The sequence below is a fragment of the Engystomops pustulosus genome, chromosome 8, assembly GCF_040894005.1.
Source record: "Engystomops pustulosus chromosome 8, aEngPut4.maternal, whole genome shotgun sequence".
NCBI lineage: Eukaryota > Metazoa > Chordata > Amphibia > Anura > Leptodactylidae > Engystomops > Engystomops pustulosus.
This window is the reverse complement of record NC_092418.1, coordinates 62,391,979-62,535,317: the sequence shown is the minus strand read 5'-3', so window position 1 is coordinate 62,535,317 and position 143,339 is coordinate 62,391,979. Positions and strand designations below refer to the sequence as shown.

At 42.7% G+C, this 143,339-nt stretch overlaps 1 protein-coding gene across 2 annotated transcripts; it reads left to right on the top strand.

Moving 5' to 3' along the window:
- Window positions 1-22,028: 22,028 nt before the first annotated feature.
- CFAP410 (cilia and flagella associated protein 410) lies at window positions 22,029-108,318 on the top strand. Of its 2 annotated transcripts, XM_072120989.1 has the most exons (7): window positions 22,029-22,243; window positions 28,996-29,014; window positions 46,415-46,461; window positions 64,236-64,465; window positions 80,959-81,136; window positions 99,700-99,796; window positions 107,802-108,318. In XM_072120989.1, exons 1-7 carry the CDS (start codon window positions 22,167-22,169, stop codon window positions 107,928-107,930), a joined length of 777 nt encoding a protein of 258 aa, XP_071977090.1. In that variant the 5' UTR covers window positions 22,029-22,166; the 3' UTR covers window positions 107,931-108,318. The 2 variants fall into 2 exon arrangements, with proteins under 2 accessions (XP_071977090.1, XP_071977091.1); XM_072120990.1 differs by lacking the exon at window positions 28,996-29,014 and having other exon boundaries at window positions 22,099-22,243.
- The last annotated feature ends 35,021 nt before the right edge of the window (window positions 108,319-143,339 follow it).

Genomic DNA, 143,339 nt, shown 5'->3' with positions numbered 1-143,339 from the left:
GGGTCACTGTCGGACCTCTTAAAGAAGACCTGCACCCGAATATATACATATACACGGTGCCGCTCAAAACACACTATTTTTGGACTAGAATGAATATATGGGTATATGCACATCTGATGCATTTTTAAATGTTTTTAACCTCTATTGTGTTTTATAAAGTATTGATTCATTCCATATACATCCCGTTTTGCTGTTATATCTGATTTTCCTCCCCATTCATTACAATGACCAAATCGTGCATTGTAATCAATGGGTTAAAACGAGCCAGCCTCGGGTCTCCAGAAGACCCGAACCTGTCATGGCAATCGATATACACCAAGATGGCGGTGCCCATGTGGTGCGCTTTATAAAGCTGCCGGCAAGGATGCATGGGATGCATTCGGACGCCCGCCCACTGTCCCAAAGGTTCCAACAGCCACCACTGTCCATCTCATTGGCCGTCTGCATGTGGTATCCGCGACCTCCCCGCTCATATGTTGTATCCAAGGCTGCCCACCCATCTCATCTGTCTCAGCATACCCGATAATGTGTGTACCTATTTTATCTTTAGATGGTAGTGTGTGTGTGTGTATATATATGCTGTATGGCGAGTGTGTGTGTATATGCAGGTTGTATGAATCTATATGCTGTATATATGCTGTGTATATGCTGTATATAGGCTCTGTATATGCTGTATGAGTGTGTGTATTGGCCCAGTAGAGTCCGTGTTAGCGGAGATTCGTGATACATTTCAAGACAGTGACACCAAGATTCAGTCCAAAACAGGTCTCGTCTGCGTTTATTTCTTCACATACAGGCATAAAACATAAACAAAATCCTACCCATCTGGGTGCTAACTAAACAGAGTTCTCCTAACTCACCACTAAAACCCAAAAGACATCACTGCTCCCAGCACAGGGGTCAGGGCTGCGCTCTCCAGCATCCTTTCAGAGCCACGCTCTCAGCTCTGCTCAGCAGCTTTATTCGCCTGATTAGGCTGCTCCCACCCCCTTGCATAGCAGGAAAACCCAGGGAAAACATATCGCCCATTCACAGTTAACCCCTTCAGTGTCTCACAGTATGATGTATATATATATACTGTACTGTATGTGTGTATATGATATATGGTGTAAGCATATTGTGTATGTACTGTACGTGTGCATGATGTCTATATGCTATAGGTATGTATATGCAGTTTGGGGTACATTCATCATTATCTATTATACACCTGCACAAACTGTGATTTATTACTGTCTATAACCTTTATGGCGCAATTATACGCCAGTTCAGAGCTGGCACAGGCAAACCCAGGTGGCACAGTGCATCACTTAGCTGCCGCCTGTCTGGATTTATCAGGAGTTATCAGGATTTATTTAGATTCATCTGGCAAGTGTATAAATATAAAAAACAAAAAATAGTGGTGGCATACTTGCAACTGTTGAAGAGAAAGGTCGGGTGCACATCCCAGAACTCGGAAAAAGGTCCCTCCCAAATACAAAATTCGAAGAAATGGCAGTTCTCCGAAAACTATGTGAAAAAAGGTACTATTTTATTCCAACATGTGCCAAACAGCTACGTTTCGTACGTTTATACAAAGCTTTTTAAACTTTTGTGAGTATATTCTCAAAAATTAAATACCTGTAAGAATTTAAAATTTATTGCACCATTGCGATCTCTTCCTTTATCCTGAGTTGTAAAGCGGCACGGACAGGGAGGAAGCGGAACTAGCCGTTCCCAGCCAGAGGATCTAAAAACAACACAGAGGCTTTCCGTGATTCCATCAAGACCTCTAGAAGAAGTGCCATCTCAGGACGGTGAGGTAACTTTTGGACAGTATTCCTACTTGTGAGCTGTGACTGTAAGCCGAAATGGTATTGTGTTTCCTGTCCGATTCCCTTTGCCACACAGTGCATTTGGAGGACGTAGAAGCAGAGGAACTTATTTGTTATTTTTCCTTAAAGCTACATACAGCCTGGTTCCTGCTGATCTGCCTGGGAGGGAGATCTCACCTTGCCAGGCAGTATAACCCCTCTGTCCTCTCCCAGGTCCCCACAACACGATCACAAGTGCTGAGGGGTTGCCATGGCAGCTGGAGGTCTGACGAAGACCAGCATGTTTTCCATGTACGGTGGCCAATTAGGCCTAGTCCAGACTGGGTCGAATAGGCAAACCTGTAACTAAATTACTGACAGATACAATACATTGCAGTAAAGAAGTACTAAAATGTATTGTATGAGGGATCAACATGAAAAAGTCAATGAAGCAGCACTCCATAGTGAAAAAAGTGTAAATTTTTATTCCACCATTAATATGCAACATTTCGCCTTCTCCATAAAGGCATTATCAAGCATTGTGTGTGAACAATCAACAGACTTATATAGCGGTAAAACAATCACCAGCACATGTGGTTAGTGTGTGGCGTCATATACAAATATAAAACCTTTAACGTAATACATCAAGTGTATCCTGACTTAAGTGCACAATTAATAAAGTGATACATATTATCATATTGTGTGAACATGTTTACATTGTATTAAAACAATTACAGAAACAATTACATTGTATAAAAACATTGAAAGTGAAACACCATGAAACATCACAAGGGTTGCCGCCAGTTAACCCTATATGTATATATGGTATTTTGTCAAATCTCTACAGTGTGCACATATGCCAGTGTCAGTGCATTAAAAATAGTACAGAAATGCACTCACTACTTTAAAGAAAAAGTCCATGTGGATAACTCATATGTCACTCGCGCTCTGGAGCGCAAACTCAATTGTCAGCATCCACTAGGCATTTGGACTTATGGGTACGGGCATGTCCTGGCTGTGGCCATGTCACAGATCGCAAGCACACCGCCCCCTGGTCTGCACTCATCTGTCCACACTCCTGCTCCAGTCCTGCCTAGGCCAGCACTCGGAGATTTAAAGGGCCAGAGCACCACTTACGGGTTTTCTATTCAATCCAGAAGCTCCCATTACTCCCTGCCGAATCCTTGAGTGTAAGCCATAGAGAAAGCTGCCCTGAGTTGGTCCTGTGTGCCGTTCCCTTGCCCGTTGCTGTTTCTGTTCCTGCTGACAATATGCAGCGAAGTTTTCTGCTCCTGGAGCACAAACTCTCTGGGGAAGATGGGTGTGGGGAGGGAAGTATGGAGGTACAGAGTGAGCGGGCAGCTAGTTGGGTAACATGTAGAAGGCGGGGTTGAGGGAAGAGTTGTAGGGAGTCTAGTCCTGATCTGATGCACCGCAATAAGTTTGCCAGGCTGGCGGATGAGGGGGATATCAGCTCTGGGGTAGCAATGCTGCAGCAAGACATGGCCTGTAGCAACCAGGGGACTGTATGCTCCAGTAAGAAGGTTAATGGGAGCACAGGCATGGTCAGACAGGTGCTGGTAGTGGGAGATTCGATTATTAGGGGAACACACAGGGCAATCTGTCGCAAAGACGGTACATACCGAACAGTGTGTTGTTTGCCGGGTGCTCGGGTTCGGCATGTTGCGGATCGGGTTAACAGATTACCGGGAGTGGCTGGTGAGGAACCAGCGGTCATGGTCCACATTGGCACTAATGACAAGGTAAGAGGTAGGTGGAAGGTCCTTAAAAATGATTCCAGGGATTTAGGCCATAAGCTCAGGGCAAGGACCTCAAAGGTAGTTTTCTCTGAAATACTACCTGTACCACGTGCCACACCAGAAAGGCAGCGGGAGATCAGGGGTTTACGGTGGGATTGTGTCACACGCGATCGAATTGTGGCGCAGCTGAGCTGACAAATTGTGTCGCAAGACATGCACTTTCATGCAACAGGAAGAAGAAGGTAAACTCCGGTGAACCTGGGCGGACACATGCAGGATATCAGCGCACAATATTAGTGAATCATGGCAGAGTGCATGATCGTCGGACAATGCATTTCGTGAAATCCGTGGGACCGGGTTAGTAAATGTGCCCCAGTGCATGTACTAGCTAACAAGCAAAGCAGCCAAGCATATTTAGCACTACCGAAGTTATAAACAGAAAAAGTTACTAAAGAAACCCCAATCACAACTGTAATAACTCCACACAAAATACTGGGATTTTTAACAGAAAAAAGATATGGTTCAGCTCACCTCCCTAGTTAGTGCAGTCTTGGTGGCAGCCGATGCACGGAAAGCCGCGTGAAAATATGAAAATATAAATATATCCGGTACTTTATTGAAAAAGACTTCTTGTCTACAGCTATTAGCAATCTGCATCATCATTGTTCCTCTGTATCACGTCTGATGTATTTAAAACAAGGAATAGAAGACAAGTGGGAGACCACAATATTAGGGGTTTTAAGAGGGGGCCCACAATCATGTCCATCAAGTCCAACCTTGATGTTTTTTTACCCATAACCAGTCATATTTTTGCTCTCCTGAAAGGTATCCAAGCCTCTTTTAAACGTATACAAAGAGTCCGCCATAACAACCTCCTGCTGCAGAGTTCCATAGTCGCACTGCTGTTACAGTAAAGACCACAAAAATAGAGAAAAAAATGTTTCCACTATGACCGGAGCTCCAAAGATTCTTCTTCTCCCTCTTATTTTATCTTAAAACTTATCTTAAAACCAATCTTCAGTTTCTCCTGCTGAAAGTATGTCACCATTCAGACTAGCACCATCGCACTCTCATTCTCCTCTTTTAATTGTATTGTAACTGGAAGAAAATATGCAGGCAGATGGTGTGGTACGTTCCAATAAGGTTAAAATTTATTCCAATTCATCATGCTCACAAAAATCCATTAAAAATGCGCATATCACAAGGCTGCTTCAAACGCTTTTTTTGTGAGACAAAAAAGGCTTTTTTGGCTTCAAGGCTTTTTTGTGAGACAAGATGCACTGTAAAAAAAATCATTTTAGTGGGTTTTTAGCTTATTGAAGACATTTTATTAACTCTTTACTTGTGGAGGAAAATAGAATCATTAATTCTCGTTTTGGATTTTTAGCATTTTTTTGGGGGGTGTTCACTGTAGCATAACAATAATATATTATCTGTATTCTATGGTGGGTCACTTCGATTACGGTGATACCTCATTTATATAGTTTTATTTATATTTGTCCAATTTTATTGAAGGAAAACTAGAATAGAAAAAATTGCATTTGTTTTAGTATTGCCATTTTTACAGCGGCATAACTATTGTATTTTTTGGTTGACCGAACTCGTTGTGAGCTTATTTTTTACATGACAAGTTGTTCTTTTCAGTGGTATCATTTTGGTGCTTGTAACTTTTTTTGGATCACTTTTTAGGACATTTTTGTAAAGCAATTTGATGAAAAATGTAAATTTTTGCCAAGTTTTTGGGTTTTTTTTTTACCACGTTCACCGAGCGGGTCCAATTATGATTAGCATTTATTGTACAGATTGTTACGGACGCAGCGATACCAAATAAGTGGGTTTTATTGTGATTTAGTGTTTTTTGTACTTTATTTCTTGTGTATAAGAAATCTCCGATCGCGGGTGTTAGAGGCAGGTGTTGGCTATAATATATAGCCGACACCTGCAGCTTCTGGCACCGGCTCTGTTAAGCTTGATGTAATAATACTGCAAATTGCGTGAACGCACCTCCCGCGATGCAGTACTATTACGTCAAATGTTGGGAAGGGGTTAAACGCCTTATCTTTCTCACTTATTGCTCTCTTTACAGTACTAGTTAATCACATTTCTTTTTCTAGTTTCTCTTGTGCTTTTTCCTATGTGGCATGTGTTTCTCAGAGGACTTATTTAGAATATTTGTGAAAATGTCCCATTTTTTTTAGCGCTTTTGTCTCTGAGAAAATTGTCCAAGTTTATGCCTATGTTACAGGGGATATTATTCATAACTGGACCCTCTGCTCTATTATTATATATATTACACATAGTGTAAATGGATACAGTATATACTGACCACAGTCACTGATACTCTGTGGTGAGATGTCAGTGTGTACTGAAGCCATTGGGTCATTAACATATCAGAAGGCTTTGAACAGTAAGAAGCCACCATGAACCAGGTGTGAGATTCCCTGCACACACTGGGGTCTATCCTAAGAGGGTCTTAGGGTGGAGTTATAGGTAGTGGGAAGGGACTACACACAAGGATATTTAAGCATGGTAAAAACAGAAATCAGTCTCTTTTGTCTCTTGCTCCTGACCCCCCCCCCCCCCCCCCCGGACGTACAGCACTTAACAAAGGTACAGGTCATATATTGTGTGTGCTTTCTGTGTATGTATATAACTTTATAAGAGTAATTATAACATAGTACTTATTATAATATAGTAGACTTTATACGTGTACCTATAGATATTCCAGGTGTTATGTGTTTTACCATATATATACATAGCTAAGTGTTTACAGTGAGTGTGTATATATTAGTGTAACTACATGTATAACCTATAGCCGTATCCCATTCACACGTGGATCTCTGCCCTGCACGTGTATTGGAGTTGATATATAGATGCTATTGTGCATGAGTCTCTATATGTACATGTATATGGTCAGGTACTGGATGTGACTCCTGCGTCAGGATATATCCAGGAGCTTCTGTAGTGTTAACTATATATTGTATATACATACACATTACTGTGTCCGGGAGGGGTCAGGAGAAGAAGGTTTGTCTCTATGTATTTTGTATTGTATTTTATGTAGTTACTTTGTCACATATATGTTGTTAGTAAAGTCTTTTTGTATATAAGTATCTGCGAGGGTTGTATGTTATTCCTGTGATATATGAAGGACTGGAGTGGGTGCTTATGGTAAAGAGCACAGACTAAGGGGCTGGACAGAACCACTGTAGCCTAGAGGAACGGAACAGAAACCCAACTCCCTTACCCCCCTTTATCAGCCTATAAGGTGCTTAGCTTATATGGTCCTTAGCTGCTGAAAATTTGCGTTTCTGTAGTTTAGAATGTTCATTGCACCTCTACTGACCATCTTAGTAAAGCATAATATAAAATCAATGATATTGTGGTCACTATTACCCAGGTTCCCCCAACCTGTAATTTTGATTACCTTGATTAACCTGTAACCTTTGAAGGACCTGCAGGATTCTAACCCCCTCCCCCCCCCCCATCAATATTGGGGTAATTGAAGTCCCCTATGATGATTACTTCACCATACTTTGAAACTCAACATTTTCATTTTTGTCATCTCGCAGCACTCACATATACCTTACAAATTTCACATATAAACAGACCCCTTCCCCTAAAACCCCTATAATCCCCTATAAGACTATTACCATCTTTAATAACAGTCCAGTCATAGCTATTGCCCAACCATGTTTCACTGATATCCACTATATCATATTTGCCCTCCCACATTAAGAGTTCCAGTTCCTCCATTATGTTTTGGTTTTCCCTATCTTTATTCCTTTGGTTCTTATTCCCTGATCTTACCCCGACCCTCCTTCCTCCCCCATGCACTATGACTCTTCCCAATGTACACTGTCTACAATATGGTAGATATGAGAGAGGGTCACAATATGAGGGGGAAATGAGAGGCCATACTAGGTGCTGCCAGAGGCACTGACTGCTTTTATTAGGTCCAACTTAATGCTGGACCTTACATCCATGTTCACAAGATTGAATTACATTTTAGGTGCATCCGGAGAATCTCCTCCCTGAATGCAGACGTGTATAGACCTAAATGCTTTCGTCACGTAAGTAGCAACAAGTGTGTCTTGTTAACACTGGAAAACACGTTACTATTTACTGAACACAAACATTTAGTTCTGAACACATCTGCATTCAGGGAGGAGATTCTCCAGATATGCCTGAAAGACATTTTAAAACGCTATTCAATCGCATCTTTTATATTACGTGTTTGGTTTGTGTTTCTAAATACATTCCAAACACAGTGCAAACTACAGTAAAGAACAGTAAATGCAGCCGTTTAGGCTTTTTTGTACACGATCCTCCAGCTGGAGACAAAACCGATTTGTTTGATATCTATCATTGAAGGGACCACTAAGGTCGAGTCAGTGACCCCATTTAAGGGGAGTAATTCCTCCACCTTCACTCCTTTCGTACAACCGGGTAGTCCTTAGATGTTTTCCAACAGAGGGTGTCACAAGAAATTAAAGCCCTCATTTATGAGAAAGATTCAGATAATTTGTCACCAGGGGAAAGAAGGGCACCGAAGTGGTTAAAAGAAAACAGAAATCTAGTTTTGAAAAAAGCCGCCAAAGGGGGCTGCACTGTGGTTCTGTCTCTTGAGAGCTACATGGCAGAAGCAGAAAGACAGCTTAGTAACACCAATGTCTATATAAAACTTACAAATGATCCCACCGAGAAAATTAAAAAACAACTCGATTACTTCCTGAGGTGCAATGTCGAGCGAGGTGTCATCTCTAAAAACACAGCCTAAAAACTACTCCTGGCTTTTCCACATTAGCCTGAATGGTATTTCCTACCAAAAATACATAAGTACCTAATAAATCCACTGGGATGCCCCATGGTGGCCAGCGTAGGATCTGTAACAGAACCCCTCTCCAAATATTTATAATGGCTTCTTAAGCCCTTACTTCCCCACATCCCATCGTATTTAAAAGATACTAATGAATTCCTTAATTGTATCAGAGAGTTTGCTTGGCAGGATGGTTTAAAATTGGCTACTGTTGATGTAGAGTCTATATACTATGATTCTACAATGCAAAGGTGTGGAGGCAGGTGCATCATGCAGCCAGGGCCGGATTATAGCTGGTCGGGTCCCGGTAGTTTGATATGCGGCGCCAATGCTACCTGTCAGCCTACTGTCCCTGCGCAGGAGCGATGCACTGCAGACCCGCCACTGTCACTCTCTAAGAGCGATGCACAGCGGCAGGTCTACAGCACATTGCTCCCAAGCAGGGACAGTAAGTTGACAATGTACGCTACAGGGGCAGTGACGTGCCGCTGGCCAGCACTTATGGCCACCCGTTCACATCCTAAACCACAGTCAGCTGTTACTGTGAACCCTAACTGCAGAGCATCGCGTCCTCCTAACAGGGTAAGATTTGGCAATTCCCCCAGTGGGCTGCTGCTTCTGTGCCTGTATGTCCTGCAGCTACATAGGTTGCGCAATCGACGTCATTGCGCGACCTGTGTAGCGTGGAGGATTGTCAGCACATAGTATGTGCTGCGCTCAGGACCGATGGAAATAAACAGCATGGAGGCGGACAGAGGCGGGAGCAACTTTCAGAGCAGCAGCGCAATGTATGAAACATCAAACAACTGTGATCTATATCTGTAAAACTTTAAGTGCATGTGGGGGAGGGGGCACTGCTGGCTGACACTGACTGGGAACCACCCCACCCCCCGCGATTGCGCCCACCTCCCCCCCCCCCACGTGATCGCGACCCCGACCACCCAGACCAGTGGGAAACTGTGATGTCACAAGAAGGGGCGGAGCCTCCCATGAAGCCTCCTCTCAGTGCAGGAACTAGAGGAGCTGTGCTGTGTCAACAATCTACACATGGAGAAGGGTAAGTGGCTGTATACATGTTTACATGGGACTGCATGGCTGGTGTGGCTGTGGTGTATGTTACATGGGACTGCATGGCTGGTGTGGCTGAGGTGTATGTTACATGGGACTGCATGGCTGGTGTGGCTGAGGCATATGTTACATGGGACTGCATGGCTGGTGTGGCTGAGGTGTATGCTACATAGCACTGCGTGTCTGGTGCAGGCTGAGGTGTTTGTTACATGGGACTGTGTGTCTGGTGCAGGCTGATATGTATGTTACATGGGATTGTGTGGCGGAGGTGGATGGTACATGGGACTGCATGGCTGGTGCGGGCTGAGGTGTATGTTACATGGGACTGTGTGTCTGGTGCAGACTAAGGTGTATGCTACATGGGACTGTATGTAGCTGTGTTACTGGGGATGAGGTGGCTGCATGTAGCTGTGTTACTGGGGATGAGGTGGCTGTATGTAGCTGTGTTACTAGGGATGAGGCAGCTGTATGTAGTTGTGTTACTGGGGGTGAGGTGGCTGTATGTAGCTGTGTTACCGGGGATGAGGTGGCTGTATGTAGCTGTGTTACTGGGGGCGAGGCGGCTCTATGTAGCTGTGTTACTGGGGGTTAGATGGGGGCCCTTCCAACAATGATAAGGAAGTATATAGCCTGCCAGCCCCTGTAGTATATAGCCTGCAGCCCCCTTTAGAATACAGCCAGCAGCCCCCTGTAGTATACAGCCACCAACCCCCTGTAGAATACAGCCAGCAGCCCCCTGTATAATACAGCCAGCAGCCCCCTGTAGAATACAGCCAGCAGCCCCCTGTAGTATCCAGCCACCATCCCCCTGTAGAATTAGCCGTCTGTGCCCTGTAGAAAAATAATAAACTTCATACTTACCTCACCTTCCCTTCCAGTGATCCCACAATGCTGCAGGCTCTTCCTCGCTCTTCAGACAGCCGCCGGCCACTGAAGACACAGCTGCTATCACTGGGGGAGATCACCGATGACCTGTTTTGGCAGCAGCATGTAGTGATAGGACACCGACAGCATGACGTCCTCACTCACCGCCGGCGTCCCATCACAAACTGCTGCCGCCAGTGCATCGGCGATCTCCCCCAGCGATGGAAGCTGTGTCAGTGATATCCTAGATCCCTATGTGTGAGGCGGGCAGCAACGGGCCGCTGCACATCGCACTCAGAGACAGTCAGCGACTCAGAAACTGACTGACTGTCAGAAACTGGCCCCTTAAAAAGTGAAAGTGGTGGGGGCCCTGGGCTCGAGCCACTGGACCCCCTCCTTTAATCAAGCCCTGTGTAGCTGTGTTACTGGGGATGAGGCGGCTGTATGTAGCTGTGTTACTGGGGATGATTTGGCGGTATGTAGCTGTGTTACCGGGGATGAGGCGGCTGTATGTAGCTGTGTTACCAGGGATGAGGCAAATGTATGTAGCTGTGTTACTGGGGATGATTTGGCTGTATGAAGCTGTGTTACTGGGGATGATTTGGCTGTATGAAGCTGTGTTACTGGGTATGATTTGGCTGTATGTAGCTGTGTTACTGGGGATGATTTGGCTGTATATAGCTGTGTTACTGGTGATGATTTGGCTGTATGTAGCTGTGTTACAAGGGATGAGGCGGCTGTATATAGTTTTGTTACTGGGGAGGATTTGTCTATATGTAGCTGTGTTACTGGGGATGATTTGGCTGTATGTAGCTGTGTTACTAGGGATGATTTGGCTGTATGTAGCTGTGTTACTGGGGATGATTTGGCTGTATGTAGCTGTGTTACTGGGGATGATTTGGCTGTATGTAGCTGTGTTACTGGGGATGATTTGGCTGTATGTAGCTGTGTTACTGGGGATGATTTGGCTGTATGTAGCTGTGTTACTGGGGATGAGGCGGCTGTATGTAGCTGTGTTACCGGGGATGAGACGGCTGAATGTAGCTGTGTTACTGGGGATGATTTGGCTGTATGTAGCTGTGTTACTGGGGATGATTTGGCTGTATGTAGCTGTGTTACTGGGAATGATTTGGCTGTATGTAGCTGTGTTACTGGGGATGATTTGGCTGTATGTAGCTGTGTTACCGGGGATGAGACGGCTGTATGTAGCTGTGTTACTGGGGATGATTTGGCTGTATGTAGCTGTGTTACTGGGGATGATTTGGCTGTATGTAGCTGTGTTACTAGAGATGAGGCGGCTGTATGTAGCTGTGTTACTGGGGAGGATTTGTCTGTATGTAGCTGTGTTACCGGGGATGAGACGGCTGTATGTAGCTGTGTTACTGGGGATGAGACGGCTGTATGTAGCTGTGTTACTGGGGATGATTTGGCTGTATGTAGCTGTGTTACTGGGGATGATTTGGCTGTATGTAGCTGTGTTACTGAGGATGATTTGGCTGTATGTAGCTGTGTTACTGGGGATGATTTGTCTGTATGTAGCTGTGTTACTGGGGATGAGGCGGCTGTATGTAGCTGTGTTACCGGGGATGAGACGGCTGAATGTAGCTGTGTTACTGGGGATGATTTGGCTGTATGTAGCTGTGTTACTGGGGATGATTTGGCTGTATGTAGCTGTGTTACTGGGAATGATTTGGCTGTATGTAGCTGTGTTACTGGGGATGATTTGGCTGTATGTAGCTGTGTTACCGGGGATGAGACGGCTGTATGTAGCTGTGTTACTGGGGGTGATTTGGCTGTATGTAGCTGTGTTACTGGGGATGATTTGGCTGTATGTAGCTGTGTTACTAGAGATTAGGCGGCTGTATGTAGCTGTGTTACTGGGGAGGATTTGTCTGTATGTAGCTGTGTTACCGGGGATGAGACGGCTGTATGTAGCTGTGTTACTGGGGATGATTTGGCTGTATGTAGCTGTGTTACTGGGGATGATTTGGCTGTATGTAGCTGTGTTACTGGGGATGATTTGGCTGTATGTAGCTGTGTTACTGGGGATGATTTGGCTGTATGTAGCTGTGTTACTGAGGATGATTTGGCTGTATGTAGCTGTGTTACCGGGGATGAGCCGGCTGTATGTAGCTGTGTTACTGGGGATGATTTGGCTATAAGTAGCTGTGTTACTGGGGATGATTTGGCTGTATGTAGCTGTGTTACTGGGGATGATTTGGCTGTATGTAGCTGTGTTACTGGGGATGATTTGGCTGTATGTAGCTGTGTTACTGGGGCTGATTTGGATGTATGTAGCTGTGTTACTGGGGATGATTTGGCTGTATGTAGCTATGTTACTGGGGATGATTTGGCTGAATGTAGCTGTGTTACTGGGGGTGATTTGGCTGTATGTAGCTGTGTTACTAGGGATGATTTGGCTGTATGTAGCTATGTTACTGGGGGTGATTTGGCTGTATGTAGCTGTGTTACTGGGGATGGGGCAGCTGTATGTAGCTGTGTTACTGGGGATGAGGCAGCTGTATGTAGCTGTGTTACTGGGGATGATTTGGCTGTATGTAGCTGTGTTACTGGGGATGATTTGGCTGTATGTAGCTGTGTTACAGGGGATGAGGCGGCTGTAAGTAGGTGTGTTACTGGGGATGATTTGGCTGTATGTAACTGTGTTACTGGGGATGATTTGGCTGTATGTAGCTGTGTTACTGGGGATGATTTAGCTGTATGAAGCTGTGTTACTGGGGATGATTTGGCTGTATGTAGCTGTGTTACTCGGGATGATTTGGCTGTATGTAGCTGTGTTACTGGGGATGATTTGGCTGTATGTAGCTGTGTAACCGGGGATGATTTGGCTGAATGTAGCTGTGTTACTGGGGGTGATTTGGCTGTATGTAGCTGTGTTACTAGGGATGATTTGGCTGTATGTAGCTATGTTACTGGGGATGATTTGGCTGTATGTAGCTATGTTACTGGGGATGATTTGGCTGAATGTAGCTGTGTTACTGTGGGTGATTTGGCTGTATGTTGCTGTGTTACTGGGGATGATTTGGCTGTATGTTGCTTTGTTACTGGGGATGATTTGGCTGTATGTAGCTGTGTTACTGGGGATGATTTGGCTGTATGTAGCTGTGTTACTGGGGGTGATTTGGCTAAATGTAGCTGTGTTACTGGGGGTGATTTGGCTGTATGTAGCTGTGTTACTGGGGATGATTTGGCTGTATGTAGCTATGTTACTGGGGATGATTTGGCTGTATGTAGCTGTGTTACTGGGGATGATTTGGCTGTATGTAGCTATGTTACTGGGGATGATTTGGCTGAATGTAGCTGTGTTACTGGGGGTGATTTGGCTGTATGTAGCTGTGTTACTAGGGATGATTTGGCTGTATGTAGCTATGTTACTGGGGATGATTTGGCTGTATGTAGCTATGTTACTGGGGATGATTTGGCTGACTGTAGCTGTGTTACTGTGGGTGATTTGGCTGTATGTAGCTGTGTTACTGGGGATGAGGCGGCTGTATGTAGCTGTGTTACTGGGGATGATTTGGCTGTATGTAGCTATGTTACTGGGGATGATTTGGCTGTATGTAGTTATGTTACTGGGGATGATTTGGCTGAATGTAGCTGTGTTACTGGGGATGGGGCAGCTGTATGTAGCTGTGTTACTGGGGATGAGGCAGCTGTATGTAGCTGTGTTACTGGGGATGATTTGGCTGTATGTAGCTGTGTTACTGGGGATGATTTGGCTGTATGTAGCTGTGTTACAGGGGATGAGGCGGCTGTAAGTAGGTGTGTTACTGGGGATGATTTGGCTGTATGTAACTGTGTTACTGGGGATGATTTGGCTGTATGTAGCTGTGTTACTGGGGATTATTTAGCTGTATGTAGCTGTGTTACTGGGGATGATTTGGCTGTATGTAGCTGTGTTACTGGGGGTGATTTGGCTAAATGTAGCTGTGTTACTGGGGGTGATTTGGCTGTATGTAGCTGTGTTACTGGGGATGATTTGGCTGTATGTAGCTATGTTACTGGGGATGATTTGGCTGTATGTAGCTGTGTTACTGGGGATGATTTGGCTGTATGTAGCTATGTTACTGGGGATGATTTGGCTGAATGTAGCTGTGTTACTGGGGGTGATTTGGCTGTATGTAGCTGTGTTACTAGGGATGATTTGGCTGTATGTAGCTATGTTACTGGGGATGATTTGGCTGTATGTAGCTATGTTACTGGGGATGATTTGGCTGACTGTAGCTGTGTTACTGTGGGTGATTTGGCTGTATGTAGCTGTGTTACTGGGGATGAGGCGGCTGTATGTAGCTGTGTTACTGGGGATGATTTGGCTGTATGTAGCTATGTTACTGGGGATGATTTGGCTGTATGTAGTTATGTTACTGGGGATGATTTGGCTGAATGTAGCTGTGTTACTGGGGATGGGGCAGCTGTATGTAGCTGTGTTACTGGGGATGAGGCAGCTGTATGTAGCTGTGTTACTGGGGATGATTTGGCTGTATGTAGCTGTGTTACTGGGGATGATTTGGCTGTATGTAGCTGTGTTACAGGGGATGAGGCGGCTGTAAGTAGGTGTGTTACTGGGGATGATTTGGCTGTATGTAACTGTGTTACTGGGGATGATTTGGCTGTATGTAGCTGTGTTACTGGGGATGATTTAGCTGTATGAAGCTGTGTTACTGGGGATGATTTGGCTGTATGTAGCTGTGTTACTCGGGATGAGACGGCTGTATGTAGCTGTGTTACTGGGGATGATTTGGCTTTATGTAACTGTGTTACTGGGGATGATTTGGCTGTATGTAGCTGTGTTACTGGGGATGATTTAGCTGTATGAAGCTGTGTTACTGGGGATGATTCGGCTGTATGTAGCTGTGTTACTGGGGATGATTTGGCTGTATGTAGCTGTGTTACTGGGGATGATTTGGCTGTATGTAGCTGTGTAACCGGGGATGAGACGGCTGTATGTAGTTGTGTTACTGGGGATGATTTGGCTGTATGTAGCTGTGTTACTGGGGATGATTTGGCTGTATGTAGCTGTGTTACTGGGGATGATTTGGCTGTATGTTGCTGTGTTACTGGGGATGATTTGGCTGTATGTTGCTGTGTTACTGGGGATGATTTGGCTGTATGTAGCTGTGTTACTGGGGATGATTTGGTTGTATGTAGCTGTGTTACTGGGGATGATTTGGTTGTATGTAGCTGTGTTACTGGGGATGATTTGGCTGTATGTAGCTGTGTTACTGGGGATGATTTGGCTGTATGTAGCTGTGTTACTGGGGATGATTTGGCTGTATGTAGCTGTGTTACTGGGGATGATTTGGCTGTATGTAGCTGTGTTACTGGGGATGATTTGGCTGTATGTAGCTGTGTTACTGGGGATGAGGCGGCTGTATGTAGCTGTGTTACTGGGGATGAGGCAGCTGTATGTAGCTGTGCTACTGCTGAGATAGTGGATAGTGAGTAGCAGGATGTTTATGCACGCTACACTCAGTAGGGGCCTCTACCAGATTTTGTGCCTAGAGGCCCCCACCAACCTTAATCCAGCCTTGCATGCAGCAGACAGAAAAAGATGAACTTACTGTCAATTTTATCTGTGAAGCTTTGATTTTTGTTCTCTCCCACAACACCTTTAGGTTTGGAGATACTTGGTATAAACAAATAGACGGAACTGCCATGGGCACCCCTGTATCCTGTACTTAAGCTAATATGTTCTGGGCCTTCTTCAAGGACAGATACATCTATATGATAGATAACCCGTTCATTGATAAAATTTGTTTCTATCACAGATATGTGGACGACGTGTTCATAATTTGGTCTGGTTCAAATGACGACTTTGCTTCTTTTATGGCATATCTTAATGCCAATACTATGAACATGTTCTTCACATATAAGATTGATGATGCCCATATGTCCGCATTCGTTTACCCAAAAAAGAGAAAATTTGTTAGAAAAATCTACACCACTTGGAAATTACCAGTGTGGAAGTTGTAATTTTTGCCCTCATTTTTTGAGAGGAAAATACCTCAATATTGGAGGTCATACACACTTCCTTAAACAGTTTATCTCATGTAAAACATCATTTGTGGTCTATGCCTTGTTCTGCCCTTGCGGCAGGTTTTATATAGGAAAAACCATTAGAAAGCTATTTATTAGATATTTATTAGAACATCGTAATTCTATTAGGACAGGAGAGGGAGCACCACGTCTTATTGAACATATTAGAGAAATGCATGCCAATGACCCGAATACCATTTTTTTTGCAAGACTAGAAGCTGTCCCTATACCTCCTAATGGAGGTGACAGGCATAAGAATTTGCTTCGATGCGAGGCTTCCTGGATAATTAGAACTAATGCACTGTGTCCATTAGGCCTGAACGATAAAAATGAAATGGGAGCATTTTTGTAATTGTTGTAATTTAGTGAATTAATTGTATCTGTATAATGCTTTTTTTACCCGCTCCCTCAATCCTATCCTTCTATGTTTTCTGCTTTGTGTTTCCATTTTTGCTCATGCTTAACTCCTGTATAATATGCATATTGTCACTGTAATCCTTGGTTTATTCGTGACATCGTGCATATATATGTCACGTTTATTTGTGACATTGCGCATATATAAGCCACGCAGAATTCACCAAACTAGCTTTATTAAGCAGTGGTTATATAATCTTGCCTATTGTTATATACTTACCTCGTATATCCAAGAATGATATTTGGCCTGTGCGGTACTCCATCGACGAAATCCCTGACTCCCGTCAGCGAACCACTCACAGCATTTGTTTTTTTTTGGTTGCTATGATACCATGTCCGGCGCCCGTAATTTAAACTACAGGTGAGGACGCCGCAATGTGAGGCAGGATTAAGCGCTTCTGAAGCTCGAAATGGACCGTCGCCCTCTGTGGGCTCCTGCAGCTTTTTACTTCCCTCCCGCAAATATGTCGTTTTTAATGTGTTGGAATAAAGTTTGGGACTTTTAATTTGGTGAGTGCCAGCTTTGCTTTCTTTCTCATTTGAACGTTTATCTATATTTCTATGGATTTTTTAAGCTAGAGCACCGCCCCAGCATTTAACCAGTCGGTACCTATGATATCTTGTGCAATGTGCAGTATTGCCACCAGTGACTAAAGGTCGCCTAAGTGCAGTGCCCCCCATGTGTTTTTTTCTTCATTGCAAAGTAAATGCAGTTTGCCTGTATAGTGTGCAGGTTGCACCAGATTCAGGATTTCTACCGCACGTTCTTCACGAATCTGCACCCCCCTGCACAGCTCAGACAGATTGCATTTTTTGGTGCACCTTTGACATGGGGCGTGCAACACACTCTGTCAAACTTTGCATTTTAAATCGGGTGCATGGTCCAACTGAGCACCGAATGCCCCTAATTTGTGTTGCATGATACCTAGTGCAGCTGTGCCACAAAACAGTTGTGCAGGAGGTCACTATATAAGGGAGGAGGGCAAGAAGCCACAGTATGAAGGATGTTAGAGGACAGGAGGCCACAATATGAGGGCAGATGGAGGAGCACAGGAGGCCACAATATGAGGGGGCCATAATTTGAGGGAGAATCAAGAAGGACAGGAGGCTACTATATAAGGGAGGAGGACAGGAAGCCACTACATCAGGGGGACGGAGGATAGGAGGCCACAGTATGATTGAGGATGGAGGACAGAGGCCTCAATATGAGGGAGGAGGGCAGGAGGCCACTACATATTGTAGATGGAGGCCACAATTTGGTGGAGGTTCTATGACAGAAGGCCACAATAAGAGGGAGGAGAGAGGTAACAATAAGGGACGGTGAAGGAGGACAGAAGACCACTATATGATGTGGAGAGAGAAAACAGGGCACAATATGAGGGAGGATGACAGGAAACCACTATATGAGGGGGATAGAGGACAGGAAGCTAGAATATGAACAAAATGAGGGTGGGGTTCCACAATCGAAAGGGGAGTAAGAGAGGCAGAATATGAGCAGTAGAGAAGGGTAGGAGTACAGCAACAGTATATATAAGTGAAGGGGAGATAATTTAAAGTGGGGACAAGTGGTGGGACAGTGGGCATGGTTTAGAAAAAAGGAATGGGCTTTTTGTCCCTCTTTCTATAGCCCAAAAGTAAATATTCAGAGGATCGAGGCCACAATATGAGGAAGGAGGGAGGCCACAATATGAGGGAGAAGGTAGGCCACAAAATGAAGAGGATGGAGGACAGAAGCCTCAATATGACGGAGGATGTAGGAGGACATTTGGCCACAATATGAGAGAGGATGGAGGAGGACAGGAGACCACAATATGAGGGAAAAGGGAGGCCACAATGTGAAGAGGATGGTGGGCAGAGGCCTCAGTATGAGGGAGGATGGAGGAGAAAAAAAGTCCACAATATGAGGAAGGATGGAGGAGGGTAGGCTGCCACTATATGAGGGGCAAGGAGAATGGAGGATAGTAGGCCATAATGTAATGGAGGACAGGAGGCAACAATATTGAGGAGGAGGAGGCCACAATACAAGGACAGGATGCCACTATAAGGCCCCTTCCACACTTGCGTTGCAGTTCACGTCAGAGTTTGCTCAGGGTGCGATGAGGGTTTGGTCAGTGAAAAATGCGCATTTTGCATCAGAGTGCAATCACTTTTCAGTCAGGGTTTGTTCAGTGTCTCAGTTCTTCATGCGCGTTTTCAATGCAATTTCAATGCGTTTTTCACGCGCAAAAATGCGCGTGAAATGGACTCAGGACTGAGCTCTATCTTTTCTATGGCAATTGATGCTTAAAAAACGCATTGCACTTGCAAGTGTCTCAGAGTGCAATGCGTTTTTGATGCATCTCCATAGACTTGTGTGGTGCGTTTTTCAAAAAAACCCCGCGTGTATGCGTGAAAAAAAATGCAAGTCTGAAAAGACCCATTGGTTACAATAGGTCAGAGTGAAATGCAAGTTCTGCGCGTCAAAAGCATGCGCAGAAAACGCGCGTGAAAAACGCAAGTGTGAAAGGGGCCTCAGAGGTTGATGAAGGACTGGAGGCCACAGTATAATGGAAGATGAAAGACAGGAGGCCACAATATGAGGTAGGATGGAGGAGGACAGGAGGCCACAATATGAGGGAGAAGGGAGGCGAGGAGGTGAAGGTGCTTAACAGGAATCTACATGGGACTGTATGTCTGGGGGGGGTTGTATGTCTGGCAGTAAGGTAAATGTTACATGTGACTGCATGTCTGGTAAAGTTTAAAATGGCATGAGGTGTATGTTACATGAAACAGCATGTCTGACGGGGTCTTTGGTGGCATGAGGAATATGTTACATGGGACTGCATGTATGGCGGGTGCTGAGGTGGCATGAGGTATATGCTACATAGGATTGCATGTTTGGCAGGGGTTGTAGTAGCGTGACCTGTATGTTACCTGGGACTGCGTGTCTGGTAGAGGTTAAAGTGGCATGACGAGAATACTACATGGGACTGCGTGTATGATGGGGCTGAGGTGGCATGAGGAGTATGTTACATGGGACTACATGTCTGGTGCGGGCTGAGGTTGTAATGAGGAGTATGTTACATGGGGCTGTATATCTGGTGTGAGGTTAATGTTACATGGGTCTACTTGTCTGGTAAAGGTTAAAGTGGCATGAGGTGAATCTTACATGGGACTGCATGACTGGTGTGGGCTGAGGTTTTTTGAGGTGTGTGTTAAATGGGGCTGTATTTCTGGTAGGGGTTGAGGTGACATGAGGTGTATGTGTCATGGATCTGCTTGTCTGGTAGGTGTTGAGGTGGTAGGAGATGACATCACTTCTACCAGAGATTGTGTTAATGCCTAAACAAGCGTCATAGACACTATAGGCAGTTTACTCTTAAAAAAAAATACTCAGGTTTATACATCCACTTGAGAGTTCTCCTATCTTCCCTAATCCTGGCTGTGGAGCTGCAGCTGCTTCCTGCACCAGTGGGTCCAGCTAGCAGGTCATGTGCCCGAAACAGTGCTGTTCATTATTGGCTGCTGATGCTCTTGTCACATGACTTTGCACAGCGCTGCTTTGTCCGGTACCCTATGGTACTGTGCCCACAGAGCCATCGGCAGGAACTTAGGTGTCACACTGACAACCCACTGTCACAGCAGCCCCTGAACACAGCATGTCACTGAGATTTAATCAGTGGGGTTAGATGCATGCAGAGAAGAGGTAATGTGCATCTTTTCTGCGTGTCTGTATACAGATCACTGATAACAGCGATCCTATGGGATGTCACCATAATATCACTGTTATATGTGATTAGCATAAATAGTATCTAAAAACATGTAAGAAAAAATTACAAACACGCAAATTCATTAAAAAAGAAGCATCTGCGCTGTTAGCCGTTAGTTACATTTTGGTGGTGGTGGGTGTCGGCGGTTGCAGCCACAGTGTGGTCGGTGGGGGGTGGCAGTGTCAGTGGCTTCAGCTGCAGTCTGGTCACAGAGGGTCAGTGGCGTTAGCCGCAGTCTGGTTACAGGGGGTGTCGGCAGAGTTAGCTGCAGTCTGGTCACTGAGGAAAAATATGGTGTTTGCTTAAGCCGCAGTCTGGATGTTTGGTGTAGGCGGTGTAAGCCAAAGCCTGGTGGTGGTAAGTGTCAGCGGCTGCAGCCGTAGTGTGGTTGGGGGGTTGACGGCATCAGCTACAGTCTGCTCTGTTTAATGCATGATGTAAGATTACTATAGCTGCCTAAATTTGCTATTTAAACACAGAAGATACGGAGATGATTGTATTGTATAAATAGAGTATATCAACATTATATACAGCTATCAGTTATATATTTGTATTACGGAAAATTTTTAATTCCTCCTTGGCTAAAAATACTCCTCAAAAATAGCAAGAGGAACATTATTACCATTCTGTAAAAAAGTGCGACCTCTGCTCTCTAATTTTTAGGTAAGTCAGCATAAATAAATAAAAAATCCTTTAATATTTGTTCATTTTTAAATAGCCCTATGTGTTGTTAAATAAACACCATTATAGTCACTTTAGTAGTGATCCCACTATAATGGAGTTACTCCAGGGAGGACCTCTGTATCATTCCGGTGCGCCATGTGATGAATTATGAATTTTCGGGCGCCTCTACCGCAACGGATACATTTGGATATATCCTGTGAACACTCAGCGTTGAATGCTTGCAGGTTATAGTGAGTGCACTCCCCTTCACTCCCTCTTGACTTGGAGTTGCCATGTAGGGGAAAATAAGCTCAATTCCTGTTGTTCCCTGGTAATTGCAATTATTTTTTTTAATGCTTTATATATTTGTTTTAATACACAGCCTCACCAATTATTTATCAAGTATGGTGTAACAGAATAAAATAATGACTACTTAAATTACACTAAAAATTTTAATATTTCTAAATTTTCTTGCTTTCAGGCACATCAGCGTTAAAAAAACAAACATATAAGCTATACTTATCATTCCATTTTATTAAATGAAAAAAAAAGAATGGAGATGAAGAATTTGTAATTTTAACAATTCGTATATATAAGCATCAATAAAAAAAGTGTATACATTTAGAGTTGCCCCTGGCGGGTCCTATAGACAGTCGGCAACTCCATTCTAGCCTCCGCACTAGTGACTGGCCAAGAATGCAGTTGCTGGAGGGAGAACCTACCATCCAGGAGCAACTCCATTCTAGATGCAACTAACAGTCCATACTGGCGCACTTTCCTTCTTCCGGTCACATATTGCAGGTCTAACCATTGACAAGTCAATGCTCAGAACGAGGCTTGCAGCGCAAACGCTTGTCGCACACTTTCCCTTGTGACTCTCACCACGCCCCGTAGCGACCAACCAGCTTGTAGACTGCGCATCACTGGCCTTGGATACCAGCAGCCGGGGCCCTGTATCTGCAGTGCGTAGATATCGCTGGTGATGAAGTTAACTCGGAAGCAGGTTCTGTCCCGGGCGAAGGCCTCTGAGCTGGACAGTGTGAGGAAGCTGAACTGTTGGTGAGTGGACACGGTGTGCTCATTCCATACAGTAGGCAGTGCAGAAAGTTGGGCATGTGCCGTTATATCTAGTGCATAGTACAGAATTGTAGGTCGGGGCACATGGAGGTATCACAGCAGTAATCACTGGGGGCTAACCCTCTGCATTGTGCAGTCACAGTATAGTAAAGGATATAACAGTATTAACCCCTTAAGGGCGCAGCCGTTTTGTATCTTAAGACTCAGACCCATTTTGTTATTCTGATATATGTCGCAGCGTCACTTTATATGGTTTTACCTTTTGAACACTGTTACAGGCGGTCCCCTACTTAAGGACACCCTAGTTAAATACGGACCTCAGTGACAACTGGTGAAGCTCTCTGGATACTTTACTTTAGTCCCAGGTGCATTGATCAGCTGTCAGGTGTCTGTAATGAAGTTTTATTGATAATCCCTGGTCCCGTTGCAGCTAAAATTTTGAAAATCCAATTGTCACTGGGGCAAAAATTTTTTTTTTTGTCTTGAGCTACAATTATTAACTATACAGTTTCGATTTGCATACAAATTCGACTTAAGAACAAACCGATGGACCCTATCTTGTGTGTAACCCTGAGACTGTACTTTTCCCCACATACTTCATTTTAGTGGTAAATTTTGGTTCATAAGTTTTGCGTTTATTTACAAAAAAATTATTAATTTTTTGAGAAATTTGCTATTTTCGAAATTATTGCGTTTTCAGGCAGAAAGTTTTACCACCTAAATAAATTGCTGAATAACATTTTCCATATGTCTACTTACATTTTCATCATTTTTGAAATGTCTGGATAATTTATTTTGATGCCACGCGGCTTACAAATCAAATATTGCTTAAATAGTAATTCAATCAAAATGGAGGTGAAATTTAGACCAAATTGTGTCGGTTACACGTTCATTTAGCCCTAATATTTACACATTTGTAAAAGATAAAAAAAAAAACCCCATCTTAAAATTTGTTATGCAATTCCTCCGAGTACAGAGACCTCCCACATGTGCATTATACACTCACCGGCCACTTTATTAGATACACCTGTCCAACTGCTCGTTAACACTTAATTTCTAATCAGATAATCACATGGCGGCAACTCAGTGATTTAGGCATGTAGACATGGTCAAGACAATCTCCTGCAGTTCAAACAGAGCATCAGTATGGGGAAGAAAGGTGATTTGAGTGCCTTTGAACGTGGCATGGTTGTTGGTGCCAGAAGGGCTGGTCTGAGTATTTCAGAAACTGCTGATCTACTGGCATTTTCACGCACAGCCATCTCTAGGGTTTACAGAGAATGGTCCGAAAAAGAAAAAACATCCAGTGAGCGGCAGTTCTGTGGGCGGAAATGCCTTGTTGATGCCAGAGGTCAGAGGAGAATGGGCAGACTGGTTCGAGCTGATAGAAAGGCAACAGTGACTCAAATCGCCACCTGTTACAACCAAGGTAGGCAGAAGAGCATCTCTTGAATGCACAGTACGTCGAACTTTGAGGCAGATGGGCTACAGCAGCAGAAGACCACAAAGGGTGCCACTCCTTTCAGCTAAGGACAGGAAACTGAGGCTACAATTTGCACAAGCTCATCGAAATTGGTCTGATGAGTCTCGATTTCTGCTGCGACATTCGGGTGGTAAGGTCAGAATTTGTCGTCAACAACATGAAAGCATGGATCCATCCTGCCTTGTATCAATGGTTCAGGCTGGTGGTGGTGGCGTCATGGTGTGGGGAATATTTTCTTGGCACTCTTTGGGCCCCTTGGTACCAATTGAGCATCGTTGCAACGCCACAGCCTACCTGAGTATTGTTGCTGACCATGTCCATCCCTTTATGACCACAATGTACCCAACATCTGATGGCTACTTTCAGCAGGATAATGCGTCATGTCATAAAGCTGGAATCATCTCAGACTGGTTTCTTGAACATGACAATGAGGTCACTGTACACAAATGGCCTCCACAGTCACCAGATCTCAATCCAATAGAGCATCTTTGGGATGTGGTGGAACGAGAGATTCGCATCATGGATGTGCAGCTGACAAATCTGCGGCAACTGTGTGATGCCATCATGTCAATATGGACCAAAATCTCTGAGGAATGCTTCCAGCACCTTGTTGAATCTATGCCACGAAGAATTGAGGCAGTTCTGATGGCAAAAGGGGGTCCAACCCATTACTAACATGGTGTATTTAACCCCTACGGGACACAGCATCTTTTGGCCTAAAGGACGCGGCCCCATTTTTCAAATCTGGCCTGTGTCACTATAAGTGGTTATAGCGTGGGAACGCTGTGAGATATCCAGGTGATTTTGAGATTGTTTTCTCGTGACACATTGTACTTCAAATTAGTTTAAAAAATTTGGATGAAATCTTTTGCGTTTAGTTATGAAAAAAAACAAAATTTGGCAAAAATTTTGAAAAATTATTTATTTTCAACGTTCTAAATTCTCTACTTTTGATTCAGAAAGTCATAGCACCCAAATAAATTCATAACTTACATTTCCCAAATGTCTGCTTTATGTTGGCATGGGTTTTTCAGATTCCACATATTTTACTAGAATGTTATGAGGCTCAGAATTTGGGTGCCATTTTTCACATTTTTTGTAAAATCGCCAAAACCTGTATTTAGATGGACCTGCTCAGTTTCTAATTGACACTGAGAGGCCTAAATAATAGCTAGACTCGTAAATTACCCCATTGTGGAAACTACACCCCTCAACGTATGAAAAACCACTTTTAAGAAGTTTGTTAACCCTTTACGTGTTTTATAGGGGTTAAAACAAAATGGAGGTGGAGTCTGCAAATTGTAATATTTTTTCACAATACACTCATTTTGGGTGGAAAATTAAACATTTGTAATGGATAAAATGAAAAAAGGCTCCACAAAGTTTGATACGCAATTTCTCCCGAGTACACGATACCCTATATGTGGTGGTAACCTGCTGTATGGGCGCACGGCCGGGCATAGAAGGGAAGGAGGCGCCATTCAAATCAGATTTGCTATGTCACATTGTACAGGCTATAATTTTTTTTTTTTTTTTTTTATTGAGGACCTATAGGGGCTTATTTCTTTTGCCACATGAGATGCACTTTTCTAATACATAATTTTGGGGCATCTATAGCTAATTGGTGAGATTTAATTAACTCTTTGTTGGTGGAGGAAATGAAAATCATCAATTTTTAGGAAAATTTTTATGTGTTTTTTTTCTTTTTGGCCGTTAACCATACCATGAAAATAGTATATTATTTTTATTCTATGGGTCGCCACGTTTATGAAAATACTTCATTTATATATTTTTTTTTATTTTTTCCCATTTTTACTGAATAAAAAGTAATTTGGCAAAATTGTTGTTAATTTTAGCATCACCGTCTTTCATATGCATAACTTTTTTATTTTTCACCTAACAAATCTGTTTAAGGGCTTATTTTTTTGCAAGAATGATAGCTCTTTTTAGTGGTCTTATTTTAGATTGCGTAACTTTTTAAAATCACTTTTTTAGAGCATTTTTAAAGGGCATTAATAAAAAATCATCTTTATCAGAGAGAGTTTTTTTAGGTTGTTTTTTACGGGGTTCACTTTGCGGCTCTAATAACAATTCTGTTTTATTATACAGATTGTTACGGACGCAGGGATACCAAATATGTGGGGGTTTTGTGTATTTTATTCAATTGTACTGAATAAAAACTAATTTGGAGAAAATCTTATTCATTTTAGCATCACCATCTTTTTATATGCATAACTTTTTTATTTTTTGGCAGATAAATCTTGTTAGGGGCTTATTTTTTGCGGGAACAGTTGTTCTTTTTAGTGGGCTTATTTTGGAGTGCATAACATTTTTTAAATCACTTTTTAGAGCATTTTTTTATAGGGTATTAATTAAAAATTATCTTTTTTCGGAATGTTTTTTGCGCTTTTTTCCTCCGGCGTTTACCGTGCGGGTCCAGTAACAATTCTGTTTTATTATGCAGATTGTTACGGACGCGGCAATACCAAATATGCGGGTTTTTTTTGTGTTTTTATGTTTTTTATACTTTATTAAGTTTTTTTATAGGAAAGTGACATTTTAGGGGCTTATATTTTTATGTATTTATTTTTTATTTATTCTAATGTGTTAACTTTAGTGTTTTTGACTTTTTTTTAATTATACATACTTGAACTTAAACCAGTGATGCTCTGATCACTGGTTTAAGTTCAATACACTGCTCTACAATACTATTTTATTGTAGAGCAGTGTAAACTGTCTGAGCAAGCTTGCGCATGCTCAGACAGTTTACAGCCAGACCCGGAAGGGGTCTGGCTGCCATGGAGACTGGGCAGCTCCGGGGCACATGCCAGTCCTCGGAGCTGCCCAGAAGTGGATCGGATCCCCCGGTAAGCGGCACGGGGGATCCGATCCACAGCTCAAACACACTTACACGCCGCGGTCATGTTTGACCGCGGCGTTTAAGGGGTTAACACCCGCGATCGGAGCCGGCTCTGATCGCGGGTGTTAGCGCAGGCTGTCAGCTGTACTAGACAGCTGACAGCCGCTGCTTCTGGTACCGGCTCCGTTCGTGAGCCGGTGCCAGAAGCAGGACGTTATAGAACGTCCCCGTGCGCTAAGCATCTAGCCCCGGGGACGTACTATAACGTCCTGGTGCGCCTAGGGGTTAATAAAGTGGCCGGTGAGTGTTTGTGCCTTTATATGTAATGGGGCTTATGGGCATTTTTAATTTAATTTTTTATTGAATATTTTTTTTTTTTTTTTTTTGTAACTAGTTCCACCATGGGACATGAACAAGCAATCATCTGATTAATTGTTTATGATAATACTCTGCAATATTGATGTATTGCAGGGTATTAGCTGTGTCAGATTATTCACATGCATAGGCTGACACTGTGCCTTTAACCCTTTAAGGACCTTGCCCCTTTTTTTTTTTTTTTATGTCCATTTTTCACTGTGTGATGGCTTGTTTTCTGCGTAACAAATTGCACTTCATAGAGATGGTATTTATCAATCCATGCCGTGTACTAGGAAGCGGGAAAAAAAATGAAAAATGCTGTGAAAATGGTGAAATAACGCATTTGCGCCATTTTCTTGTGGCCTTGGACTCTACGGCTTTCACTGTGCACCCCAAATGACAGATCTACTTTATTCTTTGGGTCGGTGTGATCACGGGGATGACAAATTTGTAATGGTTTTATGTTTTTATACATTTACAAAAATTAAAAACTCATGTAGATAAATTATTTTTTTTTATTTTGCCATCTTCTGGCGCTAATAACTTTTTTTATACTTTGGTGTACGGAGCTGTGGGTGGTGTCATTTTTTTTGCGACTTTTGATGAAGTTTTCAATGCTACCATATTTAGGACTGTACAACCGTTTGATCACTTTTTGTTAATTTTTTAAAAATATTTTTCAAAATGGAAAAAAAGACTTTGAGTGCTTTTTTCCGTTACAGGGTTAAATGCAGTGAAAAACCGTTATATTTTGGTAGAACTGGCATTTTCAGACGCGGCGATACCTAATGTGTTAGTGATTTTCCCTGTTTATTTATATCAGTTTTAGGGAAAGGGGGTGATTTGAATTTTTAGGTTTTTTAATTTTTACTTTTCTTCTATTTTTCATACTTCCCTAGTGTACTTCAACCCTATGATTGATCCTACCATATACTACTCTGGATTTTCCTCCAGAGGGCAAAAACGAGACAGCCTCGGGTATTCAGAAGAACCGAGGCTGTCATGGTGATGGATCGCCGCTCCCCGATGACATCACGGGTGGCGACGATCCTCATGCGCCGCCATCTTTTTGAAGCCGGCTGGCACCGCCGGGTAGCACCGATCGCGGGTGTTACCGGTCTCACCGGCTATGGAGAGGCCTCAGCCCGTGAGCCCTCTCCATTCACCCGTGGCCGACCCGTGACCTGAAAGTTTTAAGATAACGTCGCAGACAACATCTTACAGGCACTGTCTGCAGACAGCCCTGGGGTTCTGATCGGACCTTAGTGCTGCCATAGAAGCAATTGGCACCCCCCAAAGACGGCACGGGGGGGGGGGGGGCATCATGGGGGAAAGATCCCCAGAAGGCAGTATAAATGCCGTGGTCGCACGATAAACACCTGCGATGGGATCACAGTCTGACCTTGGGTGTTACACTGGGGTGTCAGCTGCTAATTACAGCCAGCACCCCGTGTATCCCGATGCCGACTCGGTTTCGATGCTTGAAACACATCGGGCGCAGAGCGTACAACATGTCACGGAAAAACAATCTGAAAATTACCTGGGTAAGCTAAAGTGTTGTAAAGTTATAATCTCATAAAGTGAAAAAGGGACGGGTCCTTAAAGGGTTAAAGCCCATTTCCCAGAAGCAACTTTAGTCTGACACACTCACTTGCAGGTTTTATTAATAATAGGTTACATAATTTAATACTGAATATTACTAAATTACTTTCTTTAACATAACCAAATCAAATAAGGTGCAAAAATGTAGGTAAACTTTTAGGCCGAGTTTAAAGGGAGGAGTTTCTCCCAATCCGATTACATCACCACAAACAGCAGAACAAAGCCCTGCCAACCCTGGCTATCATCTGTTGTCATAAAGGGATGCCAAAATTAACAACAATCTGCGTGTGGCATGATCTAAAACTACAAAAGAGCCTATGTTTCCCTTTTTTTCTTTTTTGTTACTATCCCTATGTAGTGATTGGAGCTTTATAACTGCTGGTCATCTTGGATCATTGATTTATATATGTTTTTCTTCTATTTTTTTTCCAGGGGAAGCCGCCTTACAGATGTAAGTATTCTTTCCATGCCTCTAGAATCATCCTTAGGTTTGTTGTGTGTAGAATAATGGTTCATCATCACTATACACACTCACTGCTTATATAATTTCATGGAGATGAACGTAACAAGCTTATAGAAAAAAATGATGTGACACATTATGTACCTTATGATTTTTCATCATTAACCTCTTAACAACCTGGCCCTTTTTTGTTTTTGCATTTCCATTTTCACTTCCTACCTTTAAAAAAAAATCTATAATTTTTTTATTTTAACATGCAAAGAGCTCTGTGAAGGCTTGTTTTCTGCATAAGAAATTGCATTTCATGGTGACATTATTTAACATTCCATGCTGTGTACTGGGAAGCAGGAAAAAATTCCAAATGTAGAGAAATTGGTAAAAAAAAACCGCATTTGCACAGTTTACTTGTTTCCTGGGATTTACGACTTTCGCTGTGCGCCCCAAATGAAATTTCTACTTTATTCTTTGGGACAGTGTGATCACGGAGATACCAAATTTGTACAGGTTTTATAATGTTTTCATACATTTACAAAAATGAACAATTTTTTAATTTTTTTTTATTTTGATTTTGCCATCTTCTGGCGCTAATAACTTTTTCATACTTTGGTGTACAGAGCTGTGGGTGCAATCATTTTTGCAACTTTTAATAACCTTTTCTATGCTTCTATTTTTAGGACTGTTTAAAATCTATTTTTATTTATTAAATTTGATAAAACATTAAGGGATACATGAGCTTACTGGACAATGGCTAAGCTCAGATACAGGCTGGGCTTATTACTCCAGGATACAGAGAAATACTGGTTCGGGGTACTGGCATGTAATTAGCCAACTAAGTCTGTGTCCCTCTATTTTGTTTCTCTTAATCTTGTTAGTATCCTGAAGCTTATACATCCTTTGGTCTGTACGACCATCTTGACCAAGAGATTGGAGCATACGTGTACAAACTTGTGGGTGTATAAGCTTCAGGATACTAACAAGATTAAGAGAAACAAAATAGAGGGACACAGACTTAGTTGGCTAATTACATGCCACTACCCCGAACCAGTATTTCTCTGTATCCTGGAGTAATAAGCCCAGCCTGTATCTGAGCTTAGCCATCGTCCAGTAAGCTCATGTATCCCTTAATGTTTTATCAAATTTAATAAATTGATTTTAAATGTCCTTATCTACAGGCAGTAATTACAATATTTTGGACATAAATTATTGCATCGCTATTTCTATTTTGTATTTTTAGGACTGTACAGCCTTTTGATCTTTTTATAGAATTTTTTTATTTTTCAAAATGGCAAAAAAGAGCCATTTTCGACTCCGGGTGCTATTTTCTGTTACTTGGTTAAACGCAGTGAAAAACTTTTATTAAATTTTGATTTTGGGCATTTTTGGACATGGCGATAACTGTTTGATATGTGTTTGATTTTTTTTTTACTGTTTATTTATATGACTTCTAGGGACAGTAGGGTGATTAGAATTGTTAAGTTTTTTTTAATAGAATTTTTTTTGTACGTTTTTTAAATTTGATTATTTTTCAGATCTTCCTAGGGTACTTTAACCCTGGGTTGTTTGATTTATCCTACCGTATTGTTAGGGTAGGATTCAAGACATCCTCTTTTAGTGTGCGTTGGCTGTGTGTTTCTAATCAATAAGCATGTGTGCACATCATAAGAAATTAATTCAGACACATTTGCTGATTTAAATCTCACTCATGCGTCCATGGCCATGGCAAATCTGCACTGCTAGCACTTTATTTGGTTTCACTAAACTATATAGAAATTATGGAAGAAGCAGAAGGGGCGGAGAATTCCCAGCTCGTGTAGTCTCTTGATTGGAGAACTTCCTTGCTGTTGCTTATTGACGTCAGGATTGAGGTCTTGTTGACATTCTTTAGCCTTAATTGTTTTCATTATGATCACGATGCCGGCGCCATCTTATAATGAAGTCTGTGTTACAATGATTTTAGGAAAATAGAACAAGTAGAAATGACAGGATTTGATCTATCATCTAGGTTTACCTTAACAGTCCCCCCTAAATCCTGGAATTTCTCTCAGCTACTCTTAGTCTGGAAGGACCTACAGATCTGCCCATATGTGCTTCACTCTCCTCTTCACCAGTTGGATGACAGCAGACCCCTTGTTGGGTGTGCCCCCATTTAGTGGACTTTCACATATGGGAATCAAATCTCTACTCTACCTCTCCCTACTGATACCCATGATACTAGGTGGACTTGATGGGGGGGACCACACAACATACAATAAGTGACAAGAGAAAAATCACAATCCCCAATATCATCCGCACTTAAAGAAAAAAAAACCCTTCCAATCCCCCAACCACAAAGTGAAGGATATAGCGTCCACTTCCGAGTTTCTCATGAGTTTCCTGGACAGTCCTTCAATCTCTTCAAGTGCATGGGTAATGGATCCATAGGGGGCGATGTCATCTGGGATGTATATGCGACAAGCCACTCCCACCATCTTACAGACTCCTCCCTTCTCAGCAAGGGTCATGTCCAAAGCCATGCGGTTCTGGGAAGCATCTCCGATATAATTCCCAAATCTCTGTTGATTACAATAAAAATAGTTAACCCAATCCAATCAACATCTTTGCTCATAGCTCTCTGGGGAATAATGGACTCTAGACCTGCCCATATCTGATTGTGGGCCTTGTACTCATCTGGGACCCCCCTTGGTGCTCCCACTGTATCTATATAAACACTGTCATCTAGGTGCTTCTCTCTCAGACCTCCAGAATCCTTTGTGATTCTCTACCTTTGCTTATGTGTCTGATCAACCTTATCCCTGGGGATCACGAGGAAGGAATGCACAAGTGTTATCACAGTACACTCACCTTCCCAGCCTCTAGGCCTGACCTGACTCTTCTATCCCCACAAATCCAGTACACATCAGACACTGCTAATACAGGGTTACCTGTGCTGTCAATGTTAAAGAAGGTCATTGTCTTGTTGCACCAAGCGTAGGTAAAGTCTCCTACCCTGGGGGCATTCTGGTCACCCCTATAGATACAGTGATAGTCATGGTTGGGGTGCCCCTGAGCATACAGTCAGTCCTATAGATACAGTGATAGTCATGGTTGGGGTGTCCTTGAGCATACAGTCAGTCAGAAGAGACCAGCTAGCAAGAAGAATAAGTAAGTTTGCAATAGAAAGCGTGGAAGCATGCTGACTTCCCTCTAGCTTCACAGACGTGGCACTGGTCAGCAGGACTTGGAAAGGACCATCGTAGCGAGGCTCCAGACTCTCTCTCTGGTGTCTCTTTACCACCACGTAGTCTCCAGGCTTCAGGTTATGCGTCCTGAGGTCTCTGTCTGCATCTGAAAAAGGAATCAGAAACACTTTTGCCGACCTTTTTCAAGGCCTGACTCAACTGTGTGGCATGTTCCACCTGGTTTCCTGCCATCATCTCTAGGGTCGGTGGGAAGTAGGGGCCTAGTCTGGGTGCACAGCCAAAAAGTACTTCAAAGGAGGACAATCCCATCTTTCTGTTGGGGGTGTTCCTAACTGAATGGTGGGCAGCAGGAAAGCACTCACGCCATGGTTTCCCTGTTACTTCCATGGCCTCCCGGATCTCTAACTTAAGAGTGCTGTTTAAAGTATCTCAAACACACCAAATTGGGAAGGGTATGGGGCGTTCAGGGCCTGTTCTACACCCAGGAGGGACAAGGTTTCAGGTCTTTACCTGTCCAGTGAAGTGGGTTCTGCGACCGGACTCTATGGTCTCTGGAAGTCCAAACCTGCAGAAAAATCTCACTCACCAACTTCTTGGCTGCAGCTCTGGCAGTAGCCTTGGTCATGGGAGAAGCTTCTTGCCACCCTGGAAAGAGATCAATGCACACAGGCACGTATTCCTACGTACTACTTTTTGGTAGCTGGATAAAATCCATCTGCAGTCTCTGGAAGGGATACAGCAGCTTGGGTGTCACCTTCTGTGGGTCTTTACCACCTTACCCGGGTTGTGGCGGGCACAGACTATACAGGCTTTCACTAGTCTAGTGACAGGGGTAGTGATGCCCGGGGCAAACCACTGGTGGTTTATGAGCACTAGCATGGCCATTTTGGATGTGTGTGTGTCCGTGGGCTACTTGACTTACTGTCGGGTGCAGGGCTCCGGGCAGGCACACCCTCTCTCCCAGCATCCAGGTCCCATCGGCATCTGGGCTCCAGCTTTCCTCCACACTTCCTTCACTTCTGATGACTCTCGGGCCACCATGGACTGGAGCAGCTGTGGACAGCAGCTTTTAGCTCAGAACTCAGCGCTGAGACTTCAGGACAGTCTCCGGGGCTCCATCTGTGCAGCTGCCTTCGCCATCCCGTCAGCCACATACTTGCCCTTGGCTTGTGGAGTTACCAAATTGTGTGTGCTTTTACTTTTATTATCCTCACCTCTTGTGGAAGTAGGAGAGCATCCATGAGCTCTTTAACCAGCGTGCCATGCTTAAAGGGGGTCCCTGCAGAGGTGAGGAAATCTTTAGCCTTCCATATGGGTTCATAGTCGTGTTTAGACCCCAGAACTATACCTTGAGTATAGATGTTCGCCCTTTTACCTTTCACCAGCTGTAGCGCTTCCCTGAGTGCCGTCACTTCACCTCCTGCACTGACCTGTGTGGAGGGAATGGTTCTGCTTGTACTACCTCATGTGCGCCACTGACCACTGTATATCCAGTGTAGAACTGTCTGTCTTCTCCTGTAGACCTGGAGCCATCTATGAGAAAAAACTCAACATCTGGGTTAATCACCCTTCTCTCCCCCCTCTCTAAATCCTGGAAGACTGGCGATAGAATGAAGGATTCAGAGCTGTGCACCTTATCAGTGTGTCCTGGGGCATCAGGAGTGCACACTGGAGTCTGAGCTGTCTGGCCTTGGCTCACATGCTTGGGCTGTACTTGGGTGAGGACACTGTGCAAGGTATGTGGGGTTTGCACTGTAACTGAGTAATCTAGGGTCTAGGATCAGCTCACTGGCCTTGCTGAGCAGATTGCTGGCTGCAGCTACTAACACATGACGGGCTCCCCACACGACTGAGTCTAACCGGGCCTAATAGTTGGGCCACTGGGGAGGTCACTACGTTCCTGGGCTAGGACACCTGTCTCCTAGATACTCCGTGTAAAATAAAAAAAAAAAGGTCTGGTTCAGTGGCATGTGCCTAGGGCCGGTGCAGACAGGATTTGCCAGCTTAGGGCTCTGGAATGCATCAATTGCCTCCTGACTAAGGGCAAATGGAGAAAAGGCAATGCAGTAATCAAGGGGCAGCATCAGGCTGGGGGCAGCATACCTCATCCCAGGCCTGCAGAAGCTGGCCAGTGCTAGAAACATGTGAAGAGGCTTAGGGCCTCAGCGCAGGGGCACATTCTGGACTGCCAGCTTTCTTCCCTCTGTCAGGTATCTGCCTGTGGCTGAGAAGCAGTGGCCTAGGAAGACCACCTTCTCCTGGCAGTACCGGAGTTTGTCTCTGGAAACCTTGTAACCCTTCTGGAACAGAAAACACATAAGGTCAATAAATGCATCCTGGCAAACAAAAACAGTAGGTCATCCGCATACTGAAAGGAGAACATCCAGTAAGGGGCTAGTCTGCCAGTCTACTCCCTGTAGGGCCGTGGGGTATTGGCTGGGTGAGTTTTACCCCCCTTGTGGGAATCTACATCAGATATACTGGATAACTACACTGGTAAAGGCAAATAGGTCCTGGAAATCTTCATGCAGGGGCGCAGAGAGGAAAACATTTGCCAAATCAATAACAGTGAATAATATGGCACTCTCAGGGACTGCTGCCAGTTTGGGCTAGGGACCACTGGGCTTCAGTGCACTCATTGGCAGCTTGGAGGTCATGGACCATGCTACATGTATCCGGCTGTTCTTTCTGAGTCTTCTCTTGACCGGGAATGGGCTAAAATCATCATCGGACTAGCAGGGGAGAGTCACACATCAGTTCTACAATGAAAGGCACTAACTCTGTTTGGGGGGGGGCCGTTCAGAAGGGGGACTGTTCTCGCTGACATCCTTGTCCGTAACCACCCCCCTTGTCCTGCCCTGTTGGGGGCGTCTCCGCCACTCACTATAGTAATGTCTCCTCCCCACCGTCGAAAACACGCCCACTTGGGTCGGTCGGTTGAGACTATTGGAAATGTTGTCAGTGTCACTTTGCCGTGGTCTGTGAAACTGGTCTCTGTTTCCCTCTGGCTTTCAGTCACAATCTTATCAATCCTTGTATACGCAAATCTGGTGGAGATGTCTCCAGTCTGTTAACACCTTTGGTAACAACCCACTACACTACACTGTCAGGTCATTCCCCATGTGTCCCAAAGCTGCAAACCGTTCCCACGGGACTCTTCCATTACCGTGTGCGTCTCCGCTTTATCTCATCCAGACATATAGGATTCTCTTAACTATCTATAAACTTTTGGCCAGACTCCAACATCTCAAGAAAATCCAGGTACACTTGTTGGTTTTTAATCAAAAAGGAACAAAAGTCAGTCATAGGCTCTGTAATACAGTTGGGGGGCTTGTTCTTGCTTAGTCTGTTCATGGGGTACACAGGAGGACATCACATCATACTGTATTCTTGTTCCACAACCAAATAAATTCCTTCAAGTCTTTTTTAGATTGTCAGGGAGAAGTCTAAATGCAGCGATCTGCCCCCTTCTGTAAACAACTTCAGCTTACTGTAGCGTCAAGGTCAGAACAGAACACAAAGTGATAACACAGCTCAGACAGAGCCCTAGATTTTTGGAGAACTTCAGCGTCAAGGCCATGTACATGTCTACACAAAACAAAACGCAGCTCCAACAGCCCCCACCCTTCTGTTAACCCCTTAAACGCCAGAAAGCAGGTTCCAGAGACATTGCAACACTTTTTCATAGTAATGTTTTCTAATTGTCGGAATCAATAAATTTTAATAATACTCAAACAACATCCCTCACTCCAAGACCCCTAGCAGACGCCCGAAGCATGGTCAGCTGTTATCCTACAAAGCTCCACAACCTGCCTTTATGGCTGCCAACAGCAATCAACTTTCAGGGACTTGAAGGGAATATAACTTAAAATGGCCGCCACGGAAAAATAAACTGTCTTAAGATGGCCCCCACTGAAGAATGGTAGGGCGTGTCATCTTCTCTGACCACCAGATACAGGGGTGGAGTCTGGATTACAGGGGCCATTTTTCACTCCAAGGAAAATATAATAAAATCTCTTTTTCTCAAATTCTTTCCACATCAAAAACTTTGAAATGTCCCTTATCGCCTGTCTCTTTCTTCAATGGGCACTCTGAAGGATTCCTGTCCCTCTGTCCTGGTCCGTCCGTCAAAGTCAGAGGCTATAAGTGTCTGTTTCCAAAGTTTTCTCACTTGTACAATCATCAGATCATCTGACACATCCCAAAACCTTCAAACCTTCAATATTACTTTTCATTTCAACACAAAACTACCAGCCCTTATGTCCGATTATGTCAACTTGCACTTTTCCATCAGTCCTACTTAACTCCACCACCTTCTGTCTACTTGACTCAACAACCTTCTCTCTACTTACATCATGCCAATCTTCTGTCTACCTACATTTTTCCCTTCTTTGCACTGAACTATCGCTAGCGCACCAAGGGGTTCCCTCTGGGAGGACGTCCTTTCTATTCCGAAACCGCAGCATAATTTGTCCGAGACCCTTACCGTGCAGCTGCTCACGGCTTAAGGGCTGACCTTCAAGCTCCCTGATAACCAGTTATAGAGACTTAGCTCACCGCGTGTCAGTTACAGAGGTTTATCAGAAGGTCTGACCTTCAAGCTCCCCGATCACCAGTTATAGAGACTTAACTCACTGTGTGTCGGTTAGAGGTTTATCAGAAGGTCCCCACTTAACGATCTCTCCTGTCCGAATTCCTTGTCAATTTTCCCTGACAAAAATCAAATCCCTGACTTTCGGCCTATTATCCACTATCCTGGCCACCTGTATCAGAACCCCAGACATTTATCCCTTGTCTGCTTTTTTTTCAAAGTCCCAGGCAATTGTCCCGTGCCTGCTTTTCCCTGCGGTCTCACTCTCTCCATTCCTCTCAGTATCATATCTATTGTGACCTTGGAACGTCCTCCCCCCCCTTTCTGTTCTGGCTCAGCAAAGCGCATACACACAGCAGCCAAGGCACTTCTCATACAGTGCTATATAACAATTCAGACCCCGATGCAGGACCCCAGGTGGCTATGCATATTTACCCTCCAATCCCAGCTGTCTACAGCCACAGGTATCACCACTCCCCGAGTCACAGGCAAGTCACAGGTTAACATATGTTATCTGAAACTTACCGTGATTGTGGGCTGATCAGACCCAGTCGGGAAGTGATAACCCCGAGGCTGCAAACGGTGCTGGAACGAGGGGGCGTCCTGGTCATCCTGATCGCGAAATCTCAGCAGTGCCTCCAATGTTAGGGTAGGATTCAAGACATCCTCTTTTAGTGTGCGTTGGCTGCGTGTTTCTAATCAATAAGCATGTGTGCACATCATAAGAAATTAATTCAGACACATTTGCTGATTTAAATCTCACTCATGCGATCATGGCCATGGCAAATCTGCACTGCTAGAACTTTATTTGGTTTCACTAAACTATATAGAAATTATGGAAGAAGCAGAAGGGGCGGAGAATTCCCAGCTCGTGTAGTCTCTTGATTGGAGAACTTCCTTGCTGTTGCTTATTGACGTCAGGATTGAGGTCTTGTTGACATTCTTTAGCCTTAATTGTTTTCATTATGATCACGATGCCGGCGCCATCTTATAATGAAGTCTGTGTTACAATGATTTTAGGAAAATAGAACAAGTAGAAATGACAGGATTTGATCTATCATCTAGGTTTACCTTAACAGTATACTGGGGGATTTTCCTTCTCATTCATTACAATGTTCAAGTCGCACATTGTAACGAATAGCTTAAAACAAGACAGCCTCGGGTCTTCGGAAACTCTGGTCACACAAAAAGGCTGGCACCATTTGTGGGTGTTACCGGTAAGTTTTTGCTGCAATATGCAACAAAGACTTATTGGCTATGGAGAGGGCTCAGTCCGTTAGCCCTTTCCAAGCACCCACAGCCGATGCATGCCATACTATAATGGCGCGCTGGGAACAGGTTAAAGTGGTATTCCTACAAAGACCAGATTCTCTACTCAAAATAACACATTCTCTAATTTACTGTTATTAACAAAAAATACATAATTTCACATATATAATTCTAAATTGTCTCCATCTGTCCTGGTGTACACAATTTTTTTTGCCCTTGGATCCGACCGTAAATCGTCTGATTTCGGGGCGGTTAGGACAGATATTTTTTACATGAAGATCTTCTCCTGTATAAAACTGCAGAGTCTTGGCATCTGCCCCTCCCACCTGCATACCAAGACAAACTCACACATACACACACGTGTGCTGACTGTGTGCTGACTATCATTGTGTGTTATATGCATTTCATGGATTTCATCATATCACATCTCTCTTTTTTTGTGTGAGGTACTAGTGGATATTCAGGAGCTAAATAAATGTGTAGATAATGTGTAGACCATGATACTGTTACCAAATTGTTAGCACACATGGATCATGAAGTGACTGCCCACAGTCCCCACCCCCACTCACTGAGCTATAGGCGCTAAAACAGCAGTAAAACTGTAAAGTAAGGGAATAAAAATGTTTATTATGTATAGATCACTAGGGGGTTAAAATTTGAGAACTTTCTCTTATCGGCAAACCCCTTTAAGTTTAGACAATTAAAAAGCTCCTGGTAGAAGTTAGAAAAACCATCTTATCTGTTCACGATTAAATCTATCCTTTTGAATGCATAGAAAACAAGCATTGTAGTTTATTAAGAACACATTCAGTGCATTGCATCTTTCCGTTTTGTCACCCATGACAGCCCCACCTGGAGGTTGCTCCTATTACCTGTAGGAACATGAAGTTTAAAAGTTAAAATGCACCTCCGTAGCAACCCCTCACCAGTGCTTCCTGTCCCTAAAGGGGAAAGGTTGAGAGAGTAATCCTCTCTTCCAGATTGGGGGGGGGGGGGGGAACTATATTCACTGGCTCCCACAATCTCTGGCTCCTGGCAGCCATCCGCACACATTGGTGTCTGGAAGGATGGTGATGCGACAGGTTTGCCTGTTAATTCAGCCAGTCAGCTCTGGGGCTCTGAATCTGTTGCGGCGTGTTCGACTCGGGGCTGGAAAAAGTATGACGCTGGACCGGAAGTAGTCACAGATGGCGCCAAAATTTTACATTTCCAGTTCCAAAAGCCTGAAAACTCCAGTTCCTGGTCAGTGAGTACTTTCATTTTTCTATAAATGTAAATAATACGATGTAGTACATTACCTTAGGAAATTATTCTAAGGAGAGAGAAACGGAAAAGGAGAAAAAAAAAAGGAGTAAGGTCATTCAAAAGTGGTTAAAAAGTTTCAACGCTGCTTTGTATGTAACACTAACCTACTGGACCAATATACAAAATTATAATGTCCGTCTTGTACAGCAGAAGTAGTCCAGGGAGAAAAACCTGCCGCAATAGAAGATTTAAAATCTATGATTGACTCTGCTGTACAAAAATCGGTACAGCATTCGGTTTCCTCTCTTTACTCTGAACCTCCTAAGAAAAAGTCAAAATCAAGTGTGGTATACTTTATTTCTGATTCAGAATTTTCCTATGGTAATACTAAAGAATCGTGGGATGATGATGTTCCCTGTGACATTTCGGATGACAGTACCTGTACTAGATATCTGTTGCAGTCTGAAAAGCTGTAATGAATACAATAAATATAGAAAAATTTCTGAACCCAAATCAGTTGAGGTGGAATTCTTTAAGGGGCTAAGACCTAGGAAGAAAAGAGTTTTTCCTTTTAATGAAACACTTTAGGTTATAGTCCTATAAGTGTGTAAGGACCCTGAAAAATTTTATCAGTCCCTAAGGAATTCCGTTATTCTCACGAATGGTGGGAACATTCTCCTGGGGTAACCAAAGTTGTTAAAAAAAACAATCTCCCATTTGAGGATGCAGCACAGTTAACTGATCCTATGGATAGGAAATGTGAAGCACTTCTGAAAAAATCAGGAACATCTTTCATGATAAATTTGAAATCTAATGTAACGGACACTTCGGTAGCCTGTACACTTGATTATTGGTTAGGGGAACTAGAGACTTACTTAAGAGAAAACCCCTAGGGAAATTTCTTTTAAAATCTGCTGAAGCCTTCCTAGCGGATGCCACTGCTGAAGGGATTAGATTCTCTGCCAAAGAAACTGTACTTAAAAACTCGTAGAGCGCTTTGTGGTCTCACCTTTCTAGGGAAATTACTGTTCGGCCTAACATGTCAGTTCAGTTCCAGTTTGCAGCTTTCGTGCTTGGAGATCCACTCAGCACGTGTTGGGAGTGTGATGTGAGTGTGGAACGGGCCAAAGGGTTCCCTGAAAACTAATCCTCTAAAAATAAACCCTTTTTCAGGGATAATAAGGAAAGTTCCAGATCCGTGGGAGAATTTTGAGTGTGATACGATACCAAGAAAAGTGTTAGGATACTCGATACGATACTTCAAGAAAAGAAAAAAGTATTCTCTGAATGTTTAGGGTGCCGTCACATGGGTTGTTTACATTGCGTTTTGGTAGCAGGGCTCAGCCTATTGAAACAAGTGTAATCAGTAGTGGTCAGCCAGTGATTTGCTATGAGAGTTTTAGTGCGGATGTTTTTGCTATCCTTCTTTTGCGGATGGCAAATGAACCCTTTGGGGCATATTTATCAGTACCTCTGCGACATGTAAGTGGCGTAGAAGCCTGAAATAATCACAAATGCTTCTTGCTATTACTTGCGATTATTTAGCCCAAGCTTTCATCTTCACGCCAGTCTGGCGTGATGGGGTGGGGCACGGCTGGACAAACGGAGCAAAACCCTGAAATAATTGCATATGCTAGCTTATTGGGGACGGGCATTACTGTCCCCTAACCTGTGCATTCGCCGGCTGCATTTATTTCTACTGTGACCGAGTTCCCCCTGGATACATCAAGCGTGTGATAAATATTTCCCATTGTTTCTTATGGGTCTGTTCACGTGTCCATTTTTTTCACAGATCTGCAGACAGCGAGAAAAAAATTGCAGCATGCATTATTTTGTTTTGCATGCAGACCATGTACATCCATAGAAGTCAATGGATCCACAAATAAATGGACAGCACATGCATGACATCTGTTTGAGGAGTGTTGTTTTCTTCAAATGTTGCTAGGTAGCAAACTAGGCAGGGCAAGAAGTAGATTAGAAACCCATCAGCTTTTTTTGCATGTGTTAAAAAAAATGGATGGTGTAAGGATACAATATAGACCAGTGGTGGCGAACCTATGGCACGGGTGCCAGAGGTGGCACACAGAGCCCTTTCTGTGGGCACTCAGGCCATTAATCCCAAGACAGAGCTCACTAAACAGGACCAAATTCACCAAATCTTCCTGCAGACCCAGGCGATTTAACAGATGCTTCAATCAGCACTGTTTTAAAACTACACTTCATTGGCTGTTTGGAACTGCGGTAAAAGTGATAAAGTGTTGATAGAACTGCAGTATCTTTGTAGGTCATTCTGCTGAACCCTTCATTCTTACTGTACAGAGAGACCCTGGTGAGAAGGTACAATGATAGTCTGAATGTGGCCTCCTTCTTTCAACTGTATTGGATGGCCTCAAGGGGCCGATACGATTGATAGATGTTGAAGAGCAGGTAGCAATAAGTTACTGCTTAAGATGCTATGTTGGTGCTATGTTGGCACTTTGCGGTAAATAAGTGGATTTTGGTTATAGTTTGGGCACTCGGTCTCTTAAAGGTTCGCCATCACTGATATAGACTGATCACACCAAATGAGCAGAAGCCACACCCGTCTAAATGATCCCTTATTTTTTGTTTTATACATTTTTATTAATTTTACTGTATTATATGCTTAAAATTTGATAATCTCCATAATAATAATAATCATTTCCATAATTATAATAATCATGTCCATAATAATCACAATAATTATCATCTTAATAATAAAAATCTCTGGGAAGATCCCTTACACTGTAACACAAGCTCCATGCACTGCAATACAGGATGTAACAGTGAAGCACTTGGTTACAAAAACTCCTCTCATAGACAACCACTAAGCCCATAGCCTAGAGCAGTGATGGCGAACCTTTTAGAGACCGAGTGCCCAAACTGCAACCCAAAACCTAATTACTTATCGCAAAGTGCCAGTACGGCAATTTAACCAGAAAACTGGCGGTTTAGTTTAGAATCAATTTACACAGGACTGCCTGAGCTCGGATTCCAGCAGTCCTATACACACTGAAACGCCACTTTTACACCATTTCACATCACATAAAAGAGTAATAAAAAGTTATCAAAAGGTCACGCAGTCCTCAAAATGGTAGCAATGAAAACAACGGCTCATAAAGCAAAAAAAACACACCTCCCCAGCTCCGTGCACTAAAGTTATTAGCGTCACAAGATGGCGAAACTATTTTCTTTTTCGCACACTGTTTTAATTATTGAAAAAGTATTAAAACACTATAAAACCTACAAATCTGGTATCACTGTGAGTTTACTGAACCAAAGAATAAAGGAGACAAATTATTTGGAGCGCACAGCTTCCCAGTACACGACATGGAATAATAAATGAGAAGTAAAATATGTTACGCAAAAAATAATCCCTCACACAGGTATAAATGCACATATAAATATATAATATAATATGCATATACATAAATATATATATAGAAATACATATGTTATTTACTCTTTGGTTGTCCAAGGTGGCGGCCATGCTGGCGGGCAGAAGTTCAGGTGTCTGTTGTTCCGGGGGGATCAGTAGGGTAGATGGGCAGAGGGTGGGCGGCCAGAGTTAGGGCTGGGGTGGGGTAATGCAGCATCTGGAGTTCGGGGCAATGGGGTTGAGGCATGAGTTCCAGGGGAGGGGGTGATGGGGGGCAGTGACCGGAGTTGAGGGGGGGGTAGTGAGAGCGGCCAGAGTTCGGGCAGGCAAATTGCAGTAGTGGGCGGAGTTTGGGCGGGGGGGTAGGGGTGCGATAGCAGGCTGGGGTTCGGGCTTGTGGTAGCGGCGCAGTGAGTTTCGGGCCGGTTGCTTAGGGGAGGGGAGGGGCGGGAGCGGGCAGGAAATCAGCCTCCTGCTGATCTATGCCCCGTGGATGCGCTGAGTTAAAAAAAAAAAAAAACTCACCTCAGACTCTGCGTTCCTCTGGGTGATCAGTGCAGTGCACACGGAGTAAGGTGCCCAGCGCTGGCAGCGCAGCTCCGATACTGCTAGCAGCCATGACAACCAGGTGTGGACAGTGGTTGTCCACACCAGGCAGTGGTTGGGAGGATGGGGCGCGTGCCAGCAGTGAGGGCTCTGCGTGCCCTCTCTGGCACACGTGCCATAGGTTCGCCATCGCTGGCCTAGAGGATAGAGGCTCTGTATCTCTATGGCAGGTGGAGTGTAATTATTTACTTGAATTAAATAGTGTCTCAACATAAGAGTGAAGCAAAAGTGACTCTGAAAGTTTGTAGGCAGTTTGGAGACAATCACTCTAAATCCATGGGTGTTGCAGTTAATAAGGAGTTTGTGAAAAATCTCCCCCTAAGATTGCTCTCCTCCCACCCCGCACAGGCAGGCTCTATCAAACCCTTTATGGACCAACATCCAGAATCTGTTGTCACTAGATGTTATTGTTCCTGTTTCACCACAGGAAAGTGGGGAAGGTTATTCCCTTTATTTTTTGGTAAAAAAAGCCAAATGGGTCGTATCGGTTAATAATAAATTTAAAAAAATTAAACAACAGGATTTTATACCGCAGGTTCAAGATGGAATCTGTAAACTCCCCTGATAGGGAAAGGGGCCTTCATGTGTACAATGGATCTCAAGGATACATACTATCATATCCCCATTCATGTAGACAGTTAGAAGTTCTTGGGATTCGTAGTAAGGAGTCTGAGAGGACTTATAATGCATTTCCAGTTTCAGGCTTTAATCTTTGAAATATCTTAATTCCCCAGAACATTCAGACTGTAGTTTCCTACCTTAAACATCGGGGTTACAAGGTCTGTGCCACCTTTTATATAAGGTTTATCATCAGATAACATCAAAATGGGGAAGCCCGCAAATAGACCTGTTCGCATCTCACAAGAACACAAATGTGAGAAGTTTCTTTTCTCTAAACCCAATTTAATACAACCAAGTTCATACTGATTTCTCCTTTCTGACCCAAGAGGAGTTGGTTCTTGGTGATCAGGAGCTTATCGTTGGAAGATCCCATGATGCTACCTGTCAGACACAATATTCTTTCACAAGGACCCCTTAATCAGCCAAACATACCGTATTTTCCGGACTATAAGGCGCACTTAAAAGCCTTGGATTTCCGTGGAAATCCAAAGTGTGCCTTATAGTCCGGTGCGCCCTATGTATGGCGCTGGGCAGCGGACCATGCTTACATAGGTCCCCGCTACCGGAGACAGCAGATCTCCAGCGGGAACTGCAGACCACGCGGCACGAACAACTTCTGCCGCGTGGTCTGCAGTTCCCGTTGGAGATCAGCTGTCTCCGGTAGCGGGGGCCTATGTAAGTATGGTCCGCTGCCCTCCTCCACCTCCCCCTCACCTTCCCCGCTCACCTTCCCCGCGTTCCCCGTCGCGTCTCGGCGTCGCGTCCCGTCGGGTCTCCGCTCCGCCCCCGGACCTCCGCCACGCCCCCGGACCCCGCGCCTTATAGTCCGATGCGCCTTATATATGGAATTATTACATATATAAGGCGCATCGGACTAATGCGCCTTATAGTCCGGTGCGCCTTATAGGGCGAAAAATACGGTAATCAATCTAAAATTGACCACATGGATCCTGAAACGAACGTACTGAGAAGCAAGGGCCTGTAGAAAACCTGTAACAAATGCAATTTATTTTAAAATTTGGAAGAAGTTCTGCAGCTGGTGTGGTGACACCACAGTCCACTGATATAAAAAACTTAAAGTGGTATGCTTGTCAGGGCATTCACATTTGGGTATTTATGCCATATATAAACATTTCTTCAATTAGATGTTATTTTAAAAATGTTCCTATGTGAAGATAATTTCTCATAAATGTAGTCATATGGTCCCTTAGAAACAAGACTGTGTCATTGGATACGACCACCTCTGCTGCAGTGATTGCACAAGAAAACAAAAAGTTTAAATGTCTGTTGAGTTACTGCATGCCCCACACCCATCCTGTAGTAATGAACGCTGAAAACATGTGGTCAGGCAGGGCTCAATAGGGCATGTCAGGCCACTGCTGCCAAATTTGAGGTGGTCGTATCTGAGGAAGCCATCTCGTTTCTAAAGGTCAACATGGCAACATTTATGAGAAATTATCTTTAATAACATCCAATTGAAGAAATGTTTACATATGGCAAATGAATTTAATTCAATGGGAATACCCCAGTGCTGTAGCAGCATCATTCAAAATGCATACGCCAAGTAGCCACCTGGTCTAACCCATTGACCTTTGTTTGCCATTACTGCCTAGATGTAGCTCAGGTGGAGTTGTCCTTCGGAAGGAAGATTCTCCAGGCGGTGATCCCTCCCTTAGTAATAATCTGGTAAATCTCCAGGTGGGGCTTTCATGAGGGACGGAACCAAAAATGAGAATTAGACTTACTGGTAATTCAGTTTCCGTAAATCCACCATGTCACCCTCCGGTTATTCCCTCCTTTATTTTCTTCCTATGTTTATATGGTGATGGGATACACAATGGGCAACCTTTCTTGGTGTTATTTGGTAGGCACTGGTGAGGGGTTGCTAAGGAGGTCTATTTAAACTCTCAGGACTTCCTGTCCCTGCAGGTAATAGGAGCATGTCATGGTGGACGTGCGGAAACCAATTTTCCACATTGCTTTTCAGGTTATTGTGGGAAAAAAGGAATCTATCATGAGGCTTCCATTTCAGTATTAGACATAGACATTTATTTCGAATCCTTACCTATATTAATAATAATAAATATGTTTGTAGCACCATAATATTTCACATCACTTTACAAGTTGTGGGTTTCATATACAACACCGAGTAATGAAGTCATCAGTTGAAACAATAGGATTGAAGTGACCTCTATCACCTATCCTATAGTCTTTGACCAACGATAAAGCACATTTAAGCTACAGAAAGTCAATAAATCAATTCATCTGTCAATTTTTGGCAGTCGCTTTGGTGCTCCATTGTTGACCTACTTGTATAGAAACCGGTGGCATATTCCTATACTTGTGGTAGGCCAATTGCAACTACTATCCTGTTATAACTGTGTATAACTGAGTATACAAGTATTTCTTCTGTTGATATTTCGCAGCATTGAGTTTTATTTTATGTATGTTTGTGTAATGTTATTTATTAATATTCTTTTCAGATCTCGATATGTCATGAGCTGCCAAACATTGAAGTTATGACATTAAGGTAACATTTATTTATTTTCAGTGTCTAGTTTAAAAATAAATTAAACTATTAATTAAACCCTTAACTACCTGGACCCTTTTTTTTTTTTTTTTAATGTTTCACTCCCCACCTTCAAAAAATCTATAACTTTTTTATTTTTAGACGTAAAGAGCTCTGTGACTTCTTGTTTTTTGCGTAACGAAATGCACTTCATAGTGAGGGTATTGAATATTCCATGTCGTGTACTGGGAAGCAGGAAAAAAATTCCAAATGCATTGAAAATGGTGAAAAAACGCATTAGCGCTGTTTTCTTCTGTGTTTGGATTTTACGGCTTTCATTGTGCGCCCTAAATTACATGTTTACTTTATTCTTTGGGTCGGTAGTGATCACGGAGATACCAAATTTGTATAGTGTTACCAGTAAGCCTTTGCTGCAATATGCAGCAAAGACTAACCGGCTACGGACAGAGGACTCAGCCCGTGAGTTCTCTCCATGCACCCGCTCCCGGCATGTGACGTTGTATTACGTCACATGTCGGTAAGGGGTTAATCAGTCTATTAACCTGTGAAGCAATAAAACATCCTCGCTCTCCTTCTTTAATGGGTCAGTACACGTACAAAATTTTTAGTCTAAGGCCCACTCCGCACTTTTGTTTTTCACACGCGTGTTCTGTGTGTGCTTTTGATGCGCAGAACTTGCATTGCACTCTGACCCATTATAATCAATTGTTTTTTTTCAGACTTTTTTTTTTTTACGCACATGCATTTTTTTTTTTAACGTGCGTTTAAATCTCAGCATTCTTGATATTTTCAAGTCAAGGGGCCTAAGAATTCAAATTGTTAGAAAATCAAATCAGAAGTTTGTCATCATATATCTCGTGTTTGAAAAAATCCTGTTTGGCGCCCTTTTCTGGATTTTTCACTTATTTATTAATTTTGATTTAAAATAAAAAAAAAGTTAAAAAAAACTATAATTAAAATCACAGTAAAAATGTATTATTACTTCGGAGATGCGTGTTGTACCCGTACCGGGTTCGTCATAAGTCTATATTCTACTGTTTTTTGTTGGAATTATATTTGGAACCTTTTGGCGTGTAGATGCTATGGTTTCGGCGCCCATTTGATATGCAACATTTTGGTTGTTTTTGTAAAATTTACAAAATAATACAAAAGAGAATATATAATAATCTAATACATTATTCTCCTTTTTTTCATTAGTATTCATAAAGTTCACTTTGATCTAGATCTTTGCGTATATATTTTCTAATTGGGAGAGTGTTATTTCCCTTGATGTCACTAGAAGGTGTATGTTTGTATTTCTTATGGGTGCAATAATTTCTTTTCCCCAATAGATGGCCTTGGTGTTCTTTTTTTGTTTGCGACTATGGGCTGTTTTGTTTATATTCTACCACTAGATGTCCTCAGTGTACAGAGGATTTATCAGGTAGATGTGTCTATGTGATTGTAGTTCTGTTTTCTCCACAAGATGGAATTTTTTCATTTTTATTCCGGGATCTCGGAAGGCCTTAAGTGGTTAGAGAAACAGCGTCTCATCGTCTGGGACTTTATTGCCAATAGGTGCGGTGCTGCATCGGACCCAGTGAGTATGGAGTTTTTTTCTTTTCAATACGCCCCAAATGACATGTCTACTTTATTCTTTGGGTCGGTATGATTACGGGAATACCAAATTTATATAGGTTTTATAATGTTTTCATGCATTTAAAATAATTAAAACGTCTTATACAAAATTTTTGGGGGGATTTTGCAGACTGGGGATTAGCTGGGGCTAATAACTTTTTTTATACTTTGGTGTACAGAGCCTTGGGTGTGCCATTTTTTGCGGATTTTGATGACGTTTACAATGTTATCATTTTTAGGACTGTACAACCTTTTGAACACTTTTTATAAATTTTTTTATTTTTTTTAAATGGCAAATGGCCATTTTCGACTTTGGGCGCAATTTTCCGTTGCGTGGTTAAAAACCTTTATCATATTTTTATAGATCGGGTATTTTTGGATGCGGCGATACCTAATGTGTTAACGATTTTTAATGTTTAGTTACTGTATATCAGTTCTAGGGCAAAGGGGTGATTTGAGTTTTTAGGTTTTTTTATTTTAATTTTTTTTTACTTTTTTTTTTTCTAGGTTTACTATTTTTCAGACTCCCTAGGGTACTTTAACCCTAGGGTGTCTGTACAATCCTACCATATGCTGCCATACTACAGTATGGCAGCATATGGGGATTTTACTCCTCATACATTACAATGTGCTGATTGTAATGCATGGGTTAACCCGAAGTAGCATCGGGTCTTTGGAAGTCCCATGGCTACCATGGCGATGGATCGCCGCAACCTGATGACGTCACAGGGAGCAACGATCCTCGGAAAGATGGTGGCAAAGACCTACCGGCTATGCACCCGCATCAGGCATGTGACGTAATACTATGTCACATGTAGGTAAGGGGTTAATGTAGGGGTTGTAAATCCAGTAAATGTCTCTCTATTTTTCAAGGATTCAAACTAGTTTTGTGTAGATTTACTTTTATGATCAATATGGATAACTGTAATTTTACGATCCAACTGATAAATGTTTTAGGACAGAATATTTCCAGTTGCCCATGGCAACCAATCACAGCTCCCCTTTAAAATATTCATGAGCACTGCTGAAATGAAAGCTGAGCTGTGGTTGGTTGCCATGGGCAACTGGAAATATTCTGACTTTCAGACACTTGATAAATCTGCCCCAATGTCGGGATAATCCGTGGTTGATTTTTTTTTTTGTTTTATGTTGTGCCTATGCTGATTCATTCTACTGTGGTTAAAAAATATTTGATATAGTCAATATCAAAGAATAAGGAGGAACTGTACAGATGGAAAAGACTACACACAAGCCAAAGTACTACAGCAAAGGTTTAGGGAGAAGAATTATCCAAAAGAATTGTTAAGGGATGCCTATGTAAAAAAAATCAATGCCTTGGGAACAAATCCTGACAGTAAACAAATCCCCCTAAGCTTAATAACCACATACATGAAAGATCACAAAAAAAATAAAACAAATTATAGAAAAACACTCGCATATTCTGTTAAACGACCAATATCTGGAACAAGTGCTCCCAACCAAACCTAAGATTACGTACAGAAGAAGACACTGAAAGAAAGAAGATCTTAAAATGCCTCTGCTGCACAGAGATTAAAGTAACACAAGAATTCAAGTCCAATGTTACAGGGGAAAAACATATCAAACAAACTTTAAATTGCCAAAGAAAATGTAATAGAATGTAACTGTGGCAACCAGTATGTAGGGAGGACAGTGGAGAAGCTACACAGTAGAATGAATCAGCATAGGCACAACATACACAAAAAAATCAACCACGGATTATGCCAACATATTGTCCTAAAACATAATCATTTGGATTGTAAAATTACAGTAAAGTAAATTTACACAAAACAGGTTTGAATCCCTGAGGGTGCGGTCACGCGTTGCGTTTACCGCATGCGTTTAAAGACGCATTGGAATAGCTGAAGAGTGATTTGCCTAATTAAACAGCTGCCAACACTTGCGTTTACAAAACGCAAATGTTAACGCATGCGTTAACAAACACACGTGTTAACAGCTATGTTAACACATGCATTAACAATGTGTTAACGGTTGCATTTTGTAAACACACATGTTAACAGCTGTTTAATTAGGCAAATCACTCTTCAGCTATTCCAATGCGTTTTGCATCCTGAAAAAGGGGAGAAGTTTTCTGGATTTACAAATTAGGCACATTAAATCTGGGTGGATTAAATGTACTGGCAAAAACTATACTACACTAACCTATGGGGACAGATAACATCCTGGGTGCAGGAATACTATTAAAAAGAAAAAAACTCAATACTTACCGGGTCCGATGCGGCACCGCACAAAAAAGTCACCTATTGGCAATAAAGTCCCTAACGATGAGACACTGTTTCTCTAACCACTTCAGGCCTTCAGAGATCCCGGAATAAAAATCAAAAAATGCCAATAGAGTACTGCAATCACATAGACACATCTACCTGATAAATCCTCTGTACACTAAGCCCATCTATTGGGGAAAAGAAATTATTGCACCCACAAGAAATACAAACATACACCTTCTAGTGACATCAAGGGGAAATAACACTCTCCCAACTGTGGGTCCACCAAGGGCAGCGAATGAATTAGGTCTACAAAAGCACTACAAGTTGGTTGTGGCTTATGACACAGCCTCTCAAGGTGAGCACCTAATTGTATTCAACTACTGGATTGGCATTACTTAACCTGCTGCACTATATTTTCGCTTTCCACCTTTTTTTCTCTATCACAAATACTCAACTTAAAAAAAGAATTGGGAATCCATACTGGACTAGCTGAAAAAACAAACAACAACTGGGGGAGCAAAATAATTTTGACCAGACGGTTTCTATCTGCTTGAGTCAAAGGTAATTTGCACCAACAACGAATTCTGTGTCTCATAGAATTAATCAGAAAAAATCGGAAAAATTATAATACTCTTTATATATTGGCATCAAATTCCACAGCACCTTACAAATCATAGGGGACATACACAAATATCATATTACATTAAGGAGTACAACCAGTCATATGAGGGAGGGTCCTGCTTGCAAGAGATTAGTCTATGAGGATGAGGGGGTGACAGAGGTTCTTTAACGATCTAGCTATTCTTTATATATAACATAGTTTTAATAAATAAAAATTTTGCTCCTAAAACTGGCCATCAGCCGCCCTCTTGTATACCTGTCCAAAATTTAAATGGCTGTAGAGCAGAGGATAACTGACAGGAGGAGGACATAGGATGGGTTAGTAAAGAGAGATATGAAATTTTATGCAGTTAGCAAGTGTTATAGGCTTGTTAAAAATGGGTTTTAACAGCATGTTTGAATCTTTGGAGGTTCTTTATTTGTATGATATTCTGGGAAAAGGTTTTTCCAGAGAATTGGTGCAGCTCGGGAGAATTCCTGGAGACATGCATGAGAGGTTTGAATTAAGGTACAGTTTAATCTAATATCAGTGGCGGATCAATGAGCCCAGGTGGAGCGACAGACTGAGATGAGAGAAGAGAGATGGGGAGGTGCAGCATTGTTATTGTTTCAAACTCAACTTGGAAGAAGACTGGCAACCAGTGCAGCGATTGGCACAAACTGGAGGCTCCGTGTATTGTTTGGTATGAAAGACGAGCCTGGATGCTGCATTAAGAATAGATTGTAGAGAGAGTTTAGTGAGTGGAAGACCAATTGGAAAGTAGTTAAAATAGTCTAGTCGAGAGTGAATCAGAGCAACAATTAGCATTTTAGAGGTTCCTATGTCAGAAATGGCTAATTCTGGAAATGTTTCTGAGATGCATGCGGCAAGACCGAGCAAGAGATTGAATATGTGGTGCAAAGGAGAGGTCTGAGCACAACCCCAAAACAGTGGGCCTGCTGCTTCGCTACTATAGTGATCCCACACACCGAGATAGAGAGATCAGTGCTAGGTCTGTTAGTAGATGGTGGAAAGATAAGAAGTTCAGTCTTAAAAAGATTAAGTTTCAAGAAGAGAGAGGACATGATGTTAGAGGCAACAGAGAAACATTCACTAGTGTCCTGGATTAGAGTAAGGGAGATGCCACGTGCAGAAGTATATAGCTGGGTATAATCAGCATAGAGATAATTCTGGAAACCAAATCTGCTGATGGTTTTTCCAATTGGTTGCAGTATAGAGGTAAAAGAGGAGAGGACCTAGGATTGAGCCCTAAGGAACCCCAACAGTGCAGTCAGAGAGATGGGAAGAAAACCATGAGAGTTCAGTGTCCTTTAGGCCAATGGAGCGAAGCATCCTGAGGAGTAACTGGTGGTCCACCAAATGAAACGCTGCTCAAAGATGCAGAAGAATGAGGAGAAAATAGTCGCCTTTGGATTTAGCAGTGAGGAGCTAATTGGAGACTTTATTAAGAGCAGTTTCAGTGGAGTGCATAGTATAAAAACCAGGAGGGAGTTAGCTGAGAGATATCAAGTTAGTAGTTAGTAGCACCAAACAAGGTTACTTTAGTAATGGATTAACAAGTGAATGCTTGAAAAAAGAGGAATGACACCAAAAGAGAGAATGGGGTTGAAGATTTTAGTGGCTGCACCTTTTATGTTGGTAAGGGGTGAGTAGGCTCCAGGAGTGAGAGTATCAAGGAGCCTTTTGAGGTTGTTTATAGAGAGAAGATATGAGATTAGTAAAATAGACCCGTTTAGCAAGGTGAAGGGCTGAGTTATAGGTTTTGAGCATTAATTTGAAGTGTAGAAAGTCTGCAGATGTTCGGGAATCCTGAATCACTGCCTAAGGAAAGGAGTTTTGTCTGTGTGCCAAGGTTGCCTGCATATGTGTTGAAAATTTCGGATATAGAGCGTGGTTCCATCTCTTCTAGAAGAGAGGATTTTTGCCGGCGTGATGTGAGGAAGTACATCACGGCCGCTCCTTCTCCAGCTTGAGGCCCTCCCCTCTGATGTATGCTCTGCACCCTCATGCCTCTGAACACAAGCTCCTGAGGAGCCCAAATTGCCTGCCACCTGTTTGTGGGGGCTGGCTGTATACAGGGTGGGAAGTGCTGGCAGGCTATATACTGGGGGATATGGGCTGGCAGGCTATATATACTGGGGGTGGGGGGCAGGAAGCTGGCTATATATTGGGGCAGGGGGCTGGCCAGCTATTTCCTGGCTAGAGGCTGTGCCCAATGAATTTCCCATTTATACTCAAGTCAATAGGTTTTCCCAGTTTTTTGTGTTAAAGAGGACCTGTCATCCATATAAAAGGATGGCATCCACACTAAGGTAAGCAGCTCCTAATGCTACAACAGATGTAGCAGTGTTACACTGCTATCATTATCGGAACCCTCTGATAACGCTACCAGACACTGCCGCGCTGTACAATAGAAATGCTGGACCACGCTGTCAAATGTTGGGGGTATTCATTAGGGGGTTGTCCGAGGCGCTACTTCTCCCCCAGACCGCCCCTCGCAATCCATGGGCCGGCAGTGACTGACGATCTTCATGCGGCAGTCACCGCCCCAAATCCTGCCCCTAAAATGAATACGCCGACCGCTTACAGCATGGTTGGTGTTTTCTATAGTACAGTGCTGCAGTGTCTGCTAGCATTATCGGAGGTTTCTGATAACGCTGGCAGTTTAACACTGCGGCATCTGTTATGCCTTTTATATGGATGACAGGTCTTCTTTAAAATTAGGTATCTTGGCTAATATTTGGATTGGCTTATACTCTAGTATATATGGTATGTTTCTAGGGTGGTAGGCTCCCCACAAATATTGATGCCTAAAGCAACTTCTTCAGGGGTGTAATGCCTCTGTCCCTCAGAGCTCACCTTTAGACCGCTCCTACTGTCTCTGTAATCATATCGCTGTTTGGGATATAGCAAGCAAATTGAAAGTGTAATAGTACCTGCAACAGTCCGTTAGACATTCTCAAAAAGAAATTAAGGTGTCCTCTAAGCTAATGTACCACAATGGTAGCAAAGATTATTATATAATTGAACATTTTTTACCATTGTTGGACATTAGCTGAGTGGACACATTAATTACTTTTTGAGAATTTCGGATGGACTCTTGCATCGACTATTGTACTTCCAATTCCTCGGATAGGTTGATCGCAATGTTGACTAAGCACTTAAGGACCTTTCTACTAGGACCTATGGGAGAAAATAAAATGCTAATTCAATACCTCAATGTTTGATAAGTATTTCCCATTGTCCCCTCTTAACAAGGTTTTGAGTATCCAGCGATAGGATTACAGAGATAGCAGGAGCCGTATAAAAATGAGCTTTGAGGGAGAGAGGCTTTATACCCTGAGGAAGTAGCTTTAGGCGACGATGCGCGTCGGGAGCATCCCACTCTGAACAGTAGGGTCTTTTTATACCTTATCTGCAGGTTACTTCTCTGACTTTGCATTGCTTCTTTCCTGGAAATAGCTTTGTTGATTTAGTGTTGTTGTTGGGCCCCAGGTTGCTTCACAGTCTAATCTAGTGGCTTTTACAGTATTTTTCGGACTAAAAGGCGCACCGGAGTATAAGACGCACCATCAATAAATGCCTGCTAAAACGTCTAGGTTCATATATAAGGCGCACTGGAGTATAAGGCGCACCTGAATATAAGGATGAATGACCAGCAGGTGGCAGACCTGTGCACAGTTCAAGGCAGCTGTTGAATGTAAGTATGGTTTATATATAAGGTGCACTGGACTATAAGGCGCACCTTTGATTTCTGAGAAAATCAAAGGATTTTTAGTGCGCCTTATAGTCCGAAAAATACGGTATATTAAACATTAGGTTTGTACATCAGCCTTAGGCATTCACTGATCCATAATCTTCATTATGATATATATGCTATTTGTAGGGAGTTGCTTTTTTGATCCAGACTGTGGCTGTTGACCCAGACATCCCCCTGTCCAGACTATGGCTAATACTCCAGAAACCAACTGCTGCCAACTCTGCTTTTTAAAACAATTTTAAAAAATATGAAAAAATAGTAAAAAAAAGTTGAAACCACCCCCCTTTCCCTAGAACAGTAAAAATCATAAACACTGTAGGTATCATCGCGTCCCAAAATGTCCGATCTATCAAAATATATTAGCAATATTTCCCGGTGTTTAACCCCGTAATGGAAATTGGCACCCAAAGTCGAAAATACCACTTTTTTGCCATTTTGAAAAATATAAAAAATTCTATAAAAAGTGATCAAAAGCCCATACAGTCATCAAAAGTCGCTAAAAATTACAAAATAAAGAATTTTTTTTTGTACAGTAGGTTTTAATTTTTTTTAAATGTATAAAAACATAATAAAACCTGTACAAATTTGGTATCCTCGTGATCGTACCGAACCAAAGAATAAAATAAACGTGATTTGGGGTGCTCAGTGAAAGCTGTAAAATCCAAGCCCACAAGAAAACGGTGCAAATGCGTTTTTTCATTTTTCACTGCATTCTGAATTTTTTTTACACGGCATGGAATGATAAATACCATCGCTATGAAGTGCAATTTGTTACACCGAAAACAAGCCCAAACTGTACATGGAAAAATAAATAAATAAAATAATTATGTTAATAACATAAAATATTATGTTAAGATTCTAGATTCTATTAAAAATGAAAATCTTGGGGGTGCGTGGCCTGACAGCGATGCAGAATGGACGTGCTTGAGCTGTGCTCCGTGCTTGGCCGACATAAATTAGGGGTTAAATAGCGCTTATATGGGGAAACTGGGCACAAGAAATCATCCAGCTGTCTGCGGGAGCAGTCCCCCCACGTCACGCCAATCTTCAACTACTTTGACCCGCTGCAGGAGCTCCTACCCTCTCCAGACCTTCACCATGAGGCAGCACTCCATCAGGCCTCTCCCTCGGGAAAGCAGGCCCAGCAACTGGTGAGCATACTTGCCCTGATCAGACTCACCCAGCGCTAGCCACAATACCTGCACACACAGGATCACAGGAGCCTCCAGTCCCTGTAGACACAGCCCTGTATAGGATGTCTCCCCCACTTAAGCCCTCCTCAATGGCTACATCACAGGCCTCCTATGAAACCCCGAAAAAGGGACCCCAGGGACCAAATACCCCTAATCAGAGTCCCCCATCTAAGCGTCCCCTGCTAAATAAGAGTGGAGAGATGTCTGGCCCCACACAACCTCTGCGCCAGGGGGAACATGAGAAGGGGGTCAATGTTGTATCCCACCCAGATCTACCAAGCCCAGAAGCAGCAGTCCGTGCCCTACAGGGACTGCTCACCATGAGGCAGCACTCCATCAGGCCTCTCCCTCGGGAAAGCAGGCCCAGCAACCGGTGAGCATACTTGCCCTGATCAGACTCACCCAGCGCTAGCCACAATACCTGCACACACAGGATCACAGGAGCCTCCAGTCCCTGTAGACACAGCCCTGTATAGGATGTCTCCCCCACTTAAGCCCTCCTCAATGGCTACATCACAGGCCTCCTATGAAACCCCGAAAAAGGGACCCCAGGGACCAAATACCCCTAATCAGAGTCCCCCATCTAAGCGTCCCCTGCTAAATAAGAGTGGAGAGATGTCTGGCCCCACACAACCTCTGCGCCAGGGGGAACATGAGAAGGGGGTCAATGTTGTATCCCACCCAGATCTACCAAGCCCAGAAGCAGCAGTCCGTGCCCTACAGGGACACCCTGAATTACAAGCCCTGTTGGCTGTACTCCCATCCAAGGGGATATGGACACACTAGCATCTGAACTTAAAGGGGCCTGGCGCCATGATCTACAACAGGTTCAGGCAGAGATAGACGCTATTCAAGATAAAGTCGATGCCCTTGAATCATTCAAGGCGCAAGTCACAACCACCATCTCAAAAATACAAGAAAAAGCTGAAACCCATTCTCTGCCAGTGAAACAGCTTGTATCCCATCTGGATGACTTGGAGAACAGAAATCGACGCAACAACATCAGGATAAGGGGCCTGCCAGAGGCAACTCGTCTGACCTCATCCCTACCCTGACGGGCATATTCAATATGTTACTAGAACGCCCAGTGGAAACTCGTATAGAAATTGCTCGAGCCCATAGAGCACTCCGGGCACAAAGTGCCGACCCTGCAAGACCGCGGGACGTCATATGTAGAATTCATTATTACTCCATAAAGGACCAGATAATGCATAAAGCTAGACAAAAGGGCGATCTCGACTTGCACAAAGCTCCCTGTTCCCCGATCTTTCTAGGCGCATGCTCAGGCAAAGAGCCATTATGCACCCATTGCTCCAAGTGCTACAAGATAAAAACATTATCATACAGATGGGGCTTTCCACGCATGCTCCAGCAATGGCCAAGCGTCCCTGACACATCCAGAGGAGCTTCCTTCCTTTCTACGCGCCCTGGACCTTCCCTATATGAGGCATCCCTCCTTTGATCGACCGACTTTAACCTGCTAACGAAGTCTCATCCCATTGAAGACTCCTCCATCCTGTGTAGCCTTAGACTTCTGCAATCTTCATGCCAAGCCTTGCCCACCTGCGCAGAGGTCTCATGTTACATCTGTCACACAAGAGCTTGGGAGTCGAAGAGAGAGGACAATTATCGTATACTGATGTTTCCCCCTGCTCATTCACTATGACCGATAACCCCTAATGTTTACACATTACTTAGGTTTATGTATCACCTAAAGGCCTGCACGGATTAGACTTTTGTTTTGTACCCTAATTGCTAACCGCCTTTGTTTACTTCGCAACCACCCACCCCAATAGGTGTGGCTGTAGTAAGACACTACTTTTGTAATTTGTGCCCACGCACTACCTTACTTAGTACCTATCCCGGGCTTGTTTTGTGTCTGAGGTTTTTCTTTATTCACACATTTCCCCTTCCTACTACCCCAACCCTCCATTCTTTACTAATAACTTTCCTCCCCCTTTATCCCTTACCCTCCTGTCAAAATTCAGTAGAGTCCCCCGATCTTCAAATTCACATACACAGTATAATCTTCAGTGGCTGAGAGGACCTCCCTTATAAGAGAGATAATGGTTGCTATTTAAGATAGCAACATTTAATGCCAAAGGTCTGAACGTCCCGGAAAAGCGTTCCCAGGTCCTTTATTCATTTAATAAACAGAGGGTCCAAATCTTACAGTATGTGTTCAAGAAACTCACTTTATGACAGACCGCATGCCAGTGATCAAAAACAGACACTACCCTACACAGCTACATTGCACTAATCCAGAGTATCCAGGTGTCAATATTCTTACATAAATCTGCGCTGTGTACTGTTATAGAAACAAAACTAGACACCGAGGCTAGATACATCTTTGTGAAGTGTGACATTCAGGGTTCTATATATACTATAGCCAATATATACACCCCGAATATTGACCAGACGAACTTCCTGACCAAAACGCTAGAAGAGTTGACGGTGTTTGCGTCTGGCTCCCTCATTCTCTGTGGGGATTTTAACCTCGCCATCAACCCCTTATTAGACACGTCCTCCGGTAAATCCTCTGTGTCTTACAGCAAGCTCAATCGCCTGAGTAGACTTCTTAACTCTATGCAGCTTTGGGATATCTGATGGTTACATCACCCTAAGGAGAGAGGGATTATTCGTTCTACTCCCAGGTACACAACTCCTATAGTAGAATCGACTATATATAAGTTCAGCAGAATCTTCTCTTGTCTGCCTTAAGCTTCGAGGTCTCAGACCATGCCCCAGTCACTTGCACCCTTTTTCAATTACCAGGAAAACGTTCTCCCTTTAATTGGAGACTTAACAAATCCATTTTTCAAGACCAGCTCTGCCTCTCAGAACTAAAAGAGGTCATCAACAAATTCCACTCTGACCACAATGATACCACATTGCCAGTATATAAATGGGAAATCCTAAAGCGCAATTTGAGAGGGATCCTCATAAAACATGGGTCGCGTCTGAAAAGGGCTGCCATCTCCAAAATTACATCCCTCTTTTCCACTCTCCATGAACTTGAGGCCAAACACAAAAGAAATCTATTACTCGAGACCCTAAGGGAACTCACCGCGACGTGACACGAAGTCAACACCCTCCTCGAAGCTAAACAAAAAAGATACAAGCACTTGTGTTCTCGTTCATTTTATGAGTGGGGAAATAAGCCAGAACGACTACTGGCCAAGGCCCTACGAGATAAGAGAGTGTCGACATATATAGTCTCGATCAAGACGGTTGCAGGTACACCCGTCCGCACCACCGAGGATATTGCGGAAGCCTTTTGCTCCTATTATCACTCTGTATACAACCTCCCCGCACCCTCATCCTCATTTAACTCACCGCACCCCTGATATCACTGACACAATATATACAAATCACGAAAGGACCCCCAGCTCTGTCCTAGCTATAGGCCTATTTCGCTCATCAATACAGATACTAAAATATATGCCAAAATAATAGCATGCCGACTTGCCCGTCTCCTGGGAGGCCTGGTACACCCCGATCAAATGGGATTCATACCCACAAGAGAAGCCCGGGACAATACTCTAAAGTCTTTCTCCCTGATACATCAAACAACACAAACGGGAGTTCCAACTCTCATTCTCTCGCTTGACGCCGAAAAGGCGTTTGATCGGGTGGACTTTGACTTCCTTGAGGGACCCTTTCCCAAATTGGATTAGGCCCGGTAATAAGAGCAAAGATTAAAACTATACAGCGCCCCACAAGCGCAAATTAAAATCAACAGCTCACTGTCACCCCCCTCTGCCATTAAGAATGGCACTAGGCAGGGATGTCCACTATCCCCTCTTTTATACGCCTTAGTAATAGAACACCTTCTCATTGCCATACAAGCACATCCCGACATCACAGGTATCAAAATCAAAGACCGTATAAATGTAAAAGTATAAATGCTCAGCTTTTGCGGACGATGTCCTCCTCTACCTCTCAAACCCAGTCTCTGCTTTGCCCCCTCTTATGGAAGTCCTTGAAACATTTGGCCACTTCAGCAACCATAAAATCAACATATCTAAAAGCGTTGCGATGGGCCTGGGTATCTCGGAATCTGAAACACGGGAATTGCGCCTGAGATATCCATTCTCTTGGCAACACAACGCTATCACCTACTTCCGAATTCAGATCCCCTCAGACCTCAAATCCACTTAAGCTCTAAATTACGACACTTTCCTGTTACACACTAAAAGGGAACTCGCAAATTTGGCCTCCAAACAGATCTCCTGGGTGGGGAGAGTTCATTGTTTAAAGATGACCCTGCTACCAAGGCTTTTATACCTCTTCCAGACGATCCCATTAGCCTTGCCCAAACTGTTCTTCCAGAAACTAACATGCCTACTCAACAGGTTCCTTTGGGCCTCGTCCCCCCCAAGGATAGCAAAGACCACACTGATATTAAGAAAACTGCAAGGGGTCTTGGGACTTCCTGATTGTAGAAGCTACTTCCTCGCTGAATCATATGCAAGGAATCTAGACTGGTACCACGGTAGGAAGAACAAATTATGGGTACAACTGGAAGAAAGTCTCTCACCCGCCCCCCTCACCACAATGCTCTGGTCCCACTGATATGCCTCACTCGATCATAGCCAGGCCTCTCTTCCCTATGTGACTCACCAAGTCTTAAGAACACTAAAAAAAAAATAGATGCGCCTACATGCTTGTTTCATCCAGACGGACCAATGGTCCCAATCACTGACAACCCAGACTTCCCCCCCCGAGGCACGCATGCCGAGTTCTTAGCTCTTCTCAGAACTACATCCTTTCTCATATTTAAAGATCTCCTAGAAGACCCCTCCTTACGTCATCTGAATAGCCTCCTTAGCTCTAACACTTGCACCCCTCGTATAACCTGGGAATATATCAACTGCAACACTTTTAAAATAAGCACAAGGTACATCTTAACCTACACAGAGAACTCCGCTCCTTTGAGCGCCTATGCCTCTCCTCCACTGCCATCCCTCACCCAATTTCAATGCTATACGGACTCTTCCAGGACTAGTGGGCCAAAACCATCCCCCCCCCCCCTATATATTCTCCAGATGATTGGTCCAAGGCCTATGAAATGTGTCATAAATTGTCCATTTCCGGCAAGGCTCAGGAAACTAATTTTAAAATTCTATCTAGGTGGTATTGGACCCCAGCCAAGCTACACACAATTTACCCCTCGTGTCCTGCTTAATGCTGGAGATGCCGACAGACCATTGGTAACATGACACATATCTGGTGGGAGTGCCCGGTTTTACAGCCCTTCTGGATACCCAGCTCATCTGTTTTTGTTCATACTTCCAATGTCCCTCCCCAAGACTAAAAGATCTCTGACAGGTTTCCTACTGATCGCAGCACGGTCACTAATCCCGAGACTGTGGAAATCCACCTGAGTACCGTCCATGTCTGAATGGTTTGCAGAAATCCTCTACTTGCAGAGAATGGAGGAACTATCTGCGGAACTACACCGATTGGGGGAAAGTCATGTTTAGACATGGGGGCCCTGGATGGACTTTATGCATTCTCCTACCTATACCACACTTGCAGATTAAGACCCCCTTACCCAACCTTTCCCTCCTCTTCTTTCCTACCCCTCTTGCCCTCCCCATACCCAAATTTGAGTTTGATACTGTTTCATTCATATTTGTTTTGTTATATGATTGAAGAAATTGTCATGACGACACCTGCTAAAATGTACCCTTTTTATAGCTGTTGCGTCTTCAATATTCATAGACACAGGCTATTTTCGCATAAAGCGAATGCTATGCAACTTTGTGCAGACTATCCTTGGATCTCATGTATGTACATCATTTAGCTTTCAATAAAAGAATTTGAAAAAAAAAATGAAAATCTCCTCTTAAATATAATATCAGGATTGTGTTTCTATGTGAAACAGAGCTGGAGATATGCACTCTTTAAAGTTGCATTCAATAATAAAGTTCTGTATTTAAAAATCACATTTTTACTTGTAACAGTGTATATCTCCACTTAAACACAATCCTGATATTATATTAAATGGTAGATCCTCCCCTTTAATATGACACCATAAAGTCATGGCCATAAGTTTTGAGAAAGATACAAATGTTAATTTTTACAAAGTCTACTGCATCAGGTTTTATAATGGTAATTTGCATATACTTCAGAATGTTATAGAGAGTGATCAGCTTAACAGCAATTAATTGCAAAGTCAAAATGCCTAGAAAATGAACTTTTTCCCCCAAAACACATTTCAACTTCATTGCAGGCCTGCCTTAAAAGGAGCAGCTAACATCGTTTCAGTGATTGCTCCATTAATACAGACAGGTGTGGGTGTTGATGAGGACAGGGTTGGAGCTCCATCTGTCATGATTAAGAATCACACCACTAGATACTTTAACAAGATGCTGGTGCTTGGCACCATTGTTTCTCTTCTGTTAACCATGGTTGTCTCTACAGTCATCATTGCACTGCACAAAACTGGCCTAACAGGGAAGAGTATCGCAGCTAGAAACATTGAACCTCAGTCAACAATCCATCGCATCATCAAGGAATTCAAGTAGAGAGGTTCCATTGTTGCCAAAAAGGCTGCAGGGCGCCCAAGAAGGACCAGCAAGCACCAAGACTTTCTCTTAAAAGTGTTTCAGCTTCGGGATCTGGCTACCAGCAGTGCAGACCTTGCTCAGGAATGGCAGCAGGCAGGTGTGAGTGCATCTGCACGCACTGTGAGGCGGAGACTCTTGGAGCAAGGCCTTGTGTCAAGGAGGGCAGCAAAGAAGCCACTTCTCTCCAGAAAAAAACGTCAGGGACAGACTGATATTCTGCAAAAGGTACAGGGAGTGGACTGCTGAGGACTGGGGTAATGTCATTTTCTCTGATGTATCCCCTTTCCGATTGTTTGGAACATCTGGAAAACAGCTTGTTCGGAGAAGACAAGGTGAGCGATACCACCAGTCTTGTCTCATGCCAACTGTAAAGCGTCCTGCAACCATTCATGTGTGGTTGCTTCTCAGCCAAGGGAATCTGCTCTCTCACAGTCTTGCATGAAAACACATCCATGAAAGAATGAAACCAGAATGTCCTTGAAGAGCAACTTTTCCCAAGCATCCAAGAGCAGTTTGGTGATTAACAATGCCTTTTCCAGCATGATGGAGCACCTTTCCATAAAGCAAAGGTGATAACTAAATCACTGAAAACTAAAAATAACTAAAGGGAACAAAACATAGAGATTTTTGGGTCCATGGCCTGGAAACTCCCCGGATCTTAATCCCATTGAGAACTTGTGGTCTATCATCAAGACAAACAAAAACCAACAAATTTGGCAAAATGCAAGCAATGATTGTGCAAGAATGGACTGCTATCAGCCAGGATTTGGTCCAGATGCTCATTGAGAGCTGCCAGGGAGAATTGCAGAGGTCCACAAGAAGAGGGGTCAACACTGCAAATATTGACTTGCTGCATTAACTAATTCATTGACACTGTCAGTAAAAGCTTTTGCTACTCATAATATGATTGCACTTGTATTTCTGTATGTGATATAAACATCTGACAAACGCACATAAAAACCAGAGGGCAACAGATCATGTGAAAATATAATATTTGTGTCATTCTCAAAACTTATGGCCATGACTGTATGTGTGTTTCTTTGCTATGGTTCAAGAGACCATTTACAGTTTGACACTGTCATGATGTTTATATAAATGCTATCTGTGTGGGGCTTGTGCAAATAAGACTTGCTGTATATAATCGTACAGCTGTTGTGACGCACCAACTGCCTTAGAAGATCATGGGGGAGGTGTAATTCTATACAAATGTTGGAAAACATTTTTGTTGTTAGACACTATGGGGCAGATTTACTTACCCGGTCCGTTCGCGATCCAGCGGCGCGTTCTCTCCGCTGGATTCGGGTCCGGCCGGGATTCATCAAGGTAGTTCCTCCGACGTCCACCAGGTGGCGCTGCTGCGCTAAAGTTCCCTGAAATGCACTGAAGTTCACGATCCTATCCTGGATGAAGGTGAGTGCAAGCTCCGCGACACAATTTCCTTTTTTAAATGCGTCGGGTTTACGTTCGGCCACGCCCCCTGATTTCCGTCGCATGCATGCTGGTGCCGATGCGCCACAATCCGATCGCGTGCGCCAAAATCCCGGGGCAATTCAGGTACAATCGTCACAATTCGGAAATATTCGGGTAACTCGTCGGGAAAACGCGAATCGGGCCCTTAGTAAATGACCCCCTATGTCTCGCTATTGATTTTCCTTTTTATTTGGGAAGAATCTTTCAGTGTTGTAGCTGTGTAGAATGGCAAAGAGAATGGCAATTTATGTGCATAATTTTTATTGGTGATTGATTTGTAACTCTTTTCAGTGCAAATGGCATTTCCATCTTGGAACCAATAAGCCACTGTCAAAACCTTACAGAATTATATCTGAGGAAAAATAACATTTCAGACCTAGGCCAACTTTATTACCTGAAACATCTCCCAAGATTGAAAATATTGTGGCTATCGGAGAATCCCTGCTGCAACCCAGATCCACACAAATACAGGATGACTGTGCTAAAGACCCTTCCGAATCTACAGAAACTTGACAATCAAGGTAAGATTACAAGAAGTTACCACAGCTAAACCTTTTGGAATTTCAAGAGCTTTTCACACAAGAGTATGTTCCCTGCCCTGCTAACTTATGTTGAAAAGTGCCACAGAGCTTCTTAATACACACCTCAGCTTCTGCAGAACATCATATTGTTATGGATTTCACTCATGACTGACTTATGCAGAATTTTAACAGTGTGGATGCCAAAACTTTATATGATTCATATTTTGTCAATAAAACCACAATCATGTAGTCAAGTTTACATTAATACAAATAGTTTCCATTATCTTAATGCATTTTACAATGTAAATAACAATAATGGAAACTAAATACAGAAAGCAAGCAGAAGGTTCATTTACCGTATATATAATGTATAAAATCTAAATAGAAGGCGAATGGAGGGTCACTTGCAATCCACTCCGTGTACGTACTCCTCTGTTGTGTTTTCATTAATTCTAACAGCAAAAAAGGGCTGCAGATCGATTTCCTCAGCTAGAAACAACAGAACGAGTAGACTGGTGTGAGGTGGGGAGGAAGGGTTGCATGGAGAGAGATCAACTTCACCTTAATAATAGCATTATTTAAGATACTTTCCAGGTGGTACAGATGTCCCACAGTACTGCATAAAATTTATCCTGAGGTGGACGATTCATGTTGGCGGTGCTTCTCTGATACAGGATCGCAACTACATATTTGGTGGGGCTGCCCTATAATGGCACGGTTCTGGGAGGAGGTATGGGACCTATATAAGAAAGTTAGTGGGGAGGTGATCTCTCTATCTCCGGAACTGGCACTACTCTCGTTATTCCCGTACTCTATTGCAAAAGCCAAGAAGGGACTCCTCAGACATTTTTTAAGCGCTGCTCGTACAGTAATACCACGCCACTGGAGGTCTCCCTCTCCACCATCTAAGGCAGAATTAGTAGACTGTCTTAATCATATTATGAGAATGGAAGAGCTTACAGCTCTAGATAATGACAAAATTACCATGTTTCATAAGGTTTGGTCTCCATGGTCCACATTTAGGATCTCCACAGCTATGTCTTCTTGGCTCTCTTCAGGAACTACCTAACTGACATTACCTAGCCCCCCCCCCCTCCTATACCCTTTTGTGTTCTCCTTCTGTGTGACTCTTTGTCTTTGTCAACTCCCCCAATCTTTACCATGTGTTCTGCTTTTATTGATGTCACAGCTCACTTTTACAATGGCACTGCAACTGTTTAGATATGCCCATGTTTACGCTCTTGTAACATATCATTTCCTGTGAAATACTGTTTTATTCGCATTGTACTGACCATCTACGTGTGAATACTGTACTGAATATGCTGTCCTAAAGTAACTGAAACCTTCGGGCAATGGGATGTCCAGATGAAGGGCTTCAAGTCGGCATTGTTTTGACATCTGTGGTTCAATGATTTCCACTGATGACTCACAAAGCCCTGGTTTTCAATGGGTGTTTTCTCATTGGGTGTTGTTTCTTCACTGATGTTTTGTCCATGAAAAAAATTGGGAAACATATTCTATTTTTTCACAAATGCGAATCACAGAAGCCCATAGAAGTCTAAGGGCATACAAAAAAAAACCTGAAGAAACTTCAGTTTTTTTACTGATGAGATTGGGAAACCAGGTGTGATGCTTTCAAAGCAATGTTAAACCTTCAGGGTTTTTTTGTGGACGCAGAGATACAATGGAGACAAAATGCAATAGATATGACAACACACACCAATGTGAAACTATCCTATCAGCCACAGCATGAGAAGTTAGTTAATCAAATTCTGTGATTTCTATAATGTTGCATATTTTGAAACTCATTGAAGTCCCCCAAGCAGGCTGGTCGCCCTTGAAAGACAAATGCAGGAAGTATTGCAAGCAAAATGGATGAGCTTGAAGCTCAGGTATTAGGAAAACGGTTAGATGTAGTTAGTGTAGCAGAGACATGTATAGATGCATCACATGATTGGGGTGTTAATATTCAAGGTTTTACTCTCTTTCGGAAAGACAGGCCAAATAGGAGAGGAGGTGTTGTATATCTGTATGTCAGAAGACACTTAAAGGCGATTGTGAATAAGACACTGGTCAATGAAGAGTGTGAGGAGGCTGAAACTTTGTGGGTTTAGAGTCAAAGCCAGGAGAGCTTAGAGAAAATTATTTGTGGTGAAATGTGTAGACCCCCCAATATGAGTTAATAGATGGTCACCTATATAAACAGACAGTAGTGATCATGGTAGACTTAATATTTCCAAATATAAATTGGGGGGAGACATTTTATCAACCTCCTGTAGGATAATTTTATGGTACAAAATTATATATTATATATTTTTTTCTCTCTCTCTATGAAAATCCATTGCGTCGGAACTGTACGCTGCTAGTTGGCTGTGTTTGTCCGACTTATTGGATAATCCTTGTGCAAGTGTTAGGGTAGGATTCGTTGGCGTTGGCTGCGTGTTTCTAATCAATAAGCATGCGTGCACATCATAAGAAATTAATTCAGACAAATTGCTGATTTAAATCTCACTCATGCGATCATTGCCATGGCAAATCTACACTGCTAGCACTTTATTTGGTTTCATAAAACTATATAGAAATTATGGAAGAAGAAGGGGGTGGAAATTTCCCAGCTCATGTAGTCTCTTGATTGGAGAACTTCTCTGCTGTTGCTTACTGACGTAATGTTGACATTCTTTAGCCTTAACCCCTTCGTGTCTAAGCCATTTTAGACCTTTAGGACCAGGCCTGATTTTTAAAATTTGCCCTGTGTCATTATAGGAGGTTATAACTTGGTGGCGCTTTAACTTAACCAGGGGATTTTGAGATTGTTTTACCGTCACACATTGTACTTCAAAGTAATAGAAAAATTTTCTATTTTTCTGAGCCCTGGTGATCGCCATGACGTGATACTATGTCAAGGTGCGGGAACGACCCGCATCCTATGACGTAGTATCACGTCAAGGTGCAGGAAGGGGTTAATTGTTTTCATTATAATCACGATGCCGGCGCCATCTTAAAATGAAGTCTCTGTTACAATGCTTTTAGGAAAATAGGACAAGTAGAAATGACAGGATTTGATCTATCAGAAGTTTACCTTAACACAAGTAGGAAGATTTTCTTGCTTGGCAACCACGCCGCTCTCCTTGAAGTTCCAAGTCATGGTCAGGTCATGCTAGTTACTCCCAAAGGAAATTAAAGTCCATTAGTACAATAGGGTTTCTTTGAACCAATGAAAAGTTTTGGGTTTTTTTTACATTTATTTTTATACTTAAGAGATTTAAAAATGCACATTCGGCTTCTGCCTGACAGAGTTTCGCCTTGGTGGCTTCTTCCGGGGCATCAGAATACTTTTTTTTTTTTTTAATACTGGCATAAAGAGGTTCATTCAAAAGTACAATTACAGGCAGTCCCCGGGTTACATACAAGATAGGGTCTGGAGGTTTGTTCTTAAGTTGAATTTGTATGTAAGTCGAAACTGTATATTTTATAATGGAAGTTCTAGACAATTTTCTTTCTTTTGCCCCAGTGACAATTGGAGTTTCAAAATTTTTGGTGTAATTGGACCAAGAATTATCAATAAAGCTTCATTAGAGACACCTTACAGCAGATCATTGCAGTCTGGGACTATAGTAAAGCATCCAGAGAGCTTCACCAGAGGTCACAGTTGGCAGAGGGGTCCGTCTATAACTATGGGTTGTCTGTAAGTCGGGTGTCCTTAAGTAGGGGACCGCCTGTAATGCAAAAATTCCTATTAAGATAACCAAAAAATGATAAGAGAAAGTAAAGGGATGACAAAAAGGAGAAAATTATAAAAAAAAGCAGAAATAAAAAAAAAAACAAAAAACATTTCATTTCAAAGTTTGCATCAAGCTCTAATGGGATGAGGGCTTTTAGCCGGAAACCCAGAAAGTCTCTCGCTGACTCATTTTTTTGATTAGATTCTATACAGGCAGTCCCCAGGTTACGTACAAGATAGGTTCTGTAGTTTTGTTCTTAAGTTGAATTTGTATGCAAGTCGGAACTGTATATTTAATATTTGTAACACCATACAGAATTAACAGACAGAAACAGAATTAACAATAAAGCTTAATTACAGATATCTTTTATAACTTTTACAGCTGATTATTATAGCCTAGGGCTAAAGTACAGTGAATTACCAATATAATGGTGTCTGTTTGTAACTAGGAGTCGTCTGTAAGACAGGTGTTCTTAAGTAGCTGTACTGAAAAAAAATGTGTGCCCTTTTTGGGGTTTTTTTGTGAAATAATGTGCAGATATTGAGTGATCCAATTCACCATTTCTTATATTTCTAAAGTGCTCATTAATGCAAGTCTTTAATTTTCTTACAGTTCTCCCTATATATTTAAGACCCCAAGGGCATTTGATCATATGAATTATTCCGGTAGACTCACATGTGGCAAAGTGCTTTATGTCAAAAGACTGTTGTCTATTTGAAGTTTAGAATACCTCTAGTTTAAGGGGTTGTCCGAGTTTTGATAAAAAAAATATATGTGGCCGGGAACGGGCTGACTAAAATAATAAAGCTGTACTTACCTCCCGGTGCCCTCCCGTATCCAGCGCTGCTGTCGCTCCGGTCCAGGCGCCATGTAAACAAACATGACCGCCGGAGCAGTGCTGCATTCAGCTTCCGGCCGGACGCGACAACCTTCCGGCCCCCATACACAATGCTGTGTATAGGGACGGATAGGCGTACCCGTCCACGGCCGGCCGGAAGCTGAATGCAGCGCTGCTCCGGCGGCCTTGTTTGTTTACATGGCGCCCGGACCGGAGCGACAGCAGCGCTGGATACGGGAGGGCACCGGAAGGTAAGTACAGCTTTATTATTTTAGTCAGCCCGTTCCCGGCCACATATATATATATTTTTTTTAAACTCGGACAACCCCTTTAAAGATTCCCCTGCTCCCTTGCAATCTTTACACGGTAAACATTTATGAAAAAAACTTTGTGTGGTGTGTCTTTATTGTCTAAAGTGTTTTATTGTCTTAATACCACTGTGTACTATATGGTCCTTAAGACTTTAATTCTTCTGTTTTATTCTTAGGTTGTGCTGCTAGGGCATTCCTGGATCGTGCTGTAAACTAAATGAGATTCCTTTGTGAAATCTGTAAGGAATAGAATTGCAGTTATTTCCATATTCAATGAAGCTGTTACAATCCGTTTCTTTTAAAAAAAAAAAAAAAAAACATTCTTGTGTTCTATTTATTCCCCTCCTTAATAAACTCCAAGTCTAAAAAATGAATAATTATTTTACGATTATTAAAAGTAAACGATAAAGTAGTCATTCCTATTCATGTATGATTTAAATTTATCCCACTGTTTATGAGTACATTGCCATAATATGACCACATCATCTTACAACGTTTATACAATTTTAAATATCTACTAAATGGATTATTAATGATGCACCTATTTTCCCAAACAGCCATGTAAAGATTGGCGTAGTAGGAGGTAAACTTTGCCCCCATTGCCATGCTGGATGTTTGAAGGAAAAAGGTACTGTATGTACCTGATTAAAAGCCGAGTTAACTATTTTAACACAAATAACTGGGAAAATCTATTGACTCGAGTATAAGCCTAGGGTGGGAAATGTGTTGGTCAGAGCCTCCAGCCAGCATAAAGCTGACCAGCCCCCTCACCCCTCAGTATATCGCTAGTCAGTCCACTTGCCCCCTAGTATATAGCCTGCCCCTGACCCCCCCCCCCCAGTATAAAGCCTGCCAGTCCCTACTCCCCTTGTATATAGCCTGCCAGTCCCTACTCCCCTTTTATATAGTGTTAAGAAGATCACACTGGTTTCGGACGCCATCTTGACTTAAGAAATCCCAAAATAAGGGACTGTCCACCATTTTAAGTATTAGCTGGTCAAAGCACGGTCCAGTTCAAACTTCATTTTATGTAACCTGTTTGCTCGCCTGTTAGCTAATTCCCTTTGACATTTAATGAGAAGCCAGTCTGTCCTTCATCTTTAGTTCAATATTATGATTCTGGAGTCCGCTGGTACCAGGACAACCATGAAAGGGTTAATTAGGACTCACCTTACAAAAGTCAAGAGGGCTGTTGGGGCCCTCCATAAAAAAATCCCTATCAATAGCCTGCCAGCCTTTGCCCCCCAGTATATAGCCTGCCAGCCTCTGCCCCCCAGTTTATAGCCTGTCAGCCCCTGCCCCCCAGTTTATAGCCTGTCAGCCCCTGCCCCCCAGTTTATAGCCTGTCAGCCCCTGCCCCCCAGTTTATAGCCTGTCAGCCGCTGCCCCCCAGTTTATAGCCTGTCAGCCGCTGCCCCCCAGTTTATAGCCTGTCATCCCCTGCCCCCCAGTTTATAGCCTGTCATCCCCTGCCCCCCAGGATATAGCCAGGAGGTGGTTCCTGCAACCTCTGTTCATGTCAATTTACTCCTTCCAGGGCTTGCTAGTAAATTCACCCTTCGAGATCCTCCAAGAATTCAGGAATTTTTATGCTGCTATGGTGGTAGGATTTAAGCTATCCTCTCTTAGTGTGCGTTGGCTGTGTGTTTCTAATCAATCAGCATGCATGCACGTCGTAAGGAATAATTCAGACAACATTTGTGGTTTTAAATCTCACTCATGCTATAATTGCCTGTGGCAAATCTGCACTGCGTGAACTTTATTTATTCTACTAGACTATACAGAAAGAATAGGAAAAAGAGCTAGACAGGGAGGAGCATAACAATATCAGACGTCGTTTTGATTGGAGAGCTTCTCTGCTGTCGCATGTTCACATCATAATAGTACATTTCCAAAATTCTTGATGTTTTGGTTATAATCCACGATGTCGGCGCCATCTTGTAATGAAGTCTCTGTTAAAATGCTTTTAGGAAAATAAGTTGAAATGACAGGATTTGATCAATCAGCTAGGTTTACCTTAACAGTCCCCCTTAAATCCTGGAATTTCTATTAGCTACTCTTAGTCTAGAAGGATCAACAGATCTGCCCATATGTGCTTCGCTCTCCTCTTTACCAGTTGGATGACAGCAGACCCCTGTTGGGTGTGCCCCCATTTAGTGGACTTTCACATATGGAAATCAAATCTCTACCCTACCTCTCCCTACTTCAGGGGGGCTGTTTGATATGTTTCAGGGACTGTTGATCTAAGAGGGATATCTTCATTATGCAAATTTAGGTAACTTGAGTAAGGGGTCTTTGGCTTGTCTAACTACTGATACCCATGATACTTGGTGGACTTGATGAGGGGGGCCACATAACACACAATAAGTGACAATAGTAAAATCACAATCCTCAGTATCACCCCCACTTAAAGAGAACCCGTCAGACAAAATAACCCCCCCTAATCTAAATAGATTTTCATAAACTGCCATTAGAAAGCATTGACTCTATCCCTGCATTGTCCCTCTACATGCCTGTAAACCTAAGCAATGAGGTCCTAAAGCTGTATGCAAATGACCTGTGAAATGTCCAATGAGTCATTAGCATATTCAAGCTGTCGGGCTTATTCATGAGTGGGAGGCACAGCCACACACCCAGTGCATGACTGACAGCCTGTATAATGATGTGAGGCTGTATAATGTGCTTCCCCTGCACCCCCTGCAGCCTGTGTGTGTATAGAAGAGATACAACAGCTCCAAGCAGCCATGTTATAGCAGAACATGTTAGGTCAGGTGTAGCTGATGTCTGTATCTCTGTGTATTAGGAGGATGCAGCATGTCAGCAGATCCAGCACACACACCAGCAATGCTTTACTATACATCACACACAGACATGAGCGCCGAGAGGGGAGGGGGAACAGGGGTGACATCACTGCCTCTGACCATGTGACCAGCCTCATTTACATAATAAAGAAAAGATTTTATAATGATTAATGTATGAAATAATAAGATAAAGGCTGGGATGGGATCCTTGTGAGCTGCTCCAACAGGTAGAGGTGACAGAAAAAGTGACAAAGACCTGATGACAGGTGTCATTTAAAGGAAACCCTTCCAATCCCCCAAAGTGAAGGATGTAGCGTCCACTTCTGTGTTTCTCTTGGGTTCCCTGGACAGTCCTTCAATCTTTTCAAGTGCATGGGTAATGGATCCATAGGGGGCGATGTCATCCGGGATGTACATGCAACAAGCCACTCCCACCATCTTACAGACTCCTCCCTTCTCAGCAAGGATCATGTCCAAAGCCATGCAGTTCTGTAAAGCATCTCGGATATAATTCACAAATCTCTATTGATTACAATAAAAACAGATAACCCAATCAACATCTTTGCTCACAGCTATCTGGGGAATAATGGACTCTAGTCCTGCCCATATCTGATTGTGGGCTTTGTACTCATCTGAACCCCCCCCCCTTTGGTGCTCCCACTGTATCTGTATAAACGTTGTCATCTAGGTGCTTCTCTCTCAGACCTTCAGAATCCCTTGGGATTCTCTACCTTTTCTTTATGTGTCTGATCAAATATCCTTGGGGATCACGAAGAAGGAATGCACAATCTTTATCAAAGTACACTCACCTTCCCAACCTCTAGGCTTGACCTGACTCTCCTATCCCCACAAATCCAGTACACATCGAACACTGCTAATACAGGGTTACATGAGCTGTCAATGTTAAAGAAGGTCATTGTCTTTTTGTACCAACCGCCAACCGTAGGTGAAGTCTCTAACCCTGAGGGCATCCTGGTCAGCCCCATAGATACAGTGATAGTCATGGTCGGGGTGTCCCTGAGCATACTATCAGTCAGAAGAGACCAGCTAGCAAGAAGAATAAGTAAGTTTGCAATAAAAAGTGTGGAAACATGCTGGTTTCCCTCTAGCTTCACAGAGGTGGCACTGGTCAGCAGGACTTGGAAAGGACCGTCGTAGCGAGGCTCAGGACTCTCTCTGGTGTCTCCTGGCTTCAGGGTATGCGTCCTGAGGTCTCTGTCTGGATCTGGAAAGGTATCAGAAACACTTTTGTAGACCTTTTCCAAGACCTGGCTCAACTGTGTGGCATGTTCCACCTGGTTTCCTGCCATCAGCTATAGGGTCTGTAGAAAGTAGAGGCCTAGTCTGGGTGCACAGCCAAAAAGTACTTCAAAGGGGGACAATCCCATCTTTGTGTTAAGTGTGGTCCTAACTGAATAGTGGGCAGCAGGAAGGCACTCGAGCCATGGTTTCCCTACTTCATCCATGGCATTCCGGATCTCTAACTTAAGAGTGCCGCTAAGTCCTTCAATTCCACCACTAACTTGGGAAAGGTAAGGGGTGTGCAGGCCCTGTTCTACACACAGAAGGGAAAAGGTTTGAGTCTTTGCCTGTCCAGTGAAGTGGGTTCTGCAACTGAACTCTATGGTCTTTGGAAGTCCAAACCTGCAGAAAAATCTCACTCACCAACTTCTTGGCTGCAGCTCTGGCAGCCTTGGTCGTGGGAAAAGCTTCTGACCATCCTGGAAAGAGATCAGTGCACACAAGCATGTATTCCAACGTACCACTTTTTGGTAGCTCGATAAAATCCATCTGCAGTCTCTGGAAGGGATACAGTGGCTTCTGTGGGGTCTTTACCACCTTACCCGGGTCATGGCGGGCACAGACTGTACAGGCTTTAACTAGTCTAGCGACAGGGTTAGTAATGCCTGGGGCAAACTACTTTAGGTTTATGAGTACTAGCATGGCCATTTTGGATATGTGTGTGTGTGCATGGGCTACTTACTGTCAGGTGCAGGGCTCTGGGCACGCAAACCCCATCTCCCAACATTCAGGTCCCATCGGCATATGGGCTCCAGGTTTCCTACACACTTCCTTCTCTTGTGATGACTCTCGGGCAACCAGGGACTGGAACACCTGTGTATCAAACTTTTTAGCTCAGAACTCACCGTTGAGACTACAAGACAGTCTCTGGGTTCCATCTGTGCAGCTACCTTTGCCACCCTGTCGACCACATACTTGCCCTTGGATTGTGGAGTTACCAAATTGTGTGTGCTTTTACTTTTAATATCCCCACCTCTTGTGGCAGTAAGAGAGCATCCATGAGCTCTTTAATCGGAGTGCCATGCTTAAAGGGGGTCCCTGCAGAGGTGAGGAAATCTCTAGCCTTCCATATGGGTTCATAGTGTGTTTAGACCCCAGACCTACATCTTAAGTATAGATGTTTGCCCTTTTACCTTCCACCAGCTTCCTTGAGTGCCATCCCTTCACTTCCTGCGCTGACCTGTGTAGAGGGAGTGGTTCTGCTTGTACTACCTTATGTGTGCCACTGAACACTGCATATCCAGTGTAGAGCCGCCTATCTTCTCCTGCAGACCTGGAGCCATCTCTGAGAAAAAAAACTCAACATCTGGGTCAAACACCGTTCTCCACCCCCAACCCCCCCGAATCCTGGAAGACTGGCGATAGAATGAAGGATTCAGAGCTGTGCACCTTATCAGTGTGACACACTGGGAGTGCACACTGGAGTCTGAGCTGTCTGGCCTTTACTCAGATGCTTAGGCTGTACTTGGGTGATAACACTGTGCAAGTTATGTGGGGTTTACACAGTAACTGAGAGATCTAGGATCAACTCACTGGCCTTGCTGAGCAGACTGCTGGCTGCAGCTATTAACGCCTGAGGGGCTCCCCATATGAGTCTAACCGGGCTTAATAGTGGGCCACTGGGGAGGCCACCACATTCCTGGGCTAAGACACCTGTGGCGTGGCCTAGATACTCAGTGCAAAACAAAAGGTCTGGTTCAGTGGGGTGTGCCTAGGACCGGGGCAGACAGGATTTGCCAGCTTAAGACTGTGGAATGCATCATTTGCCTTCTGACTAAGGGCAAATGGGGAAGAGGCAATGCAGTTATCAAGGGGCAACATCAGGCTGGAGGCAGCAGACCTTATCCCAGGCCTGCAGGAGCTGGCCAGTCCTAGAAACATGTGAAGAAGCTTAGGGCCTTGGGACAGGGGCATATTCTGGACTGCCAGCTTTCTTTCCTCCGTCAGGTGTCTTCCTGTGGCTGAGAAGCAGTGGCCTAAAAAGACCACCTTCTCCTGACAGTACTGGAGCTTGTCTCTGGAAACTTTGCAACCCTTCTGGAACAGAAAACACATAGTCAATGAATGCATTCTGGCAAACCTGCAAAATGAAGGCACAAAAACAAGAGAATATTCACTAAGGGGATAGTGTGCTAGTCAACTCCCTGTAGGACCGTGGAGTACTGGCTGGGTGAGTTTTACCTCCCTTGTGTGAATCTGCATCAGGTATACTGGAATACTGAACTGGTAAAGGCAAATAGGAGAACATTTGCCAAATCAATAACAGTGAATAATATGTCACCTTCGGGGACTGCTGCCAGTTTGGGCTAGGGACCACTGGGCTTCAGTACACTCAGTACACTCTCTTGACTGAGAATGGGTTAAATCATCACTGCTTTAGCAGGGGAGGAGTCACACATCAGTTCTTGTGCGTGCTGACGTCCATTACCACCCCCTCTATTAGAATATGGCCACTCACTTTAGTCACCTCAGTCATGTCTCCTCCCCCCAAGTGGAAGCACGCTCCGTTGAGCCTGGCTCTTCCGGGATCAAAACTTTTGTCAGTCTCACTTTGGTGTGGTCTGTGAAACTACCGACCCTGGTCTCTGTTCCCTCTGTACGTCAATCTGTCAGAGTCCCTTCACCACATCTCCCGCCCAGTGTTCTGTGCTTTCTATAAAGTTCTGGCCAGACTCCAACGTCTCAAACAGAAGTCAGGTACACTTGTGTTTGGTTTTTAGTCATAAAGGAATAAAAGTCAGTCATAGGCTCTGTAATACAGTTTGGGAGCTCGTTCTTGCTTAGTCTGTTGGTGGGGTACACAGGATGTATTCTTTGTATCCCAAGCAAATTCCTTCAACACCCGGCTTAAAGACAAACCCTAGTTACAAACGGCCCTCTGGATGTTGGTAATTTAATGTATTTTAGTTCCAGGCTACAGTTTTCATGTTTTTTTATACTTTATATGATTTTTATATGGAAATGTGGTGTTTTCGTTATTTTTGTATTATAGAAATGTTTTAACGTTATTTTATTTTTTAATTTTTTTCTGAAACATTTATCTGTTCGCTTGTTCAAGCTATTACACACTGCAATACAAATGTATTTCAGTGTTTTATGTAATTAACTGAGCATGCTGATGTGTCCAGAGCAAACATTGGACCCCGGGGCTGCCACATAAAGGATCGGATCCCCCGGTAAGCTTACAGGCATCCGATCCACAAGGGGAACTTGTAAAATCCCCTTACATGCCATGGTCATGCTTGACTGCAGCGTGTAATATGTTAACACCGGCAATCAGAGTTATCTCTGTAATTTACAGCTGACTGAGTGTTAGTGCCGGATCTGGGCAATGATGACACCCCGTCACCAGCAGGTCATTAGGTCCTTAAATCATCTTCTGATGTTGCGCTGCAGAAATATGTTGCATCGGAAGAATTGCCTTCAACGGCTGCCAAAAAACACAACAGGGCGGTCATTGAGTGGTTAAAACTATTTAATAAGCGCTTTCTTGGTCTTGACAGCCCATATTATCACATCAACCTGAACCTATAGAATGTATACAGTTAGGGCCAGAAATATTTGGACAGTGACACAATTTTCGCAAGTTGGGCTCTGCATGCCACCACATTGGATTTGAAATGAAACCTCTACAACAGAATTCAAGTGCAGATTGTAACATTTAATTTGAAGGGTTGAACAAAAATATCTTATGAAAATGTAGGAATTGTACACATTTGTTTACAAGCACTCCACATTTTATGAGCTCAAAAGTAATTGGACAAATAAACATAACCCAAACAAAATATTTTTATTTTCAATATTTTGTTGCGAATCCTTTGGAGGCAATCACTGCCTTAAGTCTGGAACCCATGGACATCACCAAACGCTGGGTTTCCTCCTTCTTAATGCTTTGCCAGGCCTATACAGCCGCAGTCTTCAGGTTTTGCTTGTTTGTGGGTCTTTCCGTCTTAAGTCTGGATTTGAGCAAGTGAAATTCATGCTCAATTGATTTAAGATCTGGTGATTGACTTGGCCATTGCAGAATGTTCCACTTTTTTGCACTCATGAACTCCTGGGTAGCTTTGCCTGTATGCTTGGGGTCATTGTCCATCTGTACTATGAAGCGTTGTCCGATCAACTTTGCAGCATTTGGCCTAATCTGGGCTGAAAGTATATCCCGGTACACTTCAGAATTCATCCAGCTACTCTTGTCTGCTGTTATGTCATCAATAAACACAGGTGACCCAGTGCCATTTAGAGCCATGCATGCCCATGCCATCACGTTGCCTCCACCATGTTTTACAGAGGATGTGGTGTGTCTTGGATCATGTGCCATTCCCTTTCTTCTCCAAACTTTTTTCTTCAAATCTTTCTGGTACAGGTTGATCTTTGTCTCATCTGTCCATAGAATACTTTTCCAGAACTGAGCTGGCTTCTTGAGGTGTATTTCGGCAAATTTAACTCTGGCCTGCCTATTTTTGGAGTTGATGAATGGTTTGCATCTAGATGTGAACCCTTCGTATTTACTTTCATGGAGTCTTCTCTTTACTGTTGACTTAGAGACCGATACACCTACTTCACTGAGAGTGTTCTGGACTTGAGTTGACGTTGTGAACGATCATCCACCACTGTTGTCATCCGTGGATGCCCAGGCCTTTTTGAGTTCCCAAGCACACCAGTCAATTCCTTTTTTTTCAGAATGTACCTGACTGTTGATTTTGCTACTCCAAGCATGTCTGCTATCTGCTATAGAGTTCCTTTGACCGCATGTTGTCTGGTCACAGCAACAGCTCCCAAATGCAAAACCACACACCTGGAATCAACCCCAGACCTTTTAACTACTTCATTAATTACAGGTTAGGGAGACGCTTTCAGAGTTAATTGCAGCCCTTAGAGTCCATTGTCCAATTACTTTTGGTCCCTTGAAAAAGAGGAGGCTATGCATTACAGAGCTATGATTCCTAAACCCTTTCTCCGATTTGGATGTGGAAACTCTCATATTGCAGCTGGGAGTGTTCACTTTCAGCCCATATTATATTTATATTTGTATTTCTGAACATGTATTTGTAAACAGCTAAAATAACAAAACTTGTGTCACTGTCCAAATATTTCTGGCCCTAACTGTACATATTGCAGCAAACACCCACCAGTAACATCCGTGACTGCTAGCGAGTGCCACCATCTAGGAAGAGATTGTCTCTTCCTGTGGCATAATCGGGGAGCAATGTATCGCCATGACTGTATAGTTTAACAGCATCTATTACGATGAGCCAGTGGCACATAGTAATAGATGATATGTAAAATCCCTATATTCTACCATACTATTATGGCAGTATATGTTAAAATCAATCAGACAACCTAGGCTTAAAGTATCCTAGGGGATCTGAATAATCATTAAAAAAAAGTCTGAATCGTCACTTTTTTTGCCATTTTGCAACATAAAATATTTAACAAACATTTCCTTGGGGATAGTCACTCTGTTCTCCTGATTCTGAGCTAGTGGGTGTGGAAGTCTGTCAGTGTGATGCAAAATCAGTCTGCCTTTACTCCATGATTTTTCCATGAGGCTTTGCAACTGAGCACAGCACAAAAACTATTTGAAAAAGTGATGGAATGTCTGAAACTTCTCAATAATCTAGATTATTAGGCTTATCTCTCTAAGAAGAGCCGGCTCTTCTGGCTCCTAAAAGGAAAGTTAAAAAAAATAAAATTAATTAAAACAATTTTTAACTCCCCTTTCCCTCGAATTGATATAATAATAAATAAACATCATATTAATCATACACGTTCTATATAGCTGCATCCCAAAATATCAGATGTATTAAAATATCATAACCATTTTTCCCAGCGTTGAAACCTGTAATGGAAAATAAGAGCCCAAAAGTCCGAATTGGCGATTTTTAATCGCCTCTTTATTTTCATTTTGCAACATATAAAATATTTCATAAAAAGTTATCAAAAGGTTGTATAGAACAAAAAATTATAGCAAATCTTGCAAACATTTACATGTCACACAGCTGCGTACACCAAAGTATGAAAAAGTTATTAGTGGCAGAAGATGGCGAAACTAAGACATTTTTTTGTACAGAAGGTTTTAATTTTTTTTTTTATGTATTAAAACACCATAACACCAATATAAATTTAGTATCCCTGTAATCATATGGACCTAAAGAATTAGGGAGATTTGTCATTTGGTTTGCTACCCGGTGCTCCATGAAAGAGTGATTTAAAAACACAGTGTGACACAGTTCACTGGGCCTATAGTGACCTGTTTAGTATTAACATATGCTGTGGCATACAGGTAGCCAGCGCCCAGGGTTGTGGATATAGGGCTATAAGTAGAGCGTTTAATCTCTCGTTCAAGTTTATCTCACATGAACTGAGAGTCAGTAAGATGCTGTTATATATAACAGTTGGGATATTATATAACCGCTGTCACCACTGAATGTGATAAGAGTGACTTGGAGACCTAGACGGGTGGCCACTACATTAATGGCCTTTTATTTCTATTGATAGCTACAGTGGCATATGATATGGTCCCTATTGTAGGCTCATACAACGTCACATCTAGTATCCCTATACTGACTAGTGGAATATCTCTCTAGTCAAAGTAAAGGAAAGTATATCACTTATGTTCTATCACACTATATATTCTCTCTCTGGCCCTATATGCACACATCCAACTGGCACCTGTCGCTACTAATGTAATGGCCCTATATGCACTATGAGATAAACTTGAGCGTGAGATTAAACGCTCTACTTATAGCCCTATATCCACAACCCTGGGCGCTGGCTACCTGTATGCCACAGTATATGTTAATACTAAACAGGTCACTATAGGCCCAGTGAACTGTGTCACACTGTGTTTTTAAATCACTCTTACTTTCATGGAGCACCGGGTAGCAAAGCTACCACTATTTTAGATAGGAATAATAAAAGTGACGTTTTATAATTGTTTTTTGTCCGGATATGGGTACTTTTCCAGAAAATGGCGCATATGCAGTTTACACCAATTTCACTGCATTTAGAAGTTTGTTCCCCGCCTCCCAGTACTTAAAATGAAATGGTAATACCGTCAATGTTAAGTGAAATTTGTTATGCACAAAACAAGCCCTTTACATGGAAAAATAAAAAAGTTGAAAAATGAAAACACAATCAAAAAAAGGGCCCATGCGTTAAGGGGTTAACAAGACTTGCTGAACATCATTTCCATTGCATGTCTGACTTGAATCACTGCAAAACCACAATTGAAAGATTGTGCCCCCAATGTAAGTGGTGGGATTAGCGCCCTAGGTGAGTGCCAAATATGTATTTATTGTGCATGTCTGCCATTAATGTACAGTATGTTGCTAAAGGGTTAAGGGAAGAAAAATGACCCTTATGTCTCCAGTAAGCCAACATTGATTGCATTACAGTGCATATTTACATTGGACCCCTGGTGGTCTGTTAACAACAACATGTAAAACATGTTTCTCCAGGCAGTTTTAAAAGATCCTGTCAAATATGTGATATTTTTTCATATTTCTTTTTTTGCCAGCTGTAACAGCAGAAGAGGTCTCCCATGCAATGTCAGAAGGCGAAGAAATTACAGCTGCCCCAACTGAAATCTCACCTGCAGAGAATGGTTCTCCAGGGCTTACATCAGACCATACTTGCGGAGAAGTGTCCATTGAATCTGAAAATGATTCTCTAAACTTCAGCATGGAAGAAACCAAGTGAGTCTGTAACTTGTCTGTCAATGATAAAAATTTCAGTACATCAGAGGGATTGTGAACCAAAACTATAGAGACCAAAAGCAGGGAGCTGTGCAGCTGGTTCTAAATATACATTTATAAAGTTAAATTGTAAAGGTTACATTAGTTTTCATAGAAAAATTAAAAACCACTATAGTGAATCAGGGCAGGTTAATCTGTTACTTACACAGGGGTGTAACTAGGCAGGGTCTCACAGAACACTTGAATAAATACACATTTATACACCTATGTACATCAACATACAGTTATTCACTCATACACACCTAAAGAGCATATAGAGCATATATACATCACATGACAGTGTGATGCAAAATCAGTCTGCCTTTCCTCCCTGATTTTTCCATGAGGCTTTGTAGTTGAGCACAGATAAAGAACTATTAGAAAAACTGATGGGAAGCTAGATAATTAGGCGTATCTCTCTATGAAGAGTCGGCTCTTCTGGCTCCTTAAAGGCTCCCTATTAATTATATAATAGGAAGCCTCAGTTCAGCCAGTAACCCCATGGCACACCACTTTTTACCCTATTTTAATCAGCTGCATGGTTAAGTGAGCCATTGGTGCATTACTAGTTTGAAACCTCTGCGTATGAAGTTATGCATCCTCATTGTGATCACATCTGCTGTATTGTAATAGATACTGAGACAGACATAGATATGTAATATCTTCTTAACTTCCAATAATGAGTTCCTATAACTTTATGTCAACAGTAAAAATAACTTCTCTTTTATAGTACAAATACAATGTTGCAATAGAAAAATAAGAGACAGCGTTAGTTTCCTTGCTTTTAAATCGGAAAGCCTCTGTGCACTTACATAACAGCAGTGAGAAGCTCAAATGCCTGAGTGTGGAGGGGCTGTGTTCCTGCTCTCTACAAAAAAAGGGGTCTGGAGCAGCGATAGATGCTTGTAGAGGAAGAGGAGGCTTGTGTGTGAGGCATATGATTGACAAGCAAGCCTTAAGTTTTATCTTATTCCATCTATGCATCTTTGCTACCAGAAATGGAGTACACTTGGCATAAGAGAAAGCACTGTATTTGAAAAGGGTGTTTTGGGAAAAATATCATGAAACCAATGCAATACGTTTCACGAAAGAAAATTCATTTCCCATCCAATAGGCATGCTGCCACTATGACCACTGTGATAGCCGCTATCCCAGCTGTTTAACCCTTTAGGTGCTGTGGTCAAACATGTCAGCGGCGCCTATGGAGCTCCTGCATCTGCCCCGATCACGATTACCCCTTCCCCCCTGTCAGCTTGTCAACTTATGCATCTGCATAGGCTCACTGCTGTATAACACTGCCAAACATCAGTATGGTAGTGTATTACTTTTACTTTGAAAAAACAATCAAATGATCGCTTGTTCAAGTCCCAACAAAACCAAAAAATAAAACTAATTCAGATTCCTGAGCATCCAAACAAACAAAAAAGCAAGAAAAAGTAATCAAAAATTCCCATTTATGCCAAAATGATTCCAATAAAATGTATAACTCATCACACAAAAAAATAAGCCCTTATACAGCTCAATCAACAAAAAAAAATTTAAATGTTACGCCTCTTAGAATATGGAGATGCAAAAACAAGAGATTTTTCTTTCCAAATGCCTTTTAATTAAGCAAAAGATAAATTATTCAAATTATTCAAACATAGAAAAAGCTATATCAATGGGGGATATCTCCGTGATTGTACTGACTCATAAAACCCATGATATATATATTCTCTTCAATGTATAAAACAAAAAAACAAGTTAACCCCCTTGTTGACCATTGACAAAAAGGCATGTCCGAATTGGAGGGTAGTTTCCGCACCTGCATTTTTACACTGTGTGAAACTGTAACAGTTACAACTGTAAACGGTAAAGTTGTGCGTGAACCTGGCTGCATGGTGTCACTTTTCAGGGGGTTTCTGTTGTACAGGTACCTCTGGAGCTCTTCAAACACAACATGGCACTCCAAACTTGTGAAAACAGAGCTCCAAAAGCTAAACTTTACAACCTCCCTTCTCAGTCCTGCTGTGTGCCTGGCCTGTAGAATATTGCCACATAAGGAGTATTGACATACTCGGAATCAGAGCTCGCACTAACATTTTGCCAGAAGGGTAATACTACTCCTCTCACCATTTTTGAGGAGTATTTTTAGCTGGGGATGAGTGTAAAATTTTCAATAATACAAACTAGTCGTATATAGTTCTATCCCCTTCACGTTGCAGCATTTTTTTTCATTCATTTTTCGCTCTCCATCCTCAAAAATCTATACCTTTCCATGTACAGAGCTGAATGAGGGCTTATTTTTTGCGTAACAATTTTTAATTCTCAGTGACGTAATTTATTCCATGTCGTGTACTGGGAGGCCTGAAAAAAATGCCAAATGTGGTGAAAAAAACACTTTCTGGTGGGATCAGTTTTTACGACTTTCACTGTGCGCTCCAAATGATACGTCTACTTTTTTCTTTGGTTCGGTAGGATCACAGAGATACCAAATTTATGTAGGTTTTATGAATTTCTGAAAATGTATTCAAACAACATTTTGCCATCTTCTGATGCTACTAACTTCTTCATACTTTGGTGTACGGAACTGTGTAAAATGTCATTTTTTGCAAGATGAGATAACGTTTTCATTGCTGACATTTTGAGGGCTGTACAGCCTGCTGGTCAATTTTTATTATGTGATGCAAAATGGTGCAAAAGTGGCGCTTCACACATTATATGTTTGTTCCCTACTTTTCTTTTATATAGATCACAGATAACAGATCAAATGGTAACAGCCCATTGGATCACTGTTATAAGTGATCTGTATAGAGCGACATGCAGGGAGGATGCATATACCGTATTTTTTGCCCTATAGGGCGCACCGGACTATAAGGCGCATTAGTCCGATGCGCCTTATATATGTAATAATTCCATATATAAGGCGCATCGGACTATAAGGCGCGGGGTCCGGGGGCGTGGCGGAGGTCCGGGGGCGGAGCGGAGACCCGACGGGACGCGGCGACGGGGAACGCGGGGAAGGTGAGGGGGAGGTGGAGGAGGGCAGCGGACCATACTTACATAGGTCCCCGCTACCGGAGACAGCAGATCTCCAGCGGGAACTGCAGACCACGCGGCAGAAGTTGTTCGTGCCGCGTGGTCTGCAGTTCCCGCTGGAGATCTGCTGTCTCCGGTAGCCCAGCGCCATGCCCAGCACCATACATAGGGCGCACCGGACTATAAGGCGCACTTTGGATTTCCACGGAAATCCAATGCTTTTAAGTGCGCCTTATAGTCCGGAAAATACGGTAGCATTCTCCCTTCAGCCTTTCACTGTAAACAGGGCTAGGGTGACAGGGGACGTACACCCCTAGGAGAATTTTCGCAAGGTGTAATAAGTTTATTATCAAGTAGTTTTGTGAGCATACAGAACAAACAGGTGGTTTCCAAATATGATGTGCAATGGATGCCCAAGATGGAAATTGCAATTATTTCTGGAAATACACAAGTTTGGTTCTCATTATGTGATGTCCAGTTTGTGCCACTGTGAAATGTCAGCTCTCTGATTAGGAAGCCATGTTTCCCCATGTGAAAAAGACCCAACATGTAATCCTTAACGCTAGCCAGAAATTACAGCAGGGCTCCCTAATGATAAAGCATCATGTGTATTTCAGGCACAACTTGGAGAATTACAAAGGATGTTCTATCAAATCCAGATGGGAGGGGAAATAGATGAAACCATCAAGTGACCCTAGTTTGCAAAGTAAATCCCTCAAGGAAATAATCAAGAAGTATAAGTGAGCAATTTGAAAGTTGTTACTATAATTCCTTCTACCGAAATAAATTCACAACAAAGGTTGGACATAAATTGTGAATGTGTTGCGTATAAGGTGGTGGAATATACTAAGGGACCAGGTAAAATTTATTTTACTCTGGAGTTATATGGTATATCCTGAAGTACTCTTTCATGCAGAGGCCAGGTTTGTCAGGGAAGGTCTCGCAGTGGTATACTGTATAGTGTGCTTCCCATTTTGGAACAGATGCTGCATCTTTCCTAAGTCCTTCCTTTCGTAGCAGCTTGAGGGACTTCACTTGGAAATTGTTATCCTGGCACAACACGAGGGAAATCTTATGCAGAGGTACTGGGGCAATGTCCTTGTTGTCTAAATAGATCAGATGACATTTTCAATGCAATTTGTTTTTGGACTGTAGGTCTTAACCGTTATATTTGATATATTGGACATTTGGGGAAGGGGCAATAACTAACATGTTTATGATTTTTACTGTTTATATTTATATGATGTTTACTGTTTATATTTATATTAGTTCTAAGGGAAGGGGGTGATTTGAATCCTGTCTGTCCATTGCCATGTGATGGACAGACAGGTGCAGGGGCCATTATTATCGTAGACAGTAATCAGAGCTGTGTGTATTATAACGGCTTGTCCATCACTAGACCACAGACAGATTTCTATCCACTTGAATTAAACATAAAAGCTCGCTGTAGCAGGACAGCAAGCAGAGCTCTAGAAAACCATGTGCAATTGATGCAGAAAGTGTATTGGAAAATTGTAGAACTTTTCATTACACAAAGCATATTATTTGCTGAAAATGGACAACCCCTTCAACTTGAAGCCATCATTCATCTAGTCACATTATCCATTTACATTTCATATATCAGTAATCTTTATTTCATTCAACAATTGATAGCTCTGAATGGGGTTACAGTCATTTATAAGACTGCTTCATTTTATAACCTGGAAACTTCAGATGAAACATGGACGGGGCAAACTTGTCTTTAGTTTGTGGTTATAGCCAGGGGCGCACCTGCCATGAGGCGAGTTGAGATTCTCGCCTCAGGCGGCGCGCCTCCTGCTAGGCAAGGGAGCGGCGTCGGGCTCCCTCCCACTGGCATGTGTTCCGGCCCGTACATCTCCTCGCCCCTCACATCCAGCCGCCTGCTGCCTGCACATGTATTTTCGCACCGGCCGACACTTGCCCCGCCGCCCGCCCCTCAAATCCACCCGAGGCTGGCACATGTACCTGCGCGCCCCACACATTCCGCCAGCACATGTTTTTGCATGGCAGCCGACACTTCCCCCTGCGGCACGCCCATCACATCCATCTGTGCGGCCAGCGCATCTCCCCGCCCATGCCGCCGCCCATCACATTTACCCACCCGCGGCCGGCACATGTGTTTGCGCGCCTGCCAACACTTGCCCCGCAGCCTCCATCCACCCCCGCGGCCGGCACATGTTCCTGCGCGCCGGCCGACACTTCCCACCGCGGACCGCCTATCACATACACCCGGCCGGCACAGGTACCCGCCCCAGCCCAATGTTTGCGCCGGTCGCGACCACCCCCCCCCCCCGCTTCTATTCCGCCTCCCCCCCGCTCCGATTCCGCCCCCCCCTTCCCCCGGGCTCCGATTTGCCCCCCCCCTCTGATTCCCACGTCCCCCCACCCCCACCGGAGGACAAGGCAGACGAGAAAACAAGAAAAGAGTTAAGGTAACTTCTATGTATGTATATATATATGTGTGTGTATGAATGTATGTATATATGTGACTGTGTGTGTTTGTATGTGTGTAATATATATATATATATATTCTGTATATGTATGTGTGTATATTTGCTGTATCTACTGTTTATATATGTGTATGTATGTGTGTACCACAGTGTATGTATTATATGGTATATGGTGGCACGCTGTATGTATTATATGGTATATGGAGGCAGGCTGTATGTATTATATGGTATATGGCGGCACGCTGTATGTATTATATGGTATATGGCGGCACGCTGTATGTATTATATGGTATATGGCGGCACGCTGTATGTATTATATGGTATATGGCGGCACGCTGTATGTATTATATGGTATATGGCGGCACGCTGTATGTATTATATGGTATATGGCGGCACGCTGTATGTATTATATGGTATATGGCGGCATGCTGTATGTATTATATGGTATATGGTGGCACTGTATGTATTATATGGTATATGGCGGCACGCTGTATGTATTATATGGTATATGGGGGCACACTGTATGTATTATATGGTATATGGAGGCACACTGTATGTATTATGTGGTATATGGCGGCACGCTGTATGTATTATATGGTATATGGCGGCACGCTGTATGTATTATGTGGTATATGGCGGCACGCTGTATGTATTATATGGTATATGGCGGCCCGCTGTATGTATTATATGGTATATGGCGGCACAGTGTATGTATTATATGGTATATGGTGGCACGCTGTATGTATTATATGGTATATGGAGGCAGGCTGTATGTATTATATGGTATATGGCGGCACGCTGTATGTATTATATGGTATATGGCGGCACGCTGTATGTATTATATGGTATATGGCGGCACGCTGTATGTATTATATGGTATATGGCGGCACGCTGTATGTATTATATGGTATATGGCGGCACGCTGTATGTATTATATGGTATATGGCGGCACGCTGTATGTATTATATGGTATATGGCTGCACGCTGTATTTATTATATGGTATATGGCGGCACGCTGTATGTATTATATGGTATATGGCGGCACGCTGTATGTATTATATGGTATATGGCGGCACGCTGTATGTATTATATGGTATATGGCGGCACGCTGTATGTATTATATGGTATATGGCTGCACGCTGTATGTATTATATGGTATATGGCGGCACGCTGTATGTATTATATGGCGGCACGCTGTATGTATTATATGGTATATGGTGGCACGCTGTATGTATTATATGGTATATGGCTGCACACTGTATGTATTATATGGTATATGTCAGCACGCTGTATGTATTATATGGTATATGGTGGCACGCTGTATGTATTATATGGTATATGGTGGCACGCTGTATGTATTATATGGTATATGGCTGCACACTGTATGTATTATATGGTATATGTCAGCACGCTGTATGTATTATATGGTATATGGTGGCACGCTGTATGTATTATATGGTATATGGTGGCACGCTGTATGTATTATATGGTATATGGCTGCACACTGTATGTATTATATGGTATATGTCAGCACGCTGTATGTATTATATGGTATATGGTGGCACGCTATATGTATTATATGGTATATGGGGGCATGCTGTATGCATTATATGGTATATAGGGGCACACTGTATGTATTATATGGTATATGGTGGCACGCTGTATGTATTATATGGTATATGGTGGCACGCTGTATTAATTTTATATTATATGGCGGATTGTTGTATGTATTTTGTTCTTTGTGGTAGCTCGCTGTGTCTATTATATAGTACATGGTGGCACACTATAGATTTTGCATTGCTTTATTTTCACATTAAACCAATATGATTGTCTAGTCCCGACACTCCCTGATATATTTCATATATGGAGGGGGGCGTTTTTCTATAGTTCGCCTCAGGCAGCAGAAAGGCTAGGTTCACCCCTGGTTATAGCTTAGCATAATCGTTTAACTGCAGCTATGATGCTAGGAGTTTACTGCAGGAATAATTCCAGCTCTGTCCTGCATAAGGGGTTTACTGCAGGAATAATGCCAGCTCTGTCCTGCAGAATGGGTTAACTGCAGGAATAATGCCAGCTCTGTCCTGCAGAAGGGGTTTACTGCAGGAATAATGCCAGCTCTGTCCTGCAGAATGGGTTAACTGCAGGAATAATGCCAGCTCTGTCCTGCAGAAGGGGTTTACTGCAGGAATAATGCCAGCTCTGTCCTGCAGAAGGGGTTAACTGCAGGAATGTTGCCAGCTCTGTCCTGCAAAAATGTATAGTTGCAGGAATGTTGCCAGCCCTGCCCTGCAGAAGGGGATAGTTGCAGGAATAATGCCAGCTCTGCCCTGTAGAAGGGGAGAGTTGCAGGAATGTTGCCAGCTCTGCCCTGTAGAAGGTGAGAGTTGCATGATTGGTGCCAGCTCTGCCCTGCAGAAGGGGATAGTTGCAGGAATAATGCCAGCTCTGCCCTGTAGAAGGGGAGAGTTGCAGGAATGTTGCCAGCCCTGCCCTGCAGAAGGGGATAGTTGCAGGAATAATGCCAGCTCTGCCCTGCAGAAGGGGATAGTTGCAGGAATAATGCCAGCTCTGCCCTGTAGAAGGGGAGAGTTGCATGATTGGTGCCAGCTCTGCCCTGCAGAAGGGGATAGTTGCAGGAATAATGCCAGCTCTGCCCTGTAGAAGGGGAGAGTTGCAGGATTGGTGCCAGCCCTGCCCTGCAGAAGGGGATAGTTGCAGGAATAATGCCAGCTCTGCCCTGTAGAAGGGGAGAGTTGCAGGATTGGTGCCAGCTCTGCCCTGCAGTAGGGGTTAACTGCAAGAATGCTGCCAGCTCTGCCCTACAGAAGGGGATAGTTGCAGGAATAATGCCAGCTCTGCCTTGCAGAAGGGGATAGTTGCAGGAATGGTGCCAGCTCTGCCCTGCAGAAGGGGTTAACTGCAAGAATGCTGCCAGCTCTGCCCTACAGAAGGGGATAGTTGCAGGAATAATGCCAGCTCTGCCCTGCAGTAGGGGATAGTTGCAGGAATGGTGCCAGCTCTGCCCTGAAGAAGGGGATAGTTGCAGGAATAATGCCAGCTGTGTCCTGCAGAATGGGTTAACTGCAGGAATAATGCCAGCTCTGTCATGCAGAAGGGGTTAACTGCAAGAATGCTGCCAGCTCTGCCCTGCAGAAGGGGATAGTTGCAGGAATGGTGCCAGCTCTGCCCTGCAGAAGGGGATAGTTGCAGGAATGGTGCCAGCTCTGCCCTGCAGAAGGGCATAGTTGCAGGAATGGTGCCAGCTTTGCCCTGTAGAAGGGGATAGTTGCACAAATAATGCCAGCTCTGCCCTGTAGAAGGAGTTTACTGCAGGAATGTTGCCAGCTCTGCCCTGCAGAGGGGGATAGTTGCAGGAATAATGCCAGTTCTGTCCTGCAGAAGGAGTTTAGTTCAGGAATGTTGCCAGCTCTGCCCTTTTCATTCAGGCAGCACGGAAAGCAAAACAGCAGAAGACCTGCCATCTCCCATCTACCGATGTAATGAGCCTGTGAAGAGTGAGGAAAGGAAGTCACCTCCCTCACATGTAGCAGCGGTGTCTGCAGGGACACTCTGCTTTCTGCACTGTGTGTGGGAAGTGTCAGTGAGGGAATGAGCCGGCAGAGAGTGGGTAATGTCCTGCAGTCCCAGTCGCTTCCTGTCTGTGTTGTGGTGATAAATATGGTTGCATACAGCACAATACCTTTTTTTTTTTTTGGTATTGCAGCCTTTTCAAGGGTACTATTGACATTGTACGGAAGTTTAGATACATTGTGGAATCCTGATGCAAATTATTAAGATATGACACAGCAATTTATAAGTTTGGTATCTCCATGATCGTATTAATCCTGAAAATAAAGGTAATGTGTTAGTTGGGCTGCATAGTTAGACTATATTCACACGACAGTTGGGAGATGTATATGCATTGCCGCACACATGACGGCAATAGGCGCACGGCGCGGTATGGTATCGCACACGTGCAGTGCTGTACTGTTCCGTACCCGGGATAAGATATCTTTTCCCGTATTATGGAGCCGTATGCCATATATCTCTATGGGGAGGGGCAAGGGCGAGTAGGTCTCACCTCTCCTACTCTCTTGTGTGCCAATGTGTGCCCGCTGTGCTACAGTACGGCGGGCACATGTTGGTGTGAATGCAGTCTTAAAGGAAATCTACCACTGCTAATGGTAGGTATTAGCTGTAAACACCGGGCACCAGCTCAGGGTGAGCTGGTGCCGGAGCTTACCTTTGCTAGTGTTTTAAACCGCTATATCGCGGTTCAAACACATTTTGATGAACAGACCCGAGATAGCTTCGGCGCTTGATGCCGCGCGCCTCCATAGGAAGTGCCGGAGGCGTCACGCGCAGCGCTGAAGCTTCTTCAGGTCTGTTAATCAAAATGTGTTTAAAGCGCGGTATAGCGGTTTAAAACACTAGCAAAGGTAAGCTCCGGCACCAGCTCATCCTGAGTTGGTGCCCGTTGTTTACAGCTAATACCTACCATTACCAGTGGTAGGTTTCCTTTAAAGCTGTAAAACAAAACCTGCTAGAAAATTGCACAAATGTGTTTTTTTTCTTTTTGTCCGTTCACTGCATTTAGAATTTTGTTCCCCTGCTTTCCACTTTTATTGCACAAAATTAAATGAAGCAACTAGGTAATACTATTTGTCCCACAGATAACAACCTCTTGTGTATCCTTATAGATAGAAAAACTATGGCTTGTCCTGGAGGTTTGTATTGCAGTTTATTGAAGAAGTGATCAGTACTCCCCAACCTTATTGTATTCGGGGGGCGGCTGCACCCAAAAAAATTTTTCCAGGGAAAAAATGCCCAGCAAATACCACATATCTAACCCCCTTTTCCATAGCCCCCCCCTTTAGTCACCTTCTATAGTGCTCTCTTTCATGTAACCCTCTCCTGTTACTGTATCCCCCCTTTATAGTTCCCCCTTTCATATAGCTCCCTCCAGACAGTTCTCCTTTTTCCTTTTTATTCCACATATACACTAGTATAAGTTTACGTGAGTATAAGTCGAGGCACCATATTTTACCACAAAATAAACTTATTGAGTTGGGTACAAGCCTAGTGTGGGAAATGTAGCTGCTACTTATTAACAAATGTCCAGCAGTCTCCCCTCATTAATAAAATGTTTAAAGCAGAGCCCCCTCAAAAGCGCACTGCCCCCATAAAAGTAATGGCCCTTGCCCAGCCCCCATAATAGTAATGCCCCTTTCCCAGCCCCCACAAAAGTAAAGCCTCTTGCCAAACCCCTACAATAGTAATGCCCCTTGCCTCGGCTCGCCCCCTCTTTACTGTCACTCGGCCCACCCCTCATTAAATTAAAAAAAACTCTATACTTACCTCTGACGCTCCTCTTCTGTTGTGGCTTCAGGATATTCTTTGCCCTGTGGCTTCCCGGCAGATGGCCAGCGGCTCGTCTTTGCCCACTGCCAGTACTTACACTTGGGCTACATTCACACGGACGTATAAAAACGGCCGTATACATACCGTTTTTTTACAGGTTAGGCTGCATGCACACTGCCGTGAGCCCGCCGCACCGTAGCACGGCGGGCACACGGCAGCGCGGGGAGAGGAGGAGGAGGTGAGCGCAGCTCACCCCCGCCCCTCTCCATAGCGATGCATGGCCGCGGCGCCGTAATACGGGAAAAGATAGGACATGTCCTATCTTTTCCCGGGCTACGGAGCGGTACGGTGCCGCACGTGTGCTGCACCGTACCGCTGCCGTAGGGCGCCGCGAGCCCATAGAAGTGTATGGGGGACGTATATCGGCCGTATATACGTCGGCCGTATATACGTCCCCCATACTGTAGTGTGAATGCAGCCTTACATACGGCCACATTCATTTCAATGGACAATACGTTCAACCATTTATATTGCCGTTTTTGACACTGGAGTGTACGTACCGTATACTGGCCGTATAAAAATATAGAGCATGTCCTATTTTCTCCCGTATTTCAGTTCTGTATGCCCTAAAAGTCTATGGGCATGTATAAAATACGGGTTAAATACGTGCTGCATACGGATGAAAAACGTCACGTATTTATACAGAAATACAGCCTGTAGATACAGGACTGGAGAAATACATGTCCGTGTGAATGCAGCCTTACACTGCCAATTACTTCATTGTGTGTAAGCACTGGCAGCGCATACAGACGTGTCACTGGACATCTGCCAGGAATTGGCGGGGCAAAGAAGAACCTGGAGCCCTGGGAGAAGAGGAGTATCAGAGGTAAGTAGAGTTTAACTTTTTAAGCTCTTTTGGCTGCGGTCCGTGACAGTGTTCTGCAGCCCAGTGGTTGAAGACCACTGCCCTAGGGGACCTGAAATAATATTAAAAAAGTAAATTGAAATATAAACAAGTAAAATCATCAAAATCTTTTGTATGTTTGTGTCCCAAAATGTCCAAAATAATAAAAAAACATTTTTTCCCGTCAATAAAATAAAATTTGTCAAAAGATTTTTTTAAAAAAAGCTGTAGGAAAATGGCGCAACTGTGATCTTTTGGCAATTCTATTTTGAATATTTTTCCAGCTTCCTAGCACAAACAATAAAATGGTGCCACTAGAAAGTATAATTCGTCACACAGATGTGAGAAGTGACTTGCTACAAACCGCAGTACTATTACGCCTAGCTTGTGGCACACCTTAATGACTGTGGCGTGTAAGGGGAAAGCAGGAATCCCCCACACTCCCCTCCCAGATCAGACTTCTTCTCGAGCCACTTATTGGGAGATCCAATCCTTTCCCTGGCAGCCCTGAGGTCTGATGTGTGATATGTACCCCTGGGTGTCTTGTACAAGCGAACAAGCCCATGTATAAGGAAAAAAGTTTTAAAATGTTAAAATGTAAACCCTTTACATAGAAATAAGTAATAAACTTCAAAAAAAAAAAAACTGTCAAATTACTTGGTATCCTCATGTCCGTAACAATCTGTACAAAATGAGACGGCTAAGAAAAAACAACTCTTCTTGCAAAAATTAAGCCCACAATAAGTTCTGTCAACTGAAAAATAAAAAAGTTGAAAAAAATTGTGATTCGAAAATAAATTACATTTTCTCCAATATTGTTTTTATTCTGAAGAATTTGGCAAAAATAGTAAACGTGAAAAATCGTACCCAAAGTTCTACACCTCATAATATTCTTGAAAATTTATGGGATCTATAAAAAACATGCCAGTACAAAGTAAAAATTCGAGTTGTCTTTTAGCAATGGTGCCAAATGAACGCGTGTGAGATCTGCTCCACTCTGAAGCTCTCTCTAGGCCCATTAATTACGCTCTCAGTCACTTGGGTTAGAGCTCTAGATGGGTGGACTTCGGAAAAAGGCAAGCAAACCTCTGCTTATTCCGCCTCTCTTCACCACTTTCTTCGGGGAACTAGCTGCGCCTTATTCTCTCGAGCGCTGACTCCTAGCCAACCATGTGGGATGTGGATTGTCCTTCAGTGGACCAGGCCTTACGTATAAATAATAAATACCAAAAAAAGAAGACCCAATACTAGGTAAACTACTCCTATTACCAATCCAAAAACATGCAATACCAATAGAGGTATATAGGACCAAAGTATTCTCTATCAAGTAATACTCATAACCACTTAATTAATGAAAATATCATACAGACTTTATTATTAAGTATGGCCATCAAAAATAAACCATTAAAAACTTAGAATAAAATCCACAGGAACAAGAGTGTGGCGATGGTCAACAGTCTCTCAATACATAACAAGCATTATCAAATGCACAAATATCAGTAAGATCACAGTATACTCAATTTTGGTTGTAATCCAGCATATTACCCACCCGGGTGTTGCATAATACCAAAATTATGAGCCAATGAATTATGACCACCGCTGTGGTCACTTCCCAAACCAGGAGCGGAGTGAAATAGAGAGAATGAGTAACTTCTTAATGATAAGTTCTCACCCATTATGATGCACACCTGCTTTTGGATCCAAAGACTTTTGGCTTCAAAAGATATTGCGTAATCTTTTAAAGCCTATTATGAATCACTTTATAATCTTAAAGCCCCGCTGGGACTTTTAACTTATCCATATGGACTTTAAGATCTTTGCCAAGCTACTGGCCTCTCGACTAGCTCCTATTCTGCCTAATTGCATAGAGGAAGACCAGGTCAGCTTCAGCCGTGAGGCACATGTTAGTAGCATCAAAATTCTGCTTGTGTCACAGTTTTTACAGCGACAGGGTATCCCTGTTTGTCTCCTTTCGATAGACGCAGAGAAGGCCTTTAACAGAGTGGACTGGTCTTTACTTTGCAGTTGTCTACTTCAGATGCGCTTGGCCATGGGGGACAGGATCAACATCTTACAGCTGGTGTTAAAGTAAACGGTTTGTTTTCTGAGCCTTTCACAGTGTCAAATTGGACAATGTACCTTGCCAACGCTATCTGTGCAAACCCAGACATAGGGGGAATCCTAGTCAGAGAACACCTATCAAATCTCTCTATATACAGACGATCTCCTGTTTTATGTTACAAACCCTCAAATATCTTTCCCGGTTATCATAAGAGAATTGGACTGATTTGGGCGTTTAAGTAACTTTAAGGCAAATCTCTCTAATGCTAAAGCCTTGAATCCATCGCTAACAGAGAGTCATGGGGTTCTCTTGTCCCAGTCCTTTTACATTCCGTTGGGTTCCGAATGTTTTGAAATACCTGGGTATATGGAACGCACATGCTTCATTACTCTGAAATGGGATAGGAGATCCCTATCCTTGTTTGTTAGCATAAAAGTGATCTAAATGGATATACACCCAAAATTTCTGTATGCTTTTTAAGCAGTCCCGATTGTTCTCCCTCACTCCTTTTTCCAAAAACAAGCGATGGCAATCGGCTAATTTGGGGGGGGGGGTTCAGTTCCACCCTCAAATTAGATGTGATGTCCTCTGCAGATCCAAAGATAGAAGTAGTACCGGGCTGCTTGACATGTGTATATACCGTTTTTCCTCAGTGTTGATTTGATTCCGTTTCCATGGCACAAAGCAATGGGTTTGTGTGGAAAGTGCGCTCTCTCCAGCAGACATTAGATCTTTACCTTTGACCGGGATACTCTATTGATGAGGTGACTCGTGACACATTAACTATCTGGACTAAAGCTTCAAAGTCCCTTAGGCACTCCTCCCTTTTTGGTATGCTTTATTCAGCAACCTCCATTTTTTCTACAAAGAAAAAGTATGCAGTCGGTAACAAGTACCTCCAGCCCCGGCTCACACCACAAATGAGGACGACCCCTCTTGTCCTAATGTGCACGGACCGGTCAGGAGCATGACCGTAGACACAGCAAACAAAGGCATATAGCCATAAGTCCAGCACAAAAAGGTGGAGAGGTAAAAGGATATTCTTTATTGTTCAAGGATTAAAAACCTCCATACAGGACATCACAGGCGGCGTCACAGACCTTGGTGGACTTATGGCTATATGCCTTTGTTTGCTCCATTTTTTCTACCGGCTGTGGGGAGTACTCTGTTTTTATGTTGGAAACAGGACACTTGGCGCTCCATATTTTGCAGAGAAAAAAGTTTTAATCAGCAGGGATATATATATTTCTCAACTCAGATTCGCTACAAGTTTAAAAAGCGTTAAGATTCAGTACCACCGACCTGCCATATGGTTTGATGGAATCCGTATTTAAGGTGGAAATCTGTTAAGAATCTGTGCTCTGTCCTCGCATTATGTTTCATTGTGCAACTTTATATCAGTAAACTACAGGCGGTCCCCTACTTAAGAACACTCGATTTACATACGACCCCTAGTTACATACAGACCTCTGGATGTTGGTAATTTATTGTGCTTTAGTCCTAGGCTACAATGATCAGCTGTAACAGTTATCAAATGTGTCTGTAATTAAGCTTTATTGTTAATCCTGATTCTTATGACAACTCAACATTTTAAAAATCCAATTGTCACAGAGACCAAAAAAGTTCTGGCTGGGATTACAATGATAAAATATACAGTTCCGACTTGCATACAAACTCAACTTAAGAACAAACCTACAGACCCTATCTTGTATGTAACCTGTGGACTGCCTGTAATAGCAACTATTATGCATCTCAGCAGTGCAGGATGCTTATATAAATTTAATTCGCCTATACAGGCAGACCCCGGGTTACGTACAAGATAGGTTCCAGAGGTTTGTCCTTAAGTTGATTTTGTCTGTAAGTTAAAACTGTATATTTTATAATTGTAGATCCAGACAAATTTTTTTTTTTGCCTCAGTGAAAATTGTCCTTAAGTATGGGACTGCCTATGCTGCATCTTCTTACTAGTTATTCAGTTATAGCACCAGCAATGATATATAAAAGCTAAAGCATGACCTTTATTAACTATGCATTAAAAAGTACCTACAGGCAGTCCCCGGATTACATAGAAGATAGGGTCTGTAGGTTTGTTCTTAAGTTGAGTTTATATGTAAGTCGGAACCATATACTTTATAATTGTAACCCCAGTCAAAGTTTTTTTTGGTGTCTGTGACAGTTGTATTTTAAAAATGTTGGGTTGTCATAAAAACCAGGATAAACAATAAATCTTAATTACAGACACCTTTAATAACTGTTATAGCTGTTTATTGTAGCCTAGGACTAAAGTACAGCAAATTACCAACATCCAGAGGTCCGTTTGTAACTTGGGGTCGTATGTAAGTCAGGTGTTCTTAAGTAGGGGACCGCCTGTATATAGATACACATACACCATATAAAACCCAACGCTCAAAAGAAAACTCAACAAATAGTAAATTACTCACAGCAATAAGCATTTGGTCTGATTAGAATAGCTTTTGCCTTATCAGATTTGCTTCATACATCTGGTTTGTGGTCACCAATATTATACAGTTAGTGCTGAAGCCAGGGAAGAGTATTCAATGGATATAACAACTTACTGTCCCTGCCCCCCCCCCCCCCGCCACCTTATGTCTCCCGCCCTTAAAGACAGTACCTTGTACTGAACTCTAAAAGACACCCCACTTCTCACCTCCCACTTGAATGGATTCCTCAAAGGGACAATAAAATAGATGCAACAAAAAAAAATAGATTTTGAGTTTACATTTGTGATATGGCTGGCTTTTCAACCACTGGCATTATTAGACAAGAATGGTCGTCAGGGGTAAATTAAATTTTTTTCTGATAAAACAATATGCAAGTACCAGACGGCGTTTAAAGAATATTTAAAAATCTACAAGGATCAGTGCACCACCTGGTGGGAGGTGCAAAGCCTAGAAAATTATATTAACCCCTTAGGGACATGGCCCTTTTTCATTTTTGCATTTTCATTTTTCACTCCCCAACTTAAAAAATTCTGTAACTTTTTGATTTTTCCATGTACAGAGCTCTGTTTGGGCTTGTTTTCGGTGTAAATTGTCTCAATGAGACTCTAGGCTGCCATAGCAACCGATCGACTCCCTCTGATGATGCTTCCGGGGGGGGGGGGGGGGCGGCGATCGGCCATCCAAGATGGAGGTAGGCATTTGACAAGGCATTTAGCAGTGACAGGCGGTTGTTGGCTCTCTCCATACACTCTTTGCGGCACTAGGACTATATAGTTAGTCCTCGGTCGGCAAGGTGTTAAATATAAAATCATACCTAGGTGTCTCGGGATCACTCTTGCACCGGGCACCAGGTGCAGAAGTATGGGTCTGATTACCAAAGTGGGAGCAAGAAGCCACGGCTAGCCACCTTCTTTTTATGCAGCCACTGCTTGAGGAGGATAGGGTTAACCTTGAAGAAGATTTCACTACAAAGGAGACTGGGTTGCAAAATATGCTTGAAATGGACTTTAGGGAGATCTGGGCATACACCATTTTCAGTACTAGACCAGTCAGTACTAGACCAGAAAGATTTTACCACAACACTGGTTCATTTTGTTGATGTATGATGATTTAAAAAAATACGGTTGGGCCCCGCCCCCTCACTGCGCTCAAACGTGGACCATCCTTAAGGGACTAATGCATAGTCATTTTGTACCCCCTAAGTTACCGGGCATGTGGTTGGATCAAAAACAAAGGGATTGCATCAAATGGTTGGGTTGGGAGGTCTCTAATCACAAACACCTCGCCAGGATGTTAAAAGACTTCATAAACTGTTTTTCCCAAGGGGTCATATACAAAGCTACATGTCCATGCGGTATAAGCAGTATAAGCCAAGCCAAACCTAACTTTGCTTATACTCGAGTCTATAAACCCCCCTCCCCCAGGTACTCTTCTTTCTTCAGTGATGCTCCGGTTCTGTGTTCCTGCCATGACGTAGCACGCACCATGACATTGGTCGCTTGCTGACATCATTGTGTGTACACTGCCAAAATACAGTATAGGCTGTACAGCCAGGGGGCTGCTGGCTGTATCCCGGGGAACAGCGGGCTGCTGGCTGTATCCCGGGGCACAGCGAGCTGCTGGCTGTATCCCGGGGCACAGCGGGCTGCTGGCTGTATCCCGGGGCACAGCGGGCTGCTGGCTGTATCCCGGGGCACAGCGGGCTGCTGGCTGTATCCCGGGGCACAGCGGGCTGCTGGCTGTATCCCGGGGCACAGCGGGCTGCTGGCTGTATCCCGGGGCACAGCGGGCTGCTGGCTGTATCCCGGGGCACAGCGGGCTGCTGGCTGTATCCCGGGGCACAGCGGGCTGCTGGCTGTATCCCGGGGCACAGCGGGCTGCTGGCTGTATCCCGGGGCACAGCGGGCTGCTGGCTGTATCCCGGGGCACAGCGGGCTGCTGGCTGTATCCCGGGGCACAGCGGGCTAAATACTGGGTAGAGTCTGAGACCAGAACATTTCCCTCCCTAGACTTATACTTGAGTCAATGAGTTTTTGTATCAAAATTGGGTACCTCGGCTTATACTAGGAATGGCTTATACTTCAGTATATACGGTACTCAATTATGCTATATTGACATTTGAAAAGTGAATGTGCAATCATTTTGTATTATTTTCTGAATTATTAAAATGTGCTTACAATAATAATCAATGTTTTCAGCTTTTTTTGGTATACATTTTTTAATTTACCGTTTTAATTTTGTTTTAGTAAGATACGTGAACAACTAGGTATGAAACCACTTCCAAGGGACAAGTTTTCGTCATTCTCTTCACCATTGGAGCCCTCTGTAGACAGAAAGAGAAAGGTATTTCAATTTGCAGTCACCCTTATGCATTTTTAAAGCAACCCTTATCTGATTGCATAAGTGCAGAGTGTGAGACAAACACATTTTTGTGCAGTGCAACTTCATGTCCTTATGTGAATTTAGAATTAAAGTTAACCCCTTCAGTACCTTTGTAATTTTACGGCAGCTTTGACTGTGACAGATGGCAGAAAGGACGTTTTTTACGTCAAGACAATAGCCAACTTCAAATGGCTATATCTCCTGAACCCTGGCATCTAGCAACACAATTCTGGTGTCAAATTAAATGGGAGCATCTCCACTATATGATATATCGATTGTGTACAGATGCTTAACAGAGCCAGAGACATTCACCCTTAAAGTTGCACTAAAATAGTTGATTTTTTAGTGCCGTTTATAAATTTGAATAGATATCTCCGATTTTGTTGTGCAACCTCTTAAAGGGTAGATTCTTCTTTTTAATATAACACTGGAATTATACGGCGCCGCCATCTTTCTGAGGATAGTCACTCCCCGTGACCTCAGACCGAAAATGCCCGGTCTATAAAAGTATGATAACTGTTTTTCACTGCGTGTAACCCCGTAACGGAAAATCGCGCTCAAAGTCGGTGGCACTTTTTTGCCATTTAAAAAAAAAATTAAAATTCTATAAAAAGTGATCAGAAGGTCGCACAGTCATAAAAATGATAACATTTTAAACGACATCAAAATCTTCAAAAAAACTACACCACCCACAGCTCTGTACACCAAAGTATAGAAAAGTTATTAGGCAAAATCCCCCAAAAATCATACCGACCCAAAGAATAAAGTAGACATGTCATTTGGGGCGTACAGTGAATTCCTTGAAATGCAAGCCCACAAGAATACGGCATAAAGCGTTTTTGTACCAATTTCACTGAATTTGGAATTTTTTTCCCGCTTTCCAGTACATGGCATGGAATATTAAATGCCACCATTTTGAAGTGCAATTTGTTACGCAGAAAATAAGCCATAACACAGCTCTGCACATGGAAAAATAAAAAGTTATAGATTTTTGAAGGTGGGGAGTGAAAAATGAAAACGCAAAAGCGAAAAAGGGCTGCGGCGTTAAGGGGTTAAAGTGGTGCATAGCAGAATGTCAAAAAATGTACCTGGTCTTTCTGGCATCAATGACCATCGGTACTGAAAGGGTTAAAAATAAAGAGATTTGTACTGACCAGGAGGAGGATAAAATTTCAAATTATGAGAATTTCATGGCCCTTTACTGGCAAAACTTGTGCCCTCCCCTTGTATTTTCCATCTTATGTTTGTGATGTGGTATAGTATGTAAAACCATCCCAGCCCTGCGCTGTAAAGACATAGTGTCCTTCCCAATGTTCTAGAATATTGAAGTGATGTTTAGTGCATAAAAATAGTATTCCAACGAAACTTCTTGCACAGAAACAAAATTAAAACATAACTCCAAAGTTATAATGCTTTTAGCAAATTCTAATAATTCTACGCAATCCCCCTCTATTAACAAACAGAACAATTCCTATTTTATACTGCACACCCTTTTCTTTCCAAAGTTATGACATTTTATGTTGTGAAAGTGTTTGACAAAAATCTCACCACTAACCTATTTGTGTTGCCCTGAAATTGAGTCCAATTCACTGTCCACAGTTGCCATGATATCTTGTCTTATCACTTAAACACAGTAAATCCAGTATGATTCCTACATATAATTCTACTGAACACTGCATTTTGGACATACATGATCCATATTGTGTCTAGCCTGGCAGCTTTCTTTAAATGCAGGAGCAAGTAACAGCAAGCTACTTCAGTGCTTGTACTAAACTGAAGGGTACGGCAAAGAAAAAATAATAGACTAAGTTGTTCTACATCCCAAGAGCTATTGATTTGTGAAGAAAAACACTTTAACGACTTCATGATCTGCGCTGTACATGTACGGTGCAGAGGTGTTTAGGCTGAATGAAGAGGGCTCACGAGGTGAGCCCTCTTCATAACCCCTTAAGGTCACAGCCATTTTGTAGCTTAACCCCTTCCCGACTTCTGACGTAGTATTACTGCATGGCGGGACGTGCGTTCCTGCAGCATGAAGTATTACTATGTCATGCTTCTGCCACCGGCGGGTGTCGGCTATATATGATAGCTGACACCCCCCCCCCCCTCCTCCCCTCTAACACCCGCGATCGGAGATCTCTTTGATCGCGGGTGTTAACCCCCATCACGTGCGGCGCTTACCGGGGGTAAGGGGGTCCGAGGCTCTGATCGCAGCCCCGGGAACTGCCCCGGGGCTGCTCGATCTTCTTCCGTTGCTGGGTCCTGCCTTCTGGCACAGCATGCTCAGTGTGTCAGATAATACAGTGTAATACATCTGTATTACACTGTATTAGGTGAAGAATAGCTTGAACAAGCGATCAGAGGATCGCTTGTTCAAGCCAACCTGTAAAAGTAAAGAAGAAAAGTTAAAAACACTAAATAAACACAGTTTTTTAATAAAAAGAATTAATTAAATAAAGTTAAAGTCACCTAAACACAAACATTCCCTATACACATCTAATAAAGTTAAAAAACCCTGAAAATTACCATAACCCCCCACATATTTGACATCGCCGCGTCCTTAACAATCTGTACAATAAGTCAGAAACATTATTGGACCCGTACGGTGAACGCCGTGAAACCCCCCCCGAAAAACTTGCCAAAAATGTACATTTTTCATAAAATCCCTTCACAAAAATACTCCAAAAAGTTATGTGCTCCAAAATGGTACCACTGAAAAGAACATCTCAACACGTAAGAAATAAGCCCTAAACCAGCTCTTTCAACAAAAAATTTTAAAGTTAAATCTCTGAAAAGATGGTGATGCAAAAACAAATGAGATTTTCTTTACATTAGTTTTTTACAGTAATATTGTAAAAATATATAAAAAAAAAAACTATACAAATGAGGCATCACCATAATCGTAGTGATCTATAGAATGAATAAAGATAGTATGGTGTACGACCCCAAAAAGATACAAAAAAAAAAATTGACAATTTTCTTTTCCTCCATACATTAAAGAGTCAATAAAATCTCATAAAAAAGCTACAGACCCACTATAATGAAATATTTGTAATGGGCATCTCATGTCGCAAAAAATAAGCCCTTACATGTCCAAATTGCCAAAAAATAAAGATTGTATAGCCAGTGACAATGCATAATCTGCTCTGAATGGCGCAGCTTCCCTTCAATGCCCTGGCCTGTGCCCATACAGAAGGTTACCACCACATATGGGTGATATCTATACTCGGGAGAGATTGGGTATCAAACTTTGTGGAGTGTATTGGTATTTTATCCATTGAGAATTTGTATATTTTATGAAAAACACATTCATTTAGCCAAAATAAATTTAATTTCGAAATTGCATCCAATTTTGTTTTTACCCCTGTAAAACATTTAAAGGGTTAACAAGCTTCAATAAGTTGTAGTTTCTATAATGGGGTAATTTATGGGGGTTTTACTTTTATTTAGGCCTCTCAAAGTGACTTGTAACCTGAGCAGGTCCCTCAATAGCAGGATTTTGCGTTTTTTATGAAAATGTGAAAAATTGCACCTGACGTTCAAAGCCCCATAACATCTTACAAAAATGAGAGTATGTATAAAAACCCACGGAGACATAAAGTAGACATTCAGTGAATGTTAGTTAAGTTTTTTGCTGTTATGACTGTGTGGAAAAAGTAGAACATTTTGAATTTTGAAAATTGAGAATTTTTCCACATTTTCACCAAATATCTGATTTTCTCATGAATAAATGCAAAACATACCACCAAAATTTTTTAACTAACATGAAGTGCCATGTTTCATGAGAAACCAATTTCAAAATCACTTGGATATGTTAAAGCCTTCCAAATTTATAACCACTTATAGTGACACATGTCAGATTTGAAAAATGGGCCATGTCAGGAAAGTGAAAAGTGGCTTCGGCGTTAAAGGTTTGAGGCTCAGCCCGATTTTTTGGGGATTCTGACCTGCGTCGCTTTATATGGTTATGACATTTGAACACTGTTACTTATCTAAACGATTCTGAGATTGTTTTTTCCTCACATGTTGTACTTCATTTTAGTGGTACATGTTGGCTGATAAGTTTTGCGTTTATTTACAAAGAAAAAGAAAATATGATGATTTTTTTGTAAAATTTGCCTTTTTCAAATTCGAAATCATAGCGTTTTCAGGCAGATAGATTTACCACCTAAATAAATGCTGAAATAAATTTCTGAATAACATTTCCCATTTGTCTACTTAATATTTTTATAATTTTTGAAATGTCTGGATAATTTATTTTGATGTCACGCGGCTTACAAATCGAATAGCGATTTTCCGGATTTTCAGAATAGACTATTTTGGGGATAAATACAGTTTTGTATGACATTTTACATATTTAATATTAAAACCCCCTATATAACCAACCCATTTTAAAATCTGCACCCCTCAAGCTATCAGAAACAGCTTTTACGAAGATTATTAACCCCTTGAGATCTTCATAGTAATTGAATCAAAATGGAGGTGAAACTTAGAATGGTCAAATTGTGCCGGTTATACGTTCATTTAGCCCTAAAATTTACACATTTCCAAAAGGTAAAAAGAGGAAACCCACCATTTTATGGGTCGATATGATTACGGGGATACCAGACTTGAATATATTTTCTTAAGTTTTAGTAAATTTGTCAAAGAAAACCCTAATGTGGGGAAAAAACTACTGTATATACATGAGTATAAGCCGAAACGAGTATACCGAAAAACTCGGCTTATACACGAGTATATACGGTATCTATCTATTTTTGTATTGCCGTCTTCCAAGTGGCATAACACTGTTACTTTTTGGCTATGGAGCTGGTTCATGGCTTGTTTTATGCAGGACATGTACTTTGCACCAGCATTATTCTGGAGTACATATGTTTATAGGGTTTATAACAGTTTTTTTTTTACCGTGTTTATCGTGTGGGTTCAGTAATTATTTCCTGTTATTCTACGGGTTGTTACGGACGCGGTGATACTATATATGTGGGGTTTGGGTTATGATTTAGACTTTTTTTTTAGTTATATGTCTCTTTAAAGTAATAAATCAATAAAAATGCACAAAAGCCCCAAAACATATACTTTTTCACTTTTTCCACCATGGGACATGAACAAGCAATCATCTGATTGCTTGTTCATGATAATACTGTTCAGGGCCGGTTCTACACAAAGTGGGGCCCTGGGCAAAACTAAAAGTGGGGCCCCAAAATAAAACAATTTTATGACCAGTCACAGTCAGCAAGAGGCTCCCTTTAGTATGGTAAAGCAAACTGTAATATGGGAGAATTTTATAGGAGATAGATAAATGATAGGGAGATTTATGGGCAGCATGGTGGCTCTGTGATAAGCACTACAACCTTGCAGCGCTGGTCAACATCTGCAAAGATTTTGTATGTTCTCTGTGTCTGTATGGGTTTCCTCCTGGGTCCTCCGGTTTCCTCCCACACTCCAAAAAATTACTGGTAGGTTGATTAGACTGTGAGGCCCATTGGGGAGAGGGACTGATATTTTCTGAAAGCAGACACTTGCCCCATTTTCAAAATTGCATTAAAGAGTTTATAGACATAGGCGCCTTCATGCAATTCTGCTTCAAATTGAAACATTTTATTAAAAATACTTAAAATTTGACTTTGATGGCAAAAGATTTGATCCAAACAGAAAATGTTTACCTTCACATCTCCTAAATGTAATACATGGACATTTGTAGAGTTCACAAATGTGCCCTATTGATATGTTCACATAAATAAATCCACATACTATCACTAACACTGTAATAGCTAGATATCTGCTTTTCAGCTACAAATTTTTAGACAGTCACAACCTGCAAAATATATCAGTAAAACAGAATAAAAAGTAAAGGCGCCATAAAACCTATATAATTTTGAAAGCAGACAACCAGGCGATGCATTTGGCAATTAACATTCAAAATTTCCTCTAAAATATGTACAAATCCAGATACTTATATAAAGAAAATCTACTTTCCTAAAACAGTAAGATGTGAGGAGATCATACATACCCCACACCAATATATTCACCAAAATATGCAGCAAAGGGAACTTCAAAAATTCACACAGATGTAACATTGTCTGTTCCTTACACAATAGTAACCCAAATAAATAACTATATATCCATAAACCTCTCTAATGAGATAATAAAAGTCACTTTTAGATTTGTGCGCAATGTATTAGCTGCACAATAACAGAACCCTCCTCGCTTCATAAGAATGAGAGTGAGAAAGTCATAACATAGGTGTAAATAATGGAGGATGATGGGAAATAAAAACTTTATTCCAGGACATGTGTGTGCTTTTGGTGTTACATATAACTTTTAGGACATGTTCTGGTCGCGGTGTAGTCACATTAGGTGAAGAGGATTGAATGTTCATCGTATCAGTCAATTTTCCCAACAAAAAATAACTATCACAAAATAAAAGGGAATAAGAGATAAAGGGCCACATTTATCACTTTTGTGCGCCTAAGTGTAGTAATTGCGCCTAAATTCTGGCGCACTGTTTTCCAGAATTATCACAAGCTACAACCATCTGTGATAAGTATATTTTCTGCCTCTTATTAATCACTTTACTTTAACACAGTTTAGGCGCAATTTTGGCGCAGTTTAGGCGCAATGTTAGATTCAGGCACTTACATGTGATCCTGCTACAAGCAGGGGGGGTCGATGGTGGGAGAAAATCCCCGAGAGGCATGTTAGGTGCTGCGGTCACGCTGACAGCGGCATTTAACGGGTTATACACCCGCGATCGGAGCTCACACCGATCGCAGGTGTAACACTGGGGTGCCGGCTATATGGGGTGCCGGCTGTGTTTCCCGATGCCGGTTTGGCTCAGATCTTGAGCTAAGTCACCGCGCTCAGCATCTGATATATCGGATGCAGAGTGTGAACCGGATAAAGAGGTGGGATTTGTTGCATATCTTTTTGAGACTTGAGGCTGCATGGCTTCTGGAGATTTGTTACAATGAGCCAGTGGCTCATTGTGATGAATATTATGTAAATAGTATGTAATACTGTGTATTGCAGCATATGGTAGGAGCGGTCAGACCATCTAGGATTAAAGTAGCCCAGATGGTCTAAAAATAGTAAAAAAAAAAGTTTAATGCACAATGCAGCTGCGACACAACACTTTATAAATATATGTGCAAGCTGTTTGCACATTCTTTCTAGTGCAAAGTCAGACAGAAACCTGGCACAAAAATTTTAATAAATCTGGGCCACAGTGTCCAAAAAGTCAATGTTGTCATGCTTAGCTAATACAGTTATAACACCCCACACAGTAGTCAGTAGTCAGTGCCCCCACAAAGTAGCCAATTCACATTGTCTGTCTTACTACGCACTACTGCCCCTTAGTAGACAAGTTACAGCCCCCTATCTCCCCCACCAATAGTATCCAATTCACAGTGCTCAACCCCACATAGTAGCCAACTCACAGGGTCCACATACAAAAAAAATTATTCACCTTTATTTTTTCTTCTAGCAGCAGTCATACTCGTCCCTGTCTCGGGGCGCCTCTCAGCTCACTGTGCATGTGTCCTGTCCCTATACATTGTAACAATGCCGTTTTTGTACTTCTGCTCTGCTTAGTTACACTGCACAGTGACGGGATGCTTGCGCAGTGAGCCACCTTGCCACTCACTGTGCATGACAGTGGGATAAAAGGTATGCTTGTGTGGTGAGCTGACTGACGTCATGAAGGGGATGAAAAAGTAGGATGTGAGAAATATGCCAATTAGGAAGCACACATTACTTTTTGAAATGGAGCCTCCCCCAGGATGTCATAAGGACTTGCTGGCAGGATGCCAGGTGAACTTTACTTGCGTTTATTACTAAAGAACTATAGACCACTAAGGTATGATAAGACCATGTCTTATTAGAGTATTTATTGGAACCTGTCCCCACTGAAATATAGCCTTCTGGTGAAAGGTTCCCTTTAACATTTTATTTACTTCTGTGGTTTTAGAGCAATGTCCTGAATGCAGTATTGCTGCTTCTTAAAGACCTGGACACTGAAGGCTTGGAGATTGTTCAGAGGACTGCAGAGAACCGGATTCACCAATTACAGAGGAAAACGTTCCAACAAGAGAGCTAAAAGCAACTAAGAAACCGATGCATGCTGGGAACTTTACCATTCCAGTTGAAAACTGCAATCTAGTCCCCAATCAGTCCATGCATAGATCTTGATGAATGCTTAACTTGTAGATGAAGAAATAAAGCAAAATTAGCTTTGCATTAAACTACTTTGATGAAAGCCAGAGATTGCAAAGTAAAGTAAGATTATGTAAAGCACTGTGTAAGTGCATATCATTTTGCTTTTTGTTAAACATTTCATGCATGATAGGAAAATATATACCATGAAATGCCTGTGTTTCTGGAAAATATTTGATGTATACTTTTAAACACCAATGTTTCAAGTTAAAAAAGAATTTATTAAAGGATGTACTGCTAGGCTTATTGCTTAGTCATCATCATCACATTGATGTTCAGTGTGATAGAATATATTCCTTCTGCAAGAAAGTTTATCCACACTTGAAGTATTTAAATAAACTTGTACAATAAGGCAAAATGTTATTACCATTTATATACTTGAGTATAAGCCGACCTGAGTATAAGCCGAGGTACCTAATGTTAACACAAAAAACTGGGGAAACCCATTGACTCGAGTATAAGACTATGATCGGAAATGAATTGCTCACAGCCTCTACCCATTGTATAGCTATTCAGCCCCTTGCCCCCGGATAAAAGAAATCCGGTGGATTTTGGCGTTGCACATATGGTGTGACATACAAGGTGATATGTGGTAGCGGTGAGTACAGTCTTTCCCGACTTTTATAACGGGTGTTTTTTGTTAATATGGCTTCTTCTATGTTTTTGTAATTTCAGAGAGAGGAAGATACTGCTAAAAAAAGCGACTACAAAGTCTAAAAATAAAACCTGTAGAAATTGTGGGATGGCCCTTCCTCCCTCAGACCAAAAATATACATGTAAATCATGTGTACAGGAATTAATTGCATGAGAATCTTTAGCTATGTTTGAGTCTATGCGTACCTTTATAAGAGATGTGGTCTATATCTCTATAAAAATAGTTTCAAAAAAGCCACCTAGCTTTCCCTTTCCCAATACTTCTACTGCGTATGTGTCGGATTCAGAGAATGACTAAGGTGTGTCTTCTGGGTAGCTTTTTATCAGAAAAAGTGGATGCAGGAAGAGACCCTGTGGAGGATGCAGACTATCTAGTTAAACCAACTATGGAAATTGAGGAACAAAGAGAGCACCGTTAATTCCAGGACGTGATGTTCCAGGGTCTGGGTGAGAAATAGAGAGGAGTTTTTCCCTTGCATAAGAACATTTCCTCGTTAATCAAAGTGGAATGGAAAAAGTCTGAAAAAATGTTTTTTTTTCTAAAAGCTGTCAAGAGAAAATACCCATTAGATGAAAAGGAGACAGAATTTTGGGACAATTCATCAAAAATTGATGTGGCTATTTCAAAGATATCTAAGAAGTCGGCGTTACCTTTTGATGTTCCAGGAGCTTTAAAAAAAAAAACACCAGATGGACATGAAGGCAGATGGTCTCTTAAAAAGATCGTGGGATGTTTTGTCAGCGGCATTCAAGCCTAATATTGCAGCTACCTGTGCGGCTAGATCTCTCCTCATTTGGAAGCTCTGCCGTATGTAAGGCTTCCATGGATGTCTTAAGAATCTCGGCAAGATCGTTGGCTTTATGTAATTCAGCTAGAAGGGTCAAATGGCTAAAAAGCTGGAACGAAGATTAGGCTCCAAAAAGTTGTCTGTGTGCCCTCCCGTGCGAATGGGAATATCTGTTTGGGACTACACTAGACAAAATCTTAGAGAAGGCTTTGGACAGAAAAAAAGGATTTCCAGCATGTCAGGAATTCAAGAATCGGTCCTTTCTTCCCCAAAAAAGATTGTTTTTTTTTTTCTTCTTCCCAAAATTACCGGGATAAGAAATAAGGGGGCTGAAAGTCCTCGAAAAAGCCTATGGCAGTGGTGGCGAACCTATGGCACAGGTGCCAGAGGCGGCACTTGGAGCCCTCTCTGTGGGCACCCAGGCCATCACCCCAGCATGAAGTTCACCAGACAGGACTCAAAAAATCTTCATGCTGAATCTTCCTACAATGATAGGCGAATTTGCCCTCCTCCTTTCAACTGAGTTGGTGTCCTTAGGATGCTGAACGATTGAAAGTTGTCAAAGAACAAGGAGAAATAAATTACTGCTTAAATAGCTGTGCTTTTGGTTAAAGTTTGGGCACTCAGGCTCTAAAAGGTTAGCCATCACTGGCCTATGGGATTCCTGTTTAACAATCCGCCGGATCCCTCCGGAAAAGCAGTTCACAATGACGCCAAAAGTCTGGTGGGGGGCAGAATCTAGCATTTTTTCTAGGAATGGAAGAATATAACAAATAGCAGGAAATTATTTACATGGGTTATTCTGTCAACGAGTACATTCAAAACACCAGCAAAAATATTTGACAGTTAAAAGATATAAGTTTATTATAGTCTTCTAAAAGAGTACCTAACGTACTAAAGGCTCACACATAATAATAGTAAACAAACATAAACGCACCAAGCCTCTGCACCCTAGTGCAAATAAATCCTAACATGAATGACAGATCGGGTAAATCAACATCCATATAAGTTATCAGAAAATAAATGAACATACCTCAAAAGCTGGCATATGGTAAGTCAAATTGATAACATACCCTGAGGGGGCATTTCCACACCTCATGTAGCCAATCTGAGAGGGCCTAGGACGGGAGGGGGTCCCTCCTCTGTTTGTCATGGACCAGTGGGGACGGTGTGAGATGTTGTCTAAACTCACCCTATACCCCAAAAGACTCCCACCCTTACAAGGGCAGTCCCAAAAACGCTGTCCCTTGTCCTAAATCAATCAACACACCTCCCTGACGCGTTTCCACAATCAAGTTTCATCAGAGTGAGAATACAGACAAATGGCCCTAAAAGATAATGGAAACACTCAATTTAGTCTTCAGGTATAGTGCCTCCAACATGATGCCCCGTAAGTATCGTAATGCTTACCACAAAGGTCCATGGTTCGATAGAAGTGAGGTATTAGGTGGGGAGGGAGTGCCCTCTCCCACCAGCAGTGCCTCGTGTTCACACCGGGTGGCTTGGCATGTGAGCCGAGTTTAAAAGTAGCCGGCCCCTCCTAGTTGCCATCCGTGATGCACTAGTTCCCGAACCGGAAGAGTCACACATCACTTCCGGGGTAGCGGCCGGAGAATATCTTAGAGGGTTGCCTAGCAACCCCGGAAGCGGCGCCTGCGTGTCTGCATCGCGGGTGCGCTGCGCGGCTCTTAAAGTGTATGGCAGGACTTGCCATATCAACACGGGCACAGATAACAGCGGGCCAGGAGCTGCCTAAGTATATTATTGGCAGATTAAGCGGCTAAAGTGTCCAGATTAGTAAACAAATAAGTGCAAGGTTACATCAGAAAGGTAGCACGATCGTCTTACACTGTTACACTGTCATAATCATTAGTTATTAGAAATGAGTTAACCGTAATTCATTTAGGACAAATTATCGATGTCCCAGTATGACAAGGAGTTGTTATTATTGTTGTGTTTTATTAAAGGAGTTATTTAGATAAAACATGCATATTGCATCTGTATATTGAGACCGCCAGGTGCCACCATATTCAATAGGTAGATCCACCATGCCTCTCTTTGTAGGACCCTCCGGTCCCAGTCACCTCCTCTCTGGAGGGGGGGGGGGGTACTAGCTCTATCCCTGTAAATTGTATTGCTGAGGCTTGTCCGTTGTGTACCAGATGTATATGGCGTGCGATAGGGGTATCTCGGTTATTTTCAATGTCGCCCAGTTGATCCCCGATCCTCCTTCGGAACTCTTAGATGGTATGGTATATGTATTCAAGTCCACATAAACATGTCGCTTTGTAGATGACCCCCTTCGACCTACAGTTAATGAAGTCCCTAATGGTGGATGTCTTATTGTTGTTCCTTCCAAAGAAGGTTTTGCCCGTCTTCAGGTATGGGCATGCTATGCAGCCACTGCATTTAAAGCATCCACATATTTTGCGATCAAGCCATGTTCCACTCTGAGTGGGGGCCTTGTAGTGGCTATGCACCACTCTGTCCCAAATTGATCTGCCCCTTCTGAAGGTGATGGCAGGTCTGTCTCCAATGACATCTCTTAGATCCGGGTCCATACATAAGATGGGCCAATGTTTTGTCAGAACTTCTTTGGCCCGATCTTTGATCCCCATTATCAAAAGTGGCAATCATTCTTATTGGTCGCTTTGTATCCCCCTTCCCGTCTGTTTTCGTGGTCAGGAGGTCCTGTCTTGTCTTATTGGATGCATACTGATATGCCGTCAGAAGGCAATGGTCTGGGTACCCTCTCTCCTTAAACCTACTCCTTAGATCATCCGCAAAATATAAGATATTGGCCTTCAGGAATGCCTCTACACAGCGCCCTTGGGTGATTACTTTCCCATTGTAGTAGGGCGTTTGTGGAGGATGGCTTATGATATACTGAAGACTCCCCCTAGTGTCCTTTTTGATCATAACATCCAGAAAAGGTAATTCATCCGGATGGATCTCACGGGTAAAACGAAGTCCAATGTCATTATTGTCAAATCCCTTTACAAATGTGCGGAAAGACTCCTTGTCTCCCCTCCGTAGTACAAATATATCATCGATATATCAAAGGAAGAGTTCCACTTTATCCAAATCTCTCGGAGGGGAGTCTCCAAAAATAATCGTATTCTCCCACCAGCCCAGGAGCAAATTTGTGTAGGTGGGGGCGGATGGGCTCCCCATTGCAGTGCCCCTGAGCTGGTGGTAGAATTTCCTGTCAAACAAAAAGAAATTATGTGTGAGGGAAAATTGTAAAAGTTCCACTACAAGGGTATTATGTGGACCAAATTGTCTGCCCCTAGTGGAAAGAAAAGATTCAACTGCCTCTATTCCTTTATTATGCGGGATCGAGGAGTAAAGCGCCTCCACATCGATACTTGCAAGCTGTACCCCGTTGTCTATTTGGATCTTTTCTAGGTGTCTCAGTAGATCAGTGGTATCTCTTATATAAGAAGGTAAAGACAAGACAAATGGTCTTAAAATCTTGTCGATATATACCCCAGTATTTTGGCACAGTGAGTTTACACCGGATACGATGGGTCTTCCTTTTAAGGGGGTTACACCCTTATGTATCTTTGGTAAGGTGTAAAACGTCGCTATTGTTGTGAATGTGGGGAGAAGAAATTTATACTCGGACTCCGAGATCAACTCATTCCTCAATGCGTTCTTCAGTATGTCCTCAAGTTCTTTTCTATATGTCATTGTCGGGTTTTGTGTCAAGACTTCGTAGCCTGCATTGTCTTTCAACAAGTCCAAGCACTATCAAGGACCACAATGTTTCCACCCTTATCCGAGGGTTTTATTATGACTCCAGAGTCTCTTTCAAGGGTCCTTAGAGCATTGATGTCTTGCTTGGAAAGGTTGAATGGTCTCTTGTTGGTAGTCAATGTCCTCAGGTCTTTCTCAACCAGATTTACAAAGATCTCTATACACGAGACGTCCGATTTTGGGGGCATCATCGTGCTAGTTCCTCTAAGGGAGGTGAAGGGTCCTCTGCCCCTTTGATAAGAGTCATCCTCTAAACTTTGCAGTAATCTGACTTCATCCAGCATCTCTCTAGGGATACCCAGGTCTGAACTTTTATTTTATCGTCCTTTCGTTTAAAGAATTTGTGCCACCCAAGTCTTCTGGCAAATATATGTAGGTCCTTAGTCAAAGTGAATGAGTCAAAGTCGGTTGTCGGTACAAAGTTTAGCCCCTTCTTAAGGACAGCCACCTCTTCTGTCGTGAGTGGTCTTGATGACAAATTTATTATCTGGGATTCTGAGGAGGATTGTGGTTCCTCAGAGGGTAGGCAGTCTCTAAAAAATGTTATTGGGAGGGTTGTCCGTATGTGTTAGACCTGCCTCTTCCTCTCGCTGCCCCTCTTGGTCTGGACCCACCCCTTTTACCCCTACCTCTGCTTTCTGTTTCTGATACATCAGTATCTGTAGATGACAGGTCATTTTCAACCTCTCTATTAGTGTTAGTTGGGGGTAAGGACGGTGTAGGCCACTTTGTAAAGGGATTAGACAATAATGACATTGGACTTCGTTTTACCTGTGAGATCCATCCGGATGAATTACCATTTCTGGATGTTATGATCAAAAAGGACACTAGGGGGAGTCTACAAACTTCAGTATATCATAAGCCATCCTCCATAAACGCCCTATTAAGATGGGAAAGTAATCACCCAAGGGCGCTGTGTAGAGGCATTCCTAAAGGCCAATATCTTAGGATGAAACGAAATTGTAGCAATAACAAGGATTTTAAGTTTTTTGCGGATGATCTAAGGAGTAGGTTTAAGGAGAGAGGGTACCCAGACCATTGCCTTCGGATGGCATATCAGTATGCATCCAATAAGACAAGACAGGACCTCCTGACCACGAAAACAGACGGGAAGGGGGATACAAAGCGACCAATAAGAATGATTGCCACTTTTGATAATGGGGCAGATCGGGCCAAAGAAGTTCTGACAAAACATTGGCCCATCTTATGTATGGACCCGGATCTAAGAGATGTCATTGGAGACAGACCTGCCATCACCTTCAGAAGGGGCAGATCAATTCGGGACAGAGTGGTGCATAGCCACTACAAGGCCCCCACTCAGAGTGGAACATGGCTTGATCGCAAAATATGTGGATGCTTTAAATGCAGTGGCTGCATAGCATGCCCATACCTGAAGACGGGCAAAACCTTCTTTGGAAGGAACAACAATAAGACATACACCATTAGGGACTTCATTAACTGTAGGTCGAAGGGGGTCATCTACAAAGTGACATGTGTGTGTGGACTTGAATACATAGGAAAAACCATCCAAGAGTTCCGAAGGAGGATCGGGGATCACCTGGGCGACATTGAAAATAACTGAGATACCCCTATTGCACGCCATATACATCTGGTACACAACGGACAAGCCTCAGCAATACAATTTACAGGGATAGAGCTAGTACCCCCCCTCCAGAGAGGAGGTGACTGGGACCGGAGGGTCCTACAAAGAGAGGCAAGGTGGATCTACCTATTGAATACAGTGGCACCTGGCAGTCTCAATATACAGATGCAATATGCATGTTTTATCTAAATAACTCCTCTAATAAAACACAACAATATTAACAACGCCTTGTCATACCGGGACATCGATAATTTGTCCTAAATGAATTACTGTTAACTCATTTCTAATTCTAATTACTAATCTGGACACTTTAGCCGCTAAATCTGCCAATAATAAATTTAGGCAGCTCCTGGCCCTCTGTTATCTGTGCCCGGTTTGATATGGCAAGTTCTGCCATACACTTTAAGAGCCGCGCAGCGCACCCGCGATCCAGACACGCAGGCGCCGCTTCCGGGGTTGCTAGGCAACCCTCTAAGATATTCTCCGGCGGCTACCCCGGAAGTGATGTGTGACACTTCCGGTTCGGGAACTAGTGCGTCACGGACGGCAACTAGGAGTAAGCACGTGAAGAAGTTACTGGTGACCTATCGGTAAGTCCACCGTGAACGGAGACGTCACGGGGGGGGGCCGGGCCGGCTACTTTTAAACTCGGCTCACACTTTGGTAAGGCGTCACACGCCAAGTCACGCGGTGTGAACACGAGGCACTGCTGGTGGGAGAGGGCACTCCCTCCCCACCTAATACCTCACTTCTATCGAACCACGGACCTTTGTGGTAAGCATTACGATACTTTCGGGGCATCATGTTGGAGGCACTATACCTGAAGACTAAATTGAGTGTTTCCATTATCTTTTCGGGCCATTTGTCTGTATTCTCCCTCTGATGAAACTTGATTGTGGAAACGCGTCAGGGAGGTGTGTTGATTGATTTAGGATAAGGGACCGCGTTTTTGGGACTGCCCTTGTAAGGGCAGGCGTCTTTTGGGGTATAGGGTGAGTTTAGACAACATCTCACACCGTCCCCACTGGTCCATGACAAACAGAGAAGGAACCCCCTCCCGTCCTAGGCCCTCTCAGATTGGCTACATGAGGTGTGGAAATGCCCCCTCAGGGTATGTTATCAATTTGACTTACCATATGCCAGCTTTTGAGGTATGTTCATTTATTTTCTGATAACTTATATGGATGTTGATTTACCCGATCTGTCATTCATGTTAGGATTTATTCGCTAGGGTGCAGAGGCTTGGTGCGTTTATGTTTGTTTACTATTATTATGTGTGAGCCTTTAGTACGTTAGGTACTCTTTTAGAAGACTATAATAAACTTATATCTTTTAACTGTCAAATATTTTTGCTGGTGTTTTGAATGGAAGAATATCTCCAACAACAGCTGGATGTTGAACATCATACAGAAGGGTCTAAAGCTTCCTTTCTTAACCCCCACCACCACCACGTTTCAGGACAATGACAATGTCAAATAGAACTGCACAATTGGCTCTAGAAGCCAAAGTAAATAATCTACTTTAGAAAGCGGTGTTGGCAGAGGTTCCATCCCAAGAAAGGGGTCGAGTTTTCTATTCCACATTATTCCATATCAAGAAACCAGATGGATCTCTGTGAATAATAATGAATTTAAGACCGTTAAACAGGTACCTGTTTGTGGAAAGTTTCAAGATGGAAACTCTAAAGTCAACAGTTACATGGCAATAATAGAATTGTCAGATTATCATGTACCGATCCATCCAGCTTACCAAAGGTTTCTGAGGGTGGCCGTGACTTTGGAAGGGTCGATGATGCATCTGCAATTCAGAGAAATGCACTTTGGGGTAGCAATTGCCCCCAAAAGTTTTCACACAGCTGATTTCTGAGATGGCATTTTATATTCGTCTAGGGCAGGGCCTATTTGTTCCATATCTAGAGGACTTTCTACATAAGTGCCTTAGACACTTATGATTTTCCTCTTCCCCTTCCAGATATCCTTTCAAGAGCCAGGACGTCAGATGAAGCCTGTTGCTCTGTGGATGACAGACTGGCCTCTACTCCACAAGATTTGGGATAATTCTTTCTAGGAAAGGTCTATCTAACAAGGTAATTTCTACATTACAAAATAGTAGAAAAGCCATAACATCTAAGGTACATTTTAGGTCTTCTTTACATTTTGTCAGGACCCAAATCTAGATCTAGAAAATCCTAGTATAGCAAAGTTTTTGGATTTTTTTTACAGCAGGGAATAGATAAGGGTCTGAAGCCAGCTACGTCAAAAGTACAGGTTTCAGCTTTTTGACAAGCCTTTAGCCTCTCATCCTTGGATTGTCAGGTTCTTTAAAGCAATCTCCTGACTTACTCCAATTAAAAGGTATATTGTCCCTCCTTGAGATCTATCCATAGTTGTAAAAGCATTCATAGGCCACCCCTTTGAACTGATTGAGGAGTTATCTATCAGAACCTTAATGCTTAAAGTAATTTTGTTATTGGCTATATCAACTAGACATGTTGGACAGCTGTCGGCCTTATCCAGTAGTGCCCCATACACGAGGATCTTTGACAATAGGATTCTGCTTACTGATCCTGCTTTCCTTCCAAGGTTGCGTCTGACTTCCATCGGTCTCAAGAGATAGTCCTTCCCTCCTTCTGTTCCACTGTTTAAATGTTAGAAGAGCTCTTTTAATGTACCGGTATTTAGAAAGAATGCCCTCATGGAGAAAGTCGGACAATCTGTTTGTTCTGTATGGGGGTAGTAATAAAGGGAGAAAAGCATCCTCTAATATGATAGGTGGATTAGATAAGCAATTTCCTCAGCTTATTCCGCTGCTGATGTACCCATCTTGGGGGTTAAGGGCCCACTCTACAAGGGTAGTAGCTACCTCCTGGACAGAATTTAGAGAAGTTTCCATAGACAAAATTTTTCGTGCAGTCACTTGGTCTTCTACACATACTTTTTTTAAAACATTACTGGTTAGACGTGGCTAGAGCGCAGGAGCTCTCTTTCAGACGCAGAGTCCTTTTCTCTCTTGTCCCTCCTGTTGAAATGTGGGGTCTTCTGTTCGTTAAAAAAAAAAGAAATCTTTACTCAGGCTTCAGATCCAAAGAAAAAGCTTGCATTTATTTGCACAAAAATAAAATTAACAGAACATAGCAAGAACAAAAATTCAGTGGTCAAGTTGCAGCTACTGTACCTTGGAACAAGCAGCTCCCCTGTGGTCAGATCAGACACTTTGACCTAGAGACAATCTATGTGCACACAGGTGTCATTAAATACCCAACTATTTCCCTAGAGTCTTAAAGGGATATGCCCCTGGGTTGCATCTTTAACAACAACCATCACAAGATACATTTCTTACATAAATAATATATAAAACATCACAATACAGTATATTACACAAAAAAATAAAGGGGCGTTTACAATATACACAAAGTAACCAAAGTAAGAAATACAAACACATATCTCATGGCTGCAGCTCTGCATCACCTGGCAGTAATCAGGTACAGGCTATATAACCCCAGCTCACCCTCTGCTCAGGTTTTGCACACATAGGTAAGATCGGGTACTTCTGAGTGGTGACTGCTGAACCAGTTTGTCTGTTGAAACAATAGTGGACAGAGACAAAGGTTTGCTGCCAGCAGGAGGAGAAAAAGAATAGGTACAAACATACAAACCTCCCTAAGTGGTGCTCTTCTGTTTTAGTCCCTCCAGTGGTGCTGTTGTGGTGAGGTGGTAATAAGTAATTATGTAATTTTTTCTCCCTTAACCACGACAGCAATGCTTATATTCCTTCCCTTTTGTTTGTTACACTGTGGTGTATTTAGAATTCATGCTTTGGTGACGGTTATTCACTAGGTGTCATGTGGGAGTGGTGAAACTAACCTCATGTTGGAAGTCTCAACAGATCTCTGGAAAAAAATACTGCATTGGAGATGGAGGTACGGAAATTTATGGGCTGGATTTCCTGTCCCCAGGGGCGGACCCCTCTCTCCTGTGGTGGTGCTGTGGTTCAGGGAAAGAAAATTACTGGTATGTAGTTACCTATTTTTCAAATCCTGAATTTTAAAATTTTAGAAAGTTATCATATATCATATCACCAAAATAATTTGATAACTAATATTTTCCATATGTCTGCTTTAACTTGGCATCGTTTTTCAATTTCAAAACTTTATAAGGCCTATATGACAGAACTCCCCACAAGTTACACCATTTCAGAAACTGCACCACTGAAAATATTCAAAACAACCTTTGGGAAGTTTGTTAATTCTATGGGCTTTTTTTGAGGGTGATAAATAAATGGAAATGAAATTACAGAAATATAATTTTTCTAACAATATATTCATTGAGCGCTATAATTTGCTCCTTCGCAATGGGTTAAAAAGGAAAATGCAATTTTCAATGTTTAGTGCAATTCCTCTTGAGTATGCCAATACCTATTCTGTCACTGTACACTGGTGGAAGGGAAAGAGCATTGTTTTGGAGAACAAATATGGCTAAATAAGTTTTCATCTTTCAGGATGCATTTAGAGAGCCTGCGGGGTACCAAAACAGAGGATAGCCCCAACAGGAGACACCGTTTTGGAAAGTGCCCCCTTTTGAGAATTTAGCTCAAGTTTTAATTTGTGTATTTTCACCAACAGGTTTTTTATTCAATTATGTCCCAAAAAGTCACTTTTACCCCAAAATTTTTGTAAGCTACAAGGGATAAAAAATGAAAAAATGTGTAAAACTATATCTTCTTAGAGTAGAATTTCCCCACATCTCCATATAAAATGCTGTAGGGCACAGAATGGGAAATGGAATGTTTACATTTTAGAAGCCAAATTTGACAAAAATTCTTTGAACATGTTAAGATGCATTAGGAGAGCCCTAGTGGTATAAAACAGAGGATGACAAAATGAGAGAAAAGGTATTTTGTCGAATATAAGCCTAGGGTGGGAAATACAGCAGCTACTCTCTAATAAAATGTCCAGCAGTGTGCCCCCCCCTGATGACACGCGCAGCAGGTTACACCCCCCCCCCCATGACAAGCGCGGCAGAGTCCCCCCCCCCCCCGGAGTGCCCCCCATTAAATCAACATCAGAATAGATTATAGTTGGAGGAGTCGGAATAACAATCTTAAAGAATTTACTTAAGGAAAGGACCACCAGATTTAGGTTCCTAGAGCACAGGGCTGACTTCTTTATTTTTAAATCAAACAACACTTTATTGATGCTTATACCACAGAAGAAGTTACAGCTTCACATTGTGACAATATCACAATCAAGTATTTTACCAGAAACAATTAAAGCAACATGTTCAACCCCCCCCCCAATTCCTCACCCTCCCTATGTGATTTGGCCAATTTCACCTATCCTTATAGCTCTTCCAGCACACTTCCACCATCTTACAACCCGCACCTTCTTATTTTCAACTTACACCCCTATTAGTCCCCCTGGTCGGACTCGTATCCAGCTCCGTAGCAATTCCTCTGAGACCACCCCGAACAGTCAAGCCACTTACCCCACTGTTTCTCAAATTTACCTACAGCTTTCACATACACCTTCAGATCCATCCATATAGTGTTATTTAGCGACTTCCTTACTTACCTCAGTCTCAGTGGGGTAGCATACAACCAATGCGTAGCACAGTGCTGACTTTTCATTGGGGTACAAGCTGCTTTTTCACATTTAACTTGCACCTAAATGGAAGGGAGGCTGCTGTGCTGACGGAGAAGATCTCAGCAGGGGTGGCGGAGTATTTAAAGTAGGATTGGGGCAGGAGGATAAAGAAAAAGCTAAAGGGCTAGACAGGTCAGAGAGGGGGCAGCCTATGTTGGTGAGCGAAGCGAGCTTTGAATCGGGGCATAAGGCAGTGCATCGGGAGGTCCACAAGTTACAAAACAAATAGTGTGGATACATGTGCTAGTAGAATTACTATAAATCAGATAAATAACTGTGGAAAATTAAACTGCATGTTCACAAATGCCAGAAGTATTACAAGCGAAATGGGTGAGCTTGAGGATCTGGTATTAAAGGAGAGTTCGATGTAGTTGGAGTAACAGAAACTTGGCTAGATGAATGACATTATTGGGGTGTTAAAATTCAAGGTTTTATTCCCTTTCGGAAAGACAGGGCAAATAGGAGAGGTGGTGGTGTATATCTGTATGTCAGAAGAGATTTAAAGGAAACCTACCACTTGAAGTGGCAGGTATAAGAAGGTAATACCGAGCACCAGCTCAGGGTGTGCTGGTGCCAGAGCTTATTTTTGTTAGTGTTTTAAACCGCTGTATCGCGGTTTAAAGCACTTTTTAAACTTTATAGCTGAAGCTACTTCGACGCAGGGAGGTACGCGCTCTGCGCTTACCATGCGCGCGGCTCTCCTTCACTTCCTATGTAGCAGCGCGCACGGTCACGCGCATGGTAAGCGCAGAGCGCGTACCTCCCTGCGTCGAAGTAGCTTCGGCTATAAAGTTTAAAAAGTGTTTTAAACCGCGATACAGCGGTTTAAAACACTAACAAAAATAAGCTCTGGCACCAGCACACCCTGAGCTGGTGCTCGGTATTACCTTCTTATACCTGCCACTTCAAGTGGTAGGTTTCCTTTAAATCTCTTCTGACATACAGATATACACCACCACCTCTCCTATTTGCCCTGTCTTTCCGAAAGGGAATAAAACCTTGAATTTTAACACCCCAATAATGTCATTCATCTAGCCAAGTTTCTGTTACTCCAACTACATCTAACTCTCCTCTAATACCAGATCCTCAAGCTCACCCATTTCGCTTGCAATACTTCTGGCATTTGTGAACATGCAGTTTAATTTTCCACAGTTATTTATCTGATTTATAGTAATTCTACTAGCACATGTATCCACACTATTTGTTTTGTAACTTGTGGACCTCCCGATGCACTGCCTTATGCCCAGATTCAAACCTCGCTTTGCTCACCAACATAGGCTGCCCCCTCTCTGACCTGTCTAGCCCTTTAGCTTTTTCTTTATCCTCCTGCCCCAATCCTACTTTAAATACTACGGCACTTACCATGCGCGCGGCTCTCCTTCACTTCCTATGTAGCAGCGTGCATGGTAAGTGCCGAGCGCGTACCTCACTGCGCCGAAGCAGCTTCGGCTATAAAGTTTAAAAAGTGTTTCGAATCGCGATACAGCGGTTTAAAACACTAACAAAAATAAGCTCCGGCACCAGCTCACCCTGAGCTGGTGCTCGGTATTTCCTTCTTATACCTGCCACTTCAAGTGGTAGGTTTACTTTAAAAGCGGTTGTGAATGTGAAAGTGGTCAAGGAAGAGTGTGATGAGGCTCAAAACTTTGTTGGTTGAAATTCAAAGCCAGTAGAGCTTTGAGAAAATTATTTTTGGTGTAGTTTATAGATTCCCCCCAATATATCTGAGAAAATAGAGGGTCACCTATATAAACAGATGGAGCGGGATGCACGGGAGGGGACAGTAGTGATCATGGGAGTAAGGGTTGTCAATTTGTGAAGGGAAGACATTTTTTTCAACTTTCTGCAGGATAATTTTATGGTACAGCTTGTAGAACAGCGGTTCTCAAGCTATGGGTCGCGACCCTGGCGGGGGTCAAATGACCAAAACACAGGGGCTGCCTAAAAAACGTGATAAAACAAGTGTGCATTATGCACACACTAGTTTCTGCTGGACCTTGAATGATTTATTTAAGGTCTTATTTCTATACAAAAATGTAGCTGCTTCAGCCTGCCGGCTAATGGACCTGTGATGATGTAATCATGTAATCACATGACTTACCGGCTTCTCAATCACATACTTCAGGGCTGCTGACAGTGAAGAGGGGGACAAGGATGAAGGACTAGACCTGTGTGGATCCTGGGTAAGATCTGGGGAGGGCATTCTTTGTTGTGGAGGGGGGGGGGCGGTTGACAAGATTGACAAGGCGGAGGGATTCTGTTTAAGGGCGGGGGCAATACCTGGGGGGAGTTCTGTGTGAGGAGGGGGTAGCAGACATGGTGGGCTACATAAGTGAGGTGAGGAGGAAGATGAGATCTGGATGTGGGACTGTGTTAGAGTAATTATAGTGTTTTACATAAGGGGCAGTAGTATAGTAATTGTATTCCTGTACATTGGGAGCAGTATTATAGTAGTTATATTCTTATATATAGGGACAGTATTATAGTAGTTATATAGTGAATTAACTTTTCAGGGACTGTGCAACAAAATTTGAAATTGTTTTTTTTTGGTATGAATGAATTCATTTTCAGGGATTGTGCAATATTAACTTGTTGCTAGCTAAAGTGTTGATTTCTATAAGTGGGAGTCTCTATAATTATAGCTGGTAGCATGCATAGTGGGCATCCAGATTAAACTGCTCTACCTCTCGGCTAACATTCCTCTCTGCTGTGCAGGGATTAACCCTTTAGGGTTTGTGCAATATTGACCTGAATTGGTTTCTGAAAGTGCTGATTATTATGAGTGGTCGATTTTGTAGTTACATATGATTGCTTTGACAACTGGCACTCAGATTAAGCTGCTCTGATTTTTATCTTTGTTTACATCACTATCTATTGCATATGTATTAATTTTCGAGGGACTGCGTAATGTTGATCTGAATCTGATCTATGAAAAGACTTCTGAATAAAAGTGGGAGACTCCGTGGGTGACCCCGTAATTACGGTTGTCTGCATAGTTAGACAGACCAAGCAGCTTTGACTTTTTTTATTAATATCCATCTTTACTCTGTAAGGATTAACTCTGCGGGGACTATGTAATATCACACTGAATTTGTTCTTTGAAGTATTAATACATTGTGCTGTTTGTTTTGTAAGATTTAACTCCTCAGGGACTGAGTAATTCAAAGAGAAGTAATTGCATTTGGATTAGTTGCGCATTACTGTCGCTCTAGAAAGCTTATTATTAGCTTGGGCGGCTGTTATAACTACGGCTATTGTAACTTCCAAACCAATTTTATTCTGAATATTTACATTCCTCTTGGTGATAGGTCTTTGCATTAAAATGACTAGGCCAGGTACTAAAAGTTCAGGTAAGACTACTGGTAGTACACCACAAACCTCAACTTTGAAAACACAGGAAGCCCCAAATAAAATAGAAAAGGTTGGAGAAAACGCTGTAAATAAAATTGGATCGTTTTGCTACATCTCCGAAAAATTTGGAAAGGGTGAGATGCGAACAAGATAAGGATAGCTTCCCTGGGGAGAATCCCAATGAAGAAATGATCATAAAGGAAACTAGAGAAGATCGGGATGCAATATCGGAAGATGTGGGAGAATCAAATGATCGTGGTTATCCCCAATAGGATATTGGATTTTGAGGAAGGGAGGTTAGAAAATAAAAAGGAGGGAGAAGCCCAACAGGGGGATAGGAGAGCGGATACTATGTCACAAACCCTGAAAGAGTTTTTTGAGGCCATCTTACATTGTAAAGAAGCCATAACCAACTTGACCCCTGAAGTGAGGGAATTTAAGGAGAAATTGGTTTATTAAGAACAGAGCTACATAATTATGGGGAAAGATTGGTACAAGCTGAACATAGAATTTCAGAAGTGGAGGACAGGTTAAATAGAATTTGTGCAGAATTAAAAGTGGAAAAAACTCATAATCAGGAACAAAATAAAAAGTTAATTTAGCTAGAAAATCGATCCAGAAGAAACAATTTAAGGTGTACTGGATTTCCCGAAGGGGGCAAAAGGAGATGAACCAATAAGATTTATTAATAAGAAAATTGGTTGAAGGAGATGTTGGGAGAAGGGTTTTCTATTCTTCCCACTTTTATTGAAAGAGCCCACTCAGTTCCAGGGAAGACCCTAATTCCAGGAGGGTAGTCCTGTACTATACTGATTATCATCAAGGGACAGGGATTTCATTATGATAAAAATAAGACAAAAAGATAAAAAATTTATTTGTTTTCAATAATTTTTATTGAGGTTTTTAAAGCAATAAAACATTTTAAAACATGAAATCTTGTTTGTCAGTTATGTAGCAACATAGATACATTTTTCATAAAGTATACAATATGTATATTCTTATAATTAGCTTAAATAGCCCAGCAAAGATCTCTGAAGCTGAGGCTCTCTAATACATCCAATTCCTTCTGACAATACAGTAAAACCATAAAGAATAAAAAAAGGAGGGGGGAATGGAAGGAAGAGAGGGGAGAAAGATTGGGTACTCCTGGCCTGGGGTGAGAGTCCGAAAGAGGACCTAAAATACCAGTAACACTACTCATTCAGTAGAGGAATATGTGATCCAGTCTTGCCAAATTTTTTTTAAAATTCGCTTCTTTATCATGTAACATACTGAATAACTTATCGTTAATCATAATCCAATTTAGCTTAGATTTTACCAAGTGTAATGGAACAACAGCTTTTTTCCACGAAGTTGCTATTGCGATCTTAGCTGCTAAGAAAAGGTTAGAAGTAAATCAATGTTGTGCAATCGAGAGGTCTGGTATTGTTCCATTCAGAAGTGTGTACACAGGAGAAAGCTTAAGATTTATTTGCGTTATGGAATATAACATGTTAAATATGCGTCTCCAGAATCGCTTGACCTTAGGACAATGCCACCATATGTGAGCATGAGTGCCCTCCATCCCGCACCCTCTGAAACATTGAGATGATACTGTGGGAAAAATTTTTGACAGGCGAGAGGGCACCATGTACCATCGTGAAAAGACTTTAAAATTTGCCTCCACTAAATTAGCATTTATCGAGATCTTAAATGTGCGCTCCGCCATGTCTTGCCACTCATTGTTAGGTTGATAGCAAAATCCTTTTCCCACTCTAGCATATAAGAAAGTTTATTGACAGAAGAAACCATCATAGTATATATTTGGGATAAAGCACATCTCCCCGTGTTACTGTGTAAACAGAGTGTTTCAAACATTGTTCTAAGGCTTATATCAGGAGTTACTTTCGTAAGTGAATGCAAAAAATGTGTAATTTGAGAAAATCTGAATAATTCTATATCTGGAAGATTATGTATAGAGCGAAAGTACGACACAGACCGTATTCCCAGCCTATCAATAAAGTCAGCAATTCTATATAGGCCTTTGTCCAACCACCATTGAAAAGCTGATGGTGATAAGCCCGGAGTAAAGCTTGGGTAGGAGAACAGCCTCGCAGCTGGTGTATGAGAAGAAACCATCTTAAACCTTCGCTTCAACCTATCCCAAATTGCTAAGTTAGAAGAGAGGAGTGGGCACATTATAGCCGGTCTGTCTTTAGGCGCCATCCAAGGTAACAGATCTATAGGAGTCGGGGAACATGCCGTTTGTTCAATAAGACCCCGCAGAGGGAGTCTAGACCTTCTGTGTAGAGAAACCAGTGGAGCTAGTCTAGCTGCATAGTAATATTTTGTAACATTTAAGATTAAAAATGTATTTGAAGGGAAACAGAAACTTAGACAAAAGGACATACAATATGCTATGATTTATGATTAAGGGTTATGTGGAATGAAAAAAAACTATTTTCTTTGAGGAAGCAGAAGAAGTGTCTGCATGGCTGAACCAGATGGTTATTTAATTATATGTTAAAATGTTATGTGGTTTGGGTGGTTAGCGGTGGGTGTATGGGTGATGCTTAAGCTAGTTGTCAGGACTGGGGTCTAGAGATAAGGATGTGATCCTGAGGGGTCCACAGGGCTGGCAGTTGGTAGTGGGTGTTTTTTTTCCTCTCTCTCCCCTTCTCTCGCTTGTCGCCCCTCCCTCTTTTTTTTTTCGTCTATTCAACCTATCCACTTTTAGAAGGAAAGGAGTTAAGTAGTGAATGAAAGTGTTATCGTGGAATGTTAGGGGCTTGAGTGCCCCAGTTAAATGGGTGGCAGTGTTTGATTTGATAAGGTGCTATAGACCGGATAGTGTAGCTATCCAAGAAACTCATTTAGTTGCAGAAAAAGGGGAAATACTTAAGAAAAAATGGGTAGGACAATTGTATAACTCTTTCTGCTCTTCCTATTCTAGAGGGGTATCGTTAATACATAGGGATTTTAAATTTGTGGAAAAAAAGTTAAGATAGATACAGAGGGGCGTTATGTTTTCTTGGGGGAGGGATGGAAATAGCCGGGAAAACGTAGTTAATTGAAGAAAATGGTGGTGGAATATATATATACCGTATATTCCGGCGTATAAGACGACCTGGTGTATAAGACGACCCCCCTACTTTCCTGTTAAAATATAGAGTTTAAGATATATTTGCAGTATAAGACTACCCCTTTTCCAACGCATACAAAACACCGGTAAAAATTAAAAAAAAAAAAAAGCAGATTTGAATTTAACATGGTCCTTTTTTTAATTTAAATTCTTATGACATGCAGGTATATAGCAGGAAAACTGTCGCTCATAAACATAAGGCATACAACAACAACATTACCATCGTCCATTTTACTGCAAATGTTACCATACTGTTCCTTAAATTTTTATTTTATTGAATATTCCATGCCATGTACTCAGAAGCGGGAAAAAAATTCCGAATGCAATGAAAATGGTGAAGAAATGCATTTGTGCCATTTTCTTGTGGTCTTGGATATTACGTCTTTCACTGAGCGCCCCAAATGACATGTCTACTTTATTCTTTGGGTCGGTACGATTAAGGGGATACCAAATTTGTATAGGTTTTATAATGTTTTCATACATTTACAAAAATGTAAACCTCCTGTACAAAAATTATTTTTTTGATTTTGCCAACTTCTGGCGCTAATAACTTTTTTATTCTTTGGTGTACGGAGCTGTGGGTGGTGTCATTTTTTAAAGTTTATTGTGAGGGGAATTTCAGATCACTCTCCATGAATTGTGGACTTAGATGTTAATAGAGACAAAATGAATGGAGGTTTTGGAATTGCACCAGTTTCGTTAGGATTATTAGATAAGTAGTAATGGGTTAGTAAGAGTATAAAGAATTTCTTTTTGATAAATGAAGACCCTCAGAAAATAGAACTGGTATGGGATCCTGCAAAAGCGTATATTTGGGGAGAATTTAAAGGGGTTCTCTGGAGGTGGAAAAACATGGCTGCAGTCTTCCAAAAACAGCGCCTCACCTGAACATGGGTAGTGTGTGGTATTGCAACTAAGCTTCATTCATTTCTATACAGCTGAGCTGCAGTACTGGCAGTAACCATGGTCGGGTGTGGTGCTGTTTTTGGAAGACTGCAGCCATGTTTTTCCACCTTCTGAGAACCCCTTTAAGGCACAGATAGCCAGGTATAAAAGAAATATAGATAAGGAGTGAGAAGGTAGGAAGGTTGAGGGATTAGAGGAAGATTTGATTAAATTTCCATCAGAAAACAATAGGATATGGGAAGATGCTAAAAGAGTTTATGTAGATTTGATTAATTCACTTGCGGATAGGAAAATAGCAACTTTTGCTAGGAAACATTACCTAGAGGCTAACACCTCGGGAAAGATGCTAGCAAACCTAATAAGAGAAAGTAGAAATAAAGCTAATATAAAGTTCTTGGAAACACTAGGAGGAGAGATGACAGGGGTCCCTGCTGAGATCCTTGGAATCTTTAGTGAGTATTACAAGAACGTATACTCCTCCTAAAAAATTATTTATTGTAGATATACCGAAAATCTCAGTGGAAGGGAGAGGTGCATTAGAGAAGGATATTAAAATTACTGAGGCAGAAGAAGTATTGGAACGTTCGGCGAGGGGCAGTTCTTCGGGGTTGGATGGGATCCCTGCAGATTTATATATCTTGTATGGAAAGGATAAATAGGTAGAAGCAGCAGCACTGTGGATGACTGGATTAAATCCAATGTGGGTGCAGGCTTCAGGGAACTGACTCAGGATCCCATATGCATACAAACTGCAAGGAAGGAAGCAGCACTCCAAGATAAATAGTGAATATTTATTCCACCAGTGGTAAGAGCTACGTTTCGGCTGACTCTATGCACCCATTCTCAAGCATAGTGAAACTGTGATACAGAGCAGGTTTAAATCCCCCGCAGGATGTGACATCATGATTACAAAAACAGGTGGTGTGATAATGAGTTAAATCATGCTCAAAAAACATATATAAAAGGTATATACAGCATATCAATGCACAATATGAATACATCATATGATCATAACACAGTGTCAAGTGTACAAAAAACAGTAAAGTCATATAAGTAAAGTGTGAATGGGAGGTAAATTGCGCTCACCAGGCCAGGTTCGTCCTGAGGAGACTTCCAGCAGAGCAGCTCGGATCCCACGTGATCAGTGTGTGAGACAGCAAACAATCCAAAGAAATGATCCAGCGCATGAGTTAGGAAGAAACAAAAAACAGTGTAGCCAATCGATAGTCCCCCGCACCGTCTAGCCACAGTATGTAAACATCATGTTGACGCATTTCCTGAACCCGTTGCGAAGCAACATGACACTGCACAGCGAATACAATCAAAAAAAATAAATAAAGAGAAGCACGCTCAGTGCCAGAGTACGACTTACTGGAGGAGGCTCATCCTTACCAGGGCTACGCAGGGCTGCGATCAGCTCAGCTGTGATCCACCATGTCACATGGCTTTGTCAAACTCTCAGGGATCGGACCCGCTATCGCGAGAACTACCAGGTGGGACGGTAGACATCTTTGAAGTGGGCATGCACACATTTGGCCAATGAGCAATAGAGCTGTCACAAAAACTATGGTGTGACTGAGCTACGACAGGTACGTAATAACTTTAGGTGTATTCCCAAGGGTATCATGAACATAAAGTAGTGATTCCAGGCGAATTCAGCCCAACATCATGTGGTCAGGCGGCACCCTGGCGAAAGCTATCAGGACAGATGCAGGTCAAATGTATGATGTTAATGTTGATAGAATACACAATGTGGGACTCCTTAACCGCATACTGTCAGGCGGACCCGGGAGATCCCATGAAAGGAGAAAAAATATAAAGATAGTTGCTGACGGTCGGCGCTCTGGGCTGAAAAACAGAAGAAAAAGAAATATTATTTAATGCAAAAAAACATGTCAATAGAAAAGGATTTTTTTGTACTTCCTTACAACATTCATTGTGTGATCGTTAAATGAGGTATAAACTGGTAAATCTAATCCAGAATGTGTACGTTAAAGTCAACATGCAAACCACGTGGTTGTAAAGAATTAAGCTTGTGAATCCATTCGATCTCTCTTTTTAGCAATAGGTTCTGACGATCATTGCTTTTCCTCGGAGGAGGTATGTGATCTACAATGCAAAATCTGAGCTGCTGAACACTATGTCCATGATCTGAAAAATGTCGGGGTACAGGTATGTCGTGCTTAGATGTGTTGATAGATGACCTGTGGTTAGGTAGTCTCAATCTACACTCAGCGGTGGTCTCACCCACATACAATTTGGGGCAGGGGCAAACCAAGACATAAATTACATTAACCAACCTGCATGTCAAATGCTGGCGGATCCTATATTTTTTACCAGTAAGTGGGTCAGTGAATGAGTCTCCCTTAATTATGTAACTGCAGTTCTCACAGCGCATGCATGGATAGGATCCCGGCACTGTTTCACTATGCTTTAGAATGGCTGCATAGAGTCAGCCGAAACGTAGCACTGACCACTGGTGGAATAAATATTCACTTTTTATCTTGGAGTGCTGCTTCCTTCCTTGTATAAAAAGGAAATATTTTCTCAGTTAAGGGATTTTACCCCCTTCTAATGAGAAAGGCGTTAATAGTTTGAGTTCCTAAACCCAATATGAATAACAGATTAGTAGACTCCAATCGACCAATTTCTTTAATAAATTATGGCATAAAGATTAAAATAACAAATTATACATGAAGACCAAAACAGGTTTGTGAAGGCTTGAGAAACCGTGTGTGCACGCAAAACAGCCCATCGCCTTGGCATTTCCCTCTTTTGTTTTGCCTCATCTGTCTGTACAAATTGGACTTGCACCCTGGACTGCTTTGTTTCCCCTAATGCCCAGTCTCCTGCCTTTGGTCTGCAGAAGGTGTTTATTAATTTTGGTGTGAGCAGTGCCGGCCTTTGAACGTTCTTTTCTCCTCTCCCTCCTGCAAAACAGGTTTTATGCCTGGAGGATCATCGTTAGATAACTTATGTAGATTATATCTAAAGCTGCAGGTGATCCCCTTCAATCCCGGACAATGGTCGCTATTATTTTTAGACACAATTAGACACAATTTTTTGTGGGCAATATTAGAAAAGACGGGCTTTGGCCCATGCTATATCTCATGGGTAAAACTCCTATATAAAGGAGCAACTGCAAGGGTTTTGGTAAACGATATGATATCTGAATCCTTTAGTTTAGGTAAAGACTCCCATAATCTCTCTTAATATTTGCGATAGCTATGGAGCCGCTAGTCTGTAAAATCAGGCAAGATACCCATATTACTGGTTTCAGGCAAGGAAGCGTACACGAGAAAATTTCTCTATACGCGGATGACGTATTATTATTAGAGATGAGCGAACACTAAAATGCTCGGGTACTCGTTATTCGAGACGAACTTTTCCCGATGCTCGAGTGCTCGTCTCGAATAACGAACCCCATTGAAGTCAATGGGAGACTCGAGCATTTTTCAAGGGGACCAAGGCTCTGCACAGGGAAGCTTGGCCAAACACCTGGGAACCTCAGAAAAGGATGGAAACACCACGGAAATGGACAGGAAACAGCAGGGGCAGCATGCATGGATGCCTCTGAGGCTGCTTAAACGCACCATTATGCCAAAATTATGGGCAACAGCATGGCCATGACAGAGTGACAGAATGAAGCTAGATAGCATCTAAAACATGCAATAATTGACCCTGACACTATAGGGGACGGCATGCAGAGGCAGCGGCAGCAGGCTAGAGAGTGTCATGGCGACATACCCTAAATGGACTCAGGCTTCAAACCAATGGGTGGCAGAGAGGAACCAAAGGAGGTGAGCAAGAAGTGCTCAAATAATATCGGTACATGATAAAAGTTTGCCAGTATATTTTGTGGATTACACAGCAGGGTGGCGACAAAGTTAACATGGAAGCCATGAAAACAACCCAAAATTCTGCCTGACACAGCTCGTTTGATAAGGGGACCATGTATGGAGGCAGTGAACTAGTAGTAGATTAAAGGTGCTGCAGTTAAAACTATGTTAGTTGGATCTTGGCATGGAGCTGGCGCTCCGCTGCCAGGCGAGCTTTCGCCAATCCAAGCCCCTGTCTCTAGGCTACTCCCCAAACAGCACTTCTAAGAACCTTTTGTATAAGATCAAGTGTAGTAGCGTTCTTATAAGTTTAGGATATGCCGGGTGAGGGGAATGTAAACAGATGCGCAAGAAGCGCATGATGCGCATGGAGCTGGCGCTCCGCTGCCAGGCGAGCTTTCGCAAATCCAAGCCCCTGTCTCTAGGCTACTCCCCAAACAGCACTTTTGTATAAGATCAAGTGTAGTAGCGTTCTTATAAGTTTAGGATATGGCGGGTGAGGGGAATGTAAACAGATGCGCAAGAAGCGCTGAAATAATATCCCTAAATGGTAAAAGTTTGCAAGTATATTTTGTGGATTACACAGCAGGGTGGCGACAAAGTTAACAACTTTGATGTGGAATCCATGAAAACAACCCAAATTTCTGCCTGACACACCTCGTTTGATAAAGGGACGATGTATGGAGGCAGCTATATGGACGACTTTTGGAGGTAGGAATGGAGACAACGTGTGGAGGCTGCTATGGAGACAATTTAATTTGGATAGTGCCTGTATGTGGCAGTCCCAAACATTTTTCAAACCAGAGGAGCAGGTAGGTGGCCCTCCAGTAAAATGGGATAGATTGAGTGCCTGTATGTGGCAGTCCCAAAAATTGTTCAAACCAGAGGAGCAGGTAGGTGGCCCTCCAGTAAAATGGAATAGATTGAGTGCCTGTATGTGGCAGTCCCAAAAATTGTTCAAACCAGAGGAGCAGGTAGGTGGCCCTGCAGTAAAATGGAATAGATTGAGTGCCTGTATGTGGCAGTCCCAAAAATGTTTCAAACCAGAGGAGCAGGTAGGTGGCCCTCCAGTAAAATGGGATAGATTGAGTGCCTGTATGTGGCAGTCCCAAAAATGTTTCAAACCAGAGGAGCAGGTAGGTGGCCCTCCAGTAAAATGGGATAGATTGAGTGCCTGTATGTGGCAGTCCCAAAAATGTTTCAAACCAGAGGAGCAGGTAGGTGGCCCTCCAGTAAAATGGAATAGATTGAGTGCCTGTATGTGGCAGTCCCAAAAATTCTTCAAACCAGAGGAGCAGGTAGGTGGCCCTCCAGTAAAATGGAATAGATTGAGTGCCTGTATGTGGCAGTCCCAAAAATTGTTCAAACCAGAGGACCGGGTAGGTGGCCCTCCAGAAAAATGGAATAGATTGAGTGCCTGTATGTGGCACTCACAAAAATTGTTTCAAACAGAGGACCGGGTAGGTGGCCCTCCAGAAAAATTAAATGCATGAAGTATAGCAAGAGCCAGTGGGCCCTGTCAAAAAATAGCCATTTTCCTCTGCTTTACTGTACAAAGAGGAGGAGAAGGAGGAAAATGAGGAGGAGGAGGAGGAGTGGATCAATTATTCAGGTTGAGCTTCCTTCACCTGGTGGAGATTGGAAATTCTGAGAAATCCAGCCTTTATTCATTTTAATAAGCGTCAGCCTGTCAGCGCTGTCAGTCGACAGGCGTGTACGCTTATCGGTGATGATGCCACCAGCTGCACTGAAAACCCGCTCGGACAAGACGCTAGCGGCAGGGCAGGCAAGAACCTCCAAGGCGTACAGCGCCAGTTCGTGCCACATGTCCAGCTTTGAAACCCAGTAGTTGTAGGGAGCTGTGTGATCATTTAGGACGATGGTATGGTCAGCTACGTACTCCCTCACCATCTTTCTGTAAAGATCAGCCCTACTCTGCCGAGACTGGGGACAGGTGACAGTGTCTTGCTGGGGTGACATAAAGCTGGCAAAAGCCTTGTAAAGCGTACCCTTGCCAGTGCTGGACAAGCTGCCTGCTCGCCTACTCTCCCTCGCTACTTGTCCCGCAGAACTACGCACTCTGCCGCTAGCGCTGTCAGAAGGGAAATACTGTTTCAGCTTGTGCACCAGGGCCTGCTGGTATTCATGCATTCTCACACTCCTTTCCTCTGCAGGGATGAGAGTGGCAAGATTTTGCTTGTACCGTGGGTCCAGGAGAGTGAACACCCAGTAATCGGTGCTGGAATAAATTCTTTGAACGCGAGGGTCACGGGATAGGCAGCCTAGCATGAAATCTGCCATATGCGCCAGAGTACCAACGCGTAAGAATTCACTCCCCTCACTGGCCTGACTGTCCATTTCCTCCTCCTCCAACTCCTCCAACTCCTCTTCTTCTGCCCATACACGCTGAACAGTGAAGGACTCAACAATGGTCCCCTCTTGTGTCTCGCCAACATTCTCCTCCTCTTCCTCCTCATCCTCCTCCACCTCCACCTCCTCCGATATGCGCTGAGAAACAGACCTCAGGGTGCTTTGGCTATCAACAAGGGAATATTCTTCCCCCGTCTCTTGTGACGAGCGCAAAGCTTCCGACTTCATGCTGACCAGAGAGTTTTTCAACAGGCCAAGCAGCGGGATGGTGAGGCTGATGATGGCGGCATCGCCACTGACCATCTGTGTTGACTCCTCAAAGTTACTCAGCACCTGACAGATATCAGACATCCACGTCCACTCCTCATTGTAGACTTGAGGAAGCTGACTGACCTGACTACCAGTTCTGGTGGAAGTTGACATCTGGCAGTCTACAATCGCTCTGCGCTGCTGGTAAACTCTGGATAACATGGTCAGTGTTGAATTCCACCTCGTGGGCACGTCGCACAACAGTCGGTGAGCGGGCAGTTGGAGGCGGCGCTGCGCTGCCCTGAGAGTGGCAGCATCTGGGCTGGACTTCCTGAAATGCGCACAGATGCGGCGCACCTTCGTGAGCAAATCAGACAGATTGGGGTATGTCTTGAGGAAACGCTGCACTATCAGATTTAACACATGGGCCAGGCATGGCACATGTGTCAGTCTGCCGAGTTGCAGAGCCGCCACCAGGTTACGGCCGTTGTCACACACAACCATTCCCGGCTTGAGGTTCAGCGGTGCCAGCCACAGATCAGTCTGCGCCGTGATGCCCTGTAATAGCTCTTGGGCGGTGTGCCTTTTGTCGCCTAGGCTCAGCAGTTTGAGCACCGCCTGCTGTCGCTTAGCGACGGCACTGCTGCTGTGCCTAGAGCTACCGACTGATGGCGCCGTGCCCACGGATGGTAGTTCGGAGGAGGAGGTGGAGGAGGGGTGGGAGGAGGAGGAGGCATAGTAGGCCTGAAACACCTGGACCGAGGTAGGCCCCGCAATCCTCGGCGTCGGCAGTATATGAGCAGCCCCAGGGTCAGTCTCGGTCCCAGCCTCCACCAAGTTAACCCAATGTGCCGTCAGCGATATATAGTGGCCCTGCCCGGCAGCACTCGTCCACGTGTCCGTGGTCAGGTGGACCTTGTCAGAAACGGCGTTGGTCAGGGCACGGATGATGTTGTCTGACACGTGCTGGTGCAGGGCTGGGACGGCACATCGGGAAAAGTAGTGGCGGCTGGGGACCGAATACCGAGGGGCGGCCGCCGCCATGAGGTTGCGAAAGGCCTCGGTCTCTACTAGCCTATAGGGCAGCATCTCCAGGCTAAGCAATCTGGAGATGTGCACATTAAGGGCTTGGGCGTGCGGGTGGGTTGCACTATATTTGCGTTTCCGCTCCAGCGTCTGGGGTATGGAGAGCTGAACGCTGGTGGATGCTGTGGAGGATCGTGGAGGCGACGATGGGGTTTTTGGGCCAGGGTCCTGGGCAGGGGGCTGACTAGCAGCTGACACAGGGGAAGGAGCAGTGGTGTGCACGGCCGGAGGTGAACGGGCTTGTTGCCACTGAGTGGGGTGCTTAGCATTCATATGCCTGCGCATACTGGTGGTAGTTAAGCTAGTAGTGGTGGAACCCCTGCTGAGCCTGGTTTGGCAAATGTTGCACACCACAGTCCGTCGGTCATCCGGTGTTTCCTTAAAGAACCTCCACACTTCTGAAGATCTAGCCCTCGCCGCAAGAGCCCTCACCACGGGAGCTTCACTAGTTGACAGTGGCGCTGATGCACCAGCTCTGGCCCTGCCTCTCCGTCTGGCCCCACCACTGCCTCTTCCAACCTGTTCAGGTCGAGGACTCTCCTCCGTCTCAGAAGCACTGTGTTCACCCGGCCTCTCAACCCAGCTTGGGTCTGTCACCTCATCATCCTCCGATCCCTCAGTCTGCTCCCCCCTCGGACTTCCTGCCCTGACAACAACTTCCCCACTGTCTGACAACCGTGTCTCCTCATCGTCGGACACCTCTTTACACACTTCCACTACGTCAAGAAGGTCATCATCACCCACAGACTGTGACTGGTGGAAAACCTGGGCATCGGAAAATTGCTCAGCAGCAACCGGACAAGTGGTTTGTGACTGTGGGAAGGGTCCAGAAAACAGTTCCTCAGAGTATGCCGGTTCAAATGGCAAATTTTCCTGGGAGGGGGCAGACTGGGGGGGAGGAGGCTGAGGTGCAGGAGCTGGAGGAGTGGGGATTTCGGTGACATGGGTGGACTGCGTGGAAGACTGACTGGTGGTGGACAAATTGCTCGAAGCATTGTCAGCAATCCACGACATCACCTGTTCGCACTGTTCTGGCCTCAACAGTGCTCTACCACGAGTCCCAGTAACTTCAGACATGAACCTAGGGAGTGTAGCTCTGCGGCGTTCCCCTGCTCCCTCATCAGCAGGTGGTGTCTCACCCCGCCCAGGACCACGGCCTCTGACCCCTGCAGTAGTTGGACGCCCACGTCCCCGCCCTCGTCCTCTACCCCTAGCCCTGGGGTTAAACATTTTTAAAATGAGAGTTATAACTTTTTTTTTTTTTTTACTTTTTTTTTTTTTTTTTGTGTGTTTTTTTTGTGTTTTTTGTTTTTTTTTGTGTTTTTTGTTTTTTTTTGAGTTTTTAGAACCAAACAATCCTATCCTATTGCTATGGCTATTTTCTAGCCAAGTATCAAAGGAAGCACACTACTATGCCAGATGAGATGACACTGAGTTATTGCCTAATAGAAATCCAACCCCTACTGAATTTTGCCACTTCAGCCTTTGCTATGGATATGTGCGCCACTAAGCGCAGAACACAGCGGTCGCAAGTCTCACTACAAATTGCTCAGAATTGGCAAGTACATGCACTGCAGAAACTACAGCCACCAGCAGATCAACCAGAAATCAAATATATAGAACGCTACTGTAGGCTTCAAGAAGCTATTTGTATTCTCCTATGGCTATTTTCTAGCCAAGTATCAAAGGAAGCACACTACTATGCCAGATGAGATGACACTGAGTTATTGCCTAATAGAAATCCAACCCCTACTGAATTTTCCCACTTCAGCCTTTGCTATGGATATGTGCGCCACTAAGCGCAGAACACAGCGGTCGCAAGTCTCACTACAAATTGCTCAGAATTGGCAAGTACATGCACTGCAGAAACTACAGCCACCAGCAGATCAACCAGAAATCAAATATATAGAACGCTACTGTAGGCTTCAAGAAGCTATTTGTATTCTCCTATGGCTATTTTCTAGCCAAGTATCAAAGGAAGCACACTACTATGCCAGATGAGATGACACTGAGTTATTGCCTAATAGAAATCCAACCCCTACTGAATTTTCCCACTTCAGCCTTTGCTATGGATATGTGCGCCACTAAGCGCAGAACACAGCGGTCGCAAGTCTCACTACAAATTGCTCAGAATTGGCAAGTACATGCACTGCAGAAACTACAGCCACCAGCAGATCAACCAGAAATCAAATATATAGAACGCTACTGTAGGCTTCAAGAAGCTATTTGTATTCTCCTATGGCTATTTTCTAGCCAAGTATCAAAGGAAGCACACTACTATGCCAGATGAGATGACACTGAGTTATTGCCTAATAGAAATCCAACCCCTACTGAATTTTCCCACTTCAGCCTTTGCTATGGATATGTGCGCCACTAAGCGCAGAACACAGCGGTCGCAAGTCTCACTACAAATTGCTCAGAATTGGCAAGTACATGCACTGCAGAAACTACAGCCACCAGCAGATCAACCAGAAATCAAATATATAGAACGCTACTGTAGGCTTCAAGAAGCTATTTGTATTCTCCTATGGCTATTTTCTAGCCAAGTATCAAAGGAAGCACACTACTATGCCAGATGAGATGACACTGAGTTATTGCCTAATAGAAATCCAACCCCTACTGAATTTTCCCACTTCAGCCTTTGCTATGGATATGTGCGCCACTAAGCGCAGAACACAGCGGTCGCAAGTCTCACTACAAATTGCTCAGAATTGGCAAGTACATGCACTGCAGAAACTACAGCCACCAGCAGATCAACCAGAAATCAAATATATAGAACGCTACTGTAGGCTTCAAGAAGCTATTTGTATTCTCCTATGGCTATTTTCTAGCCAAGTATCAAAGGAAGCACACTACTATGCCAGATGAGATGACACTGAGTTATTGCCTAATAGAAATCCAACCCCTACTGAATTTTCCCACTTCGGTCTTTGCTATGGATATGTGTGCCACTAAGAGCTAAACACAACGGTAGCAAGTCCCCCTGCTAATTCCTCACAAAATGGTAAAAGATGCAAATTAAAATAAAAAAAGTAGAACGTTATTGTAGCCCTAAGAAGGGCTGTTGGGTTCTTTGAGAATCACTCCTGCCTAACAGTAAGCTAATAGAACACCCTAACGCTTTCCCTGACCAGCAGCAGCTCTCTCCCTAGCGGCATCCAGAGACAGAATGATCCGAGCAGCGCGGCCAGCGGCTAGTCTATCCCAGGGTCACCTGATCTGGCCAGCCAACCACTGCTATCGACGTGTAAGGGTACCACGTCATGCTGGGTGGAGTGCAGAGTCTCCTGGCTTGTGATTGGCTCTGTTTCTGGCCGCCAAAAAGCAAAACGGCGGGAGCTGCCATTTTCTCGAGCGGGCAAAGTATTCGTCCGAGCAACGAGCAGTTTCGAGTACCCTAATGCTCGACCGAGCATCAAGCTCGGACGAGCATGTTCGCTCATCTCTAATTATTATATATAGGGTCTCATACTTCAATTGATAGAGAAATATTCGGGAACTAGGGCCAGTTTTCTGGGTTAAGTATAAACTGGCATCATAAATCAGTAGGTCTACCCTTAAATAAATTTGAAGAATTTTCCCCCAGTAAAATTAAGATACTAAAAGAAGGAGAGAATGTAAAATACCTAGGGATAAAAGTTTCACTGGATATGGCAGCATATATTAAACTAAATATTATACCGGTTATTGATTGTTTGAGAAAAAATGTAAAAATATGGAAAATATTTACATTAAATTTTATAAGAAGAATAGCCTTGATAAAGATGCTGTTAGCGCCAAAAATTTTATATGGATTATTCACCTCCCCAATTTATGTACCTCTAAAAAAAAATTTAAGATAGTTGATAGCCTTTTTTGAGACATTGTATGGAGAGGTATTGCCCTATGAAAACGGAGGGTTTGAATTGCCAGATATGCGGTCTTATTTTATTGGAGCTCAGGTTAAATATATAGTTCTTTGGGTTAAGGAAACTTTGAGGAATGTATTTCTTTGAGGAATAGAGGGATATAAGTATAATATTCTGGATATACTTGAAATTGACATTTGGAAATATCAGAGGAGGAGGAGGAGGAACTGGCCCACAATGGAACTATTGAGTCAGATATGGGAAGATCTTAAGGCTAGAATAAGATGCAAGGGAATTACTAGGTATACCCCAATTTGGGGGAATAAAAATTGGGAAGTTCCAGATATCAAGGCAGAATTTTGGCTGGAGATGATAGTGTATCAATAATAATATCCTTTCTTAGAGTTTCTGAGATTATCTTTCGGAGTTAATCTCAAGAGTAAGCTATTCCTGAGATATTGGTATGAAGGAGAGGAAGTATCTAATAAAGAAAGAATTGTGAGTGGCTGGATAGAAGAGATAGGGATTGTGGATGATCAGTTTTGGATTAACGCAATTAGAGATAGGGTGTTTAAAAACCCAGCTCATAGATTGGCACAACTATTCTTGATGTATAGAGTATATTACACACCAAAAAAACTCTCAAAATTCTCCTATTGGAAGTATAAATGTAAGAAATGTGGATTGGAAGGCGTGCTCATCTACTCTGGTATTGTTCTAAGATAAGAGTCTTCTGGAAGGGAATAGAAGAGGAAATGAGAAAATTCCTTGATATAGAGATCTCGTTTGATTTGAAAAGCTGTATCTTGGGAATAATAGAAAATTAGATCACTCAGGAGTGGAAATACATGGTAATGAAACTACTATTTATTGCTAGGTTTTCCATAATCAAACTTTAGCTATCAAATAATATACCATCAGCTGCTTCTTGGAAAAGAATGGTTAACTATAGTATTCTGACTGAAAACTCTGAAAAGATGAAGGGAGGGGGGGAGGGAAGGATCAAAAAATTAGGAGTAAATGGCGATCTTGGATAACTATATATTTTTGTCAGTAGTTGAGACTGATGTTGGGGGAGGTATAGACTGGGTAGAGGGTGGGGTTGTTTTTTTTCAACGGAATTAGTAGGTAGAAGGGATGGATAATGTCCATGTAGGATAGGAACACAAAGGTTCTTTGTACGTATTTGTGATTGTATAATTATGTATGTATTTTTATAATATGTGATGATGATATATTGCGATTGACATTGTATTCCACTGATGTGATAAAAATGAAATAAAAAGAGGAAAAATATAGTTATATTCTTGTACATAGGTGGTAGTATTATAGTAGTTATATTCTTGTACATGGGGGCAGTATTATAGTAGTTATATTCCTGTACATAGGGGGCAGTATTATAGTAGTAATGTTTTGTACATAGTGGGTAGTATTATAGTAGTTATATTCTTGTACATGGGGGCAGTATTATAGAAGTTATATTCTTTTACATAGGTAGCAGTAGGCTGGTAGTTATATTCTTGTACACTGAGAACAGTAGTATAGTAGTTATATTTTTGTACAAAGGGGGCAGTATTAAAGTAGTTCTTGTACATAGGGGGCTGTATTATAGTAGTTGTATTCTTGTACATGGTTTGGGGTCACCACAACATGAGGAACTGTATTGCGAAGTCACAGCATTGGAAAGGTTGAGAACCACAGATCCCACAAGAGGTGATGTAATGTTGGACCATGTGATTTTTTAACGATTCAGAAATTGTCCAAAATGTCATTGTCCAGGAATCCCTTGGGAACAGCAATCATAACATAATTATTTTCCTCTTAAATTGTAAAAAGCAAATATGTAGAAAAAACATTGAATTTTGAGAAAGCTAAGTTCCCGAAATTCAGGGCTGCACTATAGTCTATAGACTGGAATCAGATACTTTCACTTGATGATACTAATGTTAAATGGGAGACATTAAAATCCATACTGGGTCTTTAAACTTAAAAAAATGATTCCTATAGGTAATCCTAAAAAATTCAAGCATATCAATGATATGGATCAGAGCAGGTTGGACCCCTTTATTCTGAAAGTGGGGCATTGGTGACAGGAGACCGAGAAGGTGGAGATACTTGGGTTTTTTAGCTTCATTTGTACAATAGAAGAAAGAACATATGGTGTGGGTGGTTCCAGTGCAGGCGATGCATCCGGTAATATACTAGACTGGATGAATGTAGACATGATCCAATCTAAGCTCAATACAACAAATGTGTACAAGGCTCCTAGACGATGAGTTACACCCCAGAGTTCTTAAAGAGCTCAGTTCTCTTATTGCTGTGCCGCTGTCTAAGATCTAAGATTCCCTAATAACTGGTACGGTGCCAAGTGTCTAAAGCAAGTCAAAGGTGGTGCCAATATTTACCAGGCAATTACAGGCCTGTAGGCTTAACTTCCATTGTGGGGAAAATATTGGAATAGTTAACACAGGAGTCACATACAGGAGTATGTGACATCAAATAGTATAATAAGTGACAGTCAGCATGGGTTTACTAAGATTGAAGTAGTCGGACTAGCCTGATCTGCTTCTATGAAGAGGTGAGCAGATGCCTAGACAGAGAAGCTGCTGTGAATATTGTGTTCTTGGACTTTGCAAAGGCATTTGACACTGTCCCTCATAGACACCTAATGGGTAAAATAAGGTCTAATTGTTTGGAAGGAATCATTTGCATTTGAATTGAAAACTGGCTGAAGGATCGTATCCAGAGAGTTGTGGTCAATGATTCCTACTCAGACTGGTCACCAGAATGATCATCAGTTATAAGTGGTGTACCCCAGGGTTCTGTGCTTGGCCCACTACTAATTTATTTATTAATGATATAGAGGGGTTAATAGCACACTGTCTATTTTTGAAGATGACACTAAGCTGTGTAGTGTCTATGGAGGATGTTTATAGGCTGCAGGGTGACTTGGACCAACTGAGTGTTTGGTCAATGAGGTTCACTGAGGCTGAATGTAAGGTAATGCACCTGGGGACTAATTATGCACATGCTACATATGTCCTTGGTGAAGTAAATCTGGGAGTGTCTCTCGTTGACAAGGAACTTGGTGTACTAGTAGATCATACCGGTAGATTAAATAACAGCATGCAATGTCAATCAGCTACCTCTAAAGCCAGCAAGATCTTGTCATGTATCAAAAGTGGAAATGACGCTCAGGATGGGGATGTAATAATACCACTGTACAAGGCATTGGTTCGGACTCGCCTAGAATATGCCTCCCAGTTCTGGGCACTAGTGTATAAAAAGGATGCCCTGGAACTGGAGAGGGTACAACGAAGATCCACAAAAATAAGGGGTATGGAGAATCTCAGTTATGAGGAAATATTTAAAAAAAAAATAGATTTATTTAGTCTAGAAAAGAGATGACTAAGAGGGGACATGATTAATTTAAATAAATATATGAATGGTCCATACAAAAATATGTTGGAAATTCAAATCAAATCAAAATACAAGGGGGCACTGTATGTGTCTGAAGAAAACAAGGCTTAATTTCTAGAGGCAACAGGGCCTCTGTTAATCTGTGGAATCATGTGCCTCGGACGCTGTTCACAGCAGCTACAGCAGAAAGCTTCTAGATGCCTTTTTACACGTAAATAACATTGACGGTTATGTTATATAGATTCATTCCCCTAAATCTCTTTCTCATCCAATCCATTGCCTTCCTTGGTTGAACTTGATGGACATGTATCTTTTTTTCAACTGTATAAACCAGGATACTATGAAACAGTGCTATTGAGACAACTAAAGGTTTATCCAGATTATTATTTATTTAATTATTTGGTCTGCAGATAAGGGAGAGCAGTTGTTCTTAATATGCCACCTTTTACAAATCCCTCAATGAGAAATTCTTAGGTGACAATCAAACATAACATTCTTAAAGTGACAATCCCACCAAATCATGCCAGGGCTAGTTATTAAAAGTGTTGGATGAAGGAGCAGAAATGGGGGTGTTATCCTTGCAGCTGCAGGAATATTTGTATGTTAGTAATCCAGTCACGCTGGTCTTTCACTCACTTCCTTAAGTCACTAAAGAGCT

Excerpts from the sequence above, each read along its gene's own strand:
- CFAP410 (XM_072120989.1), top strand. The coding sequence starts at position 22,167 with ATGAAGTTAACTCGGAAGCAGGTTCTGTCCCGGGCGAAGGCCTCTGAG. Across the intron at positions 64,466-80,958 it reads ACAGAAACTTGACAATCAAG|CTGTAACAGCAGAAGAGGTC; the intron begins GTAAGATTACAA and ends TTTTTTTGCCAG. Across the intron at positions 99,797-107,801 it reads CTGTAGACAGAAAGAGAAAG|AGCAATGTCCTGAATGCAGT; the intron begins GTATTTCAATTT and ends CTGTGGTTTTAG.